Here is a 111,790-nt window from a genome sequence, read left to right on the forward strand (position 1 = left end):
ACTGTGGATCTACGCCTCTGGAATCATAAGTCAAGCCCTTTCACTCCTATCTTGCTTTTGTCAGGAATATTTTTGTCACGGTAACAGAGAAGTAACTAACTCAGCTGTGTAATTCCTCATCTAAACTGGGATACTTGAGTCCGGCACCTAATTTGCATCCTGGGACAACAGGAAAGAACTGTCCCAGGAAACAGGAACGGGAGGTGGTTCTACTGTAGATAAGTCCAACCCGTTAACATTGACTGCAGAAATCTCTCTCCATCCCATCTTTGCTATCCTTTGCATTCTGGGTGTATCATATGGTCTCATTGCAAAGGGCACACAATCCCCAACGTGCCTGGGCTTTAAACTGTGGATTTACTCTCATTATTTTCCCTCCTGCCGTCCTGAAATCCTCTGCCCTTATCAAGACTAATACTTCACTCACAAATTTAACTAAGTTTAAATCCATCTTTTCCTTCAGTACACAAGCCCACTGTCATTATTAATTATTGTGTCTATCCAATAAATACCAATGGCTCACTATATGGCAAGCACATGGTGAACAAGACTGAAAGAAATTCATCATCTAAACTGAGGTTCTTTTTTTTAAATTAAATAAAAACAATATTTTTTTTATTTATTTGCTTTACATCCATCCCAATCACTGCCCCCTCCTTGTCACTCCCTCCCATAATCCTTCCCCAATTCTCCCACCCCTTCTCCTCTGACTCTGGCAGTTCAAGTTCCTTTGAGGCTAGGTCCTCTCTCTCCCACTGAGGCCAGAGAAGGCAGGCCAGTTAGAAGATCATCTCCCACATACAGGCAACAGCTTTTGGTATAGCTCCTGTTCTGGTTGTTAGGGACCCACATGAAGACCAAGCTGCACATCTGCTACATATATGTGGGGAAGCCTAGGTCCAGACCATGTATGTTCTTGGGTTGGTGGTTCAGATTCTGAGATGTCCAAGGGTTCAGGTTAGTTGACTCTGTTGGTTTTCCTGTGGAGTTCCTGTCCCCTTCTGGGCCACATCCTTTCTCCTATTCTTCCATAAGAGTCCCCAAGCTCCACATACTGTGGGTGTCTGTATCTGTCAGAGTCAGCTGCTGGGTATGACCTCACAGAGGACAGCTTTCTTCTGTCTGTAAGCATAACACGGTGTCATTAATAGTGTCAGGGGTTGGTGCTTGTCCATGGGATGGGTCTCAAGTTGGGCTGGTTACTAGTTGGCTATTCCCTCAGTCTCTGCTCCACCCCACACCCCTGTATTTCTAGTAAACAGAATAAATTTTGGGTTGAAAGCTTTGTGGGTGGGTTGGTGTCCATCACTCCACTGAGGTTCCTGCCTGTGAACAGGAGGTGGCCTCTTTAGGTTCCATGTCCCCAGTGTAGTGAGTTATAGCTAAGGTAACCCCCACTGATTCTTGGGTGACTTCCTATTCCAGATCTGTCTCATCCTGAAGATGATCCTCCCCCACCTCCTCACCCCTGTCAGCTGCATATTTCTACGGCTATCTAGCCATCTCTCCAGTCCTTCCCTACACCTGATCCTGAACCTCCTCTCCCCCCAAATCCCCACTTCTGCCTCTTGTGACTATTTAATTTCCTTTTCTAAGAGAGATTCAAGCTTTGGAATCTTTGAATTCCAAATTTGGAATTCAACCACTTTGGAAATCAATTTGGTGGTTTCTCATAAAAGTTGGAATAGTTCTACCTCAAGACCCAGCTATACTACTCCTGGGCATATACTCAAAAGATGCTCCAACATCCCACCAAGATGCTTGCTCAACTATGTTCAACCAGCTTTACTCATAATAGTCAGAAACTGGAAATAACCTAGATGTTCCTCAGCTGAAGAATGGATACAGAAAATGTGGTAAATCTACATCGTGGAATACTATTCAGCTATTAAAAACAACGACATCATGAATTTTGTAGGCAAACGGATGGAACTTAAGAATATAATCTTGAATAAGGTATCCCAGTCCCCAAAGGACATGTATGGTATATACTTACTTATAAGTGGATATTAGCCATAAAACGCAGGTGTCATGTTATACCTCAAAGACCTAAAGAAGCTAAATAGACTGATGTTCTTAATACTGCCTTTTATGGACCTCTTGACTTATGTGGTCCTAGGGATGGGCTCTGTGATGTGCTGTGTTTTCTACTGTGCTGTGGATTCCCAGCTTAAATAGACACACCCATTGTCTTATAAAATTGTGAACTCACTGAGAGCGAAGCCCAGGAAACCCTATCTATAGTGGCTCTCATGTGCTTGTGGGTAGAGCTTGGCCAAGTGCAGAACTGCAGAAGGTTATTTACTTAGCATAAAGAGGACTTTCTTTTTGACAACTCATTCAGGGTTATCTAGGAACCTGTGCAGGGTTAATCAATGAGAAAGCTGAATCTCCAGTGACCCCAACTCTCCATCTAGTCCCTAGTTTTGTGACTCAAGTAGGGTGTGAGGCTGGGCAATCATGGCTTGTTTTCTTCTTGTTTAAGCACCACTTACTTGAAATTTGTTCTCTTTGATTCTGAAAAGAATTTATCCAAGTAATCAATTGGAGGCCAGCTGAGAGCCCTCTTAAATTCATATCCCTTCACTCATAAATATGTGAATAGGGCATTCAGTTTGTTATTATTCTGACTTCTAAAGAAATCAGACTGCTGGAAATAGGCCACACATTCAGAACAAAGAATACTAGCCTAATGGTGAAAACTTTGAGATAGCCACTGTGCAGTAATGTGCTTTGTGAGGCCAGCAGCCTGCACCACCCTGTAGTCAGCATATGTAGTTTCTGAGCATGGTGGACAGATGCAGGTTTCCCAGAGAGAAGGCCTCTTTTAAAAATCCTTTGCTTGGAGTTGGGGAGATTCCTCAGTTGGCAAAGTGCTTGCCATGCAACCCCTAGAACCGGAGCTTGAGCCCCAGAACCCATATAAAAATCCAGGCAGGCTGGTGTGTACTCATAATCCAAGTACTGGGTGGGAGACACAGGCAGACCCTTGGTGTTGCTGGCCCGACAGTCTGACCCAGCAAACAAGCCCTAGATTCCAGTAAGAGACCCTGTCTCAAGAAACAAGAGGGATGACCCTGGAGCAGTGGTTCTCAACCTTCCTAATTCTGTGACCCCTTAATATAGTTCCTCATGTTGTGGTGACCTCAACCATAAAATTATTTTGTTGTGACTTTGTGGCTGTAATTTTGCTGTTATTAATAGTAATGTAAATATCCAATGTGCAGATGGTCTTAGGTGACCCACAGGTTGAGAAGCACTGCTCTTAACAAACAATACCCAAGGCTGACTTTTGTCCTCCATGAACATCTATCTGTGTATTACACACACACACACACACACACACACACACACACACACACACACACACAGCCTCTTGCTTTATGAACACCACACATCTCTTCATCCCACAGATGTGCAGCAGACAGAGGTTTGTGGCATTGTTGTGAGCACTGGACTGTTGCCCAGGTTTCTGGTCATTGTCAGAGTACACTGCTTCATCCCAGTGGTGCAAAGACCGAGGTGTCATTGCTATCTTTGATTTTTCCAAAGCTATGGTTCTATCTTCTTAATTTCAGGTGTAGATGGAGTGGGTAGAGACAGTTATGTAGCACTTTATGATGTGAGTGCTGAGAACCAAACTTGGGCCCTCTGCAAGAGCAGTACCTGCTCTTAACCACAGCCATTTCTCCAGGCCTGGAGAGAGAGATGTACAAAACAGGATAGGAATAGCCTCCATTTGAGTAGACTCAAATTCCTCATGACTTCATCTCACACAGTCAGCTCCTGTAGCAGACTGCTCCGTTCTGTCACCATGACATCTGGCTTTCCAGAAACATAACTCATGGCCGGTCTTCCAGAGAGGCAAACAGTAAGTCACATTATCTTCATATTCAAGACAGCCGGTTAAGGCAGCCCAATGGACCTCCCACCAAAGAGCTGAGGCTCAGTCTCTCCTCCCTGTAGGTCTGGGTGAGCCTGAGTATGGCCCCCACGTAGCTCTTCCTAATCCTCATCCTCAGTGTGAACTAGTGGGAAGAGCACAGGCTTTGGAGCCAGAATGACCTAAGTCCAAGGTCCATCTCATCCTTCAGTCTCAGCCCTCTGTTTGAGAAATGAGGGCAGCGAGGCAGTATTGGCTGACCCAGGAGGCCCTCCTAGATAGGTTTTGTTTAAGCAGGGTGCTCCTTTAGGTTCCCTTGCTTAGAGAAAGAGTTAACAGTGAAACTGAGAAGGATGGGGAAGAAAACCAGGACTCCTGAGTCCCATTGGACTTTTTGGGTAAGACTCAGACCATCAGAGTCTGTCTCCAGGAGGATCTGGAGCGCAAGGATCGCTATCAGCCAGCGAGATGGATGTCTTAGCGTTTTTGCTACTGATGAGGGGATGACTGTTTTTTACCGTCTCAATACCAACTTGAGATGTTCCCAGGAGGAATCTGACTGGCCAGGTTTGTTTAAGACATTTGGTTAGCCAATGGGGCAAAGGAGCAGTGGAGTACTTAAGACCATGGACGGGAAGGAGGTTTTTCAGAGGGGAGGTTGAGAATTTGGCAGAAATAGCTGAGATCTCATGGGCACGGTGAGAGGATGGAAGGATGATTGTTTGTACAGTGTCTGACGGTTTGCCCATACATAGAAGTCTCCTCTCTACTGTGTTTTGTTGACTGCCGTGAAGTTGGGCTCACAAACCACGAAGCCTTCTCTTTCACTTTGTTAGCTGCATGTAAGGTTCCTCCATGTTCTTTTCATGGCTTGTAGCCTAGTTCTTTTTAGGATTGGATGGTATTCCATCTTCTCACTCACCTATCTTGAAGTACGTGTTGATTGCCTATAATCAGTAATTATGAACAAAGCTGATGTAAACATTCATGCAGGGTTTTGTGGAAGTGAGCTTTCAGCTTCTCTGAGCAGACACTGCAGGGTGCTGTTACTGGGTGTGTAACACTGCTTGGCTTGTTAGAATCTGCAAAACTGTTTCTTAAGGTGGCCCTGCTGTCTTGCTTCCCCTCCTACAAGGAAGGAGACTTCTGATCTCTCCCTAGCATTAGATCTTAGACTTTGCTTGCTCTAATATTCACACAGTGACACCTCATTGTCATCTGTAGCTCGATGATAACATGGTACGGAGTGCCTTCTTGTATCTCATTTGCCTGTGTATCTCTTTTGGCATGTCCTTTATCCACTTTTAAACCAGACTGCTTGTTTTCATAGTTCTTTGCATGTTTCAGACAATAATCCTTGATGAAATACATTCCTCCTAGCAGGAGGAAATATCTTTTCCAATCTGAAGTATGTCTTCTTCTTAAAATTTATGTTTACACTGGTCATGGTAACACACATCTTTAATTACAACAGCTGAGAGGCAGAGATAAGCATGTTTTTGAGAGTTTGAAGCTAGTGTGGTCTACAAAATGAGTTACAGGATAGCCAGGGTCATTACACAGGGAAAACCTGTCTCAAAATATTTTACAATTATAATCATGGCTTTTTATTTAACTCTAGGGGCAGCACTGTTGTAAAGTCACCCCAACTGTGATGCAGGTGACACCTGTTCCTTTGTGTCAAGGGAACAAAGGACCCTTTAAGATGTCTACTCCACTAATGTTATATCTTAGATTCTCAGTGCTGGAAATTAGGGGAACTCTGCACCTAGTCCCAAGTCTCATCTTGTCTGGAATTGACCCGGGCATCCAAGGAGCCTGAGTAGATCCTGGTGGTCATCTTTTTATTGTACGGTGAGTTCCATGTCCCCGTCCTACTGAGAAGGACTGGAAGTCAGTACTTCTCTAGGTGTCAGCTTTCATGTTAGTCACATGGACATTTGGACCAGAATGTATCTACTAATCTGTGCTTCTCAGACTCCATCATTTCTTTATCTCTGTTGGAATGGAAATGGTTTTGAGCCTCTAACCTGTCCACAGAATAGAGCAGAGACCTTTAAGCAAGAGCCAGGACTTAGTGGAACAGTTGACAGGTGCAGAAAGTTCAGGTTTTGTTATACTCCATGGTGCCACGCTTCCATGAGCTCTTGCTTCATTTTCTTCCCTGCATGCCCAGGCCAGAGTTTGATTTTGTGGTTCAATTAGTTAATTTATTCTTTGAAGTTGAGATTAACCGTGTCAGAGCTGTATAAATCGCTGTTAAAAGCCAGACAATAGCCTCTTTGTTCCCAGTTATTCCTAAGAAGTGTTCTGCACATGTTACTAGATAAGAAGCCATGCATGTTCAACAAGTTGAGAAAACAAATGAATGACTGGTATATTGTTAGCCTGGGGTCCAGCCTGGGGTCCAGCCTGGGGTCCAGTGATGCTGATCCTGTACCATAAGGTCAAGACAGACAGTCCCCTGGCAGTTTCTTCATAGAGCTGTCTGCCTCCACCTCACTCTGGCTTCACTTGGCTGTCTTGGCTCAGGGATGAGGAAATGTCACTGGCTAATCCTCATGCAAAGAATATGAGGAGTTTTCCTCTGGGAGAGTTTATCCCACAACTATGGCACTGGCTCATTTGCGCAGTCTCTCGAGGGCCAAACGCCAAAGCCGTTCTCACTTTCTTGTGCTCTGCAGGCTTTGTCCTTGCAGCCTACAAACTTGACGAGGTCTCACATTGGAGATGCTTCTTCCCACAACTTTGCCAATTCCTCCTCCAAAGTCTTCCTCCTCTGAAGTGTTCCTCCTCCAAAGTGTGACAGTCCTGGCCCTTTTGTCACTTTCCCTTTGTTTTCAATTGACTGTCATTTTGATTTTAACAGTTGCTCAAATTAATTATCCTTCAGAAAAATCACAAATGTCTTGGCCTTAGCCATGGAGTTTGGATCCTCACTCTGCTTGAGTTTTTTTTTTTGGTTTTTGTCTTTTGTTTTGTTTTGTTGTTGTTGTTGTTGTTGTTTTTGACAATGTGACTTCATTTTTTTTGAAAAATTTTATTTTAAGAAACAAAGATAAATGTACAAATTTTAAGCATTTTTGCATAAAAATATACGGATACATTTTTTAAGGTTGTAATTAAGTATTTGTGGGTACATATACATACACATGTATATATGTAACAATAATATAGGAAAAGAGGCTATTAATTTGAGGGGATAGGAGAGAAACTGGGAGGGGCTGGAGGGAGGAAAGGGGGATGTGATACAGTTCTGTTTTAATTAAAATATATTCTTTTTTTTTGAACTTTTAAGTCCCTCTCCTCTTAGGTTTTCATGCTGTGACTCCCATCTGGTCCTCCTATCTCTGATGCTGTGTGGCAGGCTTTCTGTCCCCCAGACTTTAGGCAGTTCTTGGGCTTGCTTTGGCTTTTCTGTCCCACATCACACTCTCCTCCTGAGTAACTACTGTGCATGTTCCCAGGCTTCCAGACAGGTTGGCCTCTGTCTCCCATCTTCACATCTTCTCCACACCCCATTTAACAGCAGCAAACAGGAGCCCCTTTTGGGCTTTCTGCTGGACTTTCTTCCACAGCCCCTCCTGTCATGAGCCTCTAGGAGCATCTGACTTATTCTTATCCCTTTGGCTTGCCTCCCCCAATGGACTCTCTGTCTCCTGTCTTACAGGCTAGTGGTCTCTTCACAGCAGCCACAGCCTTGGCCCTGACAATGCCATCTCACGGTTCCTGCAATCTACTGGATAAAGTTTCAGTGCTTATTATACGTGGCCCTGGACCTTTCCTGCCTTCCTTAGCTGCCCTTCTTGTCTCATTTTGCTCTAAATTCCATCCCCACTCCGACCTGGCACACTCCTCATCTTTCTGTTCCTTAATGTGCTACCTTCTGTCCAACTTGATGCTTGCTGTGTCTCTGTATGTTTTTCAGTTCCTTAGCCTCTCTGGCTCCCTTGCTTATTTCTGCATCCACTGAGCATGCTCTCAAGACTTTGTTGAGCATTAGGGAATCTGAGATCCGGAAAGAAGAAAGTTCTTGCTGACTTTCCCCCTTGCCTGTCACCGTTCAAGCACAGGGCTTGGGCCTCTGTTCTCCTGGGTGGCTACCAGACCTTGAGAGGAGAGTTCTCACTCTGAGTTAACAGGTGCTTGGAGCTGATGTTAGCCTCCAATAGGGGAGCAAAAAAAAAAAAAAAAAAAAAAAAAGACCAGGCCACAACCTCATCTTCATAATGACAGTCAGTGTTTCAGCATCAAGCAATAGCATGGAAAATGAGGTTCTCCTTACAGAGCACTGAGCTAGACTTTGGAGTCAAGACTAGCTGCCATATTTAAGCAAGTAGAACAGTGAGACTTAATAGAGTCAGAGAGAGAGAGAGAGAGAGAGAGAGAGAGAGAGAGAGAGAGAGAGAGAGAGAGAGAGAGAGAAGCACAGAGGCAGAGATGAAAGAAGAGGAGAGAGGAAGGAGGAGAAGAAGGTGTTAGGTGACTGTATCCTCTCAGTTTTTGGTGGAAGCAGCTTCGGTACTTTATCACACATCATACTTCTTCCACGAAGCAGAGCTGTTGACACAGGGATCTAGCAAGTTTGTCCGCATCAGCACGGAGGCTACAAAGCCAAGGCTTGTGTTACTGTGCAAGCACGCGACATCCTTCTGAAGACAGGACTGAGCGGGCAGTCTGTCACGTGTCCTGGCCCACTGGTGTTTCTGCCTCCCCTGCTGCACTCCACTGGGTTTGTGGCCAGAGTTATCCTCCAGGTTCACCGTTCTCGGTGCTTATGATGTGCAGGGTGTGCAAGGGGAGGGAGATCTGTGAAGCATCGATAACTGGGGGTCAACTTCAAATGCTCAATGTGCCAGACTACCGAAGGTGGGGTTGTTAAGATGGAAGAGGCATCCTGGAGGATCTGATAGTGTACAGAAGGAATCGTACACAAATCCTCATACCTTCCCTCCCTTCCTTCCCCTCCTCCCTTCTCCTTTTCCTTTCTTCATTTCCTCCTTTCTGGCAGGATCTCCTTATGATGCTTGAGCTTGTCTCAAACTTTTTTTTTAATTGTTTATTTTTACTTTCTGTGTATTGGTGTTTTGCTGGCATGTATGTTCATGCTCCATGCACGTGTCTGGTACCTGTAGACACCAAAAAAGGAGTGAGACCCTCTGGAATCGGTGATGCAGACAGCTGTGAGCTGTTACGTGGGAACTGAATCTAACGCCTCTCAAAGAGCAACCAGTTAAATCTCTCCAATGCCACCTCAAAGTTGTGATCCTCCTGTCTCAGTCTCCAATGTGCTGGGAGTACAGGCATGTACCACTACACCTGGCCTTTCATGATCTTTCTCCATATTCTATGTCATATGAAAACAATCCAATATCTAGCTTTTATAAAAGGCTAAACAATCCCTGGCACAACTGGGTTACTACTGGAGGCTTCCTAAACATAGCAAATAATGAATATGATTCATTATTCTGCCAAATAACTGTAAACTATCATAGTAATCATAGGGTACATGACCCAGTATGCACATTTTTATATTTGTGTATGGCCAACACCATTACCCTGAAAGTAAAAACTTTAGTGACTCTGGGGTTCTAGCAACAGTTTTTGTTTACTGTCCATATTGTTTTACATATCCTAATGTTTTACATATCCTAATGCTGTTACATTCACAATCAGAAAAAGCTGCTTTAAAAAAGATGTGTGGGAAAGACCGCTGTGGATACTCCTTAGGATTCTCTAGAGAAATGAAACAGGATGCTCACATTTTTAAGCTTCTGATAGCCGCTGTAACTTACCTGTTAACCCTTTTCCCCACCATTAGGCTATGGGGGCCTAAGGTCCTAAGGTCCTAAGGTCCTAAGGTGGTCTGTCTGGGGACATTTGATGGCAGCTTATTTTTGTCTTGACCTAGCCTTAGGGCTCCTGCCTTGACTGTATCTCCCAGACATTCAGGCCTTGTTGAGACATGAGAAACAGCATGCTATGTGGACAAGAGACAGGGCCACATTTCAATCAGCTCTCAGCAGCATTATCTCTGAGAGTTAATGAGTCTGAGGTTACTAGGGACCTTTCTCTTCTTAGGCTGTGATTCATTTTGAATGGATGGTTGTATCCAAGAGGCCTGTTCTACAGCTGCTATCACTGTAGCTATGTCTGTACGAAGAACACAGGTGGCAGGAAGCAAAAGGGCTGAGGCAGAGAGAGCATTCAGCGGGTGGCCAGGCAGCAGGGCACCTAGGATGTGACATTCTGTGTCCTGGCTATAACATCTTTATCTTCAACTTGTGTTCCCCTCTCTGTCTCATAAACATCCAGTACTGTGTCTGTCCTGCGATCGACAAGGCTCGATGAGCTGTCAGGGTGACCTGAATGTCTAGGTAAACCCAGTGGGCTTGCTTTCTGGGTGTTTGATGGTCATGGCTTATTCATGCTATCCGTGTGATTTCTATGACAGTTTCCCCACAGAGGGTGGTGGGCTATGACTAGGTATTTATAAGTGGACTTCTCTCCTAGGAAGGCAAGCCCCCGAGTCACAGCAGGTGTCCTAGTCTTATCCTGATTACTTAAGGAAGTGACTTGTACCTCAGATCATAAAATTGGCTCTGGGCATAGGTTGGTGTGTTGGAAGCTTGTGTCTGTGGCCACTTCTGTAGACCTTCCTATTTTGTTACCTGAGAGTCTTGACTCCTGTGAGCTCCTGGCTTGGGTTACTGCTATATAGAATGCTAGAGAAAAAGCGACCATTTGACTTTTATTTTCTTGGGTACTTTTAAGTGAATCCAGAGTCACCGCATTAAAACTACCCAAGCAAAGAGATTTAGTTATTCCCAATAGCTAAGCAATGCTTGTGAACATCTTCCATTGGGAATCCCAAAAAAAGCCAGCATTGTTAAAACTGTTATTTAATTTAGCCACCTTGCAAACTATGCCTCTAAACTGCAGCTTTTTCTATTGCAGTTTGTGACTTTGTGACCTCCATACCGAAGGATAAAAATTTGCTAGTAGCAAAACATTTCTAAATATTACAACAACTAAAAAAAAAATGCGAATTTAAATGTGTAATGAAGTTGGTTTTGGTAGTGTGTACTAATGTTGCCTCACATGACTTCACTGTGGTTCAGAACACACAACACACATGCTTTGTCCTGAGCATGCACTTAATCCGTAAAAACAAGCGAACACAGCTTGAAGCATATTGGCCAAATCCAGGACCCATGCTAGGAATTGTGATGCTTTAACTATGCAAATGAAATTTTCTGCTCTTAATACTGGTTTCATTATAGAAAACAAAGATTTTAATATTTTCCTACTTTCATTCTTCAGCGTACAAGAATCAAATTAGTGTGTCCTTTTGGGTTGCATTGTCTTAGACTATTTAATTTAGAAAACTGAGTTGTTGGTTTGAGTTTCAACCAATTCTGTTCTTTCCTTTTTTGAAGCCAAGGCCTCACAAGCACTCTGCCTCAGAGCTAGTTTCCTACACAGCTTCTCACTTGTTATTTTGACAAAAGGCTTTTACTGAATGCCCAGGCTGGCTTTGAACTTACAATTCTCCTGCTCCACTTTCTGGGGTAGCTGGAGGTACAGACATGAGTCACCAGGCTCATAGGCTGAAGAAGGTCAAGAAATATACTTTCTGCTGTTGGACCCTAACCTTAACCCTACCCTATCCCAAACCCTAACTCTAACCCTAACTCTAACCCTAAAGACCTAACCCTAACCTTAATCCTAACCTAACCCTAACCTTAACCCTATCCCAAACCCTAACCCTAATCCCAAAGATCTTAACCTTAACCCTAACCTTAACCCCAACCTAACCCCAACCTAACCCTAACCTTAACCCTATCCCAAACCCTAATCCTAACCCTAACCCCAAAGATCTTAGCCTTAACCCTAACCTTAACCCTAACCTTAACCCTAACCTTAACCCTATCCCAAACCCTAACCCTAACCTCAAAGATCTTAACCTTAACCCTAACCTTAACCCCAACCTTAACCCTATCCCAAACCCAACCCTAACCCCAAAGACCTAATCCTAACCCTAACCTTATCCCTAACTCTAAACCTTACCCTAACCCTATCTCTAACCCCAATCCTAACGCTAACCCCAAGTTTGCTAAAGGTACAACAATGTTGACATCAGCTCTTCTTTTATAATTGAGTCCTGGTTATCTGTGGCTTGTTTATTAGAGATTTGGCATAATTCTGTGACTGGTTCTGTTTGTTTCTTGAGTGTGCACAAATGAAAATGTTGTAGAGATTTTTTTAAAAGCTTTGTCAATAGATTAGAAAAAACCACACTAGTTGCTGAGTGTAACCTTTTAAATCTTGATTCACTATAAATAAAATGAAACATTTACTCTAGAGATGCCAATCAGGGAGCAATGTAGATATCTTAGGATACTCATATCAAAGTGCCTATTTAGGAGGGAGAAATGTGTTCACTAATTCTGTTGGTTTATCTACTGAAACTAAATCTTGGAAAAAAATTCCCTTTAGAGGAATAGATTTTAAAATTAAACCATCATTTAAGATATAGCTTCATTATATATACATGTATTTATCTTTTAACCCTGTAATAAATATAATGGTTTAATGTTAAGAAGTTTGTATTAAAATGTTTTCAATCATTAAATATGGCCATTTATGGTGCTAGCTTCAGCTTTTATAATTTTAGCTTACCTAACCACAAACATTTGTATTTTCTTAGTGGATATGTCCTATGGTTGTTTATTAAACAGTAGTTTGTATTGCTGAACATATTAAACAAATATCCAAGGCAGGTTCCCTTTAGAAGTACAGGGAATCATTTAGATTTATTAATATCTATCCCAGTTCACACCTTACAGTTTGGTTCTGCATCTTTAGGGTGATAGCTGTTGTTGAAAATATTTCCTCTCCAGGGGCCTTTACCCCACCTTTGTTTATTCATTTTTCCAGATAAAAGACACACAGCCTTTATATTTATAAGCCACCTTCATCAGCACCAGAGCTGGGCTGATATTTACCCTCTATGCTATTAGAATCTATTTCCCCATCAATAACCCACCCCACTTTATAATTTGCCATGTTCCATGTGGGCATCTCTTAACTCCAACTGGCTAGACTTCCTGGTTATATTTTCACAATTCACTTACCCCATGGTGGCTTCCTTCTCTTTTCACCTTCTTTTTCTACCCTCATGATTCTCCTCTGAGCCCAAGCCTAAGAACCCCAAACCTTAATTCTCAATTTTGCCCAGGTATAGGCTGTAGGCATTTTTATTCGCGAATTAGGGATAATGTACGGGGCAAGGTTACATATCGTTTCTTAAGTCTACACGTGGATTCTCTCATCCTTGGGGGACAATCAGGTCTCAGGGGCTAGTATTTAGCACCAGATAGCAAATGGTTACTATATATTTGTAATTTCTAAGCAATGTGTTAAATGGCTTAAAAGAACATTCGGGGCATTTTGAGCTAATTCCTTACAGTCTGACAAGTAAGGAAAAGTGAATTAAAGTTCTCATGGTGGGAGGGCTGTTATTATTTTGGTTTTGGTTCGGTACAGATTTAGCTTATTATTCTCTCTAGGCATAAGCAGGAGGCAACTGCTACATGGCAGGAAGTTATAGCTTCAAAATTTAAAGATCATTTTGTGGTGTTGATCAGTCATGACTGCCTTTACTTGGTCAATTCGTCTGACAGGCCCATACTTTGGCCACATAAGTGTTTGTATACAAAGCCAGCTTAGTGGCCCTGCAATCTTAAAGTGTGTAATTGTGTATTTATCTTGTGAGTAATCTTGGGAGTCTGGTGTATTATTTCAAATGACTTAGATGGCCAGACAAGTGTTTTAAAATACCCAGATTATTTCAAGATGTTTAGATCTAATTATGAAGAGACACTTAAGGGCATTTTAGAAAATAAATCATAGTTGCATAAATAGAATCTTAAAATGTGCTTGTAAAATTTAAAGTGCTAGGCCAAGATTTGCTTTCTCTTTCTATAGTTGCAGATGTTCACTTTCACTTTCATAAGCCACATAACTGTAAGATCACTAAAATTATTCTTAGTTGAAAGATTGGAGAATAAAAGCCATGCAAAACAAAAAGGAAAGGAAATTCTTAAAGAAAAAAAGGACCCCCACCCAAACCCCCTAACATCCAATGGTATATTATACACAAGAAATCTAAGTTCCAGGAATGACAGCAACATAAAGACTTCACAGGCACACAAAACCAGATCCTTACCACTCCACAGGAAATGCACCACAAAGCCTTTCAGTAGGAAGACAATGGCTGAAGATTTGGAGAGGCACAAGAGAGTCAAACTCATGAGTATAGCAGATACAGAAAAAAAGAAAAGAACCAAATGTGATCACTGCAGAGATGCAACAAACTGCAAAAGTAAACTCTGAGAGAACAAACAATACACAAATCAGAAAGCAAGATGGAAATGGAAAGAGTAAAACTCTCAAGAACATCCTAGAATACACATAGATTCAATTCTTTCGTCAGGAGACACAGAGCAGCCAAGCAGATTTCAAAACTACAAGCTCAAATGGTTGTCTATAAAAAAATTACTTTGTCAGAACACACACACACACACACACACACACACACACACACACACACACACACTAAAGGTTTGGAAGAGATGGGTCCACATAAAGCAAATAGAAATAGTTGTAGTTTTTCAAAGAAAACTATATTTAAGAAAAAAACAAAACAAAAAGAGAAAGAACAGTATTCACTGACAGGGAAAGAAATTCAATAAGATAGAAAAGAAATAGTATGAAGTACACATTGAGTTCAATGTTAGAATATTCAGTTTACAAAGCCATCATTTTTGGTTCTAAAGGGTCCTTAATGGATGAAATACACTAATGCCTGGGAATTTCAACACCCCATTATCTATCATTAATAGATATCCAGGCAAAAATTAACAACGGGAGTTAAACTGCACTGTGGATTAAATGGATTTAACAGACATTTCTCAAACACATCATCCAAGCAAGAGCTTTGGGATTCACATTTTTTTCATCAGTACACAGAACATTTCCCAAGACAGAATGTGCCAGTACATCACAAAACAAGCCTAAACACATTGTATCAAGACAGAATGTGCCCTACATCACAAAACAAGCCTAAACACATTGTATCAAACTGCTTTAGTATGCTATGTTGTCTCTGACAACGAGGGAAGGAAGTCAAAAACCAACCATGGAAGGAACTCTAGAAACTGAATTACCACTATTAAAGAATTTCCTGAAGCAAGGGAAAATGAGAGCATAACATCCCAATAGTTGTGGGATGCAGAAAAAAAAAAATGTACCCAGAAGCAAGTTTACAGCCACATGTGCTTCCGTCTTAAAAAAGAGGAAGATTTCACATAGGCAATCTAATACCCTGTGCTGGTAGAAGGAAGAATCAGAGAAGAAATAAAGCAAACAGAGAATGAAACCCACACAAAAGATCAATGAAATAAAGCTGTTAGGTTTTGAGGAAGTAAAGTAAACTCACAGCCCTTTGGTAAAGCAACAGAGAAAAGTCTCAGCAACTAAAATCATAACTGATGCAGGATGCAGCCAAGGATACAAAGAATCATTAAGGACCGTCTCAGGCACTATCTATCTTTCTTGATTCTTCAACTCATCTACACATCCCAGGAACACACAGAGGAGAGTGTGAGTCCCCTAGTCTCTGAAACTGTCTCCAGAGAGACTTTTGGTTAGGGTGCAACTGACTGATTTTTACATCTCTGTGATGCTCAGAGAAACAAAGTTCTCAGTGAGTGGACCACCGACATGAATTTGTGAATATTCATGAGTCTGTCCCAAAGGATACAGATTTCAACATGTGAGCCTAGTGGGCCAACGTGTTGTGTCTCTGGCTAAGAAGCAACTAGGACTAAGATTCAGGGAAAGTGCATATGTTATATTCCTGAGGACTGCATCGAACCCAGGGCTGTGCATGCTAGGCACTGAGCTGTACCACAGGTCTATTCTCCATCCTTACAAAGACTCCAAATGGTCAGTCTGGAGTATGTTTCTCTCCCATGTATGCAACTCCTTCCCCTCTCTCTCAGGCCACAAGATGCCTGAAACCCCTCTGGCCTCTCTGGTACCTCTGAGGTCTTTAACTTGTCAAGCACAGAGCTAGCAAATCTGCTTCATATTTTCTTTTCCCCACATCCTTTAATCATCTCAACTAAGAGACTTCTGAAAAAAAATAACCCTATTATTTTTCAATTGCTACAACTCTCATGATATATAAAAACAGAAATTTATTTTGCAATTTTGGGGGGAGAAGCCCAAGATCATAGTGTCAAGGGCTGTGCTTGCTTTTTCCCCAGTCTCTAAGCGGCAGGGGCAGGGGACTGCTGGCTTTTTCCAGTCTCAAACACTTAAGGCATATTGTCCCTCCCTACCCCAGGCTACCCTGATCCTCAGTGTCACCCAGGCTGGCCTTCAGCATGCAGTCCTCTGTGACTTTCTTGTGTTAGAATTAAAAGTGTATGACACCACATCCAGCTTAGGTCTTTTCTCATTGGCCATGCCGGTAGTAGACCCCAGGCCTTACATATATTAGCCAGACAAGGGTCTTTCATGGAGCTATATCCACAGCCTTCTTGTCCATCTCTTATAAGGACACTTAGTACCCAAACGTATATCAGACAAACCTATGACATTTAAAAGGAAACCTTGAAATTCAATAATATGAAACAACCTGATTAAAAATGGACAAGCCAGGATGACTTCAAATATCTTTTTATTGAATTATGCCTACAGCGACCTTTGTCGATTGTCTCATACACTGAGCATGCGCAGGGGCTTAGCATGACAGGGCAGCAGCACCAGCCAAAGTCTGTTTTGGGAAAGATGAACATTGATAGTTTTCTCTTTGAACATGCTCTAAGGAATACACAGTCTTGGGCAGATGTCTTATGAGACAGTGCGTCTATCTGACATAGAGGTTTTAAAATGCCAGAGGTGGAAAGAAAAGTCCAGGACTATTTCTTGAACTCCTGATCTAACCACACTTCATAATCCTGTTCATGGATGTCCTAGTCAGGCAAGCCATTATATGTGCTTTATTTGTCTTTGCATCTGTCTCCTCAGATTGTCCTGCTAAATCTCTCACCTGGCTTTTCCCCAGAATTATTTCTCCTCTTGGCTATTCTACCTCCTATTTCCTGCCATCAGATTTATTATTGACAGGAGCCACATCCATACAGACATAAGATATTCTCTCCATAGTCCAGTATACCTTTGAGGGCATGAAAATGAATCATACAAAAATGTCTGACATGGCTTCTTTAAAAGATGGAGTCAGTCTTTGTCTCCTCCCTAAAATGTAGATGGGCCACATGGCATCTTTGACTGACAGAATGGACCCCAGTGATGCTACATGCATCTCTAAGATCTGTACCAACAGGCTGTCAGTTCCTACTGCCTGAGCCTAGGTCACATGGAGAATCTATGAGCAGGCTTTTAATCTATAGTCAAAATCTAGGATGGCAGAGGGCATGCCATGGATAGCCATTCAGACAATCATTTCAAAAACTCAGACTCCATCTGATTAAGCAAGTGAGACTCTAGGTGAGACCAGTCTGAAATATACTGTCAACAATAAAATACAATGGCAAGTGATTGGTCTAAGCTGCAAGGCTTTGGGATGGCTCATGCAACTATAAATACCCAGGATAGACATTTGGACCAAGATGCATCATAATCCATATGGATGTCTAAGGTCCTCACACACATGTGTTTTTACCTGACTTGGACATCAAAATAGGACACCAGTGAAAGACACCAGGGTGCACTGAGCAACTTTGAGAATTCCAAAGTACATGGGCTTCAATGTATGCAAAGACACCTTGAAAATGGCCACTTATATCCTATAGTCACCTTTATTTTAGAGGATACAAGAGATCCAGAACTTTTCTGAGCATTTGCTTTGACCATCTGACAGCTGAACATGTATAGATGCCTTAGAAGATGAGGCAAAAGGTTTTCTTAATAGGGCAGCTTATGTAAAATGTTTATGAAAGTAAACACATAAACAAAACCATAAAATTATATACACATGTGAAGTGGCTAGTTTTTGTTGATTGTAAATGGCACCCAGATTAAAGAACACAGCACTGCATAAAACACCCATAAAACTGTTTTGTGCTCCAACCAATAGTGGTCACCAAATGATGACTACTTCTTTCCCCAGAAGCTACTTTAGCACCATTCTGGAAGCTTCTCTGGAAAGGGGTACTTGGAGACTAGCCATCCCATGGCATCATAGTCTTGGCCAAAAGGCTTTTGAATTAGCAGGTAGCTGAACCTCATGATCACAGATGGGTGTAAAAGCAAATACTGCCCAAAGTGTTTTGAGCATGGTGCAGTTTATCTGTTCACCAGGGAAGGACCATCAGTGCCAAGCCTTACAGATCTGAGGTGCTATTGTCTCCGCGGGTCTTTTGTTATGTGACTTTGGGTTAACCAAGAGAGCAAACCTGTGGGTCCTGAAGGCGCCAATGATCAGAGTGCTCCTCACTAGGGAGCTGGAAAGGTGGATAGATAGATGGCCACGTGAAAGCTTCATCAAGAAAGGAGAGAGGAGAGTAAGTTTTTCCCAACAGAGGTGAAGGGCCAGTGCTTCTGGATACCAGCAGAGCAGAGATGCCCAGTTTGGCTAGAGGTAGAGGATGAGTGAAGGCAGACTTTCAGTTTCCCCAGAAGTGATGTGGAGCCGTATCTTATGTAAAAGGGGGACTTTTTTGTTTGTTTGTTTGTTTAGGTGTTCTAGCAGAAAGCTTCCAAGCTCATGGGATTTTTAGAGTTGGAGGAATCTTCATTATCTGTGCCTTGTTTACACTGTCAGAGTGAACCATGGTGAGGCTCTGGATATCTGCATTTTTGAGGCCAACCAATCATGTGAAAGAAGGCTGGGACTTAGAACCATAGATCTGAGCTAGGGCTTTGGCAGAGAGAAAGGTCAGCTTGAGTGTAATTATAGATACATGTGCCAGGGGATGAAGCATCCGCCCTTTGAATTTGAGTCTTTCCAAATCTCACCTCACATCTCTTCACTCAGGTAGTGCTGATTTCTATTCTTCATGACAAGCCTGTGGACTTCAGTCGGGTGGGTTACTGAGCCTGAGGTCCTGATGGGAGCCTGCAAGTTTGTTACCACAAGTACGTGGTGCTGTGACATCTCTGTGACATCTGCACGTCCAGTTACACATTCTTTGTCTGACTGTGCCCCCCTGTCTCTCATTCTCCCTCTGTCTCTCTGTCTGTCTTTGTCTCTGTCTCTGTCTCTGTCTCTCTCTCTCTCTCTCTCTCTCTCTCTCTCTCTCTCTCTCTCTCATATCTAGCACATTTGTCTATTCTGATGCATAGACCTTCCTAGGAGGAAACAATAGTGATTAAGAAGTCACACTGATAAGATCCCTATGGGACCAAAATTTCTGACTATCATGGTGGGCAGCCAAGACTCTGCCCTGATAGAATGTGTAGGTTGCAGTGCAGTGGTGCTGACTCTGCTCTGCAGGACTTGAGAGTTTTCTACTGGCTCCATCTTTCCATGTCTCATTTCTGTGGCTTCAGTTTTCTTATTTTCAACATGGGATGGGTTTTTGCCTAATTCAGGGACAAGAAGGATGGAATGGGATTTAGTTTGTGTGCTACCTTGTACCACAGGAAACAAGTAAAGGTTTGGCTGCATTAAACAGTAACAAGCTACCTGGCCTCCATATTCCTCATAGGGACTAGGGATGGGTGAAGGACCCTCTATTTCCTTGGGGATTCATTGTGTCAGGTCTCTCTTTGGGTGTCACCTAAATGTCCTCTGCCATCCCAGGTCAGCTGACCCAGGCCACTTTTGTGTACTCAGGTTGCATAAGGGGTTGGGGTCCTCAGAATGGCTCCAGTTACAAAGTGGCATGGAGCCAGAGTGCAAGGAGTCACTCAATGGGCATTGTGTCCAAGGCCATTCTCTACCCTAAGGTGTGTGAGGAGGACTCACTTTGCAGAAGTGGTGCTCTGGGCATCGGGAGGAGAAGATGGCCAATAGCTCTTGATCACTCAGCCTTCAGAAGTGTGGCCCGGGACTGCTGCTATCACACTATAAGAGGAGGAAATCTAGGGACCTGAGACAGGAGCACATACCCCCTCCTCACCAACTGTACCTCTTATGCCTCCCACCAACATTCCTTATATGGAGACCATTACCACTTTGCCCTTCCAGGTTCCAACCCCCAGCTGACTCCTAGATCACCCTGCAGCAGAGATTTTATCATCTTCGGGCTGTGGCTTCAGCCTCCCCACCTCAGCTGCTAACGGGCATCTTAATTTCATTGCTTCCAAACGAATGTGATGCAAAATTAAAAGAAAACACGGCCATTAATTGGACGAGCTGGCTTCAATTTATTATGCTTTTAATTCCATTATGCATCTCTCCAAACCCGTTTGGAGATCCATCCAGCTGGTGGCTGCGGAAGAGTGACTGGGAGGGGCATTGTTTCTCCCTAGTCGGCTTCATTGATCTTGGACTTCAGCAGCAGAAGGAGTGGAAAATCTTTGTCTGGACAAGGGAGGTCAAGGGAGTTCAAGGCCAACTGCCGAATGTCCCATCGGCCAGCCGGAATATTTCCTGTGGGGAAAGATTCAAAACGATGTACCCGATTAAAATGGCTTAAAATTATTTTTAGCCCATAAACAATTCAAGAGACTACGTAAAAGGGAGTATCACAGTCATGGACTTTGTCACATGATGGGCCACAGGGGATATAGTGATGGGAGATCTGCCCTCAGCTTGGCCATAAACCCCACAGAGCTTGAATGGATCATTAGTCCTGGTTGTCCCAGTTTTCTCATCTGAGGAAGGGACATTTTCAGGAGCCCTGGACTTTGTGTAGTTACTCTCCTGTGTTCCTGTGTGTCTACCTCATTGGAACTGAAGACCTGACTTTTCACTGTCTCCAGGGCTTTTCCCATTGTCTGGTCGGAGGTTAGACTCAGCCAATGGGAAGCTCTGACTGAAAGGTATACTGAAAGCAGTATAGAAGTCAGGGTACCCACCCTCCCCGACCAGGCCACAACCTTCTGGGTTTCTAGGGGTTGCTTTCAGCCCTTGCCCACATGTCTAGCTCTTTCTGGCTCTAGGACCCCATGCCCTCTTTGACCCTTTAGTCTGAGAGTGTGTGTGTACCCCCACAGTGGTTCATCTCTCTGTGTGTCTTCCGTCTTCATTAGTTCTCTTTCTGGAATGCATTTCCAAGGGGAGAACCTTTATTAACATGCCGCCATTTGAACTATCCGGAACAAATGCTGTCTTCTACCCTTCATGGAGCAGGTGGAAGATCTTACTGATTGAGATTCCTCATGGAGGGTGCCCCAGGAAGAGGAGATGCAGCTGGGGCAAAAGAAGGAGCCTGGTTAGGGAAATTGTTTGCTACTGGGAAAGCCTAGGAGCTTCAAGGCGAGGCTGGGTGGGGAGAGCTTGTCCCTGGGCTACTGACATCCATATCTCTGGTGCAGAAGGAGGCAATAAGCACAGGAAGGGTCTTGGAAACCTGCAGCTCGATTTCGGAGAGAAAACGGTACTGCAGAGGGATAAAGAGCATGGAGAACAGGCTGTCCCCTGACCTGATCTCCCACTGAACTGAACGTTAGAGACTGGAAGGTTCACGATGAAGGGCAGAGTGTCCCAAGAGAGCCCCTGGAAGGGAGGGGCCTTCAGAAAGAGCCTGGTGACATAGACAGTTTTTCTTTTCTGGAATTGGTTTCTCAAAGGGTACAGCGGTGAATATTCAGTGTGAGCTGTGACTAAAGAGTCAGCAGAAAGCAGGACAGTGCTGGAGGTGGCCAGGCCTTACCTTCCAGCCAGTGACTATGAGCTGTAGAGGCAGGCTCAGGAACAGACTCCGGAAGGTTATCTGTATATGCCTTCTAAGCCCTGGAGGAGTTAAGAGTGTCCCACTGTGAGTGTCTGGTCCAGAAGCCCTGCGTGGGTGCCAGGCCTGGCTGGAGAGGTACCCTGTATTGAGTGCCAGGTCTAAGCCCTGGAGGAGTTAAGAGTGTCCCACACTGAGTGTCTGGTCCAGAAGCCCTGTGTGGGTGCCAGGCCTGGCTGGAGAGGTACCCTGTATCGAGTGCCAGGTCAGTACCCAGGGCTCTGGCAGGCTGCCTCTGGCCTCAGTGTCTTCCCCTTGTGGATTCAGGAGGCACAGAAGAAAGTCTGGCAGGAAATATTTACCTGGAAGTTCAGAGGGGAGAATCTGCCACCCACAGGGAGTGGCTGTGTGATTGAAGGGGATCAGTACCATCTAGGGGTCTTTACCTACCAAGAAGTGATACAGATGTAGGGAGGGGCATGAAGCAAGCAGATGGCCCCTGAGAGCTTCCTGGCCTGGAGGGTGTGTGGCTATGACCTGTGAGTCAACAGGAGATGTGAGGACGAGGAAGCCAGCCCAGGACTGGATCAAAGTCCAGGGAAGGATCAAAGCCAGAAGCCAAACCAAGGCTCCTAATGAGCAAAGGGGAATGGGTTTGAGCCAATTTCCCTACACATTTATACACTTACCTCCTCTGGCAGGGCTGGCAGGTAAGAATGGGGTAGGACTGTGTAGCAGGAACTGAGTAGGTTAAGTCTAGCACTCTGACCAGTGATGGGGACAGGTCACATTCCCATGAAACAGAAGACAGGAGAGGCAGGACTTTCTGTGAGAACGCCCACACCTCACGACCTCCTAGAGAGTGGCAACAATTACTGCATGCTTTAATATACTGGCTCACCTACCTGTCACTGTGTGCATGTGTGCTATTCAGAGTGATAAAGATGCTCTCTTTCATTGAAGCAGATTTTAGAAATATTTGTATTTTATTTTATTTCAATCTATTTTTCAGTTGAGATAATAATAATCTGTCTTTATAGGGAGCAGTGTGATATTTTGGTATGTATTTAGACTAAGTAATGGATGCATACACTGAGTAGTGAACCTATTCACTGAGCAGTGACTGGGGTATGCAGTTCATTCCTCTTCTCTGACATTTGTCATTCACTGGGATGCAATACCCCAAAGCCCCCTTTCCAAGCTATTTTGAATTAAGCAACATAATACTGACTATGAGATTTCTTTTCTCCTTTGAGAAAATTGCCTGGAAATGTCAACTTTTTGGTTCAAGTAGATAGAAAACAAAGCAGTTATTTTTTTCTTTAAAAAACCATAACTTCAGCATCAGAAAGGAAAACTCTAAATTAGACAATTTTCTCCATAACCTTAAAACTTGGATCCACAACCCATCCGGTGTGTTAGATAATAGTCAGAGCAGTGTCACCTCACCAAAGCTCAGGATTCCACCCAGATAGATATTTTGGAATCTTTCCCTCTGGGGACTTGTGCTCAGTGCCATGTAAACAAATAGAATCTGACCAACCGAGACAGAAACGTTTATGATGAAGGCAGGCAGCTTCCAGCCTCACCCTCCCCTGCCCTGGACTCATCCTCCTAAGGCTTCTTTTAAACATTTCCATTTATAGTACCCCTCCATCACTCTAAATCACACACACACACACACACACACACACACACACACACACACACACACACACACTTGATTTGACCCATCTGCAGAAAATACATTGACTTCCTACAATGGAAAACGAGAAGGCGTTGTGTATACATCTTTCCTTCGCCCTCGAAAGCTTTATCTTCTCGTAAAGTTTTTTGTTCTCCTGTCATTTACTTTTAAACTGGAAAACGATGGCATCTTACTTTGCTTTTGCATTTTGTCAGGCTCAGGAAGGGGTAGGGGAGGGTGGTGGCTGGATTTAGTCCAGTCCCATTCTCTTTTGGAAGGACACTTTCCTGTATCCTGGTTAGACCAGCACTGGCTGGCCAGCTGGTACACACTGAGACCTTCACCCTGGCTGCTGGTGAATACTGAGTTACTTCTCTTCTGAAGACCCAGGTCTTACACCATGAATGCTTTTCCAAGCTGGCTTTGTAGGTTCCTTGCAAGGCCTTCCTTGTAGAGAAAGCTTTCCTGAACAAATGAACCCAAAAGCCCACAGAGGGGAGAGAGGAAGCTGTGGAGAGAGATGGAGTCACAACAAGAAAGGCACAATCACCTGACCTGACACCCAGTCATCTCCTCAGCTTCACAGTTACTTCACTTTGAAATTTCATCTTAATATCAGTTGATTTGCCTGCTTTCTTACCAATACAGGGGAGTGAAACTTAAGTGGACTGAACCGAAGTGGAAACTTAAGGGTTCTTTGGAAAGTCAGTTGATTCGGATGGTGTTTTGGTGGGGCAAACACATGAGGGAGTGTTTTCCTGAAGCAGACACAGGTGAAAGGATGTTCTACTTAAAGCAAGCATGTGAAAGGACACTCGATGAAGGATGCTTCCCCATACAGAAATTCCCCAAGCCTGCTATAACACAATAAATGCTTTGCACCTGTAGACTCTAGGCTTTCGCCTCTGAGCCACCGAGATGATGATGGTGGGAATCTTTGCTTGAGATCTTGTGGTAAAGACCCTTATGTGTTTGTTTACATTGGAATTGGCTTCTCAGTGGTCTTTGGGGGTCCCTGGGACTTGGGCATAGCATACTCATTAGAAGGAAAACTCAAAGGCTTTAGGGAGGTGTGGCTCAGGAGGGATGAATGCTGGCTGGGAAGGGCTCAGGTTGGTGGCCTACAATCTAGCAGAAAGACCCAGGGGGCCAAGGGCCACAAGCCAGGGTCAGAGGTCATAGGGTAGTCAGACCTGGGTACTTCTCTTTAAGGTTAGGTTCAAGCCAAGGATTCTTTCTCCTCTAGAACTGAGGTGTGGGCTCAGAATGAGAAGGGACATAGAACTATGATTGTCATTGCTGTTCTGTCCTTACCATGTGGGAACATGCTGAACTATCAGGCCTTGGGGATGACACTCAGTGCTGGCAGTCCCTTTCCTTTATGAGGCTCCAATTTCAGAGAAGGAGATGGGCATCTCCTCTACGAAACAGACAAAACCCAGTGTGCTCAAAGACCCAAGCAGAAACTGCCCTGAAGAGGAAGCCAAGGGATGGAGAATGGCAGTAGAGAGAACCAGTTAGACATGAAGAAGGCAAATCAGGAATGGCCTTTGAGAAGGGTTAAGGAGGAAGATGGTTGCCATAGTAGGTAATTTTCTGTTGCTATGACAGAATATCTGAGAGGGGCATTTGGCTGATGATTCCTGAAGCTGGGAGGTCCAGGGTCAGGTGGCCCCTGTTGTGGAGGGGCTCATAGACTATCTTAACATGGTAGGAAATGTCTCGGGGGAGAAGATGGAGGAGGAAGAGACAAGCAAGAGGGACAGCTTTGACCTACGGCAATGTGCTGTGTAGTAGCTAACCCAGTCTTATGAGAAAGGTGTCAATCTGTCTTAATGGCCCAATGCTCTCTTAAAGCTTCACCTCTCTGCACTGCTACGGGGCAGATACTGATATGAAGGTTTTGTGGGGGGTGGAAGCTGTGGTGATGTGTGCGTGGCCCCAGTAAAGCATGTGAAGGTACCACATGCAGGCTAGACCCTGAGCGTTCTGGGCTCATCCTTCAAAAGGAATCACTCACAGAGTCAAGTTCTCTGTCCACTTCCCCAACAAGTGGGGCCTTCCCTGGTGTCTTCACTAAGGCTGCCATTGCTGTGATAGAACACCATGGCCAAACTCAACATGGGGAGGAAAAGGTCTATTTAACTCTCAGTTCTAGTCTAACAGTTCGTCATCAAAAGCATGAGGCAGGGACTTAAGCAGGGCGGGAACCTGGAAGCAGGAGCTGATACAGAGGCCATTGGAGGGATGCTGCTTACTGGCTTGCTCTCCATGGCTTGCTCAGCCTGCTTTCTTACAGAACCCAGGACCACCAGGCCAGGAATGGCATCATTAAAAAAGGGCTGGCCCTCCACCAGCAATCACTAATTGTGAAAATGCCCTACATGCTTGCATATGGCCAGAACTTATAGAGTTTTTGTTTGTTTGTTTGTTTTTTATTTCCTTCCTCTCAGATTACTTTAGCTCATGTCAAGTTGACATAAAACTGTCCATCATACCTGGCATTTCTGTGATGAGATCAGGTAGGACTTTTTTTCTTTAAATAAAATGTTGACTAAGAAGTGAGATTTTAAAAGTAACAGGAGAATTTCAACCCATTTCTTTTCATGTATCCATTGTGAGTGTGTGTGCACGCCATAGCATGTCTGTGGAGGTTAGAGGGAAAGTTCTGGGAGTCAGTTGTCCCCTTCTACCCTGTGGGTACCAGGGATCACACTCAGGGTCTGATTTGGTGGCAAATGGCTTTATGTGATGAATCATTTTGTTGGGTCCCAATCTATTACTTTAAAATGAAGGAAACATAGAGCATTTGGTGAGTGAAGGTAGAGATGGATTCAACTTTTATCTGTCTGCTTCTATTAGCTGCTAATGCACACACACATCACATGTTTCATATTCATACACACACACAGCACAGAAGGAGAGAGAGACAGAGAGAAAGGGAGAGACAGAGAGAGACACAGAGAGATAGCTGGTAATACACACATCACATGTGAGTGTACACACATGCACTCACACGCAGCACACACACAGAGACAGAGAGGGAGAGAAAGAGAGACAAAGAGAGCTGGTAATGTACACATCACATATGTGATCGTATACTCATGCACCCACTCACACACACACCACAGAGAGACAGAGACCTTAATAATGCATACATCGTGTGTGAATGTATACACATGCACTCTCTCTCTCTCTCTCTCTCTCTCTCTCACACACACACACACACACACACACCAGAGAGAGAGAGACAGAGAGACAGAAACAGAGAGAAAGGAGGAAAGGATAAATAAGATAGGCAGGCAGGCAGGCAGACAGACAGACAGACAGTACTCTCAAGCTTTTGAAGCTGATAATGATGTTTCAATAAAATCTTTCCCCACATTCTTGGGCCAGAGAAAAGCATTTCTCCAGGTCCACAGTCTTGGAGCTCTTTCTTGCTCACATAGCCCTTAATCACGTTATGGAGGATAAGATGTTTTGTGTTTCTAGAAGCTGCTTAGCTGATAATTCTATTTTGTGGCTGGACTCCATTTGTAAGCAGTGACAACATACTCCGTGGAAACCCAGAATTCAATTAGAGCCCGGCCACATCATTGCTCCTTCTCCTGCAAAGTTCTTTCAGTTGCTTCAACCACTTCTCCTTGGTCAATGGCTCCCTGAGGTTTGTAGGACAAACTCCCCACCAGCTGTCTGGCTGTGTGGCCAACCCTCATAACCGCCATGTATAGTAGGGCTGTGGCTTAAGGGGACAGGATCTTTTGGGCCAAGGAACTCTGGGAAATTGCTGATGAATGATGAGGGAGGTTCTGGATTTTTCCAAACACTGGCTACTCACACAGCCATAGAGCAGGAGACCCCTTGGATTGCTTATTGGTAACAACTACTACAGTAGAACCTGATAGAAAATCAGATGTCAGGATTTTAACAGCACACAAAACAGATCTCTTGTAAGTTTAACCAGCATAGCTCATAAAAAATGCAAATGTGGTTTTAGATAAAGGCTACATGGCTTGGCCGGAACTTTCTGGACTTCTAGAGTTCACACTCACTTTCAAACTCTAGGACTATCGAAGATTCTTTATCTGAAATCTCTGATGCATTATATTTATGCCACAGTTCAGCCTTCTCACTTACTTCATGAACTGTTTAGCATCAGTAGATAACCAGAAGCTGCTTTTAAAATGGGGTCAAGAAAGAGTCTGTGGCCTTACATGGCTTGGTGGGAGAGAAGAATGCTGCCTTCAACCAGCCAAATCCCTCTTTGCTTTAGGAGAGTGACAGGTGGCATGTGTTAAATGACAGGCTAGTTTTGCATCTGATCACACTAAGATCTGCAACAATGACCTGTCAAAATAAAAGTAGGTATCTGGGCGTGGTGGCTCATGCCTTTAAAGTCAACACCCAGGAGGCAGAGGCAAGAAGATTTTTTTTTTCTTGTGTGAGTTCAAGACCAATCCAGCCCGTTCTAGGATAGCTGAGGCTACAAATCGAGATCCTGTCCATCCCCCCCCCCCCCCCCCGCCCCACTGCAGGCAGCTGTGAAGATGGTCCAGTTGTTAAGAGCACTGTCAAGAGAACCCAGGTTCAAGTCCCATCATCCCATAGCAGCTTACAATAACAAGTACATCCAGTTCCAGGGCATCTGATGGCCTCTTCTGGCCTCCAAGGGTCATTGGACATGCATGTGGTATACAGATATACATGTAGGCAAATGCTAATACACGTGAAATCATAAAATAGATAAAATGATTTAGAAAGCCCAGTTAGGCACCCATTGGTTGCCACCAGCATGTGAGTGCTCCTTACTGCATCTTTATGAATATCTTGCTATGCTGGACATTGTCATGACTGTTGTAGCTGGGTAGGGCTGTTTGTCTTTTCCCTCCTGCTCGGCAGCTTGATTCATTTTTTCTGATAGAAGGCTAGACTGCAGGAATGTTGAAGTGTATGACATCTTCAGCATCGGGGGCCACCTCCAACCACTGAGAGCCAACCAAGTGCTGTGGTGATAATCTATATTGTGTAGGGAGTCACTTAGACCACCTTGACCAGCCATTCAAAAGGAGGTTTCTCACGCCTGGTACTGGGGTTTTTATTAGTCTGTGGTTCTTGTGGGGAGCATTGTCAGTCCAAGTGGCGTAATTTCCTTTAAACTGTGTGTGTTTGTGTGTGTAGGTGTGTGTGTGTGTGTGTGTGTGTGTGTGTATTCATCCACTTGTATGTACTGTGCATAATTTGTTGACATAAAGTACTATGACTTCATGAGGCTTTATCAAACAACCCTGGTGTTATTTAACCTTATGGTCGATGTGTGTATTGACCTCCCTCTGTCTTCCCCAGGTAGAGACCCATCCACAGTTTTCTTTTTTCTCTTCATATCATTCGTGCCCTGCTGTTCCTCTTCTAACCACCACACATGGTCCCTTTATATCTTCCTGGTTTCTGCAATTACTTCATGCTGTATACGCACATCTGAGGAACTGGAGCTAGAAACACAGATGAGAGAGAGAGCACATAGTGTTTGCCTTTTTGTGTTTGCTTTATTATAGAACCCAGGTCTACCAGCCCAGAGATGGCACCACCTACAATGGGCTGGGCCCTCCCCCCTTCATTACTAGTTGAGGAAATGCCTTACAGCTGAATCTCATGGAGGCATTTCCCCAACTGAAGCTCCTTTCTCTGTGACAACTCCAGCTTGTGTCAAGTTGACACAGAACCAGTCAGTACAAAAATCAAACCATGTTTCTTGAAGTTCAGTAGGAAGTTTTGAATTTATTAGCTGGAGGGCAAATGATGCGATGACGTCAATACAGAGAATGAACACAATAGGATGGTTATCCGATTTATAAGAATTCTAAGTGTAACACCATCCCCTTGAAACCCCAGCCAGAACCATTGTCCATGATGCAAAGGGACCCAGACCAAGCCAAACTGAAAGGCTGGATGAAGATGCCCCAAACCCTTCTCCAAACAGCAACAACAATCATTACAATTATTTCAGAGCTCTGGAAATAACTGGGGGTTTCTCAACAATTTAAATAGCATTTAGCCAATGAGAAATAATGAAATCTAAGTAAAAACAGTAAGCATAGAGTATCAAGTTGCTTGTTCCTATCTTTCTCTCTTCAGCTCCATGGGACACTTGAAAGCAGACAGCTTCACAGGGCAGCTGAAGACAACAGAAGCCTTGAGACCTCTGGTGCTGGCAGAACAGGCTCATGCTCCCTGTGAATTCCCACTCGGGGAACTGACAATGTGAATAGACTTGCAGTTCTCTGAAAGAGCTCCATTTAAGAAGATTTTATCATTTAGCATAGTTCAGAGATTAATTTGTGTGAGCACATATATCCCAAGTGCATTTGTGTAGGAAAACCAACCAACCAACCACCATCCATCCATCCATCCATCCATCCATCCATCCATCCATCCAACCAACCAACCAACCAACCAACCAACCAACCAACCATCCCCACTCCCAGTAAAAAACAAAGCAACTACAATAAATGAACAAAGCATAGAAAACCAACTCATGAAACTTGTTTAACACTGGCCGCTGGCCAGGATGAGTTGGATCTAACAAGAAACATATTAAAAATTTTAAAGGAAACATGAAGAACAAGATCTGCCCATGCCTTTGAAAAGCTCTAACATCCTTGGCAAGGTAGAAGAGTCAAAGAGGCGCTAACCTCTGATTAGCTTACAGGCAATAGCAGGTGCTTGCTGGAGCATCGAATATATGACCCAACATACAAAGACTTTCTCAGCAAAGAATGGACTTGGTGACAGAGGATCTAAAGATACCTCTGTGCAGTCTTTAGCTGATCACTAATCTGAGGGATATGAAGATAACACTGTGTAAGCATTAGCTGATCATGAATCTGAGGAAACATTTCTGTGACTGCATACAACAAAGGATTAGGATGTTATTAGATATTTTATAAGAAATTAGACAAATATTAAGTGGTTCAGGAAAATCATTGAACAAAACAAACAAACAAAACATACCACCAGCAGCAACAATGGCAGTAACAACAGCTTCTAGAGAAGGGTCATGTCTTATTTTTAGAGATGTCTCTTTTATTTTTAATTAAAGGCATCTAATGTTGAATAAAAATAATGAGAAGTATAAAGAAACAAACAAACTGGAGAGTGTGGCCCATTTTCAGGGAAAAATATGAATATAACACTTGGTTAATATGCACTATCCCCGTGAAGCCTAGACCCCGGACATCCTGTCCAAGACTTTAGATCACCCTCCATAAGCACAGGAAAAGAAAGAAACACGTCTAAAGACTTAAAGTCAAGGACAGCAGCATTTTCTAAGCAGATCTCAGTGATGAGACTCAAAGCTAAAGAGAGGATCAAATTCAAGTCTCAGGTCACAAAGCAAAATACATCCCAAATTTAACACAAAACAGTGATTTAGATACTCAAGAAATCCAGTACACACTTGGTTGATGAAAAAGAAACAAACTCCCAAACCTATAGCAGAACTCAAACTGTCAAAGCCAGAGATACCTTGAAAGTGGTGTTAGAAGAATAAACTACCATGTCCAAGAGCATGTTAATGTGACTCCAGATTTCTGATGAAACAGATGAGGACAGAAAGCAAAGGAGCCATATAGTCAGAGCAGAAAAGGAAAAAAGACATCACCTAAGAATTATATGTCTAGAAAACCATCCTTGAAAAAAATAAAAGAGAAATGTCTAGACAACCAATTAGGAATGAATTTACCAGCAGGGGTGGGGTGAATCTCTCCCTCATCAACTCCACCTCGTAGCAGAGAAGAGGCAGGGCCCCTCTGCTGTGCTCACCCCCTCAGGGTTGGCTCACTCACAACCCCCTCATCCAGGGTCAGCTCTACAGTGCTGCCCGGGCAAACTGCAGGGCCGGCTCTGCACTTTGCAAGTGCTACAGTAGGGAGGAACAGGGATACTTCTCCAGCTCTCCCGCTCTGATGACGTTGGGGCCAACTCTCCTGCCTGCTATAGGTAGTAAGGGGTAAAGGGCAGGGTATCTCTCTCTGCCCCTGACTCTAAAGACAACTGATGAGACCAGCTCTCCCATGCTCACATCTCTGGGGCTGCTAACCTACAACTGCCCAAACATGCTGAGCTGGCTCTAGAGTACTGCAGCTGGCTAAGGGTGGTGTCAGCTCCCCTGCTCTTACATCCTCAGGGCCAGCTCTCCCAGGATGCCCAGGTGAAGGATGGGGGGCCAGTTCTGCACAACCCTCAGACATTAACTTCAGACATTAACTTGGCCTCAGGGCCAAGGACCCAGATGTAGCCCTCTGGTGGCAGCAAAGGCCTGGACCCCTCCATGGTCCCAGGGAGCATTACTGGCTCTTCACATCAGGCCGTTCCTCACTTCTCTTCAGTTCTGCCTCTCTTCATTGTCCCCTAATCCCGTGTTTCTCTTTCTTCCCTGTTTCTCCACTACTTACTTGTTCCTCTTATCAGTGCTGGCCCAGAGTCTGGGATGGTCTTAGGAGTGCTACGCCCCGCTCGTACATTATGGCACTGAGCAAGGGTCATCTTGGGCATGGTCTGCTCCACTATACCTGTACTGATCTGGAATGGTGGTCATCTCAGGCTATGTCCCTGTCCTGGCTCCAGAGTGCCAGACTGGTGGTCATTTGAGCTTCCTCCTTGACCCTGGCCTGTCTGATGACTTCTGTGTGAGGGTCATCTGTCTTGGGCTCATTCCTTCCCCAGAGCCCAAAGCACTGGGTGGGTTTCTTTAGTCTCCAGCTTGTTACCCACCCTGGAATCCCATTAGGGTCTGTGCAGTACCAGATGGCTGGTTGTCTAAGGCTAGCTCCCTATATGGGCATGCTGACACCAGGCTTGCTCTTTTTCAGGGAATGTTAGACTCCTAATTATTCAGATGTTCACAGGTCAGAACACTGAGCAAAGATATAACCGCTCTCCTCTCTGCCACCTACTGACGCACATTTGACACAGCAGCCACACCAGCAAAGCCTCTAAGGGAAGGGTCTACTTTATACTTATAATTCATTTTATACTGTCTGATTCAGAAGACAACTTCCTAAATAAGCATCTCTAAAGTGTTGCTGATGAACTTACAGTGCATAAAGATGTAATTTGTTGATGACATCAGCAGAAAGGAAGGGGAAGGGATCGGAGCTATATTGGAACATCTTTTATATTATTAACATTCTGTTAGATGGATACCATTTGTCTAAGTTAAAATGTTTTCCTGTAAAATCCAAAGCAGCAATAGGAATGTAGCAGCAGGTGTAGTGGTTTGTGCCTGCACAGCGGCATCCACAATAGGTATTCACACTAAGTCCAGCACGTCTGTAGATGTAAGAGCAGCATTAGAAATGGATTGTGCCCTGCAGCTGAGGAGATCGCAGAGATTGTGCAGAGCTTGCTAGGTAAGGGTCTGAGTTCAATCCCTAGCGTGTGTATAAACAGGTACGTAACCCAGTGATGGAGAGGCAGAGACAGAAGGAACCCTGGGACTTGCTGGTCATTCAGTCTAGTTGAATTGGCAAGCATTGTATTCAGTATCGAAAATTATGGTGGAGGCTCGTGGAGAAGACCTTGAAGTTAACATCTGGGCTCCACACGTGCACACACACGTGGACCTGCACACACAAGAATATGTACCATATATAGACATAAATAATAATTTAAAAATAAATCAACTATGTCTCTATAAAATAGCAATGTATAGTCTAAATTTAAATATAAACATAAGATTTAGAACTGGAAACATAGGCATAAATTTAACAAAAAAGCGTGTAAGACTTGCACACTGAAAACCAAGTAGGCATCATGGATAGAAATTAAAGAAGACGAGAAAATGAAAAGATACCACCTATTCACAGGTTTGAAGCACTTCCTGTCAAGACGACAGTGTTTTCTACAAGTTCAATGGAATCGCAATGAAAAGACCATCCTCAGATGTATATGGAAGCAGAGCACTACTCAGAAATCCCATTCCCCGGGCGTTTATCCGCACAACAGTCTGCATTGTCTGCATGCATATGTTCATAGCAGCGTTTATTTTTATGGCTAGGTAATCTGCATGTAACTAAATCCATAAACCTGAAGTTTCCTATACCACACTCCTGTCACCTTCCTGAATGAAGATTGGGAACAGCTCGAGCACTTTCGAGAGAGCATGAGTGCTCAGCCGACTCCTACTCTGTCCCCAGGGCAAACCCTAGTCTCATTCCATTCACGGGAGGTTGGTTTTGTGTAAATGAGATTGGCAACCATATGCTCCTTTGTACCCGACATCTTCTGCTCTGGAATGCTTGAATTCCTCCCGTGTCCAGTCCACAAAGTTTATTCACGTTTTGTTACCTGTCATCATATCATGGTATGAATGCACCCCAGTTTGTTTATTCATCCCCCTGTAAATGGAGATTGAGATCCTTCCTGGATTTTATATTTTATGAATCATTTTCTCTAAATATCATCATCTAACTCTTTTTTTAATAAAGAATATATTTTCATTTCTTTCAGATTAAAATCTCGAGAGTGGGATTGGCGGATCCTGCAGAAAAAGATTTGTTTAAAAGCTATAAGAAGTGAACAAACACCTTTTGCAAATGTGTACAGTATTTAATTTTCTTCCTAGCAGTACGCGACATGCATCTTACTGAAGGTTTTAAATGCACACATATTTTATGTTGCTACCCGTAGGTATTTCTCTGTGGAGTTCATGCTTTAATTAGGCCTCTTATTATGGAGCTATATTCTTACACTTGATCTTAGCCAAAAGGCTGAGAAGTGATGGGAATTTTTAAATACTCTGGACACAAGTCCCCCCTTTTATAATTTGCATTTTTCTAGTCTTTTATTTGTTGATTGATTTTCTTACTGATAAAATTGAAAAGTTTGAACTCTGATTTATTATTATTTTCCTATTGGAGAATTTTTTCTAGTCCAAGATTAAAGATAGTCTATTTTAACTGGGTGGTGTGACATGCCTTTAATCACAGCACTTGTGATGCAGAGGCAAACGGATCCCTATGAGTTCACGTTCATCCTGGTCTATAGAGTGAATTAGTTCCAGGACAGCTAAGGTTGAGAAGCCCTGTCTCAACACACACCCCCAGTTCAATAGTGTATAATTTATTGTAGAAGTGCTTTGGTTTATTTGCCAGGTAGTACAGACAGGTCATTTCTTAGGGGACAGGGTGGGCAAGAAGGTCAACCCTGACCTATGGGGGTCACTGCAGTACAGTGAAGAGGTTTTGAAATCTTATTGGAGAAATGGTTTCCCCAACTCTAAGGCACCCAACTCTAGGAACCTGGGCTACATGACAGCACATAACTATCCCAAGCTTGTGCTGAGGGCAGGGTTTCCCCTCCATTTCCTTCCTGAAAAGGCCAGTGGGAGTCCGAGCTAATCCATTTAGCCTTTCTTCTGGTCAAAGGAAGCCACTAGAGGGCACTGTGAGAGCAGGTTTCCAGGCCAGCTTGCTGTGGCTTTACCCAGACTTGGAGCTAGCTAGCAGTGGACCCTTGCTGGCTGTGGACAAAGGAAGACTTGATTGTTCATTACAGTTACACCAGACGGCAGGGGGAGGGTGACCTCAATATCTGCAAGACCTCTCCTTGTTCCCTTAGGACCAACTTATGGCAGAGGATAGGAAAGAGTTCAGGATCAGAAGCTTAGTGGCTAGCAGACAAAGACAGTAGAGACGAGAAGAACTGTGGGAGGTGACAGTTCACTATAGCCAAATAATGTGCTCCAGCAGCAAGGCATTCTGGGAACAGAGGAGTTTCTGAATTTTGGAGAGGAAGATGTGGCTAGATAATTGGAGCCCTAGGGAGTTATTGAACCGTTTAGAAGACTCAGTGGACTGTGTCCATTCAATACTGAGTATCAGACACCCTGAGCATTCAGGACTGAGAGATACTGGCAGAAATCTAGCTCACAGCATATCACACAGATGGGCAAGTTCTAAAAAACAAGATGGTGGTCTTGGTATTCCATCAGAGGTAGCTTATAGGCCAGGCTCAGAGCCAGAAATCATTTGGCAGAGAGAGAAGGGCAAACACAGGCATCAGACAGGGTCCACTTTGACCTCACATCATAGAGAAGCCATGAAAGTGCCCGGAGCCTCAGGCTTAGGCTTGGGGCTCACAGGTGAATTGCAGATAGTTAAAGTCTCCGTAAGAGCAATGGCTGTCAGGGCCCATTCTTCACCAAGGGGACAGAAGGTTTGGGGCACCATAACATATTCTAAACACTTTCTATGATGACGGTGATTAAGACCACCCTCATATGTAATAGACATGAGCACCAAAAGTGTTAGGGCTGCAAGTATGGCATTTGCTTCAGCTCTGCTGCGGCAGGGTGGCTGTAACCATTGCCTGTATCACCCCTAAGCTGGTGTGAAGTTACTCTCTTGTGTATCCTTGCTAGGGCACCCCACCATCTATGGGATCCCTCTGAGCTTCTCTACCCATAGCAGCTTGAAGCTCTGCTGATTTGCTTCTGACACCTCGTCTTTATCTTTGACTCTCATCTCTGTGGGCTGTAACACATCATTCCTTCAGCATGTCTGGGACAAACTTCTGCTGTTTGCATCCCCCCTGCCCCCGAATGCAATGTTCTTTCCTGCTCTGTCTACCCGACAAGTATTGAGTCAGCCTTTAGTTGTACAAACTTCATTTAACACTTTGCCTGACCAGCCTCAACCTGGAACCATGTAAAGGTAACCATAGTTCAGGTAACATTGAATTGCTGGCCACAAAGTCGTTCCCCCTCTTTATTTATTGCCAAGATGATCCTGATGTTACTACCCAAGAATTCGGCTTCCAGGAAGACAATCCTTCTGTGGCTAAAGAATAACACCAGATAGGCCAAGCCCAACCCTCCAGCCTTACTCTTCCCACAGCATGAGATCAGTGCCAAGCTCTTGCCCTGGTCACCGCCCTTACACCTCCCACGACTGGTTGTGTGGTACAGTCTCAATCACTTTCAACAGTGGCAGATTCAGAAATGGTCTGTGGTCAAATGAGCTGAGAGCAGCTACTGTCTTCCCTTAGATGTGCCTTTGAAATACTGTTTACTAGGGTTGGCTACCACAGAGATGCTTCAGAATCTGAGACTGTTAAAGATCGGCTCTCCACTTCTTATGCCAGTGAGATGTTCTCTCCTCTAATTCTTTACCTTCCTTGTCTTTCTTTAGCATCCATTCAATGAGTACCAAATGTGTAGTTGGTTTTGAATCTGAACTACCCATAAAGGCCCGTGTGTTAAAAGCCTCGTGATAAGTTGGTAGTACATTTTGGGAGGCTCTTAAAAGTTTGGGAGATGGGGTGGAGCTGGAGGAGGTAGGTCACAGGGAAAGGGTTCTTTGGTGAGATCTGACCTCTTCCTCTCTCGCTCTACTTGCTATGATGATAGAACTTCTCTGATATAATGCTTCTGCCACTATGATGATCTGTCCAAGTTCATGCAGACCAGATAGCCATGGACCTAAACACATCATTCTTGTTTTAAGTTGTTTGTGTCAAGTATTTGGTTATAGAAAACAGAAAAGTAATGAATTCAGATACTTGATACTCAAAAATGAATAAGGCAAAGTTCTTACCTGCACAATACTCAGTTTTTCTGAGAACAATGTGATCAGAACAGTAATACTCTGAAACAGGGCTGCCAGTACAGTTGTCTACTATGGATTGCTTAAGCAGAGAAGAATTCCTAAAAGGCTATTGGAAGCCCTCAGGAGCTCTTAAAGGAAGAAAGCTATGATTCACATCACAGCCACAGAATACATTTGGGTTCATTTTCCTGGAACTAACTCAGTCCTTGTCTGTCAGCCCATGTTGCAACAGAAGAAAATGAATTGGCTCCAATTACCTCTACCTTGATAGGAGGCTAGAGTCTCCAGAATGGGTTATCTCTCTGAGAAAGCTAAGGAGCAAGAACACCAGGACAAACCTTTCTCGGTACAGAGTTATGGCTAGACCATAAGCAGAGAGTACTTATGGTCATAGAGAAACAGGACCCATCAACAACTAAGGTTGTAAAACTGGATTCTCTTCGGGGCTTGCATGAAGGGAGAAGAGACCGCACACCATCCGACTTAGTTCTGTAGGAATAAAGGGGACTTGGAATAAAGGGTCAGAGAAAATACAGAGGTAAAGGGAATTCTGAAAAAAAGCCATCAAACAGGATTCTTGCTAAAGACAGGCCCAAGTGAGCAGATGGTGCCGTGGTGATGTTGGGAGAGAGTGAGGCTTGCTGTTGTCACTGGAATCAGAGAAGTACATGAATGGGCCTTGGAGAAGGTTACAGGAGACCAATTGTTGTCTCCCTTCTCCTCGAGGGGTCACTTGGCACTGGCCCGCCAGTGTGGAGAGAGGAGAAGCTCTAAGCAGGGTTTGTGCAGCCGAGAGAATGCCTGAAGGACTTCTGGAGACAGCTTCAGGGAGGCAGCTCTATGTTACGTTTCAGAGGTAGGGTATAAAAGGGTTTGGGGTTATGGGTGGGAGGGGCTGATTGGTCATGACACAGTACCTACTGATCATATGTCAGGAAGGGCTGGATGGGGCTTATGTGCTGAACCATGCAGCCCTTGTAGGAGGCTTAGAGCAGGGTCATCCTCTAGACAAGGACAGTCACCTGTGCTTAGAACATTCTCCACGTGAGATCGGTGAAGAAGAGGACGCCCCGGTGAAAGGGAGGCCGTCAATCTGGCCGTGGTGGACTGCTACCTCAGTAGTAGGGTCTTCCAACAGACTTTGGCTTAGTTGGAAAGGACTCCACAGATATAGTAACAGAGGAAAGACAGGACTATTCAAGAAACAAGTAAATTCTTATCTTTGGATACTTCCAAGTGCACCCTATATACACCAACTTCAGAAAGGGCCACTCCTGGGTGCATGAATGCCATAGAATACAAGCTTCAGGCTGATGTAGGATCAGCTAACTTTAATGCCCCCTCTATTCTGGAGATATTAGAATTTGGGTCACAAACTAGGAGGGGAATGGAAACAATCATCATGGAAATTCTGTCCCCAGGGCAATATTGGACACATGTCACTCGAAGCATTCCCTTAGGAAAATGCCCACAGGTTTGCTCCCTGAAAGCTCTGTTTCTCAGATAACTGCTAACACTCATGAACAGAGCTGGAGCATTGGTTCCAGGGGTAAAGCGCTCACTGTGTGAATGTGAAGACTTGAGTTGGGATCCTCAGTACTCACATAAAAGCTTGGCATGGGGTTCCATGTCCCTCCCCTCATCCCTGAGGAATGGGGACAAACAGGTCCAAGGAGTTCACCTGTCAGTAAACTTAATGGAAATAGTGAACTCCAGGTTCACCGAGAAGGACACTGTCTAAAAAATTAGGGAGGAGAGGCAGGCATGGAGGTTCACCCCTTTAATCCCAGCAGTCAAATCTCTGAGCTCAAGGACAGTCTGGTTTGCAGAGCTAGTTGCAGGGCACCCAGGACTGCACGGAGAAACCATGTTTCAAACAACAACAACAACAAAACCACCACCACCACCAACAAAACCAACAACAACAAAATTAAGGTTGAGAAGAAATAGAAGGAGGTAACTCTGACTTCCAAGTCAGTAAGCATGTCCTTCACCCCGGTCACACACACCCACATACACGCTCCAGTGCACATCCCCTAGTACACACTCCCCAGTGCACACACACCTCGGTGCATATACCCCAGTGCACACCCCCAGGGAATACATACCCATGCACACACCCCAGTACACACATGTATCCCCCACAAATCCACAGACACTTTTTGAAAGTATAAATGTTTATGATTCTGAAAGCCCAACAAATATTAGGAAGAGTTCTGTCATGTTCTTCAGGCTTGGAGATCACGATTGGAGGACAGGATTCATGCTCAGGGTTGGGCAGCTTCCTAGCCTGCAAGCTTCGGCATGGAGGGAGTGGGCAGCTGATTTATCCAATGACTGAACAAGCCCAAGTCTCTCAGGCTGTGGTGTACTTGGGACAGGATGGGCGCTTGTCGAATTCTTGCTGTTAGGATGGTATAAGAATTTTCTCCACCTAGAGCTGACATTTTCTGTTAAATGAGTGCTTCACACATCCCAGCTGGCAGAGCTATGCCACCTTTTCTCAGTTCCCATGGCTGTGTTCTCTCATAGCGGGGCTCTCCCACACACTCACTGATAATGAAATGTATCAGCTAAGACAAGTTAGAAATCCATGTTTCTTGGTTCCTCCTCCAAAGACCCCGATTCAGTAGATGAATCAGAGCCACAGCATCTGTTGGACCTGTGCTCAGGAGCTTTTGTGCGGGGAAGGAATGATCCACAGGCTCCTGAAAACTTTTTCCTGCTGATGTTTCTGTTTGCTCAGAGATAATGCTAGGGTGGGTGTTATTCACATACCTAGAAATGACTCAGGGGAGAGGTGGAAGGGAAACCCAGGCTAGTCGCACCTTCTTGGTCAGAAGCATTGTATGAGAAGCATCAGAAACCAGGAGACAGAAGACTAAAAGCCAGATGAGATGTTCCCCTACCCCCACCCCACCCATTGTCAGGGCTGAAGCTGAAGGGGCTGTGCTCACACTTCCTGCCCTTGTTTTATTGTTTGACATTTTTAGAGGTCAGTGCCCACAAGGTTCAGCAGAGCAGTCTTGTAGTAACCGCTGGTGTCAGCCTAGAGGAAGGAGGCACAGGGGGTTAGAAGAGGGTTTTGTGATGTTGGCCTCTCTCTTCTGTTTCTATTTCTAAGAGTTGTGCTCCTTGGGTTTGGCCTGTCCCTTCAAAGGTTTCTATGCCACAGTTCTATGTGATGCCATTGCTTTTTCCTCCTCGTTTAAGACTATTCTTTTGATTCTATTTTGAATTCTCTGTCCAGCTCGATGGGGGATGGTTGTGGGAAATGAGTCACAGACACAGACTCACTCTTAAGTGCTTAGACAAAGGAGGCTTGTGGGTGGTTTCCTTATGCTGTCAACTTCCCTGGGGCTCCTTCCTCATGCACCTCTCAGGACCCAGGAGTACAGAGCCAGTCACTTATTCAACATGAACCATATATAGTCACCACTTCTACCGTAGTTCAGGGAGCCAAAGCTGAAAGCAAGGAACCCAGAGCCATATCTAGACATAGAGCATGGGGCAGTTTGAGTCTGGATTATAGCTCTTTCAACATACAAACTCCCCTTTCACCTCTGTGAGACATGTTCTCTCATCTACAAAATGCCATCTGTGATGAGGTGCATCTTGTGGGTGACCTAGGATGCTTCTGTTTAATCTCTCATCTCCTGACCACGTTGGTTGTGAAATCTATAACGCAACAATAATTCCAACTCCTTTATTTTACTGCCTGCCTCCCTGATGCCATCCTGCCTGAAATCCCTTAAAGTAGTGTTTTAAAGTTATACAGTTGTCCCTCAGTGCCCATGGGAGAATGGTTCCAGGGCCCCACTGATAGGAAATGCTGCTGGATATAATAAATACAAATAATAAAAATAAATCAAATAATAAATAAATCAAATAATAAACAAAAATGTCTTGGCTATAACCTGTGCACACCCTTTTATACTTCAAACAATCTTTAGATTGTTTATAATATTTAATACAATGCAGATAATATGTAAATGCTTATACCATGTTGTTCAGGGAATAACGACAAGAAAAAAAAAGGTATGTGTGTATTCAGTAGAGATACATTTTTTTTTTCCTGAATGCTTTTGGTCTTTGGTCTTCTGAACCAGCAAATGCAGAGGCCCATTTTAAACCCCGAGTTGCCTACCTAACGTAGTCAACAGTCCGCCCTGTTAGAAGAACTGGCAGGTAACTAAGGGATACTCTTGCCATAATTTCACTTCCGGCAGTGAAAGTGTTAATGATGTGAACGCTTGTCTGTCCTAGCAGGCTTCCAGCCCTCTGCACTTAATACTCTGACTTTCACTAATTGGAATATAAGTAGGCAACCCACTGGAGCCTAACATTTTCCTACATGGACTACTTAGATCTAGGATTGAAAGGGAGCCCTGATTTCTAGGAAATGGCTTTCTCTCTTTGTCCCTTCAGAATGGTTCCCTTTTTAAGGCATTGGTACATTCCTAAGGTCTATTCCACAACTCAAATGCAAAGTCACTTTCTAGGATGGGGGCAGGCCTCTGTGCTTCATTAGCCTCCACATGTTCCCCGACACATCCATAGTCACAAGCCTCTCCTTCCTGGTCTCTGGGTGTGTCATATGCTAACCGGAGTACCTGTGAGATGCTCACTGGGAAGGAATGGTCACCTATGACAGCAGTCATAGCATCTCACATCCCAGGCATGTCTGTGCCCCAAGCCGGCAGTAAAGTCGGGAACCTGTGTCTTACCATGATCATGCTGCTGAGAGTCTTCCCGTACATCTTCTTAAACTGACTCTTGATAAGATTTAAGTCAATCTCACTCCTGGAAACAATGTTCCTTATCAGCGTCCCATCACGTGTCCCCGCTCCCTGGATAAGACAGTGACAGTCAGCCATCCTGCTTCATACCTCTGTAAGGATGGACCAACCTGTGTAGGGGTTTATAAAAAACCAGAAGTGCAGCTATGGGCTTCTGATTTAGTGCGGAGCACACCAAAAGGGGGACTTTGGTGAGACATTCTTTGGTGGTACTTTTGGTGACACATTCTTTGGTGGTACCGGGATTGAACCCAAGGACTTGTGCATGCTAGGCAAGTGCTCTAGAACGGAGCTGCATCCACAGCCCATGACAAAAAGCTCCTCTTTCTCAATTTTCTCATTCACTGGCTGTGCTGAGTTGCAGTATGCATTTGATTTACTGCTTCAGACTCTAGCCACAAACCACCCGTGGCTCCAGGAAGGCTTCTTTGAGGGGCATCACTGTAATGTTACTTAACTGATTGCTTCACAAGCAGGATTTTCCAGCTTTGTGTAGTCCCTGACTGGTCTTGAGTCAGATGGAGCTTCATGACCAAGGAAATGGCATGGGGGAGACATGTCCAGAGGGTTTGGGGTTGACGGTATGACTCTCAGTTTACGTGGTGCCGTCATCATGTATGAGAGAAGCTGGGCACTGACGTTCCTGAGAATTACTTTAAATGCCCCTCTTCCAGTTTAGTTCCAGATACCAATAATTCTACTTGGGAAGAGCAACATGGCCATCTGTTTCTTAGGCCAGGGAAGCCTTGTAGGCAACAGGAAATCTGAAGTTAGCACCTAATCGTGGGTAGGAAAATTGACGTGCCAAGTGTGACAATGTCCCCAGAGTTTGTCCACGTCAAGGGGACTGGGGTACCAGCCATGCCTGCCTATTGTTCTCAATGATTATATATATATATATATATTAATGTAATATTAATATTGTAGATGTTATATATATCCTCATTGTCTGATGGGCCTGAGACCAATGCATAACTCTTCCACTTAGAAGGGGTGTGACCTTGCACAAGTCTTAGACACACCACGCTTCAGGTGGCAATGATGATATGGACCATACAGAATTAATATCAATGTTCCATGAGCCTTCAATAAACACCTGTCAGTGCACCTGCTCAAATGTGCCTTCAGGGGATGTGACTTTTCTTCCCTAGGCTTGGTTTGCCCTCTAAGAAAGCAAATCTCTCTGACACATGAGAGATTAGACCAAGGTTTGAGTTCCATCTAGGGTTCAGAGGGCAGGGACGCTGAGTACCCCTGTTATACATGTGACATCATCTAGGGCTGACTATCGAGGAGGCGGCAGTCAGGACAGTTACCTTCATGGCATAGTAGAGTCTCTCAGCAAAGTAGCAGTGGATGTTCCGGGTGCATTTCACTGGCAAGCAGAAAAACTCCATTAGTGGTGGGAGGGTCTGGGTGGCATGGCACACACTTGTATTTGTTCGTGTGTTCCCATGGGTGTTAAGGGTTAGCATTGTACAAGAGTTGGCATGTTTCTTTGTGTGCCACCTACCTCTAAAACGAAGGCTTTGTGTGAGGCAGAGAGGGTGGGGCAAGGAGCAAAGCCTGAGTGTGGGCACATCTCCAAAAGCCCAGAGCAGCCAGGGAAAAGGTCGAGATGTAAAATGCACTGGGCACCTGTGGGACTCATCTGAAGTCACCAGGTCAGGTCTGCTAGAGAACGTCTCTAAGCTGTTGCATCCAGGAAGCATCTCCATTAAGAATTTGGTTACTCAGCTGCACATAAGTTGCCACAGAACGGTGGCTATGGGTCTCAGAGTACCCTGTGAGTGGGAACCCACATTTTGAATTTTCATGTAACAAAAGCTTAGCTTTGAGGACTAAGGCACCGGGAATCCCAGTCTGAAGCATGGACCCCAAATAAATGTATCTTTCATGGACTGTGCCAACTGCATCAGGAGATGGTATTTTAACCAAAGCTGCCAGTGTGGGCTTTGTGGGAGGTAGGAATTCATATAAAGTTTGTCTTGATACTGTATGACTTTGTTACTCGACCTTCTGACACACCTGTGACATGACGGTGACTGAGGCTTTAAGAAGACAATGACCAGGAGCTGCCCATCAGAGTGGGGGGTCCTGCACACCTTTGCTGCATTATTATTTTGGGTCAATGGGTAGAATTCTAGGTGATAGCAGAGGGCGTCTCTAGCTCTTGCAACATAGAATAAACTGATAAACCGAATAAACTTCACTGAAGTTATCATAGCTGGCCTGGAACCCGCAGATGTTGGTAGCTAATGGAGACACAGGGATGGAGGGAGGAGGCCTTGGCTACTGGAGGCCTCCACACAGGCAGGCCTGGGGCACAGGTAAGTGCCTGGCCTTTGTGTAATATGGCATAGGGTAGTGCTTCTTCCTGGCTCAGGTCTCTGCTTGATCACGACTCTTCCCATATGGTGTCAACATTAGACCCAAGATGTGCTATGGACAGGATTCAGTCCTCTGCTGCCCGAAAAGTTTTCTATGTTCCTCTAGGAACAACTAAGGTGGGGACTGGGTACCTGGATTAGACCCAGAAAGGTGTCTTAGAGCAGGGCTACAGGAGAAGAAGTGGAATGTTCTCTGAGTAGTATCTGGGGGTAGGCCTGGGCCCTGGGCCTGGAGTCACTGAGACAACACTCACTTGTACACAGACACTCCCACACAAGCACATACTAAAGTCACATGGGGGATTGAATAGACAGCACAGAGAATAGTTCCTGGCTGGCCACACTGAGACTTTTGAGGTGTTGTCCCGGGGACCTGTGCTGAAGGGTGTGGATTTGGAGCATTGGGATCCAGTTGTTTGCCATGACTCTCCTGGTGTGTGCATGCAGATGCGCGGAGAGCCGAGCCCTCTTCTTACCCACGGTGAGCATGGCCTCTTCCAGTGAACCGTGGGTCTCACTCTTGATGCTATCCTCGATGCTCTTGTTGGCAAGTTTTTCATATTCCTCAAACACTACGGAGAGAAGGGTCTGAGTAAGGGGCACATAGATTACATACTCCACCCAATTGCCCATCTCTGCCTCCAGCTTGGTACGGGGGAAGAATCAAGGTCTCCATGGCTCTCTCCCCGAGTCTAAGACACAAAAGACTACACATCAGACCTTCTACACAAAGGAAGAGGCCCTGTGGCTAGGGCAGCTACGAACCCCTGTGTTTCCTGCCTCTATTTTGTACCTCTCATCAGGTGGGTGGCACTGCGTGTACACAGGATGGTGATAAACTTCATCTCATCAGTTCCGAGAATCTTCTCACCCGCTGCATGCAGGTCCTAGGATTGGGACACGAGGAGGAGGAGGTGAGGGAGAATTCTAGCACCCCAGAGCTGGGGCTGCAGGTCAGTGTCCATCTACTTGGACAGCCCAACATGGCGGCTCACTGTCCTATGCTCCTCTTCCTCCAATAGTGTTGACGTAAGGCTCTCCTCTGTCCTGGGCCATTGGATACTTTAGAAAATTCTCCTTCCCCCATTATCTCTGGGAGCACTGAGTAACTGGCACTTTATCAATAGACACACAGGTATGCAGATGAGCAAGCTCCAGGCTCAGAGAGGCTCACTCTGCCTAACAGCCTTAGCTCCTCCCTTCCCAGCGTCTCCATTTTCCTTTCTTCTGTTGAGTTTCCCAGATATCCTGCTTTCCTCCTTAGTCACCATGTGGTGGAGGCTGTAGAGTTGGGTCTATATTAAAGAAAGCTCTCCTTGACAAAGGGGACCATGAAGCTTAGCGTTCAGGTGGTAAGGCTAAGGTACAGTTTCACCTGTGCATCTTGAAGGACCAGTCCTGGGTCCACAAAGCCGGTCACATCATCTCTGCTGCCCTAGGATCAGAGAAAATCACTCTGTAAGGCAGGTCAGGACTCAGAACACTGGACTGAGGGGACAGTGGGGCTCAGAGGGCAGGTAAGCAAAGACTCTTGTTTCTTGTCCATGAGACTTGTAAGCCAGATGTCCTCACCAAGCCTCGCTGTTGGCATTTGTACCATGAAAGCAGATGAGCTACTTCATTAGAATGGTAGTTCAGTGAGCCAAGCTAGTGAGCAGAGCCTGGAATGGGGCCACTCAGTGGCTGAGGAAAGAGTCATGAGGCTGTGCAGGGAGGACCCTCCTATCACATGGAGACACAGATGGCACCCCTAGACTTCTGGGTTTACCCATAGCCCAGCCCTCACACAGAGTCATGGCTAAGGGCAAGAATCTTTGCGGATCTCTAAGCCACAGAGTCCTGGAGCCCGGGTTTGGTTACCTGCAGAAGACACACCAGAATCCGCTCCAGATAGCCACTCGTGTCTCCTTGGATGTCTTCTTCCAGGTTAGATCCGTAGTCTTCAGTAAAACAAAACCAGAGGGAATGGGCGATGAGTGACCCAGGGCCTGCCAGGAACCACTTTTCTCCAGACCTGCTTCCCACACGTCTCCCCATGGGAGGACAAATTCTTGGCACAGAAAGTGTACACACCATTTAGATGTCCAAATGGCAGAGATCTATCTAGGTAATCATTCAGATGTTGACACAGTGTGCAAGCAAGCTAGAGGAAGAAATAGGCCAGGCCAGAGAGCCAGATCAGAGCCTGCAGACTTAGACCATTTTATTGCCAAGTTGAGCAAAGCCAGGGACTTTATACTCCTGGCCAGAAGCACAACATGGGGGCCTGGGTGGCCTTTGCTTGCCTGGCAAGCTATGCACTCTACAGGAGAGTTGGCCAGTGGGGCTCTCCAAGCATAATGAGGACCTAGCAGATGACCATCTCTAATGTTCTGGGTCAACCCCTGTACAGACAACGAGTATTCTCTTGTCCATGGCTGCCTCTGTTCCCCAGCACTGCCACAGCATCAAGGGACATGAGCTTAGATGGGCACACATCTCTCTCCTCATGTCTGAGTCATGCTCAATCACTGTTGGGCACAGGATTTGGCGCACATGGGCACTTGCTGGACTCATCTCAAAAGACCTTCCAAAGGACCCTTTGCCCCTTGGGGACTGCCTGGCTCCTTTTCCCTACAGGGCTGCCAAAATGTAGGCCATTCCTAGGCTTCCACTCCACCATCTTTACAATCCCCTTACCTTCTTCATATGCCTTCATTATCTCTCTCAGCTGGTTCTTGGTCCGAGAAGCCAGGATCTCAATGATGACTCCTTCTTTGGTTCCTAAGCCCTGGGGACAGAAACCTCTATGTTCTGGAGTTCTCTGCCCTTGGTCACCTGCTTTGCCTTCACAGTCTTCTTGGAAACTTTGGTCACTGCCTCTTCTGCCCTTTTCTGCTGGAGGATGGTATTGAATCCCCACTATTGTTTCTTGGGACAGCTCCTGGAGGCAAGCCATCTCAGCTCTCCTTTAACTGGGTGGTCTCACCTAGGTGGCTCCACCTTCCTACCCATAAGCACATTCATCTGTCAATGAGGATAATGAGGCATCCCTACCCTGAAGGTGGCCTTAGAGGTCACAGCCGCAAAATACCCGGCATAGACTGCACTGAGTATCCTTTCAGTGGAAATGCTTATGCTTCTGGGTCTCCAGGACCAGCTAATCTGTGAAAGTAACAGGAGTGGCGAAGCGAAGGACAGTCAAGGGACAGTACTCGGACTGCAGAGACGAGCTTCCAATTCTCCTGCACTCCTCCTGGCCCAACCCTATTCTAAGACGTCTCCATCTACACCTTTATTGTGGCTGCTCAGCTCCACTGCTGGGTGGCTGTGGGAGCAGGCTGCAGGCTCATTAGGTCAGTTGGGCCCAGATGGGCGTTCTAATTTATAGTAAAGTGGAGTACCTTCATGGCATCGTACAGCTCCTTAGCCTCGAGTCTGTATGGCGGACACATGAGGGCCACAATGAGTCTCTCAAATTTGCCACTCAGCTCCGACTTTAAGGTCTCAGTGAGGTCCTAAGACAGGCAAAAAGAAAGGTTGAGATGACTTATCTTCAAAGCCCACTGAAGTGCAGGCAGCAGGTGAGGTCTGGCCTAGGGGCTCTTTCTTCCTTCCCACATGGACTCGGTCCTGTTGGTGTGGTGACACAGATTTGTGACAGCTCAGCACAATACTAATACCGGGCATTTTCTAAGCTCAAGAAAAGAGGATTGCCATTGCTTCCGGGACTGCTGGATCAGAGGGTGGCAGCGCCATGCTTAACTTATCATTAAGTTATTCAGTGAGGAGAGGAAAAGAGGGGACATGGGAGAGAGGGGGGAGAAAAGGAGACTTCAGGATTCTGACTCACACCTGTCTCTTCCTAAGGGCAAACATGTCTACAAGAAGCCACTAGGCCACACCCGGCTGGTTTGTACAGGGTAGTCAGATCATCGCTTGAGAGCTCTGGAATCTTAGGGAATTACTCAACCTCTCCGATGTTGACAGAGAGGATACCGCACAGCTTGGAGGGGAAAGGGGAAAAAGTTACATATGGTTTCACTCGGGGAACCTTTAAACTCCATCAGTGACATTTTCCTGTTAAATCTGTAAGCAGAGGAGGAGACACCAGGCACTCACATGTCTATGCACAAACTTCTGGCATTCAGGATGTGCCTCTGAATTCCTGGTTCTGTGCTAAGGGCTGCGAGCAGCCAGAGTGCCCCCAGAGTATCCAGAGGTAGGAGAGGAAGATGCTTTGACTGTGAGAAGCGTGGGGCTGAACTGTGAAACAGGAGGGAGCCAGGCATGCATTGCCAGGGAGCAGAGAGAAAGGTGAGGTCAGGTAGTGGGGCAGACAAAGCTGGAGAGAGCTTTGGATCCTGAGGGAAGAAATGGGGCTAGACCATGCAAGACCAATGCCAGGCGGGGGCTTGGAAGTTTTAAATGAGTCTGTCAGAAGAAAACAGAACAGCCAGGGAAACTGTTTGACCACAGATGAATGAAAGGATTGTTTTAATGTAATGTCCCCTGTGTACCGATTTCCACCCAGGGAGGAGCTGCCAAGTCTTCAGTACCTGCTTACCTTTCCAAATTGAGCCTTGAAGGACTTGGCAATCTGCTGCCTCTGCAGATTGCTCCTCTTGGTGAGCACATCTATGATGGCCTGCTCATTGGTTCCTGCAGGGGTGGACAGTATGAGAATCCCCTCTACCTCTGGGGACATCAGAAAAGCCTGCAGAGGGGACATCTGACAAGCTGCAAATGCCCAGTTTTCATGGTGTAAACAAGACACCCAGGTAGCTCACCTCTTGGTTCCCCATCTTTAATTTACATAGTTTTTGGTGTGGCTCAGGCTTGACATCATAGCATAGAAACCAAGGGCAGGGAACTTTGGACACTGGCTATAAGCCTTTGAAGAATGCACATGGGAGATATCCTATATCTTTCCCTTGTGTTGGTCACATTAGAGAAATATCACAGAAGAGTCTCGACCACTGGGTCTGAGATTCTACCTCAGAGGTCATGAACAAGTAGGCTCCTATGGACAAGCTGTGGGGTCCATGTAGCTGATAGCCCTGGCCTCAGCCCCACACCTGAACTCCCATTCCATGCCCACAGAAAGCCTGGTGCCAATCTATATCTTCTGACCAATTGGGAAGTGTGTGCCTATGCTGTGAAGGGAACCAGGAAGTCCAGAGTTCTGACAGCCATTCAACAAGTGAGAAACCTCAGACTGATGGCCTTCCCTGTCATTGCCACTTGGGAAGGAACAGCCACCCACCTCAGAGCTGGTGTGATGCTGTAAATAACCAAGTCACTCAGAGTACAATGGGGGCACCATCTAAGCCCGACTGTCCCTGGCATCCACTTCCTGAGGATGTGAGTCTGTGAGGCCCTAGTGGCCAGGATTTGATTAGTGACTCACCAATCCCCTTCATGGCTTTGTAGAGGGTCTCTGCATCAGGGTCTGGATTGAAATGAGAACTACCCTTCACGCTGACGCCCTCCTGTTCAACCTGCAAGACAAACAGGCCTGCTCATCATGGAAGACACAGGAAAGATAGGGAAACTGCCTGGCTTACCACATAGTCTACCCTGTTAGGGTAAGGATTTTCCCTGGGCTCTGAGACCGGCCGGGATCTTGCAGAGCAGTGGCTGAGCCCTCCAACTCCTTGTCTAATAGACGGATGCAGCTGGGACCAGAGCTTGTAAAAAGAAATACCAGCTGGCTGAGAGCAGAGAGCAGATTGGTTACACACACAGCTCTCTTCGGCACCGTGCATAGCAGGATGGGTGGAAATGAGTCCATAATCAATAGCTTTGTGTCTAGATATGGCATCTGGACATGGTTTTTTGCTTGCGAGGCTCCAAGTCTATTCTGATCTTTCCTCTTGTGAAGTATGGATATTTCAGAGGGTCAGGGGACAAGCTGAGCATCTCCAAAGCTCAGGTGGTTTGCAAGACCATAGGATCATATTGGACAGAGGGCTAAGTTTAGAAAGACCTGCAGGATGTTCTATGGATTATGGATTCCACTTGATAATCAAATTACTCAGACCCTTGTCTTACAAGCCCCCAATCCAGGGCACATGCAAATGCCACTTATATGTGTGTTCTGCATCAATTATCAGGTGCTTAAGACACAGGACCCTTCTGATGTGTGTGTTTTCCCATAGGGGTGAAGGGAATTGAGGATAGGAATTGAATGAGGGATTCCTGGGTCCTTCAGATGGGGAGTTTAGTCAAACCTCTTCTGGTCTTTCACTCACCTGTTCACACAGCTCTTCCATTGTTCCCCATCCACCCACTTCCTTTCAACTGTTAGCCCAGCCATTTAAATTCTCCAACCAAGCTACACGGACTTACACCCCTCTGCCTGCCCTTTCCCTTCATGCCTGCTTCCTTCTTCTTTCCTTCCCCTCACCTTCCCCCATTCCCTTCCTTTTCTCTTAGTTTCCTTTCAAGTATGCACTCAAGCCTCAGGTTAGATCCTGAAAATACAGAACAGGTCTCCACTGGGGAAAGTTTCTCCAGTGAGCCAGATGCTGCCCCACTGAACACACACACACACACACACACACACACACACACACACACCACACACGTTCCTTGCTTCTGAGGTCAAGCACTGCTACAATTAGAGGGCTACTTCAGCATTCTCTGCAAAGTGCATTAAACACGTTGGTTGCTCAGCTGGGGACCTTCCTCGGCAGTCTAACTAGGCGTTAATGTTCCATTTCACAGGCTAGGAGCCTGGGCTTGGTGGTACTTCATCCACAGCACAGCCTGATTCAGAACCTAACCTCTGACTACCTCCCCCACTCTGCACATGATTCACACTTTCCCAGACACTGGGTTTTATTGGAATACTTCACTGCAGAGAGCCTCACCCATAGACATGTGGGTCTTCTGGGAGTGTGGGGTGGGGAACATTTAAGTTCTCACTTCCTAGTTTCACTGTCTGATCCCATCCGAATTGGCCTCAGAAATCTAGTCACTGAGGAGTGTCCCCCATACCATTCAGGGACCTGTATTTGTCAGCAGCTCCAGGGGTGGATCAGATATCACCACAGTGAAAAGCCTGTCTTTCTTCCCTTGTAAGGTTCTATAGAAAGAGAGCAACATTCTGGGTGCCAAAGATGGGGATACAGCCTAGAGTAGAGATTAGGAGGCCCCTGTCCCAGCCCCTGTAATTCAACCTCAGGCTTCTGATGGAGCTGCCCCGAGACCAGTAAGTCAAGGAAATTCGGGCAGTCCTGGATGTTATGTCTAGAACACATGTCATGGGTTTGCAGAAACTGCCATCCTTTCGTCTGATCCCTTTATTGGCTACCTCCTCAAGATGGCCACAAAGGGGAGACCTGTTCTGAACACAGGCACTCTCTGTCTCTCTTACGACCTCTCCAGTCCTGTACCTAAGCCAGCTTTGCATTCAGGGGACATTGGGTCCTCACTAGAAGCCTGGCCAGATGCAGAGGCCTTGCTGCCCAGAGTCAGCTCTCTCAAGGGTCAGCAATCCCAGATGACTGAGTGCATCTGGACACAGGGTGTCTGTACCTAAACACTTACTAGTGTGGCAACTGTGGGGCCTGCCTAGTGTTCTTGAGCCTTAGTTCCTCCCTTGTGTGTAAAGTCTTACACACTTGATGTGAGGTTCCAGTGACACTGCTGAGAAAGACCTGTAGGAGTGTCCCCATACAGAAGGTTCTGAGAGTACCAGCATCATCTTGCCAATATAATCAGGTCCTCAAGAGGATGGCCCTTACCCCTGCCCTACGGAGTGCAGGGCCTAGAATCAGGATATCTTGGCCAGGACCTGCCAACCCTTAGATCTCCCTGCTGTGCACCTGCAGAAGGCATATTGTCAGCAGCTGCTGGGAAACTTTACATAGCCACTGCTCTGACTACATTCCCTGAGGGTCATGATGACAGCTCATCTCTTCCTGCCTTCTAGTCTGTCCTATCTGTCCAGAGCTGCTGGGGCATCTATGCTCACAGCTTCTCTCTGGGTAGTGTCATGGCTACAAAGAGTTTCCTGAAGCCGGACCAACTTGGGCCCTCTGCCTATAAGGAGCCTGGGGGCTGCTGTGGAGACTTTGGGCTTTCTCTTGTCTAAGCTGCCCAAGGGACTTGAGCAAGCTACCTGGTGTCCCAGAATCTCAACTTTCACTCTGAAAGTGTCCCAGCTGAGATGAGGAAGGTGCATATACATGTATGTAGCCTTGTGCCTACATACTAGGTGTTTCAGCCATACATGGCTCCCATGAGCTAAGTCCTGCTGCCAAGGCTTTCTTCTTTCAGTTTTGAAAAAAATACACTCAGTGTTCTCTGGTAGAATCTATTCCCTTTCATACTCTGAGCTGTTGGTACCGATGGCCTCCTTCAGTGGCTATGTGTTCACCCAGAGTAGCCTTTAGTTTAAAGTGTAGAGGTGGCTCCCTCCTGTTCAAAAGTCAAGCTCCAACCCTTTAGTCCCTTGATGTTTCTTCCATCCTGGATCCTTCTCCATATCTCCATCCAACCTACTCAGAACATTCAAATGCTCACACAGAGCGATTTCCTCCCAAAAGCCAACCTCCTAGGTTCTTGAGCACCTTTCACATACTGCTACTTCTGCGTGGGGTGGCCTGGTGGTGTCCCTCCAAGCACAAAGTTACACATTGCACATACCCACAGAAGCACGTAAGTGGCTCTTTCCCTACAGAAGTCCCCCTCTGGACTCTCAAAACCTTTAGCTTTCCCTTTGCATTAAAAAAATTAACATTTTTGTTTTATTTTTAACTGTCTTACTATTCAAACCATAGCTTTTCTAAGCATGGGCAGGTTTTTTTTTCCTTTCCAGCTTCCTCACCAGGACTTGGCCTCGTAGGTTCAGCCTTTACTTTTTCTGCCTCACCCCTCCCCCACCAAGTCCCCGACCCAACATGGAGTAAGGACCCATCTCCCCATCTCCTCAGATCATTCCAACTTACCCATGCCTTCCACCAGGCCATCCTGTCTGCCTCACAGTTGCTTTTCCCAGGGAGATGAAGAAACTAGTTGGCCTCAGTGACTGGACACATCTACTCCCGGCTAGTAGGTGTGGCTGTGTACACAGGTCCAGCCCCACCCAACACTCCCTCCCTAACACCTCAGGCTCCACTTGGCTCAGGGCCCCTCCTGTGACTCCCAGGCCCCACCCAGGCACTGCCCGGGCCTGCCCTAAGGATCACATCACTTGCTGCAAATGTTTGGGCTGTGGCTGCCATAGAGCTTGGGAACTCTGAGGTATCCTTTGAAAGTAAACATGGCTATAGCTTCTTACAGGTTGGCTAGACCTCAGTCACACAAAGAAGGACTCCCACGCACAGCCCTTCCACTTACTGCCATCTTTACATAATTAGGAGAGAAATGAATTCAGCAAAGGACATGGAAACTGCCACCCCCATTCCCTGGGGTGCACTCTGTGTTTCAGTCCCTCTTTAACCACCTTGGAACGCTGGACCCTTGGGTCACTGTCACAGTCCTAGGAAGCAGGGATGAGTTTCCTGTGCTAAAGGAAATTTTCCCAATCACCTAGACAATTTGCTTAAATGACAGTTGTGATAACAGAGTGACTGCTTACCAGCTCTCATGGGGTGAGAGGCTGCTGCCTGCCACAAGGGTCTAGGAGATGCTGGTTGCCAAGGGGCACAAGCACTATTCCCAACTCGCTTCCAAGAAGCCTGTTTTTTGGGGGGATTTCCTTCTCTTCGGATGTTCCTCAGCACAGCACTTTCTATGCCATCCCTTAGTTGAGCTAGCTCCTAGCTACCCCACAGTGAGGCTCCTGTCTCTGGGAGCATCACCCACTTTTAGGAAGGCTCCTATAGCTCCCAGCCCCAATAAAAAACGTTCTATGGTGACTTTTCAAATCCACTGAAACCTTGCAGAACATTTCTTTTGCTTTCGGAAGGGTCAGGTTTCAATGTTCCAGCCTTCAGGCACAACCAGTCCCTGACAGCCCTGTTTCATCTGGGCCCTCTGTACTGGCTGCCTCATTGTCCTCAGGCACCAATTTTACATCCAGTTCCAACTGGTCCTTGTAGAGGTCTTCAGCACAAGCCCAGGCAAACTGGCAGCCAACACTGCCTGCATACTGTCTCCAGGACCTGCAAGCCACAGTTGCCTGGGTCCTCAGGAGTCCACCTATGAGGCTCAGCCCCATACCAAAGGCAGGTCACCAGCAAGAAGAAGCCATCGGCAGCTTCCTGGTCCATGTCACTCTGCACGAAGGAGATGACCCCAATGCCTGATGCCAGAAGTCCATTTCAGAGCCAGGAGAGGAAAGCTGTCTCATGTGCCTTGTGGAGGAGCCAAGCATCTGCACGATCCACCCCACACCCTGCTGTGGGGACGCTGAGGTTATAGACTGGCCTTTTAAGAATGGTTCCATGGCGTGAAATGTTCAAAGTTCCCGCCTCTGGCTACAGTGTCCTTTGTTCTACAAACAGAGTAGTCATCTTTTTCTTGTGGCATGTGTAGGGATGGAGGACTGGCAAGCAGAGAGGAAGAAGGTGGCCATGCCCTGGGAAGGCAGCTGCTGTGAAAACCAGAGTCACTGAGCAACAGTGTTGTGAAATGCCGTGAAAGGGAAAAGGTCCCAGCTGCCTCTGCAGACAGTGATGGAGGACATTCTAGGCCTTTGGAAGCTTGGATTCCCCTGCGTTTTTTGGTTGGTGTATACCCCTACTAGTTTGTATTGGAATCTTTCCATACAGGAATATGTGTGTGAGTTTCTAAAGCCAGTGATTCTGGAACCAGAAGAGTCTAGCCCAAGTCAGGCAGCACAGGTGACTGAGATGGGTCCCCTGAAGAAGCAGCAATGTTGAGAGCACCCCATTATTATCACCAGTTAAACTTCATGTCACCATGTACCCCTGGCATAATACAGCTCCCCCTTATTTACCGGATGTATGTCCACATTCTTCCCTCACTGAGCAGTAGAGTCTCACAGAACTTGAGATATTATGTGCACTGGATGGGTCCTCATAGAGGAATTCACTGTATCCTGTTTCCCACCATTTAGCTGACCCTGGGAGGGTTATACAAGAAAGTGAGAATGGCAGACATTTGCTTAGAATTTGGAGGTGCTCAGCACCCAGACCCCAATACAATGGAGTGCTATGGGTCCTCATATCCTACCATGTGTGCCCTCCACATCCCAAAGTCCAGGGTGATGCTTTGGGTCGCATTCTAGACACTGATCTGAGCACATGGTACAGCTGTGCATCTCTAGCCTGGGAAGGAGCACAAGCACCCCACACATTAGAGATGGAAGTGTAGGATTTAGTATGAAGGGAGGACAGGAGGTATGTTTAGCCTGGGACCTGAGGTGCTAGGCTGCTCAGAAAAAGAGATTTCCCACCGAATCATGCAGCATCACAAGAGCTAGTTAAGTGGAAGGGGGCCAAAGGAAGAGGCCTTGGCATGATGTTTGTATGCAGATGAAGCCTGCGTGTGATGGTTTGGAACATGTATGAGTAAAAAGATGGGTGCTCATTGTAATTCACATAAATGTTAAACAGAGGAGGGAGAGGTATGCAAAAGTTTGTAGTTTGAAAGGGAGTGGCCTGCTGAGGTGGAGAATGACTGAGGACTTGGGAGGGGACAGGCAGGTGGAGTTTGGGACTGGGTGAGGCTCACAGACTATCAGAGGATAAATGTCTGGGATGCTGGGCATACAGAGCGAGGTACGACAAGAGTTCCGCCCACCCTGCTCTCCTTGAAGGCCCCACCCAATTGGTGAGAAGTACAGGGAGCATGGTACAACGTGTACTCCAGTGAGAGCCTGGTAAAGGTTCGGGGTGCTTGGATGGTCTGCCAGACTCAGTGTGACTGTAGCTTAAAATGAGATGAAGATCAGGCCAAAGAGGGGTAAAAATGTTAGAGGTTAGAATAGTCATGGGGTGCCAATGAAACCGACCAGCCCTAGTGTTAGAGATAAGTGACCCAGCATATTAGGGAACACCTACGTGGTCCCAGAATATAGACCCATATAGAGGCCCAGCAACAGCATCTGCCGCTTGAGTGGGGTGATTCTCTGCCTCTGCCCAGCCTGCCTTCCAGCATCCACCCACTGCAGGCCTTCTGGGGCCTAAACTCTCTGGGTCTCCCCATCTTATCAGGCTCCACTGTGGGGTTTTTCCACTGTTTTCTCTGCCCAGGAAGGCAGTCCGCCCAGCCTGTGGGTTTGTGTGCTCTGCTCTGGCATTTTCCTGTCACCTTTGACCACCGAGAGTGGACAGCTACCACACATGGCTGCCTCTCATCTGCTCCTCAGATGCCATTGTCCTTCACAGCCCAAGTCGATTTTCTGGGTTGCACCCTGGGCAGCCAATGCTCTTTTCAGCTGCTTTTAGCCATGTTTGGTTTTGAAGTCCATTTGCTTTCAAAGTGTTGCTTTTCCTCTTTTCAAAACTCTGCTGTTTCTAGACTGTCCTATTTTTAACTCCATTCTTGGCTTCTCCTCTCATCATTTTAAAAGAATATCTTAAATTTTGTTTATCGGAGCAAGCATAATCAGCGTTCTTTAATGAGAATACATAGCTGTAAGTTGGGAAAATAGGAACACTATATTAACATTAGACTGCTGCTAGATTTTAATCTCTTTGATTCTTGTATCTTGTTTCTTGACTCTCCTGTTTAGATGCTGAATATTTCCCCCTCCTGGATCCTCTTCTGCAAAAAAAAAAAAAAAAAAAAAAAAAAAAAAAAAAAAAAAAAACAATTCCCATAGGAGCCTAGTGTTAAGTGTGGGAAAAGGGACTCCAGATGAGGCTTTGTTGAAATCGGTCAAACTCTATCAGCTGTGATGGGCTGTGATTATTACTATTTTTTTAAATCTCACTTCGGGCTCAGAGCAGTGATTTCCCACAGTGTCCACGACCAGTATCCACAGGGTCTTTTTGAGGTATGTCCTGGGTGCAGATAAGGTGTTTGGTTCTGTTTTAGAAAGTTAGGATTGGGGAAGGGTCAGCCCTTCCTAGCTCTGGTTTGTAGGGGTGAAGATTCCAATTCTAAAGTCTGGCATGTCATTCCTTTAGGCAAAATCCTTGTCCTTATTTATTTTTATTTTGTGAGGGTTTCTCTATGGCCCTGGCTGTCCTGGAACTCAACCTGCAGTCTCAGAGAGATCCCGCTACCCCTGCCTCCCGAGTGCTAGGATCAAAGGCGCACATCACCTCTCCTGGCCTGGCCTGAGTTCTCTAAGCAATCATTCCATAACTTGGCTTCAAGTTTCTTTGATTATAATATTCCTTAAAAATGTTCTGACATTTGGAAAATTGATCTCTTGCTTTTAGCTGAATTCTACATCAGTGAATTGTGCTCAGCCTCAGGGGCTCAGGGGCTCTGGCTAAGTTGGCAAACATCAGCCTGTATGAGAGGTTGGTAGATATCTGTGGTGTTGGTTTTCCACTAGGAGCCTTCAGTAGCCCAAGGCAGGCACAGAAAAGGCAAACAATTGCCTCCATCCACCTGGATCTGAAGTTTGAACCTGATCCTGGACACAGGAAAAGGAGCCAAAGACAGGTGTGGTGGCTGAGACCTATAAGCTCATCTCTTTGGAAGCTGAGACACTAGGGTTATCATGGGGTTGAGGTAGCTTGGGCTATATAGTTCCAGATCAACCCAGGTACAGAGTGAGACTTTTAAAATAAGATGAGGAGAACTTGGTTGGGGCGTGGGGGAATGACACCAGAGGCATTTAGCTTGTTGCAAGCCTGGCTCAGGGGTGGCACTGGAGAGAGAATGAAGGTGCGGCTGAATTGAAGGTTAAAATAAAACTTAAAATTATGGGATGGGAGTATCTATTTACACATTGTACAAATCGGATGGCCTGGTTCAAGACCTGACTGAGGGTAGGAAGATAACACAGGAATGGTTTAAAACCACCTCACCTGATGGAATATCATAGTTGTTGTGGTACCCTGAATGCCACCCGGATTTGGGATTCAGGGTATGTGAGACATGTTTCCAAGTCTCTGGAAAGAGAAAGATGGAAGATATTGGGAGAAAGGGAGGGCCAGACCTCTTTGATGGGCACTTATTGTGGAGAATCCAGAACTTCAATTTGTGAGCCCTTTACAAGTGGACAGAGCTGGCTCAGGGCTGGTGGGTTCCAGCGCCTCTCTGCTGTTTAGGACAGGAAGTGGCTGTTGGGGGCTTTCGTGGTTTGGGGACTTAGGGTGATGCACGGTGCTGCTCCCAGGCATTGTCAGACTCTTGACACTTTAACATCCGCAGAAAAGGAAAAGTAGTTCTAACCATTAGAAATGGACAATCTCAGCTAAACGATGGGGCAAAAGTCTGCGTTACATGTGGCTTATCTAGGGGAACTTGGAGAGTGGTTTAGTGGACAAATGTAAGCTCTGGGCGCCACCTTGTGGAATACGGTAGCATTAACACCAACTTCCTTACCCCCATTCCCAAGCTCTCAGAATAACAGGCTAGGCACAGCATGCAGAATGTGGGAGATTACCAAGGCAGGATGGCCCCAAGCAGGGCTATGGGGGTATACAGGATACTCTCAGTCTCATCTATACCCAGGGCACAACTAATACAGGTGTGGCCTATGGACATCTCATAAGCTGAGCCCTGGCCTCTTTCTTACTTGGCAAGTCCCACTAGGAACATATCTCTCTGGGTTCTGTTCCTGAGAGGCTCACCTCACACCCAGACAACAGAAAAACACGGAACAAAGTTGCAGGAATTTTAGTCACAAGGAATTACATCTCTGGATTTGGGACTCCTGAGTTAAATCCAGGCTCCTCAGCTGAGCCTTGCTTGTTTGGCCTCTGTCCTTGGTGTGGCTGTCACGGCCAAACTACCACGGGGATCCTGAGTCAGGATCCCTGCCCAGGGTCACTACTCCTTCCTTTGTCCAAGGAGATGATATGTTTTCTCTCACAACCTTGCAGCCTGGCCTGAGATGCTCGGTATTGATCTGAGGTGCTCAGTCAAGGCTGCTTGGGAAAACCAGTGCAACAACGATGCTGTTGACAACACAGATCCATCTTATTTTAATTAAAAAAATTCATACAATATATTTTATGTTTCCCCTCCCTTATTCTTACCAGATTTCCCCACCTATCCAACTTCATGCTTTCTCTCTCTCTCTTTAAATAAACAAATAAACAAACAAAATCCCAAGTCCACACACACACACACACACACACACACACACACACAGGAGCAAAAGGTCAATAAGATTTAAAATAAAACAAACAAAGCAAAATGAAATAAAATATTTACAAAAATATCATTGAGTTTGCTAAGTACTTCCGTGTGTGTGTGTGCATGTGTGTGTTTGTGTGTGTGTGTGTGTGTGTATGTGTCTTGCACCAAAATGTGTTAATACATCTAGTGAGAATTCATCGTAGAAAACGGATTCTTTCAGTCGCCAGTGGGTATCAATCACAGATAGCTGTTTAGAGGTGAAAGCCTGTGTCTACTTCCTCCCCCTTTCAGTGCTTGGACCCATCTGGCTCCAACTTGTGCAGGCGCTGGATGGAGGCCTGAAGCAGGTGTGGGGCTCTGCCGGGGAGGCTACGCATCGGTAGGAACACGATGATTGACTCGTTTTGTGCTGGTACAGCTCTCGGCTTCTTGGGGATGTCGTGAAAGCTGGGTGGGAGAGAACAAGAAAGAAGAATGTGTAGTGGCTGTCACTCACGAGGAGACTGTTGGGTCTGCTTCCTCACCATAATGAAGAGTGCTTTGGGGACATCTGCTTACTTTGTGGCCTGAAGACTAACCCCCACTCCTGTGGTCATTTGCCAGCTGAGAAGGGGGGTATGCTCCTGCAAGCTGGGGGTACATGCTGATGTGACCTGGGAGTGTTAGCAAGCTTTCAGTTTTACCTAAGAGATTCAAGAAAGAATTAGTTCCTTATAATTGGGGATACTTTTTCATCTGGGGACCCTTCTCCTCCAGAGGGTTGTGAAAAGGTCTTATGGGTAAGAAGGCACCAGCCAGCCGTCGTCCCATGGCTGCTGTCATGTGACCCAGTGTCCAGCCCACATGGATATTTTAGTTCAGGTAGCTATAGTGGGGCTGGGTGTCTGGATCTGAGCGTATTTATTTACCCCGTGGTATTTGTTAAAATGTGGGTGACTTCTCTTTAATCCCCGACTTCTGCCTGCTTTGCCTTCCTTTACCACCTCGCTGTTCAGAGACACAAACCTTTCAGAAGCACCAGTGCTGAAAGATGGAAGGTCCATTGCTTTCATTACTTTCTGATCAACCTGGCCACTAGAACAAACCATTTGTCTTACAAATAATAGGAATGTACTGTTCACAGCTCTGGAGGGGAAGTTCAAGGTGCCACAGTTCTGTATATGTCAAGGCAGACTAATGTCTTCCACAGTTTATAGCTCTGCAGTGCCTCTGGTCTTCTCATATGACAGATGGAGCTTTAAGCCACGAATTCCACTGATAATGTTCTGATTTCATGACCCAGTAACTCCCCGTGGCCTCATGCCACACTTGAGGATAGAGATTTACACACAAGTATTCTAGGGGGATTGAAACTGGCTGGGCTTGTTGGTCCCTCTCTCCTCCCCAGGACAGAAATAGGACTCCCCCCTCTTACTAACTTTATGAGCCAGACGTATTACTGTAAGTGCTGTCTTCTATACCTCATGATGATCCATTTCTGCTTCTCTGGGGAATCCCATTCAATAAACATGAGCAATAGCTGCTCACTTCCTGCAGGTTTGAAATGTGAAAAAGAGTAGAATGAAGGGATAGGGAAAGGAAAAGGGATGGGGACAAAGGAATGGAGAAAAAAAAAAGGAAGGAGGCAGAGAAAGAGGGGGAGAGGAGGACAGAGGGTAGGAGGAGGAGGACAGAGGCTTTCAATGGATTACCTTATTTGCCATCCAGAGTTCTGTATCCTGGACCAGTCCTGGTGCAGAGACAAAGAAATGGAGCAAGGATACCAAGAGGTCCGTTTTGTGTGAAAAGGAACTCCTGCTGAGTGTGAAGGTGTGCTTGGAAAGGACAGTACACTGTCACTGCTAGAGGTGTGAGGGACTGCCCTGGCTTCAAGGGACCCAATCAGGGTCCAGGATGAGAGATTATGGAGCAATGGGAAGGAAGTTCTGAACAATACTGCCCAGGAAGAATCCTCTACCCTGGGGGACAAGTTCAAGCCTTGAGGATGAGCATCCTATAAGTCAAGGCCACATCTTCCCTCTGGATGTTCTAGCTGTCCCATCAGAAGTGACCAGCCTCAGGCTGGAGGGATGGCCGAGAGGTTAGGCACTCTGGCTTCTGTTCTGCAGTTTAATTCTCAGCAATTAATAGCGAGCGGCTCCTAACCATCTATGCTGAGATCTGGTGACATCTTCTGGCATGTGGGCAGAACACCTTATACATAATCAATCAACCAGCAATCAGTCAGTCAACCTTTAAAAAAGTGACCAGCCTCTGATTGCTAAAGGCAAGGCCCCTCTGGGTAGTTAGTGACAGAGTCCTGGGCTGCAGGCAGAAGTCTGTCCACTAAGGCCTAAGCCAGACCGATGAGCTTTGACTGTACCTGTCACAGTCTTGCTGAAGTGCATGTCTTTGGCAGTAGGAGAGAGGCAGGGGTATCATACCTTGTCATCAGCAACCTCTGTTCCACTTTGTCCTTATTCCTCCCATCGGACATGTTTGGTGGACAATAGGAAACAGCTGCCAGAAACAGGAGAGGACTGGAAGGGTCAGAGAGGCTTAGAACCCGTCTGGGTAACAGCTCTGCAGCTCAAGCTGTGACAGTTAAGGCAGGACAAGACAGGGAAGTTGGGGTAGAGATAAGGAACAGAAACCCCTTGAGTGGGTGCTTTGAAGGTCAAAGTTTTACAATGAAGAGAAAAAGCCCACACAAAACCCCTCACACAACATTAGGCATTCCAGCATAGCATGGAGGGGTGGTACCTACATCATTATCCGAGGATTCGATCCATACTGTTTACAAGCTGTGGCATATTTCCACCTGTATTTGCCTTAGAGAAATTCAGGTACAGTGCCTGGGTATAATGGGGAGTGTAGAAGGCTGCTATTTCATTAACCATCAAGACTGGTACAAGTGATAGCCTGTCATGATCTTTCTGGAGAGGCTTCAGAAGATTCTGGAGCCCCTTGTTAGGTCCTTATCCTGGTGTATCTGGTTCCTGTGGGGACGGATGGTGCACGTGCTGGGTGCCTGAACACTGATTTTGAGGACACACAGATGAGGTTTGCCTGACCCAGTGAAGTTCAGAAACTCTCTTGGGCATGGGGAGCACATGCCACATCTAGAAAGAGAAGTCTTGCTTCCAGAAGAGGCTTTACTTCCTCCCAGAGCACATTCAAAACATGAGAATCTAAGAAATGGAAATCAGGAGTGTGCAATCCAGATGAAAAATTCAAATATACTTGTCTTTGAGAAAAACTTAGGGAAAGAGATTCAGGAGAGTATTTAAAGACTGGGTGGTGGTGGGGGGGTGTCTGTTCCACAAAGGCCTTTGCGGAAGATTCCATTTGTCTCAGCCTTTGCAGATAGATGAAGAAAGACTGGTAAAAAGTGGAACCAGGGAGCTTTGTCCTGGTACATGGAACATGATCTTACCTCCGACTGTGGTCATCTCCCTAAGGTGTTGAGCTCGCTGATGAGCAGCAAACCGGAGCTTTCTCACTACAATCTAAGACCTGCTACATGTGTCCAGTGCAATAAACAAAAGACTTTTAAACTTAGGATTTTGGTCCTTTAGAGGCTGGGGGATAAGGCTGGGTGTGACAAACAGATTCTACAGATTGTCGGGTCTGGGGAGGGAGCAGAGGTAGCATCCTGGAGGGAGACTTGCTATACCTGGTTGGGCATGGGGACTGTGGGGATTTCAAAATGTAGCAGTCCTGATTGGGTGCTGGGCACAGAGATTTTGCACCTGGGAGACATTCTTGTCTGGTTTGAAAGCAGTTCTTTGGGCTGCATTGTGCCCTTGTGATGTTGAAACACTCCTCATTGGGCTGAAGCAAAATCTTTGTGGGGTATGATGGTTCTGCGAGGCGAAAACAATCCCCATCGGAACAAAGGCAGAGCTTTTGGCGGTAACAGGCCGGCGAGCAGCTAGGTTTCATGACAGCAAAGCTGGGACCTCCTCTCTGGAGGAAGGACAAAAAAATAAAAATAAAAATAAAAACAAAGGTCACAGAGATGTCACTGGAATTGGCCAGAAGGCTGTGAAGTCAGGACACATCAAGACTCATCTGACAGTGCCAGCCTTGTTGATGCTCCTTTGAATCAAATCAAATCATTATCAACATGGAGTTGCTTATGTCAAGTTTTAAAGAAACCAAACTATAATAGGGAAAGCTGAATATTTATGAAAGAGGAAATTTCACTCACGTAGAAAAACTACCACAAAGCACTGCTAGGACTGCATTGCCCAAAGACCACCACAGAGACACCATAAATGGTTATACATACACAGCAACTCCATAGCAACACATAACCCAGATGCCTAAAGATACATTGCTTTTTACATCCCGTACACAAAAGTATGTCTTCAAGGACAGCTACCCACTGAGAGTCTGTTTAAAGGTGAACTGGCAACATCACCCACTTTGTTCTTGACCCTTTAACATTCCCTTATGATTCCTTGTGACCAAAGGTTACAGCCCCAAAGTAACTTGTCTAAACCTTCTAATTTTGTCTCTAAAGTTTCCCTTTATTCTGACTCTTTTTGTATGTATGCAGCTTTCTATGGGATGTGGGAATCCCCATGGCAGGGCCCCGAAACTCATTGCTTTCACAGAATTTCTCTGATTGCTGATTAAATTGGAATCAGTAAATCCCCTTTGACTGGACTGTTTTAAATAAGTTGCCTTAAACAGCCTGATGTCTGCCTTAAGACTATGAAAGGTTTTCTACAAGCTATTTTTAGTATTATCACAATGGCTTGTCTGGTTTCTGTGAACTTACAACATGTCTGCAAAGACCTCAGAGGACCTCATGATTGCTCGTTTGTGGTGGATTCACTCTTTTGGCTCTACAGGACTAATTATTATGCTTCCTCTGCATAGTTAAGAAATTCTCATTTCCGTTTGGTTTGTTTACATATGTCTGTAAATAACTGAACTCTTTCCTATCTTGTTTATTTCTGAACTATTCTAAATGTTGAGCATCAAATGGTTACTTTAAGGTCCATGCAATATTACTATTAATAAACATTTTGTACATATCAGCACTTTATAAGATGCAGCATCGAAATGTTTCTATTCATCACTGACGCCTGGGATCTGCTGTACCAATTAACGACCTTGCCATGCTTAACCCCAGAGTAAATGCCAGTGCCTCAATTTCCCTAACTGTGAAGACAGCAGGACAGAGAAGGAGGCACGTGTGCACGCTCGAGCACACACACACACACACACACACACACACACACACACACACACACACACACACTAAGAATCATGGAGCCAGGCAGGAGGGTGCTGGTCTGGTTGGCTCCTGACCATGACTGCTGAAAGGTTTCTTGACTTTGCAGGATCTCAAGTTTTCTTCCAACAATATAACTGTTGGTTTGGTTAATCACCAGATTATGGAAAGTCCTTAGAACAGGTCTATTTAAATGGGAGATACGGTTTCTCTGAGGCATTTGTGAGAATGAAATGAGGTCCCGGCTCCAAGCAGCTGCAGCAGGGGTGAGCAAAACCACTTACGTCTACTACAAAAATGCCCAGGTTTGCACTAAACCTAAAACTTCTAAAGACTTTCCTGGGTTTTGATTCGTTGAGGCACAAAAGGCTGCGAATTAACTGGAACGAGCGAGCAAGTAGGTTCTAGGAAGTAGCCTCTCTAATTCAATGTCAAGCCTTCACCGTGCAGGTTTATTAACTTTCTGAGTCAAGTTCTCATGTGTGCAAACATTCCCAGCCAGAAGGAGGAGCTTAGAAACAGTCTTCCCCCGGCTGGTAAGAGGGAAGGAGAGGCACCCTTGTTTCCACCAGGGACTCATCCATATCACTTTTGTTGCCTGCCAGAAAGAGGGTCTGGGTAAGATTCTGCCTTCAGGAAGTGTGACATGCCCTGTAGTGGAAGATGGCATGAACAGGAACTCTGAGTGCTGCCCCAACTTTTTGTTGCTCAAGGCCCCCAAGCTGTTAAGTGGGTTCCCACTGAGGTGATTCTCCCAGTCTGGTGGAGCATCCAGACTGCCTTCATTGGGGAAGCTGGTTGATCTTGCCAAATGAGCAAGATGTTTGGTTTCATAGGTACAAGCCTGGTGTCACAGGCTGCCTGTCCTGCAGAAAGCTTTAGGTCCGAAAGCCCTGTTGTTTCCTTGCCCTAAACAATTCCCAGCTGACAGTTTATTTGTCCTAGTAGTGGGTGTAGTATCAGTTGACAGATGACTTCATGCCTTAAGTGTCAGGTCTCAGCTGACACTCTTCAGGGGACTTCAGGTTCCCTTTAACTTATTTCAAACTGCCTCCCTGAAGGGTCCTAGAAGTCCCAACTAAGACTCAACACATGGCTCACATTAAACTGCAAAACCGTAAGACTTAAAAGTTTAAAATGTAAAAATGGTGGCCATTCTGTGCCTTAGTCCTTCCCTCTGTCTGGCTCACCTGCGACTTGGGATGACACCACACCAATGGCATTTGGTGGAAGCTTGGGTGAAAGCAGTTGCCGCATGTGTCCAGATTTTCCTGAGAAGCAGATGTGACCATGAGCAAGCAGGGTATCATGGGAACTGTTCCCAAGGAATACTGAGTCCAATTACCTAGAACTCTGTCAACACAGCCTCAAGAACACAATTACCTAGAACTCTGTCAACACAGCCTCAAGAACACAAGGCACATCCTCTCCCAGGAAAGACCAGACTAAAGACTTGGGTGTCAGGAGTGGTCTTTGTAGAAAACTGAGAATTCAGGACAATTGGGGACAAAATAATGTTTTGAGTGGGAAGATGTGTCATGTGCTGGCTTTAGAGAAGTTCAGAAGCTCGAGGGGGTGTGTGGTGACAAGCAGAGGCTTCCAGGTATGGGAAAAGGAAACAAGCCATAACTTGGGCCATATTAGTCAAGTAGGCCAGAGGCCCATGTCTCAATAAAGGTCAGGAACCATGGGCCAGGCTAAAATAAAGGAAGGTGGAGAGGCCAGAACTCAGGCCTAACTGTAGAAAGCCTCATGGTTTCAGCCTTGTGAACCCCTTGGGCCCTACAGAGAGGGTGAGGCAAGCCACTGGCAGTGGCCATTTTTCTCTCAGGAGACCTGCGTTGGCTTCTCTGTAGCTCACAGGCAGGAGTGGGCAGGCAGGGCTCTCAGGAGGAAGCAATGGGCTTACTATAGACAGAGACAGAGAAGGGAGAAAGACTACAAAGCCAGGAGGAAATCAGGGGCTCTTTCTCCCATTGCTCTGTCCTTGTAGGTGCTACATATTGGGGCCTGGGACTGCTACGTGTCTTCCTTCTTTCTTGGGGTGGTCTAGGAGGGAGGCTTTAGATAAATGGCTATTTGCCTCCTGGGGCTCAGCTCCACACAAGAAGCTTGTAATGCTCTTTAGGAGCTCCATGTCAACTCCCTTCATCCTGCAACTCTTTGCTGTAACTCATCCTGTATCTCAGTGGGCATCAGGACCACTCGATAAGCTCTTTTACTTGTATATGAGAAGCCTTGATCTAGGCTGGCTAAGGCCACTGGCATTTGACCAGTTTTCATGAACAGAAGGTAGCTCAGGACCGGTCCTTTCTGTTTTTGTTGTATCTGACCTGGCATGACACACCCAATACATCTTGGCTCATTCATTCTCAGACTAAGAGTAGCATCAGAGACATTTTTGGGGCTGAATCAATGACATGGGAGACAGAGATTGGTAAGATGGGGCACAGTGGCCATGTCTGAACTGGACATTGCAAAAGAGGGGAGCAAGCAATTGTGGAGCCTTCTGTGCCTGCTCTCCTCTAGCCACCGGAGAGAGACAGGGATCCAGGTGTCCTTACACATAACGTAATACATATCCTATGTCCCTCCCACACTTGGACCTTTGTTGTGATGATTGGCTGTGATTGCCCTCTCCAGCCAAGCCTAGAGGGTCACAATTTGTCTATCTCCTAGTCACCTGCATCCCTCTGCTCCCACAGCCACAGCAGGCAACAATGACAGTAGGGTTTGAGTTGATAGGTGATGGGGCTGGAGGAGCAGCACGATCAGGAGCAGGAGCAGGAGCAGGAGCAGATGTGGATGGAGAAGGAGGGAACTCTTCTTCTGGCTCCTAGAAATGAAAAGAACTGGTCTATGTCTTGTTGCAGCTGCATGAACAGGACACAGCATCCCTTGTAGGGCACCTGCAGTGTGGGGGTCAGTCAGCTAAGTCTGTGCAGTGAATGGAAGGCCTCCCTACTGGGGAGGTCCATCATGAGACAGATAATCAAAGCCCTTCTGGTTTGTAGACATTGAGCTTCCGGAAGTGCCAACATCCACTTCAGTGTTTTTGGTTCTCCTGAGGTCACTTTTGCTGGCAGAAGCCTAGCCTGGAGGATGTGCAGAAGGTAGGTGATGTCCGGTGGCCGTCTCCTCCACTGGCTCTGGTCTTCACAGAGGCAGCTTCCACGGCTACTCTGTTGCTAACGCTGTCCCACATAGACAGGGAAGCTGTTCCTACCCCAGCACAGGTCCAGGTTTAGGTTCTGCCTGCACCAGCCTTTCAGTACCTCTTCTGGTTCCCTACCCCAAAGAAGGCACAGCCATTTCCCCCATCCAGTCCCTGTGTTCACCTGGGGACATCCCTCACAGCTTAGGGTCAGTTAGGATATCCCTATCTTCCCCAGCCCTGGGTTCTCTTAGTGAAGTCCTGGGCCTTTTAGCAGATGATGAAGACAAGTATAAAAGAAGCTCAAGGTCTCTGAGCTTGGAGATGGAGACCTGGATCTGACACATGCCGTCCCTATACTAAGAACCCATTCTTGATCTCTGCATTCTTCAGAGTCCTATGGGATGCACTGAAAGATACCAGTTCAGTAACAGATGGCTGCATATGCTGGAGTATTGTGCCAGTGTGTCAAGGTGCTGACTGTGCTACTAAAACCCTGGCTAGGAAATCTTGTGAATTTGGCAATGGTGTTGTCTGGGTAACATTATTTGAATCCCATAGCTTTCCCATATAATCTTTGATCTGCATTCCCCCATTCACTACCAAAGTAGTGAGATAGTCTGGGCTCAGCCTTCATGACACTTCTTGAAAATCAGTGTACAGTGTTATCCTCCCTGTTCCCCCATCTCCCACACTCACCTGCACTGGCTGTGGTTCCCCAGGTGGTGGCGACTTTTTCGGCTGAAACATGAAACAAACAAAGGTGGGTTGGAGTGGATAGGGTAAGCTCTGCTTTGGCCCTGCAGACAGAGGGGACCCTGGCTTGGAGAGGAACATGGGCTGGGAATGCATGCCTAGGTGGGTGCCCAGTGCCTGTGGTGCTATGTCCTGTAGGGTTTGCCTGGCTCAAGGCAACCACATTCATGTCTGTGAGGAGGGAACTAAACCAAGGTGCTGGTCCCATGGCTGAGGAGCTACACACCTGTCCCAGCCCCATTACACCCATCAATCCTTCAGCCCCCCTTCCCCCCATACCTCCTGCAACCTCCTCACCCTCTCTCTAGTTTAGTTCCCAGGTTTCTCTGTTCACTGTGTCCCTGGAAGGAGATGGGTCATGACAGCTCTGTGCTGCAAGTTGTCTCCAGGACCACTATCCTGTTCCTTTGGCTCTCTGGAGGGTTCCTTCCATCCTAGTTCATTGGCTCCTCTGTCTTTTCCCACCCTCTCCCCAGGATGCTATAGAGTGTCATCCTTGGGTCTTGCTCTGCTTTAGACAAGCACTGGTTCCATCTCTCCATGACAGTGACTGAAGTCTCTGGTGGGGGAAGATGGTGTTGCTTCGTCTCCATGCCTCTGCAGACCAGTACATGATATATGGGGGAGGGGCAGGAATGGAGCTGATGTTAAAGGAAGGTTTGTCCTAGGAGTTCCTTGTCTGATAGGCATCACCCTGCATATGAGGCCACTGGCCCTGCATGAGGGGTCCTAGCCTGACATACACAGGCACTTCTGAGGTTTGGTCCACATGAACCCTATGAATGTGTGACTGATCCATGACTGTCCTCGTCTAAGGGTGCTGGGATGGCCTCTTTCTAGAGCCAACCTTAGCTTACAGGCCAAGCATCTCAGACTGAATTTCTGCATTAGCTAGGCTGGAGGCTACTTAGAACCCAGGCTGGTCTAGAATTTGTGTATTTAATATCAAAGAGTTTGTGCCTCCCCTGGATGATGTGGGAACCTTGGAACAGATGGGAACTTGCCAGCAGGCTAAATTATAGTACTGGCATATGGCACTGTTGCTTGGAGGGAGGGCATGCATGTGGGGTGCCAGGGCAAGCGGGTAGGTGTGGGTGGCAGGGATTTACCTTTTTTATGCAAACCACCCAAATGGCGTACAGTGCAAGCAGGGTCACCAGCAAGATTGGCACGATCATCAGCCAGTTCCACTTGAATTTCTTGATGATGCGTGATTCCTGGTTGGGAGTAGTGCTGGCTTTGTCTGGGTCTTTTTTCAGTGGCTGGCTGGTGTATCACTGCTATACTACCCCGTGGCTGACAGCACCAGTGGCTTCTTCCCCTGTCACCACCCCTTGTTTCCTATTTGTACAATGCTCTCTTTACCCAGTTTGTCTAGACACACGGGGCTACAGTGGGCTTAATGGCCCAGGCTGGCCCTCAGAGGGCAGCCTACTTTTCTTCTGTTCCCAGCTCTTAATCTAAGAGATCTGAACCCAAGATCTTTTATGGCCCGAGGATAGCGGTTCTCACTGTGGTCTTGTCCACAGTATACTAGGCTGTAGGTGATCAGATCTCTGGGAAAGGGCCAGGCAGCTGAGCTACTAAAGAGGTAGAGCCTGAAGATGTGGGTTCATCTTCCAAGGCATCGAGAACTGTGTCTCCCAGCTCTGCCCAAGAAGCTCACTTCTCCTCCCCCTGAAATTTGAGAGGAACTCAAGAGTAGTCACAAGTGGACACAAAGCTCCTGGGCATACCCCTCCCTACTCCCACCACACGGAACTGAACTCGGGTGCTTGGGAGACAGATGTGGAACTGGAGAGGTAGTACTTGAAGAAAAGCACTATCCTCCTCAGGGGCACTGGCTGAGCTGAGCAGTACACATGCCTGACAGCTTCCCCTACGACAGTGGGAAAGGATGCCTTGCTGGTGATAATTAGCCCACAGAGGGGCATCCAGGGAGAGGGGACACAGTTGGAGGCTGAGGACACTGCAAATGACAGGGGTCATCAAGAAGGTTGAGGGTGGTGATGAGTCCTGAGTAAATGCGGTCCGTATCAGCCGCTGGGGATCTGATTCACTGGCACACATCTTTGGCTATTGCTGGTGGAAACACTGGATTCCTGAGCCTGGAACATCCATGTAGAGGGGCTGTGCTGTGTACCCTACATGTCCTGGCAGAGAGACGCACACTTGTTCCAGTATAGAACTGCCGGAAACTCCTGCAGACTACCTAACAAAGTCATCACTGCTACTTTTGGGTCTCCCCCACACCACCCCTTTTGGATTATCTCTTTTTTAAAAAAGATTTATTTATTTTATATAAGTACACTGTAGCTGTCTTCAGACACACCAGAAGAGGGCATCAGATCCCATTACAGATGGTTGTGAGCTACCATGTGGCTGCTGGGATTTGAACTCAGGGCCTCTGGAAGAGCAGTCAGTGCTCTTAACCACTGAGCCATCTCTCCAGCCTCTTGGATTATCTTTTAGTTTCTGTATGGATCTGTATCATCTTTGGGAACTTACCCTAGCATTCCAGCAGTTGACACCGGTTATAACGAGTTTGTTCCCAGTGAAGGAGATGCCATTGTCCAGACTGACTTGAAGAGAAATGTCCCTAATGCACAGAGAAGAGAATGGGTGATGAGATGAGCCCCGAAGATTTGGTTTGCTCAAATCATTGAACACATCATTCCTCACCGAAATTCTATCATACACAGGGACTCCCCGAGAGTGGACAGGGAGGCAGAGAAACCACTCCCCAAAACATAGAGTCAACCTCTGCAATGACGGTGACAGTTGTTTACTAGGCCTTCATGTCATATGGCCACAGTGGCCAGGAGCTAAAGAATCAGGGAGGTATTCCAATGCAACTTAAAACCCTCCAACCCATTGTCTTGTTCATTCTGCCTTCAACAGAGCCTGGGTACTGTGTCTTCCTGAATGCCACCAGGGTCACTAAAAGGGCATATGGAAGGGAAATGGAACCCACATACGGAAGACAGGTGTTCTACAGCAAAGGGGACACCCCAGATTCTTTACAAGCTGGCAAACACAAATTAGTAAACTCCCCATTAAGGCCTCCAGCAAAGAACACTTACTCCCCAGTGTGTGGTATCTTTGGTCCAGGACAGGTTATAGTGTATTCATTCACATCATTGGGACTTTCATCTAAAAGAAAACATCACAAGATTATCAATATGGGTGTCCTTTCTCCACTGTCAGCCCTGCCTGAGAGCTGACTCTGGTTGAGGACTGCCTACTCCTCCCCCAGTCTCTTTTTTGTTCAGGGACACCTGCTGAGCCCCAGATCTGCCTATCACTGAACAACACTCAGTGGGCACATGTAGCCAGGGCTTTTTCATCCAAGGTCTAGTTTGTTGGGGATTGAGAGGACCACATAAAAGGTAGAGTGCAGAGTGCTTTGAGCAGAGAGAGCTATGGGGCATGCTGTAGAAAGAACAAATGTGCAGGTGACTTGCCCCTTCTTTTAGAATGATGACATCTTATTTAAAGAAAGAGAAGTACACATGAAATAATGCCTTGCCTGAAATTTAATTAAAGATGTTTAGTGGTGAGCGTGTTAGGGAGCTAGACTTTGTGGGTTGTGAATTACCAAAAGTAGGCCATGGATATTTCAAGACCAGGTACAAGACATGGTACTTGTGTTTGGGGTACTGTGTCCCCTGAAATTGATTCTGGATGAGTTGCTGCTATCTGGGCTAGGTGTGGTCAAGGTATGACCTGAGGGTTGGGGCTCTGGGAGAAGTGAAAGGCAAATGATGAGGTACTGAGGCAGAATCTGCCAGGTTGCTGAAGGGAGTGAGTGAGGAATTGTGGGTCCTGGGAAGAAGCTTGGGCTTTACTGCTAGTATGATAGACCTGTCAGGGACTAGGAAGGCTCCAGATACAGCGTGGACATAAAGGCAAAATCTGCTGGTGGACTGGGTACATGGGTAGGATAAAAGCATCAAGAATGGTACCCAAGGTTAACCCAGGAAGTGGTTGGATACTTGATGAATAGATTTTTTCCCTCTATGCTTTGGAAGCCTGAGAAGCATTCTGTAATGGTCACAGAAGACTCTCACTTTAATGAGACACATTAACTTTCTGAACCACTGAGCTGGGGACAAAAGCTAAGAGCTGAGCTGTATACCCACTGGCTAGGCTTCCAATTTCCCAGTCCCTGGCTTCCTCTCTGTGATGTAATTCTGGCCTTCTTAGAATGGCTTTCTTGGCATTCTTTGGACTTGGTCTGGGGGCTGCTGCTCTGTTGCATTTGCAGACTCTAGGCTCTGTATTCAACTCTCAAGAAGACAGGCTAAATGAATGCCGCAGGAGGGACAGGCCAGTGTCACGCCTTCCTCCACAGGCAGCGGAAGGGTTCATGCTTTCCCCATGTTTGTATAAAGGGAGAAATGGCTAGGCATGCTTCTTAGTCCTTTTCTATGGCCTGTGCTGTCTTTAGCTCTCATGTGTCCGTTGCACATGGTCAGGGAAAGCAGAAAGCTTGGCTGACTTAGAGAAATAGTGCTGTGTGGGGATAGTGTACACCAGAGGTACCAAGGGGCTACTTACCGATTACTCTGGAGTCACTGAACGTGAATCTACAAATAACTTGCGTCATGTCGTTTATATTAATAAACTCATGTCCACTAATATTTACTTGATAGGAGTCTGCAAGAACAACATATACTCGTTGGAACAAGGAGGAGCAGGTGCTGTGTTCTCTCTGGTCTTTCACAGAGGGCTACCCTGAAGATGGAATTCTCAGGTGCCCTTACGAAACAACATCAGTGTCTGAACCATCATCTGTGGGACTTGTGGGGAGGCCAATCCTCATGTGATATCACTGAGCTTCCATGCTAATGTGGCTGGGGGCGGTGAAGGGGGCTTGCTTGCATAGTTAGGAGTCTTACTGTGATCCCTGACCTTCCGAAGTCCACAAAAGAGTCCCAGTCTGTCCCAAGCTAGACCAACTAAGCTGATACCCTCCTGCTCTGAGACCTCATGCACTCGTTAGTCAACATGGGCACTGTAGCACAGCAAGGGCCTTCTTTGCACAGGAGAGGGGCTAGGTCCCTACCTGATGCCTGTGGTACCATTGAGAATGAAGACTATCAGTTATTTCCTACGATTCTATGGTGTGGAAATACAGACCTCAGGAGCAAGGACTGGGGCATAGAGATTAGGTCTAGTCCCTGACCCACCTCACAGAGTCCCCCATGGAAGCTGGACAGTTTCAGATACAGGGCCAGAGGTCATCACTTTCTTCTTCACTGTCGCTCACTCTAGGGTCTAACAGGGTCTTCTAACATCAGTGGAGTAGCTCCCTGACACTGACACCAATACAGAAAGGACACAGGACAGTTGGGCAGGTGGTTCTGTGGGCAGGATCCCTCTACCTTTTCCTCGTTTACTTGCATAATTGCCTAGGGGCCCAGGTCCCACTCATTCCTGTCCCCCAAGCATTTCAGTGCCTCAGGGTAGTTGATCAAGGACTCCCTTTACAAGGTTACTTCTCAGGCTCTGTGTAGCACACAGGTTGATTTTGGTGCAATTTCAAGCAAACAGCTCAGTCTGCTTTATTTGGAGTACAGGCAGCCTTGGGCTTTCCTGGAAGTGACAGGCAATCTTTCTTCTTTCTTTCTTTCTTTCTTTCTTTCTTTCTTTCTTTCTTTCTTTCTTTCTTTTTTTCTTTTCTCCTCCTCCTCCTCCTCCTCCTCCTTCTTTTGCTTGTTCTTCTTCTTCTTCTTCTTCTTCTTCTTCTTCTTCTTCTTCTTCTTCTTCTTCTTCTTCTTCTTCTTCTTCTTCTTCTTCTTCTTCTTCTTCTTCTTCTTCTCCTTTTTCTTCTTTTTCTTCTTCTTCCTTCTCCTCCTCCTCCTCCTTCTTCCTTTTTCTCCTTCCTCATCCTTGTCGTCCCCCTCCTGCTTCTCCTCCTCCTCCTTCCTCCTCCTCCTCTTTCTCTCCTTTTCCCTCTCCTCCTCCTTCTTCTCCTCTTCCTCCTCCTCCTTCTTTAAACTATGAAAGACTGCTTTAATGAAGTTGCCTCTGAGCCCACAATAGGTACAATTTAAAATTTTGATTTTGTGATTATTTTAATTAATTAATTAATTAACATCTCAACTGCATTTTTTCCTATCCCTCCTCTCACCCCAGTCCTTCCCCCCATCCCCCCACATCTATTCCTCCTCCATTTCTCTTCAGCAAAGGGGAGGCCTCCATGGATTTCAATCAGCCTTGGCATATGAAGTTGCAGTAAGACTTGGCTCACCTTCTCCTACTGTAGCTAGACAAGGCAGTCCAGTTAGGGTAAAGGGATCCAAAGGCAAGCAACAGAGTCAACAACAACCCCTGTTCTCACTTTAGGAGTCCCACATAAAGAGCTAGCTGCCCAACTGTAACATATGTGTGGAAGGCCTAAGTTTGTTCCATGCATGCTCCCTGGTTGGCAGTTCAGGTTAGTTGACTCTAAGTTTTTTGTGGGTGACAGGCCTGGTTAGTACCTAGATGGTTGACATGTATTCTTTTGTGACAGCTTTGCACAAGATGGCCAACAGTTTAACAGGTCAGTGGCTAGGCTGATGTCTAGAGGCACTTGTCACCTTAGCTCAGCTGCATCAAGGGAAGAGTGACAACTCATGTTTTTACCTGGGCTTTGTCACAGTTGTCCAGACACCAAGGCCCGTGTGCTCCAAGACAGTCAGCAAGAAACCAGTGAGCTGCACAACTGGGCAATTTTTGCTTTTGCTTTTAACCCCAAAGCACTCCTCCCTTCATCCTTCAGCACAGGAGGTTTCAGACACTTCCACGATATGGGGAAGGGCAGGAGCAGCCTAGAACCAATGACTAGGATGCAAATAACAGGACCAGCTTCTGCCTGCAATGTCTACAAGCCTCTATATGATCCACCTGTCACCACACCACCACGGCTGATTTCTGTCCACTGGAGAACACTCCTGCATACATGGTGGTACTTTGCCTTACGTAGGTGCTGGGGGGAGCACAGCTCAGTGAAAGCACAATCTAGTCTTCTCAAGTCTGGAGTCTTGGGCTCTCATTGAAGACTATGGAGGTCAGGACTTAGCTGCCTGAGCTGGCGGGCAGAGGAAGACCTAGCTGTTCACAGTGGGTGAAAGAGGCTCAGGGCTTCTTTGAGCTCCTTCTCCTGCAGGGTAGCTATAAGGGACAAGTCTGAATTCAGGTACTGACAAAGAAAGACACCCTTGCTTCAGAAACTAATGTGTGTGTGTCTTTCGCACACTGATGCAGGGACCTTGTGACAGATGGAGGCCATCCTTGTCAGTTCTTGTCCTGGAGGTCAGGTGCTGGCTGTGACAGTGCTGGGGTGAAGTAAACAAGGTTGTCTTTGTGGATATCTTTGCCAGGCATGGGTGTTTCCTCTTGTTTCCAGGAGCAACATAGATAGATGCCCACTGTGCTCAATGGTTCATTTTCACCTGCAGATACGATCTCCCACTTTTCCAAAGTGGAAACTCTATGGGTATTTCTACTTCTGCCGTTCCTGGTCTTCCTAGAAAAGCTAAGGTGAGCTGGATATACTGGTTCCATACCATTTCCTAGGGGTTCCTTGAGAGTATTAAAAATGCCTTCTTCTTAGCCCTATAACAACACCTTCTATTCTTCCTAGCCCTGTAACGACACCTTCTATTTTGAGATAAACAGGTAGTAACTGCACATACATCCCAATGTTATCACAGTATGTGCCTTCCACGTGTATGTGATAGTATACCTAAAGCATAGTCACTTCATACATGCTCATCCCCACATACACACGGTACCTTCATAAACACACATGCATCATATGCACATACTAGATGTGCTGTGTACTGCATATTATAAACCTCATATGCATACATGGTGCCTATGGCATATGTAACTATAAACTATAAACATACAAACAATATGTTTTCTTTATAAATACTACATACTTAATTACATATATTATGTATAGCATACACACAAATACACATACACACCAAGTACTTTACTAACACATATATACTCACAAATGGATATATTATATGCCCTATGCAAAGCAACACACATGATTTATTTCATATCCACAGTTGTAAAAACACCACAGATATCATATATACTACTCTGATATACCAGACAACATAAATGCATGCCATAGATCCCATAATATATACTAGACACCACATGCCACATTAAAACTCACACATGTAGCACACATCATATAAATACATCTACATAAATACACATTATCTACCCTCCACAACATAACACGTCACACCTCAGAACCCCATACCAGCATACAAAGCACAATTATATATGAAGCTTTCTCCTCCCATGCCTATTTGAGCCACTCCCTCCATAGCCCTCCCAGAACTCTATCATATCACATATACCATAAATTTACATTGCTCACATACATCCACCAAAAACTCATTTACCACACACAAGACACCTCTACCAGGCAGTCCACAAACACCTCCTATACCATAAATATTTACTTCCCCTATATTAAACCACACATGTACCTTCTTTTCCATAATATTCTCCCAAGACACACTACACACACACACACACACACACACACACCCCTTACCACAGAAGTATTGGATTTAGATTTTTATACTCACTGTTAGGTCTCAAACCCAGAAGAAAAGGCTGAGGTGCCTACTTAACATATAAAAGTGGATGTGGCCTCCAGGTTCTCCCAGCCTCCCTCAGTCCCTACCTGATATAGAGTATGGCTGACAGACTCTGCCCCTTACCCTAAACTTCTCCAGCTAGGCTGTCCTTCCTCCAGATGCCCTTCCCTGTATGGTCCAACTACTTGGGTTACACCCTTGGGTTAGACCTCCCTGGCCTCTTGGTCGGGCCCTCTCCTCTTCCCTCACATGGCTTAGCTCAGTCTGGTCATGTCTGGACTCTCCCAGATGTCCCTGCCTCTGACTATGCTCTCCCTTTTACTGACAATAAACTTTTCCCTCCACCATATTTAGGAGCAGTCGTGTCCTTTCCTTATCCACAACATACACAGCACACACAGGACATATACTTCATGCAATGACTCCAACTCAACTTTCCATACTTATACTACTAAAACAAATACCACACATCTACCCATCATATACATGCATACCATCTATGTCACCAACACATCACATGCACACGCAATCTAAATTTCCTACCCACACACATTTCCACATAGAAACACATATGCACTGCCTACCCTCTAACACTGTATACATGTATTAATTGCTTTGTCATTACTGCAACAAAGTACCTCAAACAAGCAATTTAGGGAAGAAGAGGTTATTTTGAGCCACAGTTCAAGGCCATCACGGAAAGCCAGCATGGGTCAGCTCCTACTGGAGTCATTGGGTTCAGAGGGCTTGGGTAGCCCTAACCCTAAGCAGGCAGCCTGATCCCTTCAGCACACATAACCTTTCTTTGACTAGCTCCACAAGATTCCCGAAGCTTTCTTCAATGGATGGTTCATGGTTCTAGCATCTCTAAGGTGCTGGGGTCTCTATTGCAGTATATGCTTCTCTTACACAGTTTCAAAGGTCTGTTAGCATCTCTGCTCTGGTACTCTGATCCTACTACACTTTGGTGGCCCAAGGAGCTCTCAAAAGACTCCATTGTCTCCTTAATCTTGCATCTTGTGTGTCCACAAAACCAGTTCCAAATGAATGACACTGTCAAGTTGGGATAAAGTTGGGTCCCCAAGGGGACAAAGCTATAGTGGCATCTATATGTCTTGGCTGAAGAATCTTAGAAAATATTTTTCTAGGAAAATTTTTTTGAACTGGTAATCCCTTCTGAGTTCAGGCTTTTTTTAAAAATTGCGTTTTAAAAGGTGAACTGGTGTATGCCTGTGGTGGTGGTGGTGGTGGTGGTGGTGGTGGTGGTGGTGGTGGTATCTTGCCCTCTGGGTCCCTTTCCCATTGTCCTTGTTCTGATCAGATTTCTCTTTTACAATGCCAAGAACTTTAAACAAATAGAGGTACTTTCTCAGTACTGGCTTTTTTTTTTTCAACCTTAAAATTCCTTCCTTTATCTTGTCAAAGAACACTTTTTTTTTAATACTCTTTTTGCACCTGGGGTTCTCTGTCATAGACCTGATGAGAAATTACCATGACACACCTGGGTGCTATTTTATGTCTTGAGTTTTCTTCTGTCGAATAAATTAGTCCAAGAGGTTTGAGCACAGCTTCACACAAGTGCTCGGGACACAAACACAATACAGCCACATTTCCTGCCAGGACACACCATGAGAGGGCGATACTCAGGCTCCTGATAGCCTCCTAAAAGGCCTCTACTGTCATTGTTTCCTTTGGCAGACTGGTTTTCCAAACTTCCCTCAGAACTACCCACTGGGCTCTGCTTAGAGCACCTTCTGGCTTTTCTTTCTCAAAGTTCCAAGCCTTTGTAGTCTTTTCTTTCCTGCCAACTATTTTCAAAGGCTTAAAAATGACACGGGGTTTTGTAACAATCTTGCTCCTGATACCAGGTTTCTGTATTACTTATCTTGTTGCTGTGACAAGATGCCAGACAAAATAAACTCAAAGAAAGGGCTTATTTTACTTCACAGTTTTGAGAGTTCAGTCCGTCATGTGGTCATGTGCAGGAGGAAGTCATGTTGGTGGGAACTTGAGGTGATTGGTTATCTTACTCCATAGTCATGAGGAATAGAGAGACGGATGCTAATGAGCAGCTCTTTTTCCTTTTATTTATTCCACCCTGAATGAGGCTGCCTATATTCAGAGTGAGTTTTCCCACTTCAGTGAACCCAGTCTAGAAACTTACGGTCACTCGAAGAGCTTTGCTTTCTAGGTAAATTTAGACTTTGTCAAGTGGGTAATCAAAATCAATTGTCAAAACACACAAGGTCACATCTGCCACACACATCATGGAAACACCACGCACAGGCTGTACATCCCATGCAAACCTCATACACTCATGTGGCTGCGCACATGCTTTTGAGTGATTCCATCTGCTCAGACCTCTCTGTCCTTACCTTTCGAACACACGTAGGTAGGCTGCATGGACATTATTTCAGTACAGGACTTGAAAGTAAGCTGTGAGAGAGAGAAAGAGAGAGAGAGAGAGAGAGAGAGAGAGAGAGAGAGAGAGAGAGAGAGACTGAGTAGAAGGCCTCAGGGAATGCCGACAGTGTTTTCACAGTCTTCCACATCCCCACATACTCACTGGGTCAATGATGGCCTCCAGTTCATCAAACCCTTTGTCGGCCCTAAAACAGCGCTTTGGGCTGCCTGCAATATTCACCAACTATGATTGGAGAAAAAGAATTGGTTGGAAAACCTCAGAGCCAGGAACTAGAAGCCTGATGCCACAGGTTCCCAGACTTGTGAGAGGGACTATTGCCCTGGGGCCATGGTGATATTAGGGCACTCACTGGCTTTCATTTAGAGCCCAGACTTAAGGAATGGGAAACTGTTCAGCCCACTCTGAGTAAGGGGTTGGCTTACTTTTTCTAACCCTTGGGTAGGTGAAAATCCCACCCTCTTGGTATTGTAAAAATGCCTTTACAATCTTGCTCTCAGGGGCAGCACACTTGGTCACCTGGTCTGCAGTACCTGCGGTTTGCTATACATAAAAACACCCACGGTATAAATGATTGCTCCCATTTTCTCGGCTTTTCTGGCCTAAAAAGAAAGAAGATGCTGAAAATAAATTTCCAAATACCAGAGGCAAAGTGCTGACACCTGTGGACGGGACTCACCTCTTCCATGGTGTCACGATATGACTTTGGTTGTAATAGTCCATCAGTCAGAGCAATAATCAAGCTGTTGACAATGTGGCCTACAGAAGAAACAGGAAGTGGACGGACTGCGTGGGAAAGACTCTAGGGATTGCTTAGTGGCTGCAGATTCAGCACCGCCCTCTGCGGTAAAGTTGGTTGTTTCTCAGTCCTTGGTCTCAGAGTGAAAAGAAGGTTTTCTTTACTACCTAGTCTACAGATTAGGAGCCAGAGGGGTTTGGAACTCCTACCAGCAGGCCTGGCTTCTCCTCCCTTTGCTATGGAACCTCTGTCCTAAGGGCAGTTTAGTTATTGAGCCAAAAGTCCATCCAGCCTCTCCTTGGGCAGGTTGAGGAGCAAGGAGGGCCTTCCTTGCTAAGAATGTCCCAGTGAGACAGGTGGAGTCTGGGGCCAGCTTTAGGCACATCCTTGGGGACAACTTATTAGGAACAGGAAGCCAAGTGAGTCAAAACCTGTACTGAGCACAGTAAAAAAATTATGCCATTTAGACATGTAAAAAAATAGCTTAGTCAGGATCCCCCTCACACCCAAGGCTGCGCCTGAGAACCAGAACTCAGTGACATCACTCACCCAAGACAACCAGACACAGTCCTAGAATCCCATGACATCCACTTGACAGCATACAAGCAGAGACCAAGAGAGATGCTTTGCTCTGCACATCTGGAGAGATGCTACCTTGATCTGCCCTGTGGCTGGAGAGTCTCCTCCAGGATCCTCACCCTCAAACCAGAGACTTCTGTTAGACTGGACCTGACCTTCAGCTAAGAAATAACCACACAGGTGAGCAGCCTTGGGGAGACAGGCTTAGGGCCCATGTTTGGAATTCATCATGTGAACCTTATGTGCTGACCCTCAGCATAATAACATATAACTTTTGTTATATTAATTATGCATATCTACCTTCTTGCTCACTGCAAGATCACGTCAGAAAGCCTTTAGGCAGGGGACCCAATGGTGTCTCATCAAATTTCCCCACTGGATTGTACATATTCAGATATGTACTAAAGGCCTGTAGTCCACAGGGATACAGGTCTTGACTGGGCATGGTTGACTCATGGGCTTAGGAAGCTGACCAAAGTAAGAGGTAAAAGAGAAGACCAAGTCCTGGCTTCTATGCACAGGGTCTGCAGCCTGTTAGGCTCTTGTGCTTTCTTGTTTCTATTCACCAGCATATTTTTAGGCCAGGGACCAATGAGAACAAAGCAGTGTCTGCCCCCACCCCCACCCCAGAAGCATTCCAAGTCGTGTGCTGTGTTCAGAGAGGCCTGCTGTATAGGAAGGGGAACACTGGCTTCAAGAGTCAGACTTGAAGAAGTCCAGGATCTGCACACAGACCCAGTAGGGAGCTCAGCTCTGTGGGTTCCACCTCGCTGAAGGTACAGACAGCTCACCTCCCAAGTTGGAGTTTCGGATCTGTTCGTTTGCCTGGCAAAAACAGAAAACAAAAAAAACAGAAAAACCCAAAAAACAAAAATGAAAACAAACACTAAAAACAAAACAACAAAAGGAACCAATGGTGTCACAGCGAAATGACCCCAGTGGTACTCTGTACCGAGCCAGCTGTAGGTGTCTGTACCTTTCTAAGTCCTTTCTCCATGTGTGTGTGTCCTAGGGGCTCCATGTCCTTAAGCACGAGAAGGCTCTTACGGATTTCTTTTCTAGAGAGAATAGAAAGGAAAGGTGGCATGGGGGCTTTCGACAGCAGCAAGACATCTCCAAGTCATCATCCTGTGGCCTTGTTCACTGTGCAGACCACTTGATGAGAAAGGGCACCAGACGAGAGGCACTGTCTTTTCCTTCTGAGTTGAGTCTTTCTCTGTCTCTGATGGGACTCAGGGGAAGGTTTGGTTTTCTCTGAGTTCATCTATATTATGGGGAACCCAGCCTTAGAGATTTGGACAGGGACCTTGCCTGTTAACTCCTTGGAATATACATTTAAATTAAGGACCTATCCCCACTGTCACAGAGCTCTGGCTTGACTCCCTTTCCTCTAGTCTGTTAAAGGCAACTGACAAACAACTCAGATATGAGCCCAACAGTGGATTCCACAGAGTCAGGCCTTCAGGGCTGTCCATAAGGCCTGTGTTGCTCCCTAGGTCAGAAGCAATATGGCCTGTCAGGTGTTGTTAAAACAGGCAGAACACACCGAGGCAGGCCTGATGGAGCCTGATGGTAATTCTAGGACAAGAAAAGTGGGTATACGGTTCAGGATAATTCAGTGAGAGAAGGCTAAGCAGGCATAGCAAGGTGATTCACAATGAACTCAAAGGTGACTTTCTGTTGGGCAACAGAGAGAAGACTTACCAGGGTCGAGCTTTGAAAGCCCCACGCCTGGCCCAGGTATACCCCAGTGGAAAATGAGATGATAATGTTCAACATGGCCAATGGGTGTCAAACCAGGGATTTCCGACTCCAGTTCTGTCCTCCTCTGTTTGCCAACAGAGTTCAGTCCAGCTCTCCCCCTTGAACAGCTTAACTTGGCTCTTTCTCTCTGCTCTTCCCCCAGCCTTCTTCCATCTCAGCACCTACCTCTCTATTTGGTCTTAGACTCTATCTTTCTGCTTGGCCTAGTCAACTGGCTTCTACAGTCTATCCCAACCCTCCACCCAGCCCAGGCTCGATTTCTCCCCTCAGTCCAGGACAACCCCTTACCCTGTCCAGCCTCTCCCTTACTTCCTGCTACTTTGTAATTTCTGCCAGAGTCACTCTCAGGGATTCTCTCTGCCACTCGATTCTAATCAAGTCTCCCTAAGACTAAGCCACAAGAGTACACTACACTAGGCTTTGCCTGGCCCCTTGGGAGCCAGTCTCTTCCTGTCCCATCTCCCAGATGGACCTGAGGTGTTATGTTCATAAATTTAGAGACTCTTGTCTGTTCTCCAAGGTTGGCTGGTCTTCTGCACTTGCTTTTTCTCTAGGGTAGAGGTTTGTCGCACACCCAGACACCCCAATCCTAAATGTCCCGTTTCTCTTTCCATTACTCTAACTCTGGATGGGGTCTCTGGAAGAGCACCCAAAGTTGACTTTCCTTCCCAGTCAGACAAAAGCCACAGCTTCATACCTCTGTGATTCTGAGCACAGCTGAGCACACCTCTCTTTGTGGCTTACCTGTTTCCATCCCTTCCTGTATGGTGGCTCAGTACAGGTGACTCTTCCTTCCTTATGATCACAGGGGCCTAATGTACCCTCCCCCCACTCCACTACATCCCTCAGGATTTCCCAGATGCTTCCTGGCTCCACTTTTCTAAGCAGAGAATGATGTTCACAGCAGGTCACACACAGCCCATTATTTCTAAAGGTATTAATATCCATAGCACCCCAGGTCCCATCAGGGTGTAGGTAAGATTCATGAGTGGAGAACTTCTAGAAGCATCAGGTCCATTCTAGTTAAGTACAGGCTTAAGGGTTCTAGCAAACTAAGGCTGGTGGTCAATTTGGGTATACAAGTCCCCTAGTAAGGGCAATGCTAGGAGATACCTTTTCCTCAAGATCCCTGTATGCTGGCCACTAGGCTAGCCTCAGGATTCAGAGCAACACCTACCTGTCTGAGGTGAGTGGCAGGATGAGTTCAGCATCAGTTGAGTAGGTAATGATGGAGATCCGCAGGTTAGGGCTGGGGACAAAGCATAAGCACTGAGAAGCCAACACACAAGACCATCAACCTGTCAGGGAGCAAACAAGCACAGAGTCCCTTCTCCCACCCCATTTCTTTTGAGGGCATTCAGTGGTAAGGACTTAAGGTAAAATTGGCAAAGGCTTCTAAAGCCCATAAAGATACAAGCCCATAGAGATATATAGGTCCACAGAAGAGTGACAGGACAACCCTGCTATCCATCCCATTCTCTCTCTCTCTCTCTCTCTCTCTCTCTCTCTCTCTCTCTCTCTCTCTCTCTCTCTCTCTCTCTCTCCTCCTTCCCTCTCTCCCTCCCTCTCTCCCCCTCTCCTTCCCCTTAGCTCCACTCTCTCTCTCTTCCTCTCTCTCCCTCTCTCTCTCTCTCTCTCTCTCTCTCTCTCTCTCTCTCTATCTATCTATCTCTCTCCACCACGTGTGTGTGTCTGTCTGTCTCCATTTCCTTCCATTCCTTTCTTTTTCATATTCACAGTTGAATAGACAAAGAAGCTCCCATACTCCCCATTAGGGGCATCCTCATCCCTGAATTCTGATACCAAATTCTTTGCATTTGTAGCCACTGTCTTTGTTAGGGTTTTACTGCTGTGAACAGACACCATGACCAAGGCAAGTCTTATAAAGGACAACAATTAATTGGGGCTGGTTTACTGGTTCAGAGATTCAGTTCATTATCATCAAGGTGGGAGTATGGCAGCATCTAGGCAGGCATGGTGCAGGCAGAGCTGAGAGTTCTACATCTTTATCTGAAGGTTGCTAGTGGAAGACTGACTTCCAGACAACTAGGGTGAGGGTCTTAAGCCCACACCCACAGCGACACACCTACTTCAACAAGGCCACACCTCCTAATAGTGCCCATTCCCTGGGCTAAACATATATAAACCAACACAGCCACCTTTCCTCATTTTCCATCTCAAGAGAAATTTCTCCTTCCCCACCCCTCTGTGAGAAGCTCTTTACATACTCACCTCCCCTTCTTCTCTTTTACTATGACTCAGAGTAGGAAGTCAAATCCCCTTGGTTTAGCATGAGGTCTTAGCATGAGGCTTAGCATGAGGTCTACTATAGCTTTGGCCTCAAGCTACCCATGATCCTCTTCTCCTAGCCTTTCCTGAGTTACCTTGACTCCCTAGTCTAAGGGATCACTCATTTACAGAAGGTAACTGTAATAGTTTGAATTGGAATCATCTCTCATAGCATCATGCTTTGAACATTTGTTTTCCATCTAGTGACACTATTTTGGGTGGCTGTAGAATATTTAGATGCTATCTAGCTACTTGAAGATCATCAAGTACAGACCACTAATACTTGTAGCCCAGTCCTTGTCCCTGCTGTTCACTTTCTTCTTGGTGTATCATAGTGTGAACAGCCTTGGCTACATGGTTCTCTTGCTGTGCCTTTGAAGAATAGACTGAAACTCTCTGAACCTGTGAGCCACGAATACTTTTCTTCAGTTGTGTCTGATAAGACTTGTGGTCTCAGTAATGTTACACCTGACCCTGTTTACTTTCCAGCCTTGAGGACTCAGTTCACATCACGGTTCCTCTAAGACCTGAAACTTCTCTGAGAGTTTCTGCCTTTTTCTTTGTCTTTCCCTAGCAAGCTCCCCCATCCACTCCTCTGGCCCTGAAAAATCTTGCACTAAATGTCCATTACCACACTATGTCCCATTTTCTGTTAGCACACCAGCCTGGGACTATGATGTCTTTATGAGGGAATCTCATGCCCATCAAATCTGAGACAGGCTCTCTGTCTGTCAGAGGGATACTCCCTTGAAGCCCATAGGAGACTCCAGTCAGAAGCCATACTTGATAAATTTCTTCACCAAACCCTCTGCAAATGAATAAATGTGGATCCAGTTGTTGGCCACGTTGTCTGATCTGAAGACAAAGGAGACAGATGTCAAGGTGTGATACAACTTTGTCAGGCAAGCAGGGTGGTGTCTTCCTCCCTAGTCTTCCAGTCTTTTATCAGGTTTTGCTTTTGTTTTTGTTTGTTTAGCAATTTGCCACCTTGTCACTGCTGCAGATCATGGTGGATCATCTGAAGAGGTGACTCTCCTCAGGGCCAGTAGTGAACTAAACAGTTTCATCTACTGCAACTGTAAGGTCCCAAGAAGGATTCACTGGGTAATTATGAAACAAACAAACAGACGTGGAAGTGGAAAGGGAGATTAACTGAGAAGGGAATTAATAGGAATGGGAGAGAACAAGCAGTGAAATGATTAAAAAATATGTCATACGTTCATGAAAATAGAGAAAAATACAGATGAGTCAAATGGTTACAGTCAGGAGATGAGTGCAAACATGATTTTCAGTTTATAGAAATTTAGAACACACTACAGATTTCTGCAAGCCAAGGAAGTGAATTCTTAGATGGGGCAGTGACAGAAGCCCTGGGGCCCTCTGAGGTTCAGGTGTAGTCTTCATTCCCTCCCTTGACAGCTAAGGAGAGTCTACAGGCCAGTCCAGCTAGCCTACCACACTAAGGAAAAACAGGATCTTCCTAGGATTCTTCTTGAGTTTAAGAAAGAAGCTAAACCCCATGGCTGTAAACAAAAGCTACTCAGGACAGCAAGGATGGGAGAGTGCCCACAGTGTTGGGGGTGGCCTCTGCAGTGTCACTCTGTGGGCAGTTTGTATGAGTAAAAAGGTACTTCCTAGTAGCCCCTGAGCCTGAGGGCCATGATGACCAGATCAGTCAGTCAAGGCAATAGGGACAGAGCCATCCGGAAGGCCTGTTGGTGTCCCTGCATTCAGGAAGTAAGTTACTGACAGAAGCCTATTTCCTGAGGTCTGATCACAATGATCTTGCCTGTCTACAGAGTCTACCTACCACTGATGCCCGAGGGCCATTTAGGAACAGGGCAAGAGGGCAACTCACCTGTCCAGGATGAGGTAGAGGTCGAATAAACCCCGACAATCACCTTCAGCTTGAACCTGTGGCAAGTTTTGCCTCATTTCTTGCATCTGGCGGTAGTGGGGACTTTTGAAGTCCTTGTCCAGGCGGTGAATTAGTTTCCCAGCTTTAAAAGTGGGAGGTGGCAACAGAAGCAGGAGCAGAAAGAGGGCCGAGCAAGGCATGCTGGAACTGTGGCTCCTCATGTTCTTGACTGTCCCTGGGACTGTGCTAGCTCTTAGGATGCTGTGGAAGGTCACATGGAATCTTTCTTTACCACCTCTGCCTGAATATAGGGATAAGAATCACTGCCTCTAACCTACCACCAGGTAGCACTCCACCTGGTTATACTCAGGGCACGGGGACTGAGGAGGCAGCTGCTTTGGGGTGTCCTTCCCCCAACTACCTGAGGAGTCCTTCCCTCAACTTGGGACAAAACACTGTAGGGTTATGATGGGACAGGAAGGTTGACATGGTGACTTTGTGACCTGCCTCTGTGCTCAATGCCTTCATGCTGACAGTGCCAAGAGACAGTCACAGGACCTTTGCAGGAGTCTCAGATGAGGACTCCTTTTTTACATCACAGCCCCTCATAGGGCGTTCTTAGGGGCCACCTCAAGGAACCCATATATTTTGTTAACTGAAAAGGTGACTGAGCTCACTGGTTACTATGGGTAAAGAGGCCAAGGTACCAAGGTGGGGGTTGTGTACAAAATGAGGGTTAAATGTGGGTCCTGAAAGCAGCAGGCAATGTCTGACTTCAGAAAGAGATGGAGGGAGGTCATGTATAGCTGTCAGGGTCCCCCATGTGTGGGAATAGTTCATCCATCCACTGTCATGTGACAGGCTGCCCAAACTTGATGACTTAACACACCATTTTATTGTGATCTCAGGTTAAGTGAGTCAGAATTTCAGTTAAGATAGAGTGGGGAGGTCCCCCTGGAAAGGGAAACTGGGAAAACCCCATTACTAGGAAAGGCTGGAATTGTTTGGAAGCTTCTTCACCATCTGTTGTGGCACCAGACCTGAGGAACTTCAGGATGGCTCAATTGGAATAGTCACGAAGCCCTAGCCTGTGGTCTCTCCCTGTGATTTGGGCTTCTTCACAACATCAGTGGACATAAACTTCCTTCATGGAGGCCCAGAGCTTGAGGAGACAGTATCTGCAACGAGGAGCTTGAGACCATGGAGCCCTTTATGACATCATCCCACCAGGTATGGTGTCATTTATGCTGTTCTCTGGACAGAGCTTTGCCAGGTTTTCAAGGTTGAGAGAGGAGTGTAGGTGAGCTCTCCTGGTGTCTTCACCCTTCTGCTACAAAGTACCTAGGGTGGCAGAGGGGGCCATGGTGTGGAGAGAAGGTGCCACACAACTGCTTTCAAAAGGAATTCAAGCCACCCAGACTCTAAGGGAAATAACTTTTCTTTTTATGCCTGCATGCTCATAAAAGTAATTAAGAATTGTAACCTTCCTTCTTATTAGTTTAAAAATAGATCTACAAGATACATTTTACAAGGGATAGCACTGGGTCTCCAGAAATCTTTTGTTTGTTGTTGCCTTTAAAATAATGACAGTCTCAAGTAAGAAGTGAATTGAAATCAATCAAAACTAGGATACTGGTTTTTTACAACATTAGAGTTTCTATCCCATTTTTCATGACAGCTCTGATTGTCATAGTTTTGAGGGTTTTCCCATTGAATGGATAGGCTAGGCAGTGGCCTTAATCAGCCTTTTATTCATTCCTAAGTGGACTGGCTATCTGGTCATATGACATGGGCATTTGTTTCCTCCTCTGAAGAGCCTGTGTGTAGGTGTTCTTTCTTCATCCGGGCTCTTGATCTTTTCCTATTTGCCCATTTATATGGTGTATTATGAACGCCAGGCTTCTATCAGGTGTGGCAATATCGTCCAATGTGTGGTTTGGTTTTTCACTTAATTTTGAAGTGAAATGCACACATGGTCTTAGATGTTGTGCAGATTGTGGGTTAGGTGAAAGGTCGTGGTACTGTAACCTAATGGGAAATCTTTAATCCCTGGGGACATATTCAACGGGAAGATGAGATCTTCATCTCTTCCACTTTGTTTCCTAGCTTCTAAATATACCATCCACACCAGATGCTGACCCAAAGTACCATCTTTCCAAAGTCCCAAAGAAGCAGGAACACCTGATCTTTGACAGGAGTCTTCAGAACTGTGAGCCAACCCTTGGACTGAGCAGATGCTGATGAAGCCTTGCTCCCACTGAATGCTATTGGCAGCTGTGGGCTGCCAGAGGGAGGAATGTGTTCTTGAGGAGAGCTGCCCACACACACTCAGAGCTGCCCACATGCAGGTGCGGCCCTACACCCATACACGCACCTGCAGCTCTAATTAGACTCAACGGATTACAAAGGAAAAGAAATCTTAGTTTGAAAATTTTATATTTGGTTTTAGTAATCAAAAATCATTATAATTATGTAAGTATGTTAATATATACATATTACTTGTTTACAGCAGAACAATTATGTTCTAAAAAAAAAATAAGCCCATCTTTTAAAAAAGCTAACGGCTTCAAGTGTTTTGTTATGGCACCGCAAAGCTAACACACAGACTGACTGTCATTTTCCATCCTTTTATTACTCTCAAAGTATTTGTGTCCCTGGACACCTTTAGATTCTCCAGTGTCACAGAATTTATGCTAACCTGGGACAAAGCTGCCATTCTACAAATGGGAAGCGTGGTGAGGGTGGGGGCTCCCAGACAGAGAGGCGATGGGAAACCTCAGCAAATACCCAGGAGAGTTTCTAGGCCCTGAGAAGACATAGCTCTGGCAGCTGCTGAGCTGAATCCATCCATGAGGGTCTTGAACTGAAGGGGTCTCAGAGGATTTTGGGTAGAACAGGCAGGAAGCAGAAAGGCAGAGGTTAGAGTGGCAGTAGGGGAGGAGGTTGATGTATGATTGTTCTGGGATGTTGATTGGGAGTTAGGGTGGAGTGGAGAGGAGGGATGGAGAGTGTGTGTGTAGGGGGTGACAAATGCAACAGTGCACCAGACAAGTACCCCACCCTTACATAGGCACTGGGTCTGGCTGCAGTTAGAAGAGGCTGGACCAGGTCCCAGAAGACAAGTCTTCAGGACTCATAGGCTGCAGACTTGGGACCTGGCTTGACTCTTTTGGTGGTCTCTCTCGTGTGCCTTCCAGTCTGGCTCCCCTCATAGGACATTTTAGGCACTGGGCTACAGGCTACAGGCTACAGGCTACAGGCTACAGGCTACAGGCTATAGACCTTTGCAAGTGTGAATTTTACAGGCTCCAGCCCAGGTGTCTGGACAACTCTCCTGAAAGTGGGGTATGGCTGCTGGGTTGAGCCAAGTTCAGAGATTTGTGGACTGTGCCCTATGCTGACATTGGGAGTATATCCCTCGTGCAGAACCCAGAAGGCATGGGGTAGGGGAAACCATCTCAATTATTCCCCCTCAGCTGTCTGCTTTTCTGCACGGGTGAATTTTGGCTTTCTGGGCTTCATTTCCATCCACAAACAACTCCATCCCTGGTGTGGGCTTTGATCTCAGCCAGGAAGTGTGTTGGTCACTAGGGTAAGAACCATACATCAACCAAAGATCTTCCAAACATCTGGAAATGTAACACGTTCAGTACCCATCACGAACCAATGAGGGCAAATGATCAAATTATAAACCTCTGGGTTTTCAAGGTGAGTGGAAAGAAAATACTTGGTTTTAGAGAGGTGGCCCTGATTCTCGCACTCATATAGGGCATTTGTAGCACACCAGGAAGAGGACCCTGGCTTCAGCTGTAGAAGATAGAACATCCACACCCATCTTCTAAGCTGGTGTTGGGAGACACAGAAGGGGATGGGGTTCAGAATGAGTATGAGAAGATGCATAGGAAGCCAGGGCTGTGCACTTTAGGTTTGACTGGAAGTAAAAATGACATTAAACTAAAGTGCTTGTGAATGCCACTGATAATACACACATTAGGAGACATTCCAACACATTTACTCACATCAAGTAACACATGTTCACTTCTTGGTGAGACACGGGGCATTTTAAAACACCGTTGCTGCGGTAGCCAGAATTAATGTTTGTGTGCTTAAATTAGGTATTAGGGCCAATGTGAAAATATTTTATTTTAAGATAAGGCATTTCAAATGAAGAGGTCTAGAATAGCAGGTCTGGGTAGCTCTAGAAAAGAAAAGGCAGAAATAATATATTGAGGCCTTTGATTTCTTGTGGAAATCAACCTTGTCACAGGGACATAGCTTTATTTTTTTAGTGTTTATAATATCTATTTTATTACACATGCCCACTTGCTGAAACACAAAATGCCAAAGTTTGTTTAATGATCAATTAAAACCATTTACATAGTTTATTAATGGCTTTCAGTCAGTTGAGGCAGGCTTTCATCTGATGCTGCCCAGAAAACATGCACAGACATGGACAGCAACCAAATCTGATGCAGGGTAGCACTATGCTTAGTGAAATAATTTGCCATAGTGCTGGGTAGGTTTTGGGTGCGTGTATGGGGTTTTAATTTGAGAGGCTGTAGGCAAGGATTTCCTAAACTGCAAAGATAGATTACTTATAAAAATTACTCTTATGTGCAAAATTGTAATTTCATATTATATTCCCATAATCCTAATACTGTGGATGAAAGACTAGCCCTAGGCACAAAGTGAGACCTTATCTCAGAGCAAAGGATAATACATCACAAATTAATGTTATAAAATTTTTAAGGAAGGTATTTTATTTAAAATGTCATAATGCTCAGGTAATTGTGGCTCATACCTTTAATCTCAGCACTCGGGAGGCAGAGGCAGGCAGATCTCTGTGTTTGGGGACACCCTGGGCTACAGAGTAAGTTCTAGAACAGCCGGGGCTCTACAGAGAAATTCTGTCTCAAAACCCAAAAACTGAAACAGAAAAAAATACAAATAAAACACAAAGACATACTGTAGAAAGGAAGAAAATAAAGAATAAAACTATCTGTAGTGGTATCTAAAGGTACATACTCTGGTACTCTCAAACTGTGATATATTCAAATAAACTTGAACAGAATGGGGATAAAGAAACTGTTAGCATTACATACATGATTTCCTATTAAAATGCATCCATTCCTTTCTGGGCCCAGACACATAACACATCAGAGACACTGATTAGGTGGGAATGTGACTTACTACTTTTCTAATATTGATTTATAGGTCCTACAATCCAAGTGTCCAGTCGGCTATACCTGTGACCCCTGTCTTGTGAAAAAAATTCACAGAACATTTGAAACAAGTGAGGAAACTGCTCTCCTCAGTGTTAAAGAGAAGCCTGGTACCCAGTTCTGCATCAGAGAAATGTTTTCTGGGTACAATAGGCATGCTTTCTGGCAGAGAGGGCATGCATTCTCCTTGTCTTCTGATATGGCTGAGGTCAGTGAGACCCCAGTTGGACAAGTGCTCAAAGTCACCCCTGACCAGACGCAGGCCTCTGGGAAGGGGGATCAGAAACTGAAGTCAGATAGGGAAGGGAAGACCCCTGGGATCCTCTGTGGCCATGTATTCCATCTCAAAGAGGTAGCCTGGGACTAGGGAAGCTGGGCTCCAACAGACAGACAGCTGAGGGTCTTGCAATTGGGAATATAGCTGTACTTCTGCCTTTTGCTCAGAGTAGAGTAGACTCAGATATCTGCAGGAGCCAGGCTGCTCTCAGTAGGTGTCAACGAAAACCTTCCATTCCTACTAAAACCCCAAGGGGCCTCACACATTGAGAGGATCCCTGGAAAGCTCAGTTCATCATCTGCTTTTGATGCTGCTTGGTATCCGAACAGAACACACTCTGCTTGCAAGTCAGGTAAGTAAGGGCTGTAGTCCATCTTTTTACCAGGTAGTGAGGGTGACAAGGGGGACTTGGTGATGCTCTTTCCCCTTGCTGTCTCTGACACTGATCACCACAGAGAGTCTGGCGAGGGTCCCTGTGGATGGCCAGATTGGAGGAAACTTCCTCCCGAAGTCCTAGGGCTCCGAAGCAATGCTCTCTTCTGCCAGCGGGGATGCAACTCTAATTCATTACGGCTACAGTACAAAGGCTCTCACCATTGAATCAGCAAGCTGAATTGACACATACTAGTGGGATCCCAGACCAGAGAAGGGCAGGCTACCTGTGATATGCACGTGGAGATCCCAGGGCAGACTTCAGAGAAGTGTGGACTGTTCCTTATTCACCAAACCAGGTAGGAACAGTCATAAACCACTTTGCTTTTAGGGAATAGATGAAATTTCTCTTCTATGCCTACATTTTTCTTGGCATCATAAGTACCACAAATATTTATTCTCTGGGTTTCCAGAGATCTAGTGTCTCGATAGCCATTGTAAGCCTGCATGTGGCTGCTCTGGACACATCTACATGTCATCTTGGGTGATGTGCTCAGAGTAAATACACTCCAGGGATATCTGCGTCTCTTCTCGCTGGTCCCTACCCCATGGACTGCACATGGGACTCAGTCATCTGCCGTTCAGGCTCCACTTGCCTTTGCCCTATACAGTTCTTCCTGTCTGGCGGTGGAGTAGAAACACTCTGGCCTTTGTTTAAAAAATCTCTGTATTTCCATGACTTGAAACTTCTTTGCAAACCAAAACTCATACAGAAAACAAAGCAAAAGGCTAACCAAGGGTCTGGAAGACTGTAGTCGTCGAACAACCTTCCTAATCTGAGACACTTTAATACATTTTCTCAGCTTGTGGTGACCTCCAACCATAAACTTATTTTGTTTCCACTCTGTAACTGTAATTCTGCTACTGTTATGAATCCATGTAAACAAATGTCTGCCATGCTAGATAGCCAATATGTGACCCCCCCCAAAGGGGTCGTGGCCCACAGGTTGAGAACCACTGGGCTAGACAGTGGCTCAGGTAGTTATGTATTCCACATGCAATGGTACACACCTGTAGTCCCAGGCATGCTTTCACAGCTGTAAAGTTTACTGTCAGGGTAAATTTGGTAAAAATTAAAATCCAAGAACAGATACAGGGGTCCAAATTAGCAGCAAAGTCCTCTCAATGTTGCCTCTGTGGTAACTAAGAGGTCTGCTACATGGGAGGGAGTGCCAATGGGGCTTTGGGAGACACCTGGGCAGGGGGAGGGAACAAAGCAAATGGCTTGGGACAAGTGTGTGGGAGATGGTGGCACTGGGAACAAGAGGCCAGGGACAGGTACTCCTCTGTTGGGAGGATGCTGGCTTTAGTGTCAGGAACTTGAGAACAGAGGTCTGCCAGGAGGTCAAGGTTGGTGTACGGCCCCTGCAGGGAGAGAACAAAGGTGAGAACACAAAAGTATGGTTGAAACTGGTTCAGAAGCCTGCAGTGTCTGCTCAAGGGGGTGGGGTCAGCACCAGCATCACCACAGGGCGGGCCTAAATGAAGCATCCTCTCTTCCCTTGGAGTTGTCTCCAGGCTCCACTCTCCTGTGGAGACTCAGTGCTCTTACCTCACAGGGCTCTTACCTCTGTGCCTCTTCTCACACACACATCATAGCAGGTACAGCAGCAGATGATAATAATGGGGGACGCATTCACCGGTGTTGTTGTTGGTGGTGATGGTGGTGGTGGAACTGGGGAAGGCACTGGAGGAGGGGGCTTTTGTTTCTTTTGGGGCTGGTAGAAGGAAGGAAAACCTGTTTGAGCTTTGTCTGTCACTTCTGGAACAGGGCCACTGTGGAAATTTTTGATTTGGAGGTGAAAGGAAGGATGTAACACACACCATGGGGAAGTCTTCCACAGAGAGAAAAAAAAGAGAGTACCCTTCCCCCCAGTTTCAGATATGGAACTTCACAAAGTAATAACAGCCTCCTTCTGGGCCCTTGGCTCTCCTGCGTCAGCCTTTCTGGCAGATGTCTGGACTGGTTGCTGCACAGTGGGCCAACACTAGCAGGTCACTGTCCCTTCCATCTGTCTCTGGCTTCCGCATGGGCATCCTCGACCAGGCCACTCTGCAACCAGCACAGTGCAGCCAAGACAAGGAGGCGGTTCCTATCTGAGCCTAGGCTCACCTGCCCCAGCCTCTCTACAACTTCTGGCCCTTACCTGATGGGAGCTGCAGACGCTAACCCACCTTATCCCTGTGTTTTCCTTGGGACATCTCTCACAGAACAGGGCCATCTGGGAGGGACTCTTTCACCCTCCTTATCTCTCAGGTCCCTAGGCTGACCCCAGCCAACCCTCTACCCTGACAGGAGACAGAAATGAAGACATCCACAGGAGCCAGAAGATCCCTATCCTGTGGATGAGAATCAGGGCTCATTTCAGAAGGCTCTGCTCTCAGAGGCCTGGCTGCAACCTCAGCATCAATCAGAGTCCACAGGAGTCTCCTGAAAGCCTCTGCAGGAGTAAGAGCAACTGTTCATACTGACTGACCAAGGTCTAGATCAGAAGGTTCTGGGGATATTCATTATCTGGTGAGATTGAGAGCCCCCCAGCCTTTGCAGACTCTTTACCTCATTGTATTTGCTGAAGTGGTAGGAGGCCCTGGCTACAGGCTGAACAACGGCATATTTTGTTGGTCACCATGTCTCTGACATGTGACCTTAGCAAGATACAAAGAATGACTCACCTTTGGTTGTGGTACAGGTGCTGGCCGTGCCTTGACAGGCTAGAGAGTGAAACAGACAGGAATAAGATGTACTGTTACGGTTTGGACAACTGTTTCCAAGTTGCCCTGTGTGTTAAAGTCTTGATCCCAGCCTGTGGTACTATATGGAGGTGTTGCAGCCTATGGTGGACATCAGAGGATCCTTTGGAGGAAGTGAATCCTTGGCAGTGTGTCATAGAATCGGTCTTCCTCTTTCAGAACTGGAGATGAGGTGTGGACTTCCTTTGCCCCACAATCTCATCACCATAGGCTGCTTTCCCATTGGCTCAAGGAATGGGACACTACAAACTAAAACCTGTGAGTTGGAAATGGAGCTTTCTTCTTCCAAAGTTGATTATTTCACGCATTTTGTTGCAGTACAGAAGGCTGGTTAACACAGTTCTGTTTGTAACTGTGTCCCAACACATGACCCTCATCTGTAGAAAAAGGTAGACAATGGTCCCTGGGGGAACATGTGTAAGTACTGCACACCCTGCTGCTATGCTGGAGTGCTCCACCTGACCCCAAGGAAGCCCCTTGGGAATCCTCAACATCTGCCTCAGCAGGCTGCAAATGTCAAAGTGCTGTCTTGGGTGGGCCTTGGGTGGGCAGAGAGTACTCACTGGTCTGCAGCACAGCCACCAGACCCACCACAGCAATACAGAGATCAGCATCAGGAGTAGTACCACGGTGCTGAGCACAACTTCCTTGCTTGAGTTATGTATTAGAAGGACAACGGCTTGTGGTAGAGGAACAGTTGAAACTGGAGGCAGAAGTAGAGGCGGAAGAGGAATAGGCGGCAGAGGAATAGGCGGCAGAGGAACAGGGGGAAGAGCGCCTGGAATATTTCCAGCATTTGGGGGGATAGGGTTTTTTGGTGGAGTTGGTAATGGTGGAGCAGGCCCTCCAGGGGCAGGAGTGGTGGGCACTGGTGGAGGTGTCTGTGGGAAGAAGATTACCATCCTTAGCTGACAACCTAGCTTTAATGTGAAACACCAAGAAACCCCCTTCCTGGATACCCAGTGCTTGCATATCTCTGCCTCTTCTCTATTCTCCCAAGTTACCTGGCATCAAGTTAGCACAGAAAAGCTGGAGAGTAGGTCTCTTGCCTAGTTCTGGCCTTGCTCCTAGGCTATGCTGAGCAGGTGAGGACAGCTCAGGCTCCTTGGCACTCTTTGGTTCTCAGCAGTCACTATGGTCTCAGCAGACAATATGTTGGACTACAGGTAATCAGATCTCTAAGAGAAGGCCAGGCTGATGCTTGCTCCCAAGATATAGGACCCTTTCTTGTTCCCCCCACCTCTACAGTGTAGAACTTGCCTTAGTCTTTGTGGCCTTCCTCAAAGGGTCACAGTATTGCCTAGAGCAAGGACTGAAGATAGCACTGGTGTGGGGTCCCTGTGACTTACAAACACACCTTGCCTGAAAACACTGCCCTCATGGAGGGCTGGCAATGTTAGTGATGGCTGACACCTGCCCACCCCTTTATCTCTGTCCTTCTAGAAACTAGGATGAATCACCCAAAGTACTTGTATAGCATAAGCTACTTCCGGGTCTCACCTAGCTCCCTACTTGTCTTTGACTTTCCAGGAGAACCTGCACCCAGGGCCTCTACCTAGCCAGGGCTATTGAACCCACTGAGATACTCACACAGTTAGCAGTCGTCACAGGGATGGCGTGGGCAAGGAATTCTCTTCCTTTGTTCAGGCTAACTTCAACTGAGATGGTTCTAATGCACAAAAGGGCAGACTTCAAGAAGCAGTCTAGAGGTCAGTGCCTGCACAGGGGCTTTCTTCATGGTAACAATGCAGGACTTCTAGTACTTGGGTCTCTCAAAGTAGACAGGTGAGCCATGAGAGATTATTGGCCAAAGCACACGGAGTCAACTTGTGAAATTATGGGCAAATGGATGGTTCAGGACTTGAGAGGCCCTCATGGCCATTGATGTCACTATAGCAGTAGACTATAAACAAGGGAGTGTTGCTTTATGACCTGTACAACTCTCTGGACTGATAAAGTTTATTGTCTTAGCTTTGGAAGGTGGCCTGGAGCACCAGGTATTGATGATACTTTTGTTTGTCATCCTTTGCTCTGAGCAAAGTCTGGGCACTGGGAAATCCCATGGGGATCACCAACAAGGCCAGGTGATAGAGCAGCTAGAGCTCGCCTGAAGACAAACGGGTGCTCTACAACAGAGGGGAAACCAAATGTATACTATGAGGACTACATTGTCTCTGCATATATAGGACCAAGAGTTACGAGCACTTACTCTCCAGGTTGATCTAACTTTGGTGATGGACAAAATATGACAGTGGAGTTCTTATCAGTTGGATTTTTATCTAAAGAAATAGACACGAGAGGGATGTCAATTGTCCTGCTCATCTACCTGTGTGACCCCAAGCTATGCAAGCAGAGCTGACATCTTAGCACTTCTGTAATGAATGAAAGCAGACTCTTTAGTGCTCTGAAGTCAGACATGATTCTCGGTGCTACTGCATATTGTGGACCATGGCTGTCCTCTCTGAGTTGATGCTCAAAGTGAGAGCAATAAGGAGAGACCACAGAATAAAATGAGTTACAGCAGTCCTGCCAAGGTTGCTGAGGAGGAAGGGACAAGCAAGGGTGGTTGGGCTGAGCTGTGGGAAGAGGTCTTGCTTTGTTTTCTGACTCTTTTGGAGCTGCGGACAGTGGACATAGAGGCCATAGAACTTGCTTGATGGGTCTGGGGGTTGGATTAAGAGACGACAAGGATGACATTGGGATTAATGACCTGTGAGATTGTATGGATGCCACTTACTGAGCTAGGGAAGATAGTAGAGAAGGGTTTTTTTTTTGTTGTTTTTTACTGATTTTATTGGATATATTTTATTTACATTTCAAATGTTATCTTGTTTCCCAGATTCCCCTCTATCCTCTCTCCCCCTGCTGCTATGAGGGTGTTTACCCACCCACCTACTCCCTCCTCCCTCCCTGCCCTGACATTCCCCTACATTGGGGCATCAAGCCTTGGCAGGACCAAAGGCTTCTTTTCCCATTCATGCCCAACAAGGCCATCCTCTGCTACATGTGCAGCTGGAGCCATTGGTCCATCCATGTGTACTCTTTGGATAGTGGTTTAATACTCGGGAGCTCTGGTTGGTTGGTATAGTTGTTCTTATGGGGTTGCAAACCCCTTCAACTCTTTCAATTCTTTCTCTAACTCCTTTATTGGGGGATCCCATTCTCAGTTCTATGGTTGGCTGCAAGCATCTTCCTCTGTATTTGTCATGATCTGGCAGAGCCTCTCAGGAGACAGCTATATCAGGCTCCTGTCAGCATGCACTTCTTTTGTCTGGGTTTGGTGGCTGCATATGGGCTGGATTCCCAGGTGGGACAGTCAGCAGAGACGTTTTTGATGACTATTTCTGTGGGAACCCAAGGGGGTCGCTATAACTGTGACATTCTTATCTTGCCTCCTAAGCTTGGTCCAGAGAGAACTGCATGGAATCCCTGCTGGCAAGGATTTCAGCGTTCCCATCTGTCCAGCCCTACCATCTTGAGTGATTGTTTTCTTCTCTGTGTACTGAACTGCATGGCCTCAGAGAGCCCTGGTGTTCCTGCCTCATGGAGGACAATGACTTCTCCGTCATGACCTCCATTTCCTGAAACCCTTTGAGTTCCTCCTTCTCAAAGATCATAACCACCGTTCTGTACCTGCTGATCTCTGGCCACCAATGATACAGGAAGTTTCTTGCTGACCTCTGCCCTGAGACTAGGTCGGAGGGTTGAGAGATGACTTTGCTATCTCTAGTAATGGTTGTGCCCATCTTCCAGGGATCCCCAGGAAACAGTTCCCTCGTCAGAACTAAGTTTCTAGGTCATTCTTGAATGTTGGTACAAACAGACTCCTTATCTGTTTAGAATGTTCTATGACAGTTACGGATGTAGCTGCCTGGCTATGCTAATGGTGAAGTCTACATACGGATCAGTGATCTTAAGAGAAAGACACTAGTTGTGTGCCAGACCTCTCAGTAACAGCTGGGAACACATCTCTCACACTGACGGTTTCCCTGTCTCACCGGAGTCACTACACAGACACTCTTCCTACTGCTTCACAGTGCCCACAGGGAATGGCTTAGTGAGGGTGGGAAGCTTGCCTGGTTGAGAGGAAGGATTTGTGTGGAAGATATGCATCTCTGAGGCACTGGGAGGGTTTACTTACCAACAATCGTGGAGTCAGGGAACTTGAATCTGCAAATCACATCACCGAGACTCTTTGCATTGTGAAAGCCATATCCTCTTAAGGTCACTGGCTGGTTTTCTGCAAGTAAAACATGAGACAGAGGTGGTTTGGCCCTGGTTGCATTGTTTATAGGAAATCCAGACAGGATTTCCAAGGCCCCTTGAGAGGCATCAGCTATGTCTGGGCCAACATTTATGACATCTGCATCCCAACTTCTATGTCACCAAGGGTCCATGCCAATGTAGCTTAGTGGAGCCTTGTACATCCTGATTACCTTTCTCCACTAGTCATGATTTAATAAGCCTGCAAAATCCACCAGACACACAAAGACCAATCCTAAACTTCCATAACTCCAGGTTGGAGACCCTAGAAATAAAGTTAAAACACCAAGTGCAGGGGAGGCCCCTGGCCCCTCCAAGAGTTTTTAGCACAGGAGACATTTTGTTTCCATTGAACACCCATAAACCAACATATCTGTTCTCAACTACTCCTTACCCACTGAAGACTACAATTTATAAGCAATTGTGTTCTAATGGCAGAGGGTCTGCTCCCTGGCTTTGAGTTCAGTATACAGGGGACACACAAAGAATATTTTGGTAACTATTCCCAGAAGAGGCAGGCAGGATTCTCTTTCCTTTATCTGGACAGATGCCATGGAATAGTCCTGGCTCATTTCTGGCTCCCATGCACTTCAGATGCTCCATGTAGTTGACCCCCTGAGTCTCTGTGGCATACAGGTTGACCCAGAAACAGCTCGAAAAGACAGTTCATACAGCTTCATTTGGGGTCTAGGCTTTGGGATTTTCCCCAAAGTGCAAACTGTATGTACCAGCTTTGCACAAGATAACCAGTAGTTTAACTGGTCCATGGCTGAGCTGGTGTCTGGAGGCACCTGTCACTGTGATTCAGTGACAACTTCTGTATTTTCACTGGGAGCTTGTCACAGCTACCCAGACACCAAGCTCCATGCCTTTGGGGATAATCAGAGAGATTTGCAGCAGTTGGGCGGGGCTACAAGGCTGGGCTTCTTTACCTAGAAGCAGGAGAGAGACTCCTCTCCTCCTTTGCTCCCAAACTCCCTACTCTTCTACAGTATGGGGAAGATCAGTAGCAGCCAGAGCCAAGCACTCAGATGTCCTTGGCATCTTTCAGGCTTTTGAACCTGGAGTCTAGATGTTCATCTGTTACCGTTTTACATCTCCCAACAGTCTTGGCACAGTGTTCTTTTTATTTTTTTATACTAAAAGAATAAAGATTTTTATTAAGCATTGTAAGTTGCATTCAATAGCCTCTGGGTACGCCACATCACAATCCATCAACAGTCAATCAGACCCAACAGCAGTTCATTCTTCACAATCCATGAGTTAGGGCAGAACTCCCTTCAACTTATAGTAAGATCCTACTTAGCTCTTGGGCAGGAGCTGGGGAGTTACACCTAATTTCTGATCACTAATGTGATGAAGAGCATCAGAAGTATATGAAACGTAAGAAGTGATTCTGATTCAAAGTACATTGGAAACAGTAACAAAACATCAAAATGATAGAAGTATACCTGCTCCTACTAAATTCCTGATGGGAATCTTCTCAAGAACAAGCAATTTGTTTCCTGCTACAAAGGAGGAGGGGTGTTTTGTTTTTTAAGATCATAGGGTTTTTTTTCTTTACAGAATTTCATATTTTGCTAATATGAATATGAAGGCATAGAACAGCAACAACGAACAATAATGCATACAGCAGTGAGTACACCAGGGTAATGTTGATATTCCAAACGGCTAGATAATTTTGGGGGGTTTAAAATAAATGCAACAGAGGTCAATAATCACAAAATTTTTAGGTTAGAGCAAGATCAGTCAATGACTAAACAGAGTTAACATCTTTTATAGGATTATTACTGATTGTTAGCATTTTGTTTTGTAAATGGGCACATACTGGTAAGAATGGAAGAAAGGACGATGATGGTCTATGTCTGATTCCAAACTATGTAGCTCACTGATCACAGATCTGGCACAGCGTTCTTATCCTTTTGGGGGAAAACACTTCGGTCTCCCCCACATGTGATGCTTTGTCTCCCCAGCCTGGGAACTATGGGTAGCAGAACTTAGCTGTGAATGTAGTCCTGTCTTCTCAAACCTGGAACCAGGGCTCCCACAGAAGACCATAAAGGCCAGGACCTAGTTGTCTGGGCTGGAGGCAGACTGTCAGCCAAGCTGTCTCCACAGGAGGAGACAGAGTTTTCTCTCTCCCCCTTCATCAGTATATAAGTATATGCTGTCCACATGAAGACCAAGTCTGTGTCCATCGCTGAACCTTCTAAGACTACACAGGCCTGCTCTTGGCATACTGACAGGAGAACCCTAGGCTGGAGAGAGTACCTTTGTCAGGTTCTATGAGTGTGGCTGTCTTTGTGGATATTTTTGTCAAGCATACAGGCTTTGCCCTGTTCCCTGTAGCACAGAAGATGTCCACTTGGGCCTGATTTCTTATTTTAATCAATTGATGTGATCACAGAGCTTTTATCTCTGTTTCATGGATGTGGAAATCTTCTTACATGTCCACTCCTAGCTTCACCTAAACTTTCTTGGAGGAGCCAAATTGATCTTGGCATACAGTTTAAACATCCTTTATTTGAACAGGTGAAATCAGGAATGTTCCACAATCTAAAACTTCAAGACTATTTTGAGATTCAACAGGTCTCCACCAAGTGGAAGTACTCTTAAAATTTACATTTAACCTCATGGTGAGTCACAGTTGATGATGGAACTTGAGTTCCATCCCCAAGATGCCCTATTATGTCTCTGTAAATATTGCAAAGCTGGAAGTAGCACAGCGTCTGGAACACCTGTAACTACAAGGGCTGCAGCTATGATGTTCAGCATATAGTGGCTTTTCCTACCTTGATTCTTCTGAGACAGAAAAGATGGCAATTGCATCCCATACATTGTCACCACTGACACACAGCCCTTGACACATGTACATTGCATTATAACTTGTCAGAGAGATAACACATCTACCTGCTTCCTTTAAACCACAAACCCACCACACACTCTGTTCATATAAGTACACAAGATACATGCACTGGGTGTTCTATGTGTAGTTGCCTTAATACTGGTTAGAAACACATCACATATCACACTTTTTAAGGTACACATTAAGCACATCACAAACATACATACAACATTCATCACCTACCCCATATAATCACTATATATACCCACCACACATACCATACACAAATTACACAAAATTCTCACATGCTACATGTGGACACCTGATAGATCTTATGTATGTAGAATAACACAGCACACATCCCACAAACAAAGCACACACCTAATGTGTACACATGCATATAACACTAACACCAAATGTATACCACAATGTGCTGCACAAGACACACATACCACATAGACAAATTGTACAAAAGTACACATTGCACATCATCCCCTACCACAAATAGGGACACAGGAAACAAACACACACTATACAAGCACAATCTGCCATCCAACAATATGTCACATAGACCACCTCCACCACTTCACCCAGATCCACACTAACACATATATCACTAACACAAGCAGCTGCTCCTCGGATCTCACCTCCTATGCACGGAAGATCAACATTTCTGAGTTCAAGGCAGGTCATTGTGCCAATCTGATGGAAAAAGGGAAGAATGCATAGGTAGGGAGAACTTTGGGGGCCCAGGGGGATGCTATCACCCACACTGCTGTGCTCAGCCTGCTCACCGTGTCTACTTGGAGATGTAAGTTATCCATATCTATAACGAACACATTTTCATCATTGTCTGCAATCTCGTTCAACTATAAAAGAGAGGGTATCTTAAAACCCAAGTCAGAAGACAGGGGGTACAGGGAGTTCCTAGATGTGAGGCATAGCTACTTGCCTTCAGGTGATGATGACTATGAAGTGTTAAGGTCAGAGGTCAGCTTACCTAACCATTAAGTCTGTTTCTGCAGTGGAACCTGTTGTTTGTGCCCCCTTGGACAGGTACAGACCATCCCCTGGAAAGTCTGTTCTGTACTAGAGAATTTTCACTAGTAGGCTTCAGAGGGCCCCTGCTTACCTGGGCCAAGTTACCTTTTGTTTATCGTAGGAGTTTATGCCAACACAGTAAATGTAGGCCCCCATGCTCCGAGCTTTATCAGCCTAAGAGAAAAAAGGCATTGATTAAAGAGGCAAAATGTACAAAAATGCTTGGGGAGATGGGTCAGTCTCACCTCGTCCTTAGCCTCCTTCAATACTTGTGGTGTCATGTCTCCCCAAATGACAACAATGATCAGACTAGACCTCTTGGTGGCTGACAAAGAAATGGAGAGAGGTATGTTGGATGGGGCTGCAGGCCCAGGACAGTTTACGACAGGCAGATCTGGTGAGCCTCACTCTTCAGCTTCCTGAAACAGGAGCCCAGACACAGAGAAAGTATCAGCTCTTAAATAGAACCCCTGGAGAGTTAGGGCCTTCCATTGGGTGATTGGGGCTCTCAGTGTTCTTGAAGTACAGAATCTGTTCCTCAAGGGTAGGCTAAAAATACATCACAAGTCCAGTTTGTCCCTGGATGCCAGGAGGAAAGAATAGCTTCTGTGCCAGTAATGTCTAGTGAGGTTTGTTTGTGCCAACTCTAGGCATATTCTCAGGGCTGCCCTTCTGAAAATGGTGGGCTCAGTGAATCAGAATCACAAATCACAGTGTCTTGGACAGAAGGTCCCCAATCCCCTTAGCATTTTTCCTACATGATCCAACCTATTCCAGACAAGTGCCTCAGACCTACACTCTGGAGGGACATAGGTCCATACTTTGCATGGCAGTTGTGCTGGCTGATGTATGAGCCTATGAGGCAGGGAAAACAAAGGAAGAGGTGGAAGAGTCTGATAGTCTATGAGCAAATTAAGCCCTGGTTTCCACCCACAGGGTCCTCAGTCTGCTCGCCCCTTCTGCTTTCTTGTTTCCATTCAACAGCACATTTGTAGGCTGAGGACCAGTGAGAATAAAGCCTACATGTGACCACATGCAGCTTCTGGTCATCTGAGAAGCATCCCAAGTGGGGTGCTGTGCCCAAAGAAGCCTGCTGTACAGAGAGGGGGAATACTGCCTTTAAGAGACTCAGAGAAATACAGGATCTGCAGACAGGATCAGTAGGAAGCTCAGCTCTGTGGGTCTCACTCTGCTGAAGGGGCAGGCAGCTCACCTCCCGAGTTGACATTTTCAATCTGTTCATTAGCCTGCCAAGAAATGAAGAAAACCTGGTGACTCTTGGAGGAAGATGGCCTCTGAGATTAGTCTACACTGAGCCCATACCCACATGTGGTTCTAGCCCTCCAAACCTTTTCCAGTCCTTTCTGTAGGTTTGCTGTTCCTTGTGGCACAATGGTCTCATGTTTGGTGAGTTCTTGACGGATTTTCCACCTGAAGTTGAAGAAGCGTGAGGTGAGGCATGCCGACAGCGCCAAACTAGCTTCAAACTCTTGCACAGATTTGTCTACTGTGTAGGCTTCAAGTGTGGGATGGGCACCAGGTCCTGGTACCTGCTTTCTGTCCTGAGTCTTTCTCTGGTCCTGATCCCATTAACACTGAGAAAGTTCAGGATGCTGCTCGGTGGGTCCCACAGAATGTCTGGGTTTCTCTGAGGTTCTAACTGCCTCTAAGTATTCAGACTTTGGGTACCTTGACAGAGACTGTTTGTTCATCCTTGAGGTACAGAGTGGCATCCTGGGAATGTTATGTCTCACTCAGGGCCTCTCAGAGGCACTGCATTCCTAATGGGAGACTAATGTTAAGGTCATTATCCTTTTGAACAGCCTTTTCTTCAGTGGATGGGGCTGAGGGGATAATGCCATTATGCTGAGCCTCTTTCTCACTATCACAGAGCTCCTTCCTTCTGCCTTGCTAAAGGCAGCAGTCAATATGCGTAGACCTGGACCCTGATGCAGACTCCACGTTCAGAAAACAAATCTGGAGACGAACCTAGGGGCTGTCTGAGAGGCTTGTGTTCTCAAGGCTAGAAAGGAGCACACAGCCTGTCGGGTACTATCAAAGCAGACAGGTCACACTGGGGTTGGCAGGACTAGCTCTTGTGACTGTTCTAGGACAGGAAGGATATGCATGTAGGGGATTTAGAGTAACCTGACATGACAAGGTGGAGCAGGTTCAGCAAGTGACCTAGAAGGAACTTAGTGGCTTTCTGTCTGGGTAGTGGGAACCTGCTGTGGACTAAGCCCCAAGGGTCCCAGGCCTGGCCCAGCTAAACCCTGCCCAGAAGTAGAGAACATCATCCCCAGAATCCCCTGTGAGCACCAAACCAGAGGCTTGACCATCCCACCTCAGTTCTTTCCTGGTCTAGCCCAGCCCCTTTTTCCTGGTCCAGCTTACACATCTACCCTCTACCCAGGTAAACTGCCTCCCTTCTGTTCAGGTTAGCCTTTTTCTTTGTCCAGCCTAGCCCCTGATGGCTCACTAGGTTTCTTGCAAGACTCTACTGTAAATGTCCTCACTGTGATCTCAATGCCAGCCAGGTCTTTCCAAACCCAAGCCACTGGATGCACCCTGCTAGGCCTTCCTTGGCCTTTTGAGACAGCCCTTACCACCCCTTCTCAACTACCAGCTCCATAAGCCTGTGGCTTGTCTCATTTCCCTCTTTGCTTTTGTTTTTCTACAATTCCAGACACCTCTACTTTTAAATACCACTGCCTCCTTCTCAGCTCCCCCTTGTTTTGTAGGAGTCCCAGAGAAGGCATCCAAAACTTCTTTCTCACAGACAGAATTGCCTCCATCACAGGTTCTTGCCTCTGAGACTATGGGTACAGAAGAGCCCTGAGTTGCTCACTGTATGCATGGGCTGGTAGGGTAAGCAGGTATGTGTGTGTGTGTGTGTGTGTGTGTGTGTGTGTGTGTGTGTGTGTTTGTGAGTGTATATATAAATATAAAATGGATGCATGCATATATATATATATATATATATATATATATATATATATGGTTCTATGTATGTGTATATGCATGCATAGGTATGTGTATGTGTAGGTATAGATGTAGATGTGTGTGTAGAGAGCAACTCAACTTCATCAATTGCTGCATGTCCCTCATATCTTCCTATAGCACCCAGCTCTGGGGATTCATGGTCCTATCCTAAGAATATTCAAAGGGGATTCTAGTTGCACTGCTCTTTGGTTCGTGTGTGTGTGTGTGTGTGTGTGTGTGTGTGTGTGTGTGTGTGTGTGTGTGTCTGCACATACATATACACATATATGTCTCTATATAAACACTAACATCTACACCTATACACATGCCTATACATACCTATACACATATACATACACATATACACACACATATATAATGCACCCATTATATATCTATATAGACACTCACAAATAATATGTATTATAATATATATTTACCCTAATAGCCCAGGCAGACAGTGAGCAACTCTCACAATGGGACACACTCAGGCAAGACTTTGAAGGGACACATATCTGCTCAGCCATCTCCTTACCTTAGTTCCTAAGTGTTTTCACAGCCATACCAAGGGAAGATCCAGAAATGATAGAGGAAAAGAGAGTAGAAAATTTCTGGAATTTCTGGGTCTCTGAGTTCTAGTGAAGCAGGTTTTTAAGGGGATTGGTGATCTGGGGCTGGAAGCCAGTGTGAGTACTGGCCAGCTATCATGGGGGACAATGGAAGCCACATGGGAGTTTTCCAGAAGCTAGAAACTCCTTGTATCCAGCCCACTGGGCAGGCCTAGGAATTTAGACAGTACATACCTTTCTGGGGTGCGTGGCAGTTTGGTTGAAGCTGTAGTATCAAAGAGAATGAAGCTCATATGCTGTTTGGGGCTGAGGACAAAACACAGCCTTTGAGAAACTAATGTAACAGCCCTTTAGCCTTATAAGAAGCAGCCAAAGAGGAGACATATGTCAAATCTCTGCTCCCACCCCATCTCTTCTGCACCTGGGACATTTCATAGGTGGGGACTCCAGACAAACTTGATGAAACTCTGAAGCCTATGGAGACATAGTGTTTCTGGGAAGAAAGATTGCTAAGTTGATCCCCTGATCCCTTCCTGTGCTGCAAACGTGTGAACATGTGTACAATATGTATGTGGGATCCTAGCTCCAGTTCTGTGGCTGTGACAGAATGCCCTGATCAAGGACAACGTAGAACAGGAAAGGGCCTCTTTGGCTTATACTTGAAGTTATAGATCATAATTTCAGGGAAGTCACAGTGACACGTGCTTGAGAGAGTTGCTCAAAGTATACCCACAGTCAAGAGCAAAGAGAAATATACTCTTTGCTTGAACAGTTCAGAACACTTTGAGCTGGATCTTCTACACCTTCAGTTAATGATCAAATCAAGTACCTTCCCTCACAGGTCAATCTGATCTAGATAATTTTTCATTTGAGACTCTCTTCTCAAGTGATTTTTGATGCATGTCAAGAATCTAAGTGGAAGTTGACATCTAAAACTAACCAGCACCATGATGAGCAGGTAAATCCACAATGACACTCCTCCATGGGGGTCTGCTCTCCACCTCACACTTCTACTGTCACGGTCTTCCCTTGTTCAACTCCCTTCTTTTGTGGCCCTTATTCCTTGATCCCTTGTCTGCCTAGTATTCTAGTTTTGATCTCTGCTTCCCACACAAGGCATTCCCATGCCCCCAAACCTAGTCTGCCTGCCACTGGACCACTGCTGACAGGAGCTGTAGTGTGCAGGCATACTTCACGTATTTCTCCACCATATCTTCCCAGGATGTGATCACTTCACCCCATTTGGTCACAGCTTGGGACCTACAAGGATAGGGTCTTGAGTCATAAGAGGAAAGTGAATCATGGGAGTGAGAGGTGGATCATGAGAGAGAGGGGTGAATCATGGGAGAGAGAGGTGAATCATGGGAGAAAGAGGATGCCTTCCCTTCTTCCAAAAGACTTCTAAAAGGGCTGCTTCCTTCCACCATGTGCTGACCACAGCTATTGCCCTGGAAGTCTCCCACTTGCCCCCCCCCAGCAGAGATCCTTTTGGAGGCCTGTGTTTCTTATAACACCACAAATTCTTCTCATTCTTATAAATTTCCCAGTACTCAAAAGGCAGATGAAGGCAGTTTCTCCAGGAGCCATGAAAAATAAGTGTTTGAGACTAGTTTAAAAATATACATATTAATTTTTAACAAGTAGGCAAAACAATGGGTTTCTTTATGACATTTTCATGTGTACATCATCCTGCTTTTCTCATATTGTCCTCACACTGATTTCTCTTGTCTTCCCTCCTGCCATTGGTTCTCTTTCTCCACCTCTTCCTTTTCTTCCTCTTTCTCCTTAAAGTTCCCCTTTGACACATACACACACACATACACACACACACACACACACACACACACACACACACACTACTCATGTGCACACTACACAATATACTATTCATGTGCACACACACACTAATGTGTACACTACACACATACCTCATGTACACACTACACACATGCCTCATGTGCATACTACACACATACCTCATGTGCACACTACACTCACACACATACACACACACACACACACACACACACACACACACACACAGGTTTCCCACATGGTTAAGTATTCCAGCTTTCTTAACAGCCTGTAGAACCTAGACATCCTGCTTGGGAAGGCTGCTTCATTCAGGGACCTCCTAGGAGGGCGGGCACAGGTCCATGCATTACACTTCTCAACAGGCAACAGGAGCACAGGCACTTCCAGTCCCTAGACCTCTTTATGGTCTCTTTAGTGAGACCCACATCTCTGCTTCCCCAGGGCCACTGCCTTTGAGTGCTGAAACTCTGGAGAGGTGAGTTAAACCATCCCGAGATGGTTATTTGGAAATTATACATAATGCACCCTGATCCCATTCACTTTTCAATCCTCCCTGGTCCACTTCTATCTCTTAGGACCTCCCCCAAAATGAAGGCTCATATACTCACTGGAGCATAGTAAAACTACCAGTGGTCAGCCCCTTAAAGATACCTGATTTCTTCCCCTACCCAATCCCTGCAAAAAGACATCATCTGTGAAGAGCTACATTTCAGAATCCTTATCACAATTTTTAGGAGTTATCTTCAGTGGCTTCCTGTCTAGATACTTTTTTTGTTTTGTTTTGTTTTTGGTGGGCAGGGGTGGAAGTCAGGGAGAGGTTGTCACGGAACCCTTCTCTGTCTTTCATTCTCAAATCTGAGTCTTCAGTTCTCCATACCATTACCAAAAGAAGCTTCCCTGCTATTCATAGTGGCAACATGGATCCCAGATCTCCACATGGTTTCTGGTTATAGCATTGTCGATGGTGTTTCTTCTGGAGTTTCTCCATTCTCCCCTGAGCTTTTGGCTATGTTTTAAAAAGCATCTTCCCATGAGATGTCTCCCTTCTCCAGTTTTTCTGGGGGCAATTCAAGCTCTGTAGACTCCTCCGCCTCTGCCTTCTCTGACTCTGCTTCAATGGCGATGACTTTTTCCTAGATCTGAATTTGTAGTACCTGCTCTTCAATCTACTCCAGCAGCTTATAGCTATATAGAGTATATGTTGGGGTGGAACAACTTGAAGAGTTGCAGTCTGAGCCCAGATGACAGCTGAATTAGTCAGCCTGCACACAAGGTGGGTCCTCTTGTTTATTTATTTAATTTAAAAATGTGTGTTATTTTAAAATCTTGGTCCTGGAGATAGTATGAGGTGAGCTGAGGCTGGGCCTTACTTGGGCTCTTTTTTTGTATTGAGTTAGATTTGACCTTTTAGGTCCTTCTGGTGATCATGAATGGGACCTTCCAGGAGGTGATGCTCAGATATGTGACTGTTACACTCCATGAGCAACCTCATCCTCTCTGTTGTCACTGCAGGCGGTGTCTCACATTGGTGCTAGAGAGTCTGTTGCTGGCAATACCATTGCTCATGGAACACATACACCATGCTTTTTACCTGTGTTACTATCGACCAATTCTTTCTCAACAGCAGAACAGAGTAGGTTTCTAAAGAACCCTCCCCCCCCCTTTTTTAAAAAAACAATCAAACACAGCATGGATCTGAACAGATTACTCTCAAAATCACACACAATTCATGAACTTACAACAGTGTCTGACGATTGCTGGGTGACTAAGCCCTAGACTACAAATCCATCCCCAACATCCACTTTCCAAGCTCTTAGTCTGATGTGTAAGATGGTTCTTTTACAAACTAATGGCAACACTGCTTTCTTTCTCATTATCCTTTTGTATTCCTACCTCCATCAGGTGAAGATTATTTTCCTATAAAGGCTCCTGGGTAGCCAAAGTCACCACCCTATTAACATATGGTAGGGGAGTTTTCAGCTTTTGGTTCCTGAAGGAGGATCTAGATTATAAGGCACAAAAGAGAGGGTTTGAAGCCAAAGGAAAGGGTCTGGGGGCAGACAGGTGTTGTCTAGGAAGCAGGCAGTACGGAGCAGAACTTGACCTTCCAGCACACGAGGTCACACAGTGTGAGAACAGTGATCAGTAGATGTGAGTGTGTGCCCAGTGTCAACATTTGAGGCCAAAACACCAGAATGATGTTGCCGTGTTAGAAGGGTGGTAGGAGGTGGGGCAGAATACCGTAGAGGAATAGAAATTGAGGAAATGAAATTCTTGTTGTCTTCAATGGATGTTGACATAGCATCTCTAACCACACAACAGATAACAGAGATGCTCCTGCTACCAGAAATGAGTGCATAAGAACTGGAAGAAAACCAGGTTGCAATGGCATCTGGTGAGGGGTTTAGAGTCAGGGAGGAGGTGGGAAGGGACAGCAGTGGTTTTCAAGGCTCTTATGTAAACCTTACATTCCTATCAGACAACACGGAATTTAGGAGAGTCTAAGGAGGATGTCCCATCTCTATAAAAGTGTCAAGTCATCAAGCAGATGAAACGGTTGTAAGCAGATGCACCAGCAATCCACCTGACCACTGGCAGAATGTGTCGGAGCAAGACAGAGCTACATAGGTGTGGTGTTATCAGTGTGATGCTTAGAATCATAGGGAGAGCCAAGGCTATGTGGAACTGGAGAAATAAGAAAACAGATGAATCAACAAATACCCAGGCTCAGAGTCAAGGAAGTTCCACCAGGATGGGTCACATTAAACACATTTAAAAAGAAACTG

General features: G+C 45.9%; 3 protein-coding genes across 6 annotated transcripts; all 3 read right to left on the reverse strand.

Annotated features, from left to right (window-relative positions):
- Positions 1 to 39,978: 39,978 nt before the first annotated feature.
- On the reverse strand, positions 39,979 to 53,193 carry LOC308428129 (annexin A8; the record flags this gene model as incomplete). Of its 4 annotated transcripts, XM_080926430.1 has the most annotated exons (12): positions 39,979 to 40,096; positions 41,775 to 41,897; positions 43,163 to 43,221; positions 44,713 to 44,808; positions 45,030 to 45,123; positions 45,612 to 45,671; positions 46,097 to 46,176; positions 46,916 to 47,006; positions 47,620 to 47,733; positions 48,783 to 48,877; positions 49,626 to 49,716; positions 53,173 to 53,193. In XM_080926430.1, 12 exons carry the CDS (start codon positions 53,191 to 53,193, stop codon positions 40,037 to 40,039), a joined length of 984 nt encoding a protein of 327 aa, XP_080782556.1. In that variant the 3' UTR covers positions 39,979 to 40,036. The 4 variants fall into 4 exon arrangements, with proteins under 4 accessions (XP_080782556.1, XP_080782557.1, XP_080782558.1 ...); XM_080926431.1 differs by lacking the exon at positions 45,030 to 45,123 and having other exon boundaries at positions 44,713 to 44,824; XM_080926432.1 differs by lacking the exons at positions 48,783 to 48,877; positions 49,626 to 49,716.
- Positions 53,194 to 62,935: 9,742 nt separating this feature from the next.
- ANTXRL (ANTXR like) lies at positions 62,936 to 87,028 on the reverse strand (the record flags this gene model as incomplete). The annotated part of the gene is made up of 16 exons (XM_080926727.1): positions 62,936 to 63,346; positions 65,816 to 65,896; positions 67,309 to 67,461; positions 68,479 to 68,520; positions 71,044 to 71,134; positions 71,619 to 71,688; positions 73,096 to 73,194; positions 79,532 to 79,592; positions 79,723 to 79,803; positions 80,112 to 80,180; positions 80,258 to 80,337; positions 81,688 to 81,721; positions 81,873 to 81,954; positions 83,838 to 83,909; positions 85,733 to 85,804; positions 86,808 to 87,028. 16 exons carry the CDS (start codon positions 87,026 to 87,028, stop codon positions 62,936 to 62,938), a joined length of 1,719 nt encoding a protein of 572 aa, XP_080782853.1.
- Positions 87,029 to 93,893: 6,865 nt separating this feature from the next.
- On the reverse strand, positions 93,894 to 108,400 carry LOC308428304 (anthrax toxin receptor-like; the record flags this gene model as incomplete). The annotated part of the gene is made up of 13 exons (XM_080926728.1): positions 93,894 to 94,103; positions 94,307 to 94,456; positions 95,412 to 95,450; positions 96,053 to 96,192; positions 99,631 to 99,729; positions 103,245 to 103,299; positions 103,392 to 103,466; positions 103,744 to 103,812; positions 103,884 to 103,963; positions 104,852 to 104,885; positions 104,988 to 105,069; positions 107,424 to 107,495; positions 108,381 to 108,400. The coding sequence occupies 13 exons, from the start codon at positions 108,398 to 108,400 to the stop codon at positions 93,894 to 93,896; spliced, it is 1,125 nt and encodes a 374-aa protein (XP_080782854.1).
- Between the last annotated feature and the right edge of the window lie 3,390 nt (positions 108,401 to 111,790).

The sequence above is a fragment of the Micromys minutus genome, assembly GCF_963924665.1.
Source record: "Micromys minutus genome assembly, chromosome: 12".
In the NCBI taxonomy this organism is placed as follows: domain Eukaryota; kingdom Metazoa; phylum Chordata; class Mammalia; order Rodentia; family Muridae; genus Micromys; species Micromys minutus.